This window comes from Myodes glareolus, chromosome 9 (assembly GCF_982192425.1).
Source record: "Myodes glareolus chromosome 9, mMyoGla1.1, whole genome shotgun sequence".
NCBI lineage: Eukaryota > Metazoa > Chordata > Mammalia > Rodentia > Cricetidae > Myodes > Myodes glareolus.
The window spans coordinates 14,774,876-14,879,166 of NC_142034.1; the positions used below are offsets into that span (position 1 = coordinate 14,774,876).

The 104,291-nt window shown below is 50.4% G+C and overlaps 2 protein-coding genes across 3 annotated transcripts; both read left to right on the forward strand.

Moving 5' to 3' along the window:
- Positions 1–3,015: 3,015 nt before the first annotated feature.
- On the forward strand, positions 3,016–67,851 carry Cacng4 (calcium voltage-gated channel auxiliary subunit gamma 4). Of its 2 annotated transcripts, XR_015738732.1 has the most exons (5): positions 3,016–3,262; positions 56,208–56,291; positions 61,929–62,069; positions 63,480–65,209; positions 67,146–67,851. XR_015738732.1 is itself a non-coding variant. In XM_048446062.3 (4 exons), exons 1-4 carry the CDS (start codon positions 3,043–3,045, stop codon positions 64,016–64,018), a joined length of 984 nt encoding a protein of 327 aa, XP_048302019.2. In that variant the 5' UTR covers positions 3,016–3,042; the 3' UTR covers positions 64,019–66,349. The 2 variants fall into 2 exon arrangements, 1 of the variants encoding a protein (XP_048302019.2); XM_048446062.3 differs by lacking the exon at positions 67,146–67,851 and having other exon boundaries at positions 63,480–66,349.
- Positions 67,852–83,731: 15,880 nt separating this feature from the next.
- Cacng1 (calcium voltage-gated channel auxiliary subunit gamma 1) lies at positions 83,732–96,641 on the forward strand. The gene is made up of 4 exons (XM_087909515.1): positions 83,732–84,107; positions 93,977–94,051; positions 95,442–95,579; positions 95,997–96,641. Exons 1-4 carry the CDS (start codon positions 83,873–83,875, stop codon positions 96,221–96,223), a joined length of 675 nt encoding a protein of 224 aa, XP_087765641.1. The 5' UTR covers positions 83,732–83,872; the 3' UTR covers positions 96,224–96,641.
- Positions 96,642–104,291: the final 7,650 nt, after the last annotated feature.

Below are 104,291 nucleotides of genomic sequence, written 5' to 3' on the forward strand. Positions count from 1 at the left end.
CCCCAGGCAGCCAAACTCTGCCATTTAGAAGTCTCAAATCTAGCTGAGCAGAAATTTCCAGATTTCAATTGTGCTCACCCAGGCATGATGAATGGCCTCAGACAGCCTTGAGTTTGCTCCTGCTTCTTTGCTGGCGGTCAAGTCCTTATTTGACTCCACGGTCTATACCCACAAAAGCTCAAGGCCAAGTGTGGCTGCAGGTTGGGTGTCCACCGACAGACCAACAAGACATCAAACCCCCATCAGGGTCCTCCCAACATAACAGGAAATAACAACGCAGTCAAGTAGTACTTGACAATGGCAGGCAAACTGGTGGATGATGCTTAAGAATTCTGGCCTTGAATTCCCGGACCGGAGTGAGCCAGGTCCCAACCCATTGCCTTCTAATGTGAGAGCTTAAGCAAACTCCTCCATTTCCCTTTGTCTTTGCTGTCCAGGTGTTCTAGGGAGTGTGTGTGTGTGTGGGGGGGGGTGATAGTAAGAACACAAAGAGTGGCCTCTATGTTCCCATAGCACGCCCCATCCCTGTCTCCAAGAACGGCAGAAGTGGCGTTGGGCGCTCATTCCACAAATGGCTGCCCGGTGTGCAAGGGTGTCCAAGGCTATTTCTGAGACCCCCAAAGCAACTCTGAAAGACAGACTGAAGAAGCAGCTGTCCCCCAAGTGGGCATGGCTTGTCCAGATCAGTGTGCTCAATACTCAAGATGGTAATGACCCTAGGCCCAGGTCCCATTCTCAAATTCTCCCACACTCCCCATGCTCCTCTGAGGGTGTAGTGCAAAAGCTGGTTCAAGATGCATCCTGGGACAAAAGACTTCTGTCCCATCTCCTGTGGGATTTCAGGGTTGCTTACTTGGAGGGGTCATCATTCTCATAGCTACCTAAGAAGAGATATGGGGAAATCTAATCCTCCCCATCCACCCCTAAGATCGATTAGGCCACTGCATGGGTTTCTTCCAAGGTCCTGGAGAAAGGACCTTGAGCAGAATGGGCCAGAGGATGCCTCCAGGGAACCCAGCAGCTAGCTAACACCTTGTTTCATGGAGCTCTAGCACCACAGACGTGTCTGCAGCTGCACGGAGTGGTGTGGGGGCATGGGAACTGTCCAGACTTCATTTGCTCAGGGAGTCGTAGTCTACCGTAAGGCCAGGAGGTCAGGTTGATTGACGCTGGGCTTCTGTTCAGGGTTTGCTCTGAAACAAAGATTTACTCCCAAAGAGAAGATCAAAAATCACCTCTCTCAGAGCCCAGAACCCTCTGAGTTCATCGTGGAGGACACTGGAGACAACCTTGCTCTGAGCCAAGAGACACCATCGCGTACCTTCTGGTCCATTCAGCCATATCAGTATATCAGGCTCCTGCTGTGAACAGAATACCAGACTAGGTGACAGTAAATTTTTTTTTTAAGGGAAGAAAAAGCAGTGGCCCTTGTCCTTTGAAACTTTGGAAGGCAGAATAGACACCCTTAAAGGCAGAAGAAAGGGCCAGCAATGCCGCTGAGGGGAGCCAGGCTGGTCCTTGGGTTTTATTATTTAGGGTTTTTTTTTCTATTTGTTTATTTGTATTTCCATCCCCCAACAAAAGATAACTTTCCTGGGGCAAACATTTGCACATTGCACACTATTTACCAGACATGTTAGACAAGGGGGGCGCTCACACTCTCAGAGGAGAAAGAACAGTGCTTCCAGCCTGGGGTCATTAATATTCTCTGAGGAGTTCTGGGAAGGTGCCACATGGAGGAAAACTGCAAGGACAGCAGCTTTCCAGATACCTCTTTCAATCTCCAGGGGTTCAGGAGAGCAACCCACAGGACATCCCTCAAGGATGCAACAGGAGCACCGGTGTGAAGCGAGGAAACACCTGGCCGCCCAATGTGGGTTTCAGGCCTCCTGTGGGGGAGGAGGGGAACCGGGTGTTGACGAAGGAGCCCGGAGGGGCTCGGTGGAAAGAGGAGAGTATCCTTGCCAGCTCCAAAAGCAATTAAGTGAAGTGGCCACGGGCCTGAGGCAGAGTCTGGCACGGTTAAGGGGAGGTGAGGCAATGCCGGTTAAGCTGAAGCGGAGCCAAGCAAAGAAAAAGTAAAGGTTCGGAGAAGGAGCTGGAGAGCAGAGGAAAACAGCTGGAAGCTGCAATATTAGGCTGCTCCGCTTTAATACAGTTGCGGTGTCCCTGCCTCTACCAGCAATGGACCATCAGAAGGGACAGTGGTGAGTCACATCCTCAGTGCCCCTCGGAAGTCCAGAGCTTCCCAGCGCCTGCCAGAACCCCTAGGCTGCCTGGGTGGGGATGGCGGTGGTTTGCGTCTGGCTTACCCGTAAAGAACACCTCCGATCTGTGACCCATATCTGGGGTTTTGGAACCCTGACATGAGTCTCACTCTACATCCGTGCCTAGTCCTCCACAGACAGGTACAGACACATGGCTGTGGGGAAGGAGGAAAGGGAACACACTCCCCAATTCCACAGATTGCAGAATCCCCGAGGTTGGGAAGAGGGGTGACCGGAGACGCGGCTTCCCCAGGGTCCTTCCAGGGAACCAACCTTTCCCTCTGCTTCCTTCGCTCTAATAATGTGAATGAAGCTTGAGAGAGAAAGTGAGCGCGCGTGAGCGCGGGGAGGGGGTGAGGGAGGAGGAGAAATCCCGGCCGGGGTAGTGCGAGCGCGGGGCCCGAGGCGGAGGGGCGGCGCCGAGAGAGCGCGGCGGGCGGGCGGCGGGTGGAGGCGCGGAGGGCGCGGGCCGAGCGCGGAGGGGAGGGCGGGCCGAGAGGGAGGAGCCCCCGGCCGCCTCCGCCGCCGCCGCCAGCCCGCCCGGCGGCCCGCGTAGCCCGCGCAGCCCTCACTCGCCGCCGCGCCTCGGAGTTTGAGCCCCGCGCAACCCGAGCGCAGGCACGCCCGGGGCGCGGGGTCGGAGCGCGCAGCGCGGCGCCGCCCCCCGGCCCTCGGCCCCCCAGCCCCTGGCGCCCCCGGAGCTGCGCGCCGAGGGAGGAGGGCGGGCGGGCGCGGCGGGCCGGGCCGGCGGGCGGCGGACTATGAGGCGCCCACCATGGTGCGATGCGACCGCGGGCTGCAGATGCTGCTGACCACGGCCGGAGCCTTCGCTGCCTTCTCGCTCATGGCCATCGCCATCGGCACCGACTACTGGCTGTACTCCAGCGCGCACATCTGCAACGGCACCAACCTTACTATGGACGACGGACCCCCGCCCCGCCGCGCCCGCGGCGACCTCACCCACTCGGGACTGTGGCGGGTGTGTTGCATCGAAGGTACGACCCCTGCCCCCAGCGCACGCACATACACGCACACATGCACACGCACACACTGCTCCAGGGAGCGGGCCGGGGGAGGGGTGGGCGCGGCGCTGGCTCCACGCGAGACACAAAGAACCTGAAGCCGGGAGGGTGGGTCCCCGAGCGGACATGGGTGCAGCGGCCTCGGGTCCCTCCAGGCTGGGGACCTTCCCCAACACACTGATCGGACAAACTCTCCGATCGCACGCGCACACCCCCTCGCGCACAGACACAATGAAACACACAGAAACTCACGCACACGCGCGCAACCCGAGAGCGGAGCGATCCCCAGGGGCCTCGCCGGCGCCCCTGGGGGAGGTGGAGGCTGGCGTGGGGGCGGGAGGAGTCTAGGGTTGTGGGGGAGCGGACGCGGGAGGAGGGGGAGGGGTTGCTTGGCAACCGGTGTCTGTGCGATTGCTATGGGAACTGGCCATCCTGGGGCGGGGCCGGTCGGGGGCGGGGAGCACTGGGGCATCTAGGTGCTCACTCCAAGCCCCCAACTGAGGGAGTGAGGGTGGGGTACAGGTTGGGCCCCCGAGTGGGTCTTGAGGAGCCAGGTAGCTCCAGCCGGACGCCCTTCTCATATTCCAAGAGGCCACAGACTCACTCCTCCATGCGCGATGGGGGACAAGGGGGGAACCACACCGTGCCTCCTATAACTGAAGCAGCGAGCCCTGGATCACAGCCCCTCAGCAGGAAGGCTGCAAGAGACCTATAGGAACCACACTGGGGAGTGGGGCTGTCCGCGGACCGGTAGTGGGCTGGGAGGGGCGTGGTCGCGCTGTCAGGGCAGGGCAGGGCTCTGCGACCCCCTAGCATTAAGAGGTCTGAGAGGTGTGCTGAGGTTGAAATGCATCTAGAGGTCGCGATCAGGTTCCCTGGACTGTGAGAACAGCTTCCAGGAGCGCGGACCAGATGCCTCCGACGCCCGAAATGCACTCGACTTCTTAGCCCTCCTGGCGCCCTCATACCCAACTGTGAAACTCGAACTAACAGGTGTCTACAGAGGGGCGGTCTGGTTCTGTCAGGTTGTTGTCTGAGCCACTGCTTGGTCTTGGCTCTGAGACTGGGTACGGAACGGGAGTTGGCAATCATTGCTTTAATTTTTTTTAAAAAAAAATCCTTGGATAGTGTTTCCTCTTTCTTTCCCGTCACCTTTTGTCTTGTGTTCACTCCGCCCCTGGGTGGTTGAGGAAATTCTTCCATCCTCTGACTGCAGCTACGACCCCTTCCGCTAAGTGTGGTGGGATGTGAGGAGAGGTTGGGGACCCGCTCTTAGAAAAAGGGCCCTTCCTGGCTGCAGTTGGAGCCATCTGAAAGGAGGCTTTGTGAGGTCGTGTCTGCTCCGTGACGCCCCCACTGTCCCCGCCAGACCCGGGACTCCTATCCACCTTTGTCCCCCAACACTGACTCCAGATCAGGGCTGCTTCTGCACTTTGGAGCTTCATGCCAGGGCTCTGAGCAGTCTGTCAATGATAGAAGTGTGAGATTAATAGTTAAGGGGCAAAACATGCCTGCCTCACAGAGGAGCCAGTGGGCTCGCGATGACACCCCCCTCTTTTCTTCTGAAAACCATCATTTTGGGTATGCAGATGCTCAGATCATGAACACCTACTCCTCTTCTGGAGAATGTACTCACGTCACTACCTGCCACAGCACCGGAGTTAGAAAGAGAGCAAGGGCTGCGGGCTGTGTTCTGCCTCCCAGGCTCCCTCCCCTGCATGCCAAGTTGGCATAGGGAGTCAGGCCACTGTCGCCCCCACCCCGGAGAAACCTATGGAGCTGGGACCTTTCCCTTTCCCAAGGGAAACTTGAACGTTGTCAAGCCTGGCCTGCACGGTGCCTCCAGTGCCTTCTGTATTAATTCCTCATCCTAATTAGGATTGATGCTGCACTTAGCGTCTTGCCAGCTGCCTCGAGCCGTTTGAACTCACTGTTCATCAAGAGAGCCCGGAGCTGATCAGGGCAGCTGGCTCGCCTGGCAGAGAGAGCCATCTGGGGGACTTCATGGAAAGAACTGGGCTGCCTCTGTTATTCCCCAAAGCTCAGGGGTTTCTGAGGGACAGGCAGGCTGTGTCTACCCCCCAGGGCCAGAACAGCCTCCCGAGACCCAGTGCCGTCAAGAGTTAGTTCAGGATTCCTTGTCCAATGCTCAAATCCATAACTGGGCGGGAACTGCCAGCTTATCTCATAAGAACACAGCATGGAAGCTGACAGCTCCCAGAGCTATTGATGCCTCTTATGATGGCAGCCAGCACGTGGCCAGGGCCTGAGACCAAGACAGTGCGGCTCACCTCGGGCCACTCCCTAGGGACACCGAGAGGTATTTCGGGGGTTGCTACTTCTGTGTTAGTTCGTGTGGGTAAAATACACTATTTCTTCCTGTTTTCTAGCAACAATCCCCCCCTACAAGCATGACATCTGCAACACACACACACACACACACACACACACACGACATCTAAATTAAGAGTTGGAGGAGATGAAGAGATGAAACCTTTGGACAGAAATGGACTACTGCAGCCGGCAGTGAATACCCATAGCTGAGTGCAGCTCCGGGAAGGTGGTGGGTTTGCTGGCGACTAACTCACTAACAGCCATTCCATTTCCTGTGTGTTTCCTATGCATGTTAGACCTGGAGAGCTCCACCCTCTATGCTGAGGCCACAGAGGCCTCTGAGAGGGACAACCGCCATGTCCAGCTTCAACAGAGCTGACCTTGCCCCATCCTCCCCCCCACACCCACCAAATAGCATCTCCTCCACCCACCTGACTTCCCACGGACAAATGTCAGAAGACACGGGGCACAGTACTCCCCAGCAGGCTCACACAGCTTTGGGAAGTACTGCCTTCACCCACACGTGCCAGCAAGAAAGAACCGTTCTGGGACTTGCCCAGAGGCACCTAGGCAGGAGGCAGTGAAGCCAGATTTGAGCCTCTATCACTATGAAGCTCTTCCCGCCCTGTTACCTTGCCCTTTCTCCCAGCAGCTTTTGGTTGCCATTAAAAATAGAACCAAGTATTTGGCTACTCAGTGGAGCCCAGCTCTAAGGTTGGGTGGCTGGCAGGAAGGCCTTTGGAAGCGCGAATGTACAACCAGTGCATAAATTGCATAACACACTCCTCTCTCTCTCTCTCTCTCTCTCTCTCTCTCTCTCTCTCTCTCTCTCTCTCCTTCCATTGTGTTCTGGGCTAGCTTATCCCACCAGACACTCTTCTACCCCCCACCCTGCTCTCACCCCACTATGCATCTCTCTGTCTATCTCTGGCTGAGGCCAGGGACAGAGGGAAGGGGAAACAAAGTCAGTTCTGTCCCAGGCATCAGCAACAAATCCTTGTTGAATCCCTTGTCGTGTTGGGATGTGGAAGGTGGAGATTACTTCCTGCTCAGAGTACTCTTTGGATGTGGAGGGAGAAGACGCTGGGTCCAGAAGCATGAGCCTAGAGCCATCTACCAAGGCTCCACACCTATCATGCACCCCAAAGCACACTCAGGCTGCTGAGGCCCAGACCCCTGAGAGACTCAGTGTCAGCATCAGAGCCAAGTGGAACCTGAACAGCACACTTCCCTCCGTGATCCCCCCTCCACCACATCACCCGTAGATGAAGCCGCCTCCAGCACACTCACGACTCTGTCAGAAGCTTAACAAGACAATTTTGACACTGGGGGTGTGGCTCTTATGCCTCCTTTGTGCAAGCTCAGTGCCGGGCACTAGAAGGAGAGAGTGTCGAGAAGGTTCTAGAACCTTAGGACAGGCAATTCCTTTTCCCTGGTCACATCCACCTCCAGCAACTGGCCAGAATCTTTCATACTAGTGTCCCCAGGCTTTATTCCCATAATGGCACACAGATTTTAAAAATGTAATTCTTAGCACTGTTCCTTGTGTGTGAGAAGGGAGGGGCTAGCTAGGGCACCTGCTTCAGGGGCTCCTAAGCCCTGTCCACCTGTCCACAGGTGGGAGGGGTGCATACTCTTCATGCATCTTGAGTTTTTTCATGGTAGGTGAGCTGGGAAGTGGGTCTTCATACCACACTCTGAGATGAACCAGGCCACTTAGAGCCTGCGCCCAAACGGTAGCTTTGCCACGGCAGCTGCGAGGCCCCGCACTGCGCTGGGACACATCGCCTTTTGTGTTTGTTTTTCTTTAACTTGCGCTAACCACAGAGAGCGCATCCAGTCTGGCTGTGGTGGGTGGTAGTGGCCGCAGCAGGCTCTCCGTTGCTACCACTTTGAGGTGCCACCTTCTGGTCCGCTGGCCCCTTGGTGTTAATAGCAGTCATTACTTACTGGCGACTTTCATAGGTGCGTGTAATTGCCAACAACACTTTCAGGTAAATATTAATTCTCCTGACTTTTCGAGGCGGAGAAGTTGAGGTTCAGGGTGGGTGGAGTCGCTGTGTCAGGGCTGCCTTTCCCAGCCCACACCGGCTTCCATGTAGGCCATCCATTTTCCAGCAGTTATAGGCTCTTGTATGTCAACCACTCAGGCTTGGGAAGGGGCAGTTGAGGGGCTGTTTTACCATATCTGCTGACCTAAGAGAATGGCTGAAAATATCAGAGGCCGGGCCATTTAAACCATAGGCATTTCCTTCCCGTGGTTCTGGAGCCCAGGAAGACCTAGGTAGAGAAGCTGGCTCCTGGGCTTCCGGTGGAATGCTCTCCCGGGCCTGTTGATGGCTGCTTGCCCTAGCGTGTTCACATAACAGAAGGAGGAAGCTGTCTGTGCAATCCCTTCTAAGAGCATCCCCCGCTATGGTCTCATCTAAATATGCCCCCAGCCCCATCTGCATGTCCTGCTGTTCACATTGAAGATTAGGGGACCACTATAGGAATTTGGGGGCATTCAGCAGCAAGTCCATGTCAACAGTGCTTTTCTTTCCTGCCCCCACTCAGCAGCTGGCACTCACTCCCCAGTCATTCGGGGGTCCCCTCTCTCATATCTACTTGCTTGTAATGCCAGATGGTCTCAGTCTTTTGTGTTTCTCTCTGTCCTCGTCTCACCTCTCTGTCTCACACTAGGGTCTCACGTAGCTCAGGCTGGCCTTGAACTCAGCACACTGAGATGACTTTGAACTTCTTGCCTCTGCTTCCTGATGCCAGGACTGCAGATGAGCGTGCATCACCACGCCCAGTTTATACTGGTGCTGGGGATCAAACCCAGGACTTTCTGCATGCTGGGCAAACACTCGTGCAACTGAGCTGCAGCCCAAGCCCCCTCCTGTCTCTCTTCTTGAAAGAAATACCATCTCCTTTTCATTGGAGTCAGCTGACTTAGTAAGAAAAAGACAGACAGTTTGGTGGACCCCGGTCTGAGGGCTGCTCTCAGGGTCCCACTACAGAGCTGGCTCTGGAGAAGCTGTGTGTCCTTTTCAGGTAGGCTCAGCAGTTCATCCCACAGGTTTACAATCCATCTCTTATGTCAGTCTCCTGGGTAGCTCAGATTCTGAGGAACCCCAGGAAGCAAGCGGTCACAGAAAGACAGAGTGGGAAAGGGACCTCTGATCCTAGGACCCAGGGTCTCAGAAATGTGGAAGGCAGAGAACAACACAGCCAAGCTGGAGTCACTTGGTGTGGACAGGACAGACTGCTTGGCCTCTGTCTCCTCATCTGACACATGCAATTTAGCTGGTCTGGAACCTTCTCACCTCCCAGAATCAGACTTAGCTTGCAGGTTGGGTGAAGCTCTGAGCACTTCTGCTGGAGACAGGCACTTTATGCTCCTTCTGAATACCTCAGCTGTGCTGTACTAAGTCACCTGTCTGTGATATAAGCTGCCTGCCTGTCAACATTTCACTAATTCATTTGTTCATTCATTCATTCTTTCTTTTGGCACAAGCTCATTAAACACCCGGCGTCCTCAGACCTAGGAGGCCCTGGATCCTTGATACAAGCAGGATACACATTCTGACGGAACATCTGACAGCTCTGTGCTAATCTGTTCTCTGACAGAGTCAGGAAAGGAGTGTCCTCGGGGAGACTGCAACCCAGTCCTAGTCACAGCTGAACCAAACCTGATGTGAATGAAGGCGGATCAGCAAGGTGGGCCGAGGGCAGTCCAGAGAGGGTGGCCCAGGGAGGCTCAAGACCAGGATTAGGGAGTCCCTCCTCCTTTTGCCCGGGATTTCTGCTGCTAGTCAGACTGGGTTTAAGTATCTGATGGTTTTTTTAAGTTATTTTTTTCTGAGACAAGATTCCATGTAGCTCAGGCCAGGCCCAGAATTCTGTAAGTCGTCAAGGTTGACCTCGAACCCTGAGCCTCCTGCTCCCGCCTCTCAGGTGCTGGGATTACAGGTATGCACCACCACAAACATACTTGGCTGAGACAATTTATGTTTTTAGATCCTCTAGCTTTATGTGGAGGAGGGGGGATTCCAGCTGGACCCTGTGGTGGGTGGCCACACCAGAGTCCTAGAGTCCTGGGGCCAAATGGCGGCTGCAGAGATAGGAGGTACGAAGGAGAGGATGGATGGGTGGGGAGGAGAGAATGAGAGAAGCCGAGGCTGCTGGCCGGAACTGACGCTGCACAGCCGGCTGGGTGATGGTACCATTGCTCAAAAGGAGGACGACTGGAGAAGGAAGAAGATGAAGGAAATCAGATCCAGGGCTCACTCGGGTTTTGGACGTCACGAACCTCCATGTTCATAATAGGCAGTAGTGCTGAAAGGTTCCATGGAGCCTCACGGGAGCCTGTGATAACTAACCAGGCCCAAGGTTTGTTGCCACCGGCGTCTCACTAGTAGGTAGGGTTTCTGAACCTTGGCATTCTGTCACTGCCCTGCGCTGTAGGGTCTTTGACTGTGTCCCAGCCTTGAGCCGCTAGAAGCCAGGAGCACAGCTCCTCCTGTTGCGACCACTCATGTGCCTTCAGATGCCACCATGTCCCACTGGCCCATTGGTGTAGCGGAAGCATCCTGTAGTCTGGGGTGAAGGCAGGCAGGCCTGATTCCAGACAGAAGCTCTGCTCCGTTCTCTAACCTTCAGAGACACACAGGGAACTCAAGCAAGGGGTGGGGCAGGTCTATTAATGGGGTGACCTGGCATCTGCTTTAAGTGCCCAAACTCCTTCCTTTATTAATAGCAAGGCTCACCTGCCTGTGCCACCCTAGCACGAGGCCTCAGCCGGCCTGCGAACTGCTGATGAAGCTCGGTCCTCGCACACCGCAGGCGAAGGAAACTCAGGACCAGCAAAGCAGAGTGGCTCGGCCAAGGTCACAAGGCAGCGATGAGGGTCACTAACAGCCGAGCTCCAGTGAGTGCAGAGGTCACCCCGTTAGGGTCTGTCCCCAGCACAGCTTACCCTGGGGCAATAAGCAGCCACCGTAGAATAAGCATCAGGGTAACAGCCATAAATGCAGACCCACTGAGACGTGCACCGCTGCAGGGCTCCATGTCGCAGTGTGTCGTTTCTGTCATGGTGGCCCCTGCCCTCCACCACAGCCTCATCCTTGGTAGGTGTGCAGGATTCACTCTTGGGAGACCTTCCAAAAGGAACACATTGGTTCCATTCTCCCAGGAGGAGAGCCCCCAAACCCCCACCCTTAATTGGTTTTTTCTTAGGGTACCCCCCACTTGCTAGCAATTATTTACCACAGAGTTATGTCTTTATCATAGCCATATTTTTGTTTGTTTATTTGTTTATGTTTTGAAACCAGGTCTCGCTGAAATGGTATAGTAGGGTATTGAATGGGAGAGCAACTAGCATACACTTTCAGAGTAGTGATTTCCAGATAGATGGTTTGTAAGAGGCTGCTTGGTAGATCTGTCCCAGGCCCTTCCCTGCATGAGGCCCCAGGGATAAGCCCTGTGAGTCTAACTAGGCAGGTGAGGGACTTAGGTGACAGCCACCAGCATACACAGCAGACCCTCCCAGTGCAGCGCAAGTGTCTATGTGATTCATAGACAGCGCTGTCCCTCCCAGACCCCAGATATTCTCTCTCTCTCTCTCTCTCTCTCTCTCTCTCTCTCTCTCTCTCTCTCTCTCTCTCTCTCTCTCTCTCCCTTCTGGCTTCCAGACAGCAGAGTGGACTCTCAGCCATAGCCAGTGTTGCTAAGTACCTGGAACCAAGATGGGCGCAGGGACTCCACCAGTCAGCCCCTCCTTGGGATTTTCAGACATTCACCTGGGTTGCCCCCAGACACTGGTGGCCTCTTAGGTGTATGGGTTGGCACCTGAACTGCAGCCACAACACCTCCAACCCCCAAAATCCTCTCAGCAAGGCACACAGATGGAAAGGTACCTGCAGACTAAAGCCCTGTGGTAACCCAAGATTTCATTTGTTTATTGTTTGGGGGTTTTATTTTGGGATATTTGAAACAAGATCTCATGTAGCTCAGGCTGAACTCACTTTGTAGCCAAGGCTGACTTTGCACTCCTAATCCTCCTGCCTCTGCCTCCCAAGTGCCAGGATGACAGATGTGCACCATCAGATGCATCTTGGTTTTGTTTTCCTTTTGGCAATGCAGAGGTTTGAACTCAGGACCCCACACATACTAGGCAAGCACTCTAACTCTGAGCTACAATCCCCAGCCTGTTTTGGTTCCATCAGATGGTCTCACTGCATAGCCCAGCCTCCCAGGTGCTGGGATTATGCCACCACCATCTGCTGCCCGTCATTTATCCCTGCTACCCTTTCCATTGCCTCCTCATCTCTGCGAAATAACCAAAGGGCCTTGATTCGGGAAATAACCAGGCTAGCTAAAAGATAAAACAATTTTATCTGTATTTATTATAAGAGGAAAACTCATGAAACAGGAACAGAAAGTCCAAGTCTCAGCTGTGCTGAGAGGGAACCACACAGAGAGAGCGCATCTGGGCTGTGTGCTGCCATTTTAATCCAGGTCCCAGAAAGCCACACCCTATCTTGATCCCACATCTTAAAGATAATTGGTTGGCAAAGATTCCCCATCACCTCCCCCTTTTGTCTAAATAAGAACGATCCAAACCCAATACAAAACTATGTACAATAGGAACAGATAACAAGTATAAAATTACAACCAATATAAACAATATTAAGCAATATATAAACAATATTAATTTATTATGTATAATAAATGCTTTAATAGACATTCCATTCCAAAGAGTCTAAGTCTTGCATCAGAAATAGGCTTGGCTAAATCATAAGAGGAAGTTAACTACAACTGTCTAATTTTCAACCCCATCAACGGCCTGAGAAGGGAGATGATATTTCTTGAGCAGGCAGGAAGTACAACCAAGCAGTTTCCAAAGTGAGCAGTATAAGATGGAGACAATTGGCTATCTGAACAATCACTCAAAGTCTCAATTGCAATGTTGAAGAAGCCAACTTTGGCTAAGGCCTAGCATAACTGACAGACCATTTTCAGAGGCAGGAAATTTTTTAGAACCGTCTTACCCTGTCTTGGCAAGGTTTGGCAGTCCTTTTCCTTGTGTCCTGCTTGTCCAGTGTGGATACCATGTACTTTATCAGTGGTTGAGGCATGGGCAGTTCCTTGCCCAAGGCCAATTGTGCCAAAAAGAAAATAAACTCTGAGTGGAGTGTCTTTGGTGTTCAACATTTTCTCAGGAATAGATTGGTATTGTCAGGAGCAATTATGTCTCATGTCAACAGAACCCTAAGTTATTTAAATGCCATGTTCTACAGATCCTTGAAGTGGTTGAAGATTACCTATCTAGACAGAATACAATCTCTATGTATCTAAATAGCCTAATTAATCTGACTATATGTATAACAAACGTGAACAACTATTGACCTATAATATTTAATACCTATATAACTTAAGGACTAAGACTTCATGTCAGAATATTAAATAATTTGTAAACAAATGTGCAGCAAATGAGGACAATGACCTCAAAATGTAAACAATGTATAAGTATCTTGATCAGAGGTAAGAATAATATATAATACAATGCTAAAATATATCCTAAAAGTTGTATCAATATACAAAATGTCCTAAACAGAGGTAGAAACATGCATGTATACAATCTGACAGAATAACTGTGCCCAGGTGTACAAATATTGTGAACAGAAATAACAAATATAATTTTAACTTGTATCAATATACAAAAAACTATACCAATGTAAATTATCCAGAAATAATAGCTAACAAGTATTCACTCTATTACTCACTATTATTATTAGTGTGAATATGTAAGTTAGCTCAATTTGGGAAATCAGTAGGCTAGCTAAAAGATAAAACAATTATATTTTTATATATTATAAGGGGAAAACTCATGAAACAAGAATGAGAAGCCCAAGCTCAGCTGTGCTCTGAGGGAACCACACACAGAGAGAGCACCTGGGCTGGGCTCTTTTTTCTCTGGGTCCCCGAAAGCCACACCCTATCTTGTTCCTGCCTCTTAAAAATAATTGGTTGGCAAAGATTTCCCATCAGGGTCTAAGAAGTTTCTTAACCCAGCAGAGTTCCAAATCAAGCCTAGGAGAGAAATGAATGAGTAAAAACGGCTAGTCTGCCTGCCTTTCCTGCCCCCAGCCTTTTACTTCCTGGCTGCCAGGGACAGAAGGAAGATCTGAATGCTCATCACAGTTAACTCTTTCTCCCCGCATCTGTCCATAGAGAAGCAGCAATAGCACGGAAGTCACAGAGATCTGGGTTCAAATCTAAGCTTTACCACTTCTCAGCTGTGTGTCTCCAGACAAATGACCTAGTCTCTCTGAACACCAGCTCTTCCTGCATAAAACAAGGTATTCTGAGATCAGCTCCTAGGGTTGTTTTAATGTCATTCTACAAAACATGCAAAGAGCCCTTCCCTGCGCCTGGCACCTTGTCGACATTTGGAGCATGTCATCACCTTTTTTCCCATTTCCGTCATTCCTGTGGTTTGGAAGTTGTCGTAATAGAAAGAGCTCTCCCAGATGTTGCCGCTGACCTGAGCAGATAACTTGGGCAGCTTCCAGGCCTCCAGGGTCTGGGGATGGAGGAGGCTCATCGATGCTAGCGATGTTTGCTCATCACTCTGGGAGACAGAGCTCCACCTGGCTGTCCAGAGCCCCAAAATTGATAGATGAGGTAGAAGCTGAGTGGTCACTGATATCCAGCAACAAAAAGGGCAACATCTGGGGTAAAGCTTAGCATGGTCCAATGCATTCATCCTCTTTCTGGGATAAAGCTAAGGATGGTCCAGTGCTTCCTTCCTTCTGCTGGGGTAAATAAAGCTAAGGATGGTTCAATGCATCCTTCCTCCTGCTGGGATAAAGCTAAGGATGGTCCAATGCATCCTTCCTCCTCCTGGGATAAAGCTAAGGATGGTCCAATGCATCCTTCCTCCTGCTGGGATAAAACTAAGATGGTCCAGTGCTTCCTTCCTTCTGCTGGGGTAAATAAAGCTAAGGATGGACCAATGCTTTCTTCCTCCTGCTGGGATAAAGCTAAAGATGGTCCAGTGCTTCCTTCCTCCTCCTGGGATAAAGCTAAGGATGGTCCAGTGCTTCCTTCCTCCTCCTGGGATAAAGCTAAGGATGGCCTAGTGCATCCTTCCTCCCTCTGGGATAAAGCTAAGGATGGTCCAGTGCTTCCTTCCTCATGTTGGGATAAAGCTAAGGATGGTCCAGTGCATCCTTCCTCCCTCTGGGATAAAGCTAAGGATGGTCCAGTGCATCCTTCCTCCTGCTGGGATAAATAAAGCTAAGTATGGTCCAGTGCATCCTTCCTCCTGCTGGGGTAAATAAAGCTAAGGATGGTTCAATGCATCCTTCCTCCCTCTGGGATAAAGCTAAGGATGGTCCAGTGCATCCTTCCTCCTGCTGGGGTAGAGTTAAGGATGGTCCAGTGCATCCTTCCTTCCTCCTGCCTGGACCCAAACTCTGCTCAGACCTCAAAGCTATAGCTGTGATTCCCAGTGTCAGGAATGGGGACAGATAAGGAATGGTTGGGTCCCTGGATGTGGAGACCATTGCAGAGGGTCAGCAGAGGTGTGTACTGGACATTCTCCAGTTGGTCCACTGACCTCTTGAGACTCCCTGACTTGCTCAGTCATCAGATTGGACAGATACCCATTCTAGTCTCCATGCTCCCTCCCTCCTCTCTCCTCCCTCCGCCTTCCTCTTCCTCTTCCTCCTCCTCCTCCTCATTTCCTTCCCTCCTCCAGCTTCCCTTCTTTCTAGCTTCCCTTCCTTCTCCTCTCTCTAACCCTGCCCCTCCCCAGTGGTGTGCAAACATGCAGCGTGAAGAGACTTGGGAAGGCCTGCGATGGTGGCTAGGATCCCACAGAAGCAGGAACCAGGACTTCAGAATTCTTTTCTTGGAAATGCTCCGAGCTTGCCCCCTACCCCCAACACACCTTGGCAGGGGAAGGCTTGCGAGCACCTCACACATGAGGTGTGGGGAAAGCTGTCTGCCAGCGGGAGGAGTCTCCCTTCCCCCTCCCACGGATTGTCGTCATCTTGCCATCCTCCATTAAAAATTCGGGGGCTCTGCCTTGTGCCCAGGATGGCACTGGCCACTGCAGAGACAGGGTAGAGCCTTGTGTGTGCGTGTGCGTGTGTGCGTGTGCGTGTGTGTGATACTTGCTAGTCTTCTGGGCTCCCTCTAGAGCACAGCTTCTACCTCTTTTCCCAGCCTCTTCTCCTCTACTCAGGCTGCCCCTGCACCTTCACCTAGATGCCTGGTGGCGTCCTTAGCCCTCTGCTCTCTCTCTCTGCGTGCAGCCACAAAGGTCTTGCCAAGCTAAGTCAGATCACACCGCTCTCCACCTCCCTCCAGTGAGAATGCACCCACTTGTGAAAAAGCCAGGCTCAGCCCCGATGCCTCCAGCTCTAACCCTGTCCAGCTCTGGTATTTCACAGGGTCTTAAGTGAACCCATGGATGCTTAACAGGAGGAGAGGTTGGAGTCGGTTGGAAAGGCCTGTGTTGGAGTCTTGCTCCAGTCTGCTTGGGCACGTTCCTTTGCTTCTCTGAGCCTCTGTTTTTTCATCTGAGAAATGGGGGCATGGATGGTAGGCTGTCCCCATGTCATAGCCACAAAGGTCAAATGGGATTGAACCCGAGGAACCCCGCTCTGCCCATATGTGGTGCCACTGTCTCATTGGTGAGCATACTGTGCTGAAGGTGCACCCCGGAAGGCTGGGGACACCACAAGGTGATGTCTGGGAAAGGAGCTGGACCAGTGCATTAAGAGTCACGGGTGCATGGGCCAGTGAGATGACTCGGTGGGTGAAGACACCTGCTGCCAAGCCTGAGTTAAATATCCGATCCTCACATGGTGAGAAGACAAAAGAATCGACTCCTGCAAGTTGTCCTCTGTTGTCCTCTGATATATGGGATGCACAGCAACACACACACACATGCACACACACACGCACACACACGCGCTCGCGCGCACACACACACACACGATAGATAGATAGATAGATAGATAGATAGATAGATAGATAGATTTATTTTTAAAAAGTTTTAGACCCTGTGTCACCTGCCAAGTTTGAGTATGTAGTGTAGTGGGTTTTGTGGGTGCCCTCCTCCTGTGGAGCAGAGATGGAATGAAGCTGGGCGGCCACCTAGGCTGCCCCTGATATGAAATGACAAGAGTTGAAGCCAAGTCTGAGGGAGATCAGCAGCTGTTGGATATCCAGAAAGAAGAGTGTGTTCCAAAGACTGAAGGACGCCCTCCTGACCCGCTGGGCGTGGTGGGTGGCAGTTCGGGGACAGATCCAGAAGTAGGAGACCAGGAGGAACCCTGAGCCTGGGAAGTTCACAGAAGAGCCATCTTTCAGGGCTGAGTGGGGAGAGGAGAGCTCAACTTCACTATATATCTGGCTGAAGACCTCCTACCTCCTGGGTTTGAGACAGCCATGGCCTGGGGCTATAGATGAGGAAGCTCTGCTGGAGGAATGAAAACAGCTTTCCGTGGTGATGTGAAGTAAGTCCCAGTGCTTTGGGCTCACGGTGGCGGTCACACCTCTAAACTGAAACTGGCTGGGAGACCTGGTGGTAGGCTTTTGCTGTACGCATTAAGCTGTAATTCCAAAGGTGCTGTTGGGATCCTGCAAGGTTGGCACTCCTAGTTTGGGCAGGAAAGGGAGAGACGACTAGAAAACTTGACATCAAGATTGCTAGGAAAACCCAGATTCCAGGCTCAGAGATGTAGCTCATTTGGTAAAGTGCACAAAGCCCTAGATTTGATCCCTAGCACCCTGCAAACCAAGGGTAGTGTCACAGATCTGTAATTCCAGCACTTGGGAGAGCTGGGGGGCGGGATCAGGATCAGCTCAAGGTCATCCTCAGCTACCTAGGGAGTTCACAGACTGCCTGGGGCCAGTGAGGGAGTGGAGAGTACAAGCAGGCGGTACATGCAGGCCCAGAGTTTGATCCTGGCGGTCAACCTCGCTGCTCTTCTGCCGTACTCATCGAGGCATGGTCTCTTCATCAGACCAGCTTACTCTGGGGATCCTTGGTCCCCTTCTTCCTAGGCTGGGATTACAGCCATACCCAGCCAGCCTGACACTTAGGTGGGATCTGGGCATCCAAACTCAATCCTTATCCCCGTATAACAAGCTCTACTGAGCCAACTCCCCAGCTCCTCAACCACCTCTGAACGAGAGGACCCTGCAGATGCCAACAGTGATCCCAAGCTGGTGCTGAGGGGAGGAGGGTCATAGAGATGGCTGCTGCTTACAGAAAGCTAGAAGTCACATCGCTAACATCTTCTAGGAGCGACCGCCAGGATGCCCTCCCATCAGGATCTGGGACTGCCTCGAAGGGAAACACAACTCCCAAGCATTTGCAGAACCTGCTGAGTCCCTGGCTCTGCACTAAGCACTGTGGGTCCAGAAAGCCTCCAAACACTTCCCCTCTGATCCTGGAGAGCCACCTACAACAAGAGAGACATTTCACAGGGTGGGGTGTGAAAAGAGCATGTCCTATAACGGGCTTGAACTAAACAGTACTCCTGTAATTGGCATCAGAAGAGAGCAAGCAGGGCAGTGAGGCAAAGCCAGACCTGGTCTAAGTCAGGTTTTCAATCCAGACTGCCTTCCCCTAGCAAGGGAACCCTAAGCCAATCGCTCTACCTTCTCTGAGACTCAGTTGCTTTCTCTGTAAAATGGGTAGGCGGCAGCCCCCCCCCCCCCCGCGCCTTGCTCATTTTCTGACAGGAGGGAAGGGTGGACTTGGCGTGGGGCTGGAATTGTGGCTGTGAACCATTTGCATCTCATTCGCTGTTATACAGGATGCCCAGCACCTGGAGATATTATGTGATAGCCCAGAATGAGCATGGGTCTTAGAAACAGAATTCTAGCCAGGCAATGGTGGTGCATACCTTTAAACCCAGTAATCAGGAGGCAGAGGCAGGAGGATCTCTGTGAGTATAAAGCCAGCCTGGTCTACAAGAGCTAGTTCCAGGACAGGCATCAAAGCTACAGAGAAATCCTGTCTCGAAAAAAGAAAGAAAGAAAGAAAGAAAGAAAGAAAGAAAGAAAGAAAGAAAGAAAAAATGAAGGAAGGAAGGAAGGAAGAAAGGAAGGAAGGAAGGAAGGAAGGAAGGAAGAAAGAAAGAAAGAAAGAAAGAAAGAAAGAAAGAAATAAGGAAAGAAAGAAAGAAAAGGAAAAGAAAAAAAGAAAGAGAATTCTTTGGTGTTTATACCCCAGTACTTCTGCACTCACTCCTAATCCAAAACCCCAAACCATGGGCAAGGAAAAAAAGAGGAACCCCCACCTCAAGACTCCCTCAGGACATCTCAGGACACCCAGGCTCCCATCCAGGGACTGCACAGCCCAGCCGAGGCCATACCACCAGCTCATCATTAAGATGCAGTGGGTGTGGGGTGAGGCTACTCAGCGCTGCTTCCGGACCTCGCTCTGAAAAGCCCTGATAACAAGTGCACATTGACAGCAAGGGTTCCCCAGGCGAGCATGCTGTCCCCGGCTCGCATCTGAGCCCTCACCCGAGACGTTTTCTCGCTTCAGCAGTTTGGCTTGTCATACAAAGGGGGCTCTGATTCCTCCTGATGGCTGACTCCTCTTGCATGAAAAAAAATGGCTTCTGTTGTCTTCGAGTCCAAGGAGCCCAAAGATTCCCGAACGTGAGTCCAGGTCAGATGCCCGGTGACTGAGAGGTCCCACTGGCCTAACCGTTCAGAGGGGCTCATTTCTTCCTCCTTGGTGATCCCTTACAGCCTGTAGCCTGAGGCCCTGAGGCTGTGTCTCTCTGGCCTTGGAGTTTGTGTCTCCTTCTCTCATGCTAGTCAGTTCCTTTGTCCATGAGCGGCGGCATTTGACGTGTCCCAAAGGTTCCTTTCTGCTTGGGTAACCACCGTGCCAACATGGCCACCATCACTTACATACCTGACCACCCCTGGGATGCTCTTTTCTTTTTTATGTGCCCCCTCCCGTGTATGTTTATGTGTGGAGAGAGAGAGAGACTAGAGTTCAATACCAGGTGTCTCTCTTGGTCTCGCTCCACCCTGTCTTTTGAGACCGAGTCCCTCACTGAATCTAGAGTTTACCAATTCAGAAAGACTAGCTGGTCAGAGAACCGCGAGCATCTGCCTGTCTTGACTCCCCAGTACCAAGATGACAGACACACACCACATCTCCAGACATCAAGCTCGGGTCCTGGGACTTGCATTACAAATACTTCACCCACTGAGCCCTCTCCCCATCCCAGGTCCTCCTTCCATAAACGTCAGTTTCTCGCCCCCTCTTTCCTGTCTTCCCTCTTTTCTCTTAATTATTTATTATGTATAGTGTCTGCTCGCACATGAGAAGAGGACACCAGAGCTCATTGTGAATGGTTGTGAGCCTTCATATGGTTGGTTGCTGGGACTTGAACTCAGGAACTCTGGAAGAGCAGCCAATGCTCTTAACCTCTGAGCCATCTCTCCAGCCCCCCATCTTCCCTCTTTTTCTTTTTATTTCTAATAATATCTCTTCTTCCTTTCCTGGCCAGCCATATTTAATTCACTTCCTGTACGAGACAGCCTTTTTAAAGTCCTTGAAGCATTAAAAAAAAAAAAGTATTACTTTAACTCTGCCATGATTAGGAGTGTTCTTAAACACGGGGAGAATTCTATTAAATAACTGAGCAAGCGAAAACCCCACGATTGTGGGCCCTTTAAAGATCATCTGGGTGCAAAGTAGATGGGCCTGTGGCGATGACTGCTGTGTTAGGCTGGGAAAAATATTGAAAGGAAATTCACCAAAATGTTAATGCGGTAGTCACGGCAACCAGTGATTTATCTTCTCTCCTATGGTTTCCAAATTTTCTATTTTGTTGGAGGGAGTGGTATAAACCACTGGGCCCGGCTCCAGACAGATGAATGGATGCGTATGTTTCTTTCCCACTGACGGTGTTTCACCTCTTTATTCTTAAATGCTTCTCGGCGCCACGCCCATGGCTTGTGGCCAGGGTTTCACGACTGGTCACCCCTGACTTATAACCAAATTGATTCCTGGATCAAAGCTTTCAAGGGCCACCCATAGTTGAATCTTTCATTTCCTGTACGTTGCAGTTTACACACTGGGTTTTTCGTCCTAGAGACGCTCAAGTAATGGAGGAAATGAAATGCAGATGTGGGCTCTCGGGGACTTCTACCACATCTGTAAAGCCGAGTACCTCATGGCGAGCCCCGAAGGTCCTGAGACCTTCTGAGGGACGGCCAGACTGACTCTAGTGATGTTCAGACAGAAGCAGCCTCGATCTGTTGCTTCCCCCAGCCCCTGGGGTTCTTCCCCTGTGACAAGTTAAACAATGCTTCGTTGCACCAGAAATCCTTACACTCTTTCTATAAAGGGCTCTCTCTCTCTCTCTCTCTCTCTCTCTCTCTCTCTCTCTCTCTCTCTCTCTCTCTCTCTCTCTCAAGAGAAAAAAGAAAGAAAGAAAATTTCCATTTGTGTGAAGTTTGGACAAATCTGTGCATAGAGAGTCCATGGGAGGAAAAGCAGCTTCCACGGGGCCTCTTCATGCTAGTGACATGACCCCTTTCTCTTGGTGTCACAGTCACTTGGCCCTTTAAACGCCACTTGATGCACAAGTGTCAGTTTCCTGTCCGTCCTGATGGCCGGGTCACCATGCTGTGTCCAGCTAGCCGGGGTCTCGGTTAAGACAAAGGTGTAAATGAGCCCAGCATGAGAGGCCGTGGATGCCAGCACAGATTCTCCAGCTCTCCGGTGCCGCTCTTGACCTGGGAAGGTTATTCTTGATTCGGATCAAAATTACCATCCTTCTGGCAGTGACGTCACTCCTTTCTTCTTCAGTCTTTCCTGGAACCTGAAAACAAAGCACTCGTCTCTGGCCCTGCAAGGCCCTTCAGATTCTTGGAAGTGGTTATTTCTCCTGAGTCTGCCCATCTCTGGAGAAGAGGAAAGGAAATTTACCTGGATTTTATGTGTGTGTGTGTTTATTTATATGTGTGTATATATATACACACACATACATATATGTAAAATATATGGTAGTTACATTATAGATTATATGTAGTTGTGATATAGGTTATGTATGGTTACATTGTATATATTATATGTATGGTTGCATTGTGTGTGTGTGTGTGGTTGTTTGCCCATTTCCGGTTTAAAATCAACATGCCATTGTAAAATGTGGGCTGCTGCCAAGCATGATGAGCTGATGTGTTCAGGCCCCTTCAGGAAACCCTCTCCCCTTTTAGAAGTCAACCCAAGGAAGAAGAAGCCCAGGTTAGCCCATTCCTGTCCTGAGGGTGTGTGCCTTCTCCGCCAGGACAGCAACTTATCCACCCACCCTCTCCTGATCACCTTTCTCTTTAGCATAATTACAAATCTTTTAACAACTACCAAGCGCTCTCTGCGGACCCAGCACAATGTCTATTATCTCCCCTTCCGTGCGTTTCCCTTTATGTTATTTCGCTTTTCTCCTTCTAACAGCTAGGATTTAACGGTGTTTAATTAATTATTGAATTAACTACCAAGTAATCAGGTAGCTTGTGGGCAGACGGAGAGCTAGTAGCTGCAATGGCCTTTACTGTGTGCCAGCAGCTGCCCCGAGTGGTTTATACACATTAGTACACGTTCACCTGGTTAATCCTCAGGTTCCATCCCTAGGTAGGCACTGCCACTGCATCCCATAGATGGGGAAACTGAGGAACATAGGAGTCGCTTGCCTGAGGCCCCAGAGCCAGCAGGTAGTAAACTCAGGGTCTGTACACGTCAGCTATACCAGCTGCTGCTCGGTGACAGTGCTGGCTGCCCCACAGCACAGGCATTCCATGGTAAGCCTCAGCGTGGCACACAGCACGCCTGGCTTATCCCTGTGGCTGCTTAGGACACTGTGGGTGTTGTCACTCAGGTCTCTGGCTCCACAGCCTGGTCTGAACTCTTGTTCCGTCCTCTGCTGAAAACTGCCACGTGTCTATTGCACGATAAGGAAGAGGGGGGATTGTATTGTCTCTGAAATATCCCAAAGAACCTACAATGACCCTAGGAGATTGGGGGTCCCAGTACAAGCAGTCAAGGCCCCGGGGAGAGGCTGAGTGTAGATAGAGAGCAGGACCCACCCAGCAGGGGCATCCCAGTGGCTGGTACACTGGCTGTGAGCCAGGCTGGCGTGGCAGGCTCCACGGAGGAGGAAGGTAGGGCGGTGGAGCCACAGCCCTGCATGATGCTGGGTCCGGATCTGACTCACGCAGCCCACATGGATGGAGGCTACTGTGAGACTGGGGGCGGCTCTGAGCATGGGGTGCTCTCAACGATACAGGGAACGCTCTGCTGAGACACCTCTTGGAGATGACATTCACCACACACCCCCGGAGGAGGTCCCATAGGGGCTGCCACCGCATTCACACTTTCACACCTGAATCCCAACCGTGCCATTCGCCTGCTGACTGGCACAAATCAGGCGGAAACCAGTGTGCCCATGCTGCAGGCAGGCTTCCATTCAGATCAAATCCAAAGCAGGCAAGACTGTCGAGGGTGATGGTAGCAAAATGGCTTCTTTTGGGGGCCGTTGGTGGGGAGAGGTAGAGAGAGCCTGCCAGGCTGTGAACATGTTCTGTCTCTACCAGTGTGGGAGTTACACAGATGTAGATGGTTTGCTCATCTAACTCTTCTCTCGGGATTGTGCTCTCTGTATTAGCTTCGATAAACGTTACCCAGAGAAAATGCAATCTGGGATGACGAAGGCCCCCAGGTGGCCTGCTCCAGCCCTCAGGTGCTTGTCCCCGATGATTCGTATTCTGGGGTTTCTGGTTGTTGTAGTTTGAACCTGATAAACCCAGCGCATGCTTGCTGGAGGTGTCTGTAGCCAGCCCTGTGCTAAGTTCCAGGAACGTGAGGATTCATTCATTCATTCATTCGTTTGTTCATTCTTTCAACTGCCTTGTGTGGTCCTGGAAGCTGGGAGAAAGGGGTCTTTATTGGCAAGTTCTGGGATGGAAGGCTGTTTAGGATGACATGGCCTCCCACAGTGTCATGTGTCAGGATCTGTAGCTTCCTGGAATTCTCACAAACCCCATGGAAGGTGGAATCTACCAGCCTCCGAAGGTAACACCACAGGAAGAGAATTGGACTTGAACTCATCCAGGTGTGGCCTAACCTGACTTTCAGCAGGATCCCCTTCTAGTCACTTCGCAGGAGGCCTCCCCTTGGGTGGCTCCCGCGTGGGAGAGAAGCTGCTGGAACCCTTGGTTAGGAGACATTCCTTATGATATCTCACATCTAGGACCCTTGGCTTCTGTCAGCCTGGGGGAAATCAGGAAAGGCTCCACAGAGGAGGTGGTACTGCCTCTTTGCTTTAGAGAGCATACAAGAGTCCCTCAGGTAGGAGAAATGACCACACAGAGACACCTGTCTCCATACATTCACACGGTTTGTACTCTATTCATTCAGCTGACACTTAATGACTCTTCATGAAGTTTCCAGTGACACAGAGAATGCTAGCCTGTCCCTCAAAGAGTGTGAGCATCCAGTGTGGAGAGAGGGACAGCCACTCCATCAGGGTTACACACATACACACACACACACACACGCACACACGCACACACACACATGACCATGCACACACAAGGAACTTCGGTAGCGAGACAGGGAGAAGGAGGCTCTCTGAAGGATGAGGGTGTTGTGGAAGATTCTGTAGATGGCACCATGTGAGCCAGGTTGAGAAGTTAACCATGAATCTGTCAGGGCAGGTGGTGAGTGAGGAAGCGGGGAGGATGCTCTAGGCGCCCATGGCCATTCAGCAACAACTGCAACCCTGGGCAAGAGGGAGTCTCTGGGAAGGTGTGAGCACAAGCCCTGGATTGCCTAAGAAATGTAGCAGTGCCCGAGCAGACAGCACAAGCAGTCGGGCTGGGAAGAGGCAGAGGCCCGAGCTAACGGGCCCTGTCCTCCTGCCCTGCAAGAAGCCTGCGTCGGCCCTCCTGGCTGGGGGGTGCTAGGTGAAACTGTTCACTGCCTCTGTGGGATGCAGACTGGGAGGGGAGGGGCAAGGCCCAGGGCAGGATGTCTTCAGGAACTTCTGAGGAGAATCCAGGGTGGGTACAGTGGGATCTGAGTCAGGACAGGGGAATGAAGGAGAAAATATGGTACTTCATCTGTTTCTCTTCCGGGAAATGGACCAGATGCAGGAATGTAGGGGACCCATTGTGAACGATGGAGCGGATGGTGTGTCATAGTGTGGGCACGTGCAGGATAAGCCGGCTTGACTGCCCCGGTCTAGTTGGACAGACTGTACAAGGCTCTCGTGCCTTAACTACTGTCTTAACTGTTTAACTAGTCTCATTTCACAGGTAGAGAAACTGAAACACCATGAAAGTCGGGAACATTCTCAAATGGCATGGCTAAGGTTGGGATTTGAACCCAGGCAGTCAGGTCTCAGAGTCATGTCCCTAACCACTGTCCAGGGAGGCCACTCCAGGGCGGTGATAGGTGATGTGCGGTTCTTCAGGAAGACACGGGGCAGATGGTACTGCCTGCGGGAACCCACAGCTGGGATGTGGGAAGATTTGGACCTTCTCGGGAGGCTTGCCTGCTCTGCTTCCAGGAAGAGCTTGAAAAGCTGGTGCTCCTCCCACCCTGCTCCGTTCTCCTCCCACCCTGCTCCATGCTCCTCCCACCCTGCTCCGTGTTCCTCCCCACCCTGCTCCCCACACCCTGCTCCATGCTCCTCCCACCTACTCTGTGTTCCTCCTCACCCTGCTCCATGCTTTTCCCACCCTGCTCCATGCTCCTCCCACCCTGTTCCGTGCTCCTCTCACTCTGCTCCGTGCTCCTCCCACCCTGCTCCGTGCTCCTTCCACCCTGCTCCGTGTTCCTCCTACCCTATTCCGTGCTCCTCCCACTCTTCTCCGTGCTCCTCCCACTCTGCTCCGTGTTCCTCCCAACCCTGCTCCGTGCTCCTCCCACCCTGCTCAGTGCTCCTCGTACCCTGCTCCATGTTCCTCCTACCCTGCTCCGTGTTCCTCCCTACCCTGCTCTGTGCTTCTCCCACCATGCTCCATGCTCCTCCCACCCTGCTCAGTGCTCCTTCCCACCCTGTTCATGCCTCTTTCCCACAATGTTGCTTGGGAGGCAGCATGGCCCCCACGAACTGTCTAGAGACCTTTACCTGTCAGCACCCTGGTTCTGGTCCCTGGAGAAGTCAAAGCACAATAACGAGTCAAGCCACTCCTTAGGTGACTTCAAGACCATGAGGCCAGGTGGAGAGGATAGAATAGAGCCTACTGAACGCCCCAACCCGTGCTGAGTGGCCTCCTGTTACAGACGCCACACATCGCCTCCCTTTGGCCACGCACCATAGGCAGGGGAAGCTGGGAAGCACAGATCCCTGGAGGACAGGGACTTTCAGGGGGCAGGTGATTGGTGAGCAGTGTCTCCTATTGGTCTCGGTGCCAGTTCATGCATGCTGACATGCCTCAGATCACACGTGTGTGCAAGAGGAGGTCCGTCAAGTAAGAAAAGCAATTACAGTGTGCACGTGTGTGTAGACATCTCACAACTGCATATCCTTTTTTCATACATATGACATGTGAACATGCATAGCCACAAAGCCACTATCCTGACAGTTCCCAAGCTGGTTACACAACTCCCTGTTTGTGCCCACCAGGAAGCACACGTGTCCCTCACATGACCCTCACATGACACCTGAAGCTGTGTCTGCCTGGAACCTGTCACCCACACTCAGGTGGGGTAGTGGGACAGCCCAAGCCGGAGCGTGGGCATCGAGAGTCCTCTGTCTTCTCCCTGTGACTTGTGTTGACCTGGTCATTGTGGTTGTCTGGGCCACCTTGCAGAGTCATCTTCCTCCTCCACACTGCTGCTCATGAGAGAGACGCAGCCAGAGGACCCAGGGAAGAGGAGGCCCTGGGAGTCCGCGGTGCCTGTGCTTCTTTGACAGAAAAGGGCAGCTTTTCTGTTCTCCTTAGAAAACTGACCTGGGATCTCATGATGCACCCTGCCATAGCCCTAACCCCGCCCCTCCACACGCACACACTCTCCTGCTGTGTCTCGCCCACCCTTTGCCTTGATCAGTCATTTGTCCCTTATGCCCCATGCCATCCACTGTCCTCCAGAAGCCAGTAAGAAAGATAGCCATCAGGGGCCAGAACGTCCCAGAAATTTGTTGGCAGAGGCATCACACCCATATCATCTGAAAGGGGCAAGAGTGGCAGGTGAGAAGCAGGGGTTGCCAAGGGCTTTTAAGCCACATCATATGTAGCATGGGGGGCAGCTGTAGACTGTACTGTGCCCGCCCCCAAAGACATATTAGAGTCCTAACTTCCAGGACCTGAGGGGGACTTTAGAGTCAAATGTAATCAAGTGAAGCTGAGGTCATTCTCTGCTAACGTGGCCTGAATCAATAACCTGGGCACTTATGAGAGACACAGGAAGAAGAGAGAAGACGAGGCAGTTCTGCCCTTTGAGCCAGAGAGCCTGGCCCCTGTCCACACCTCAAGCTTCCCAGGTTCAAGAGAGAATGAAATCAGGTGTTTGAAGCCAGCCACCCAATGTGTGGTACTTAGTAACAGCAACCCCCGGAAGTGAATTCGGGATGAATTCAGCCTCACTTACGATTGCCAAAATAAGTCGACTCCTGAAAATCTTTTGTGCATCACTCCGCAAGAGACTAAAATTCACAGTTTTGTTAGCCACTGTGTGTTGATAGCTCACTGTGGAAGGGCCCCAGGGATAGTTCAATCAGTGAAAGTACTTGCCTTCTATGCACAAGGACCTGAGTTCAATCCCCAAAACACATCTTCAAAAAAGAAGAAAAGAATAGAACGGCTAGGCATAGTGGCTCAAGCTCATTAATTGCAGGAGTGGCAACATGGAGTCCGTGGCTCCCTGCAGTACATCAGCTAGCCTACTTGGGAGGTTCTAAGACAGTAAGAGACCCTGTCTCAAAAAAGAAATAAGTGGACAGCAGCTGAAAAACCATTCCCAAGGTCGTGCTCTGGCCTGTATGTATGAGTGCACCCGTACACACATGAGCATGGACATGTACACACACACACAGTTCACTGTGTAATCTAAGCATGAATTCACATGAGTGTGGGCATGTGTACACACACAGTTCACTCACTGTGGAGTCTAAGAATGCATACACATGAGCATGGACACGTGCACACAGTTCACTGTGGAGTCTCAGAATGCATTCACATGAGCATGGGCACGTGCACACACACAGTGCACTGTGGAATCTAAGCATGCATACACATGAGCGTGGACATATGCACACACACAGTGCACCATGGAGTCTAAGAATGCATACACATGAGCATGGACATGTGCACACACGGTTCACTGTGGAGTCTCAGAATGCATTCACATGAGCATGGGCATGTGCGCACACACACAGTGCACTGTGGAGTCTAAGAATGCATACACATGATCTATTCATTGGCCCATCCAACCAGCCTGGTGATATAAGGCTTACCCGTAGGTCCATTTCAATTGTAGGAACTTGAGTTTTAGATGAAACAGTTTCCCAATGGTGGCATAAATTTCTTTGGGGGCCATAACTCTTTTCAAGTCTGGATTGAGCTCCCAAAGGCAAAATAGACTTTTTCTGTGAAACATATACTCATTAAATAAATAAATAAATAAATAAAGCCGGGCAGTGGTGGCGCACACCTTTAATCCCAGCACTTGGGAGGCAGAGGCAGGCAGGTCTCTGTGAGTTTGAGGCCAGCCTGGTCTACAAAGTGAGTTCCAAGACAGGCTCCAAAACTACAGAGAAATCCTTTCTCGAAAGACCAAAAAAAGAAAAAGAAAAAGAAAAAAAGACTCCCTACCACATCACCAAATCTCAATGGCTTCAAAAAGCAAAGACAGTTTCTGTGGCTTGGGAATGGGGACATATCCCTACGCCCTCTGCTCAAGTGTCCCAAAGATACAGATGAGATACACTCCTTCCTGGAGTGTGGTTTCTTCTATCCACAAGCTTGCTGGTCGCTGACAGAAAACACAGCATTTGTGGTTGTCCATTGGAGGCCTACTGACCTGCTAAGCATCAGCCAGTGGCCTTGAAGCCACCCATGGTGGCTTGCCCCATGACCCCATTGACAGTTCACAAGCGAGGCCCTTTGCTTGCTTCCAGAGTGGGAGCAGAGGGCACACACCTCCCTAGTTCCTTCCTCTCCAGCCTGCACAAGCAATCTATATTACATAATCGCTTTAGCATATTCCTGGGTTCCACCCACCCTCCAGGAGATATCTTGGGGCCACCTTAGAATTTGCTTGCCGCTGATGGAGGGGCTTCATTATAAAGGGTGACTCCCAGGCAGGTTGAACTTGACTGTGAATTCTGCCTTTGTTCCTGATTTAGGAGCGTGATCTCGGAGAATTTGTTTTTGCTCTCTTTAAATCTGAGTATCCCTATTTATAAAAGGAAGAAGATAATGCCAGACTTAAAGGGCTATTGTGAGGATTAGATCAGCTCAACCACAAACCCAGGCAGTTGCTAGATGCTCAGCAAATGGCAGCTCCCTCCCTCCTCCCCTGTGCACACAGATCTCACAGAACGTGGGCTTGGTGGTTTAGAGGGAAAACGCCGCATCCTGGAGCCTGAAGGCCTATGGGACTCTAGCTTGGTCTTGGGTGGAATTCACCTAAAAGAAAGTCGTAATTTTCCACACCCTTCTGTTTCTTCCAATGGTGGGAACCCCAGTAGCTCTGCTTGGAGAAAGGAGAAGATGAACTGAGATCTTCAATCTGGAAACACTTGTTCTGCTTCAATGGGCTGCCATTCCTCTTCTCAACATCCAGAGCCCAGAAGAGGTGACCCTCTGTTCTGGTCACCTCCTGGGCCGGGGATTGTGGGATGCCTGCTTGTGACAGGCATCTTTGCTCCTGTGTGATCAGTGTGTTGGTCCTTTATATTGGTTCAGACCCTTAGAAGAAGTTTCTGTTAGACTATCATTGCCTCTTGATCACATGGGTAAGGACACCAGTCCACGAGGGTACCCCCACCCTGATAAAAAAAATCCAGAAAGGAAATAATTTCCCCCAGTTGTCCCCCAAATAGGAGCCCATGATACGACCTGATAAATGCCAACCACACACTTGTAAATCAAAGTCATCTCTAGGAGATGGCCAGAAACTGTCCATCTCAGAGCGTGATGTCCAAGTGCACAGGAAGTAAAGGGTCTGAAGGCTGAGCTTGCTTTCCCGTTTCAAAGGAGAATTACGGTTTGAAATTCCTCTGTCTGCTCTACTTTTTCCAGCCTTACTGTCATCTTGCCTGCTGGAATGGACTCGTTCAGGGAGCGACTGTCCACCGCTCCATGCATCCGCCAGAATGTAACCTCATCACCAAGCCTCAGCCATCCCTAGTGATGGTGACGCTTCCTTACTTGGCTGTCAGAATTCCAGGTCTGGGCCTAAACTTGGGTACAATGTATCTGCCATGTTCCTGGAAGGAGGGCAGGACTAGTGGCCTCCACTTAGGATTTTGGAGCATGCACGTCACTGGTCTAAGTGAATATATTTGCTGCGTGAACGAATGGGCTGAGTGGATCTGGGAAGGAGGAGAGAGCAGGGAACCTAACTGTTCTCCATTGTTCAATAGATCCCTATTATCCATAGGGATGGTTCCAGACCCCTTCGGATACCCAAGGATAGTCAAACCCTTTATATGGAACGGAGGTATTTGCGTATCACCTTTGACCATCCTCGGGCGTACTTCAGACGGTCTCTAGGTGACTTACAGTGCCTAAAACAATATAGATGCCAATGTAAGTCATTGTCATGCTGTAATGTTTAGGGAGTAATAAAACCATCTGTATATATACACACACACAACACACACACACACACACACAACACACACACACACACACACACACACACAGAGACAGGAGAAGAATCTTCATATACAAAGGGGCATCTGTACTTATCTCCTGAAACCTCACAATTGGTTCAGTCCAAGAGTCCCTATATGAAGTTGTAAAATCTGAGACAAGCAGAGTCTTGCTGACAAGCTCCCATCTACCATCTGTCCACCTGTCTGTCATTTTTTCATTCTAATCATGGATACTCCCAGGTAATCAGCATGTAGCAATAAGAAACTTTTCCAGAGCACTGAAGAGGTGGCTCGGGGCTTCAGACCAGTCAACGGCTCTTACAGTGGTTCTGAGTTCAATCCCCAGCACACATGTGAGGTGACTCATAACCGCCTGTAACTCCAGCTCCAGGGGAATCTGATGCCTCAGACCTCTGAGGACGTCTGTACCCACAGTCACACACATGCACACACAATCAAAGTCAAAAATAAGTCTTCTTTTTAAAATTTGGATGACATGGAGAATTTATCATTTAATTAAATATACACCTCCGTTGGAGGGCTCTGTACACAAGGGACTATACAAAATATTCAAATATTTTTAAAGTTAAAAATAAGTCTTAAAAAACATTTTCCCAATAGCATCAAGAGTACTCCTCTCTGCCCACAACCACACCGTTTCTCAGACAGAGAATGAAGCAGTCCTGCTGGGGTTAGATTTAATGGTGGGAGAGGGAGCCATGGTGTCAGGCAGGAACCTGTTAAGTCCGCAAGTTCCCCAGACCCTGATTCAGAGCCCACCCGTCTGGTGAGGGGCTCCCCGAGTCATAGGGAGGGCTGTTGTGTTCTAAATGCTTCTGCATACAATGTCAGTCCTGTGGCTGGGGAGCCCTCAGCCGCTGCCGAGGCAGCCCCACCCCACCAAGGCCTAGTCTAACTCAGCCTTTACTGGGTGTTCTTTTTTTCATAAGAGGATCTGCCCAGTTACACAAACGTAGGGACCCGTGAAATCTACACCTGCCCTTGGCTAGACTGTAGATAAACGCAGACTTTCCATGAGAGTGGGGTTGCTCTGCGGGGCCCCTTAGGAAAGGAGGTGTGGAGGTCCACGGTGGAAATCCCCACCTCTGGGTGAAGCTACCTTTGAGTTCCCAATAGGCTTGGCGACTCCTCCTGGATAGAACCGGCTTTAACTCCGAAGGCTAAGTCTGTTCCACCAATAGTGGCCGTCATGTCTGTGTTCCCTCGCCGTGGTCTGGTCTCTGTCTCCCCAGCCTATCAGAAAACATGTCCCTCGCTCCGCCCTTTCGAGCGCCAGCTGTCACAAGTCCTGTCAGCAAAAGGAAACCTTCAAACCTTGCTGTTCTGAGATCCTGGGGGGGAAAATCCTGAGAGCGTGCCGCATGCCTGTCCCCAGCAGTCAAATGTCAGTAATCAGCCCTGCTCACTGGCCCAGGGAGACACTGGCTGTAATGGCCCTCAGAGTTCACACTGGGTAGACTCGCCAACCCCAGAGTGCCTGGGACTCGGGTTGCTTGGCTCTCAGGTCCCCAGCAGGGGCCTTGGTGCCCGATGTAGAGCTGTTCAGCATTTGCTGAGAGCTTTTTCATCATTTATGAATGAGTGCTGGTAGCAGCCATGCGAATTAGGGCCCAGCTGGAGGCCTGGCCTCCGAGAGGCTGGGCGGGCCAGGCCCAGCTTCCTGGCTCTTGCTCTGCATTGCCAGCGTGGTTCCTGCTGCTGCTGCAGCTGCCACTGTGGGCCGCACCTCCTAAGCCATCATCACACATCCCTACCTGTAGCCATTCATCTGCCTAAGCCCCCATCGCTATGCAGGCCAGAGCGCACTGTGTACCGGCTAACCCTGTGCATGAGATGTCAACCCACTCCTGCCCCTCAAGGACAATGGCAGGGGAGTGAAGAGGTGATAGGTGACCAAGTGCTTGCTCCTCCTTAGTCTGGAAACACAGGAGGTACATCAGGACCATGCGTCAGGGCCTCCTATGTTTTCCCTGACTAACCCCAACCCTCAAGGAGATCCTGCTGTTAACCTGGCTCCTCGAAACAGGAAAGTAAAGTATGAGGTGGGGGCAGGAGGTTAGCACTGTGGCCACGAACAGCCTCAGCCAGACTGTGAATTGGTCTCCAAGTGGCCCTGTTCTGTCTGACCAGTAGAGACCACAAACTCGGCAACTCGTGGGAAAGCAGCATGAACTTGGGAGCCAAGCAGAAGCAGTGTGAAAACCAGGTCTCCATACCTGCTTGTTCTTTCTGGAGCCTCAGTTGCCCCCTCTGTGAAATGGAACAGTAGTGTCCATCTCCTGGACTTCTGGGGAGATGACTCAGAGGCTAACGTACTTGCTGCATAAGCAAATGCCAGGTGGGCCTGGCAGCCCATCTGTAACGTCAGCCCCAATGGCTGAGGCAGGATCCCTGGAGCTATCTAGCTAGTCTTATTGGTGAGCTCTGGGTTCGATTGAGAGTCCCTGCCTCAATGAATAAGATGAAAGAACAATTGAGAAAGAGTCTTGACGTCGACCTCGGGCCTCCGCACGCGTGTGCACACATGTACCCATACCCGTGTGAACATGCGCGCACACCACACGCAGACACATCAGAAGGGGGCAGGGAGTTGTCAGCGTCTCCATGGTGCTTCTGCAGAGGCTGCTGGTGGGGAGAGGAGATGGGGGACAGAGAGGGGTCAGATTTCCAGGTCAAGAGGAAGGTGCTGAAGGTGGGAGCTGGCACCTGGAGATTTCCAGAAGCACACAGCCTCAGACTGTCAGTAGACAGAGCTGCCTTGCAGAGGACATTAGGCTCCATCTGGCATCTTTATATTTCTTTAACAAATGTCCTCCAGGGCCAGTTTCAAATCAAGTTTAATCTGCCGGCTGAAGCTCTAAAGCCTCTAACTCGGAGTCACTAGGTGTAAAATATTCAGACCTCGGTGGACACGGTGCTGGCTCCCGGCCACGGCGCTCAGGCCGCTGACCTGCTTTACGGCACCTGGGCAAGCTGCATATTTGCAGCTGCTGTCTGAATCACTGCCTTCTGTCTGTGACCCGAAGAGGACGGAGAACTGAAGATGCGTGGCCCGTGTGCCTGAACCCGGATTTCCAGCAAGAGGAAAATGGCTTTAATGAATAATGAAAGCTTGCGGTCACAAGGTGGCTTCTCGCCATGCCTGAGAAATCTGTCTTTTGAGCTCCAGCCAAGAGAAAGGAGGCATGAAAAGGGCAGGGTAGAATCTGGCAGGGGTTGAGCCTTGGGATCTACCTGCCGCTTGCCGCTATCTTGGGGTTACCTGCGTGACCCCAGAATCAACCAGACTTGAGAACAAGACTGTGTTGAGAGCAGGATTCAGACAGATCTCTGGGTTTTCTGGGTTTTGTTCTTGGAACTGTTCATCCACCCTGCTTACCGGTGGTTATTTCATGTTGACATAAAATCAGTAAAAAGGGTGGTGACGTAACCCAATCAACAAAAAGCTTAGCATACAAACATACGGACCCGAGTTCAATGCCCAAACCCACATGAAAAGCCAGGCATGGCGGCATGTGCTTGTAATCCCAGAACTGGGAGAGAGACAGGCATCTGTGTCCCCAGAGCTCAGTGGCCCATTAGCTCAACCATATCGCAAGCCTAAAGGCTCGGTGAGAGTCGCTGCCTCACAGAAGCCAAGGAGCAAAACCTGAGGTTGACCTCTGACCTCCAATGCATGTGCGCACATGTGGACTCATGCCCACGCACACATACTGCAAGTCAGTTAATATTGTGCTCGTTTGACATCTGGTCACATTGCACCCTGCACTGTGGTTCTTGGGGGTACAGCTCATGGATTCACCTCCAGAACATTGGTATTTCTTGTTTTACATCAACCTGGCCTTCCAGCACTGGTTAGTGGGCTCCGGAAGGCCAGTGACAGGCACCTCAGTCCATGGCATCTTTGGGTCAGAGACACTGATGTCCTCACTGCAGCTCTCCCTGTCCAGGTTGGGAATTCTAGGTCCTGGGATATTTCTCTCACTACAGGGCCAAAGGGAGAAGAGCATGGAGTGACCATTGCTTTCTGCCTTTTGTATCCAAGCATGGAACCGGGGCTCAGAGGAGACGGGTGCTCGCTACATCCCCCAGCCTCACGGTTTATTCAGTTTTTACCAACATAAAGCAAGCAACGGACCAAGGTCTCTGGCTTAGGGATTGAAACACAGTTTATTATAGGTAATGCAACAGGCTATGGTGAAAAGGGGGTGCATGGAGGATGACTTCTCCTCCCCACCCCAGCCATGGATAGCAAACTCCAGGAGGCTCAAGTCTCTTGTGCGAAATGGCTGCGGATTTGCAGGTCTCTTGTACAAAGCTGTCTGCGGGCTGAGTCACCTCCAGCTTCTGAGTCCTGATACAGGATACGTACATTGCATTGTTTAGGCAATAAAGAGGAACGTCCATAAGTGTTCGGAGTGCACCCTCTCCCTGAATATTTTTGACCTACAGTTGATTGACTCTGTTGATGCCGAACTTATAGGTACACAGGGCTGGTGATAGAGAAAATGGAGGAGCAGAAGCCTGGAGGCTTCTTAGAAGGTGTGGCATCTGCCCTGATGACCTTTGAAGGTTTGCAAGATGTGACAGGGGTCAAAACAAAGGAGGCATGATCGGGAACAGTTTCGTGTAATAAGGGTTGCACTTAGTACAGTGTGGTTGGAGGGTGGTGCCCACAAGAGAACTGGAGAGCAAGAGAAAGCCTGGCATACCCAGATCTGCTCCTGCAGGGTGGGAAGTCAAGCGTGGCGTGAAAGCCCTGGGTCATCAGATCACCCTAGCAGGTGATTTTGAGTGAGGACACCAGTTAAAAGTCATGCAGAGCCAAATAGGGGTGGAGAAGGAAGGAGGCAGCGTTGGGATATATAGCCGAAAGACTCCAAGGCTGAGTGAAGGAGAGGGGAGTCCTCCGGGAAATACAGCTCCAGAAGACATACATCTCCAGTTAAGAGAGAGGCGTATACCCATTATCCCAGCCCTTGAGAGATGGAGACAGGATGGCCAAGAGGCTCGTGGTTATTTTTTGACTATATAGCAAATTTGGGGGCTGCCTGGATTATGCGAAATTCTGACTCAAAAAAAGAACAAGCCTGGCCAGATGGCTGAGCAGGTTTACCCCTGGCTACCTGAATCCCTTCCCTGGAATCCTTGTAAAAGTAGGAGGAGGGAGCCTGGCATGGTGGCACACGCCTTTAGTCCCAGCACCTGGGAGGCAGAGGCAGGCAGATCTCTGTGAGTTCAAGGCCAACCTGGTCTACAGAGTGAGTTCCAGGACAGCCAGGGTGGTTACACAGAGAAACCCTGTCTTAAAGAACAACAACAAGAGAGAGAGAGAGAGAGAGAGAGAGAGAGAGAGAGAGAGCTGACTGACCCTACATAATTATTCTCTGACCTCCACATGCATTCTCCAACATGTATACCCTCCCCATGTCACACAAACAGCAGCAACACTGATGATAATAATAATTTTTTTAAAAAATAGGCACATTTCCAAAGGGCTCCTCCTTGGTTCTCGGGTAACTTGTATGGTTGAGAATCTGGCCAAAGGGTGGGGAGGTGATATGAAATATTTCATCTCCCATGCTGGGCATTGTCAGCCCTCTCCGTTTGCACACTGGTCCCAGAGAGAGGGTAGAGCAGTGTGGTCTAAACACTTGGGTTCTAAACACAGCCCTACATACGGAACCTCTGGGGACCTCAGCTTCTCCTTTTGTGACATGAGGGTCACAGCAAGGCTCAACAGAATTCAAAGGGTGCACTGAGAACTGGTGTCCCCGTGAGGTATCTGCCGCTGGTACTGTCATTACTAATGTCACCGGAGTAACACTTGGCGCCCACACCTCTCCAGGCTTTGGTCCTATACCTCTTTCTCGGCTCTGAGGCCGTGAGGAAAAGCCTGAACTAGTGCAGACTGTCACGATAGCCAAAGCTTCGAGTTTGCGCTCTCCGCCTGGATGGCTTTTAGAGACCAAGCAAAGCTTTATTTATCCAGGTGAATTAGCAAAGAGCCCTCGCCTCCTTCCCTGACTAGCTTCCACTGTCCCTAGTAAGGGGACAGTGCGTAAGAGATTAAGAAGCCACCTGGAAAATTTAGATGAAATTGACGATGTCCAAACCTTGACCGTCTTCCTACTAAGGTGATGATGGATGTGGCTCCCACCCCTCCTCCAGCAAGCTGCCGTTGCACCTCCCTCTGCAGAGCAGGCTGCCGCTTCGAATCCACCTCTTTGTGCGGTTTATTTGCCAGCATTGCTCTTGCTTAATGGTGGGGGCTGGAGTACAGCTTCTCATTAACTTTTATCCTCCCCATAAATGGCCTGCTTAACTCTCAATGGCCATTGTTCTGCTCTGTTCCCGGGGGTTTCTCTGCAGCCTGGCTCCGGGCCAACCTGTCTTCTCTGCCTCCAGCCCCACCAAAGCCTGTAGCTCCTAGGCCTGCTGTGCCTGTGTGGAGGGAAGGAAGCTGGCTCTTACATTCTTGCTACTTTTTTCTCTTCCAGCAAGCAAAAATCCCCAAGACTTAGCTCCAAACCTAGAAGAAGCTGAAGCAGAGGGATCTGGGGGATTGGAGGTTGGGGGGAAAGGACTGCAAACAGCAACAATTTATCTAGAGCCACCAACAGGGAGCCCGCCATGTATGGACCTCAAGGGCAAACTACAGGATCATTGGTGGCCTTGTGTGTGGGTAGAATCTGGAAGAAGTGACCCAGGAAAGCTACTGTGGTCTTAAGCCTTAATGCCTGGAAGTGGGGATGGGAGATTAGGTGATAGACAGAGCTGAGGAGATAGATTGTTCTGAGGAGATCCTCTCTCTCTGTCCCAAATCAGCAGGTGAGCATCCATGAGAAACTGTCCCAAAGTCTGGATTCTGATTGGTCCTTCTGTTTCTCTGTCCCTGAGCCCGGAGGACCAGAAGCAGATCTGATCTCATTGCATTGCTAGTTCAATGCCTTTCCCGGCTCCCAGGTTCACAAAAGCCCTCTAGGCCATGCCGCTTTCTTCTCCCACCCCCTTCTATGTCCATAGCGACTTTACCCACTCATGCAAATGGGTCTCTGGCCCTGACTCTACCTTGTGTTCCCTGCATCTGGAACATCTTCCTAGTCTTTGGCTTACTGATTCTTTGTGAGTCTTGGTTCAGATGTCATTTCCTCCCAGTGGCTTCCTTGGCCTGATCAAAGGCTGTCCAAGTCACCAAGTCACCGCTAAACTAAAGGCAGGGATGGGCCAGCTGTGAACCACAAACCTGGCCAGGCCCCTGGTACATGGCAGGCTGTGGGCATGTAGGTATTGACTTGAATTCAAGACTGAGCTCATGACTGAGTAGGCACCTGCTTCTCAGTGCTGGGGGACCCATCCTGGGCAAGATAAGGGGACATTTGTCACTGCTGCCATGGAGAATGGACCATGTAAGGGCCAAAAATAGTGGCTCTCTTCCTGGAAAGCAGCCAACGGACTGGCATAGACAGGACTTGAGGTTCCCGGGAGACTGGGGCAGAGGACGTGGGCATCAGGTGTGGCTGATGAGCCCAGAGCCCTGAGGCCTCATCCAAGCCTGTGCGCTGGTGGCTCTTCCCCAAAGGGCATGTCAGCACCAGGCTGCCGCTGATAACAGTGTGTTTATTTGCCAGTCTGGACCACAGGTGTGGGAGAGAGGGGGCGGGCATTGGAAATTGGGTTTGAATCGGGTTTCTGTGTGGCTGGCGCTGCTGGCCCCACCTCAGGTGTACTCAGTGAGCCCTGCCTGACTACCAGAAGGTGCCAGTGACTTGGCAGGTGTGTGCTGTACCAGATGCTGCCCCCCCACCAATACACACACTTCTTTCTCATCTCTCCTGGAGAATTCTGTGGCTCCTTGGGATTCTGCTAACAAATTACTTGCCCTCTCTGGGTTTGGGTCTTTGTTGTGTGGCACAGGCTTACAGGAGTGTCTACTGTTTGTGGGTTGTTTTTTTCTTTGTTTTCGGGGGTCATTAGGAATTGAACCCAGGGCTCTGTGCATGCCAGGCAAGGCCTTTACTGCTCAACTACCTCCCCAACTGTGAGAGCTCTTGCTTCTTAAGGCATTTTCGAGGCTTAAGTGAGAAATTGGAGGCACTTAGCTAAGGGCTTTGCAGGGTTTAGTGCTCAGCTGCGGGCTGCTCCTGTTAGTCCATTAACAGTGGAGCTGAAGGGGAAAGAGTCATTCTGCAGGGCCTCCTCACGGTCAGGCAAACTGTTCATTCTGAAAGTCACAGTGTCGTGGCTATGTGAGGGCAGGGAGGACTCTCTGGCAGCCCTGGAGAGGTGGCAGGCAACCGGGGCTCTCTCTATTAGAACAGCTGACTTCTGGTGACCTGGTTATAACAGCAGGTAACGCATTAGATGCACTTGCTGTATGCCTGGCTCAGTGACCTTCCCAAACCCTGCTGTCACCTTCAGAAATCCCTGAGGTCACCCCTGTTTAGGATCCCCTTTACATAGGTGGGGAAATTGAAACACAGGGAGGTTAATTAGGACCTACGTCGCACAGCTGGTAGATGACGGCAGAGCCAAGACAGCGACCCCTAGAGAGTGCTGAAGCCACCACCTCTGCGTTGTTCAGCCACAGCGGAGCAGCTAGCATCTTCATTGGTGGTCCCTGGATGGAGTGCTGTGTTGAGCCCGATTCAGACTGAGTGACTAGCCCTTGTGATCGGTTAGCAGCGTCTGCCACGGGGGTGGTCCCTTAACTCACTGCAGGCCACTGACTCATCACCAATAAAGACACTTTTGACATTTAGGATTAAGGTGGAGCTTGTTGGCGTGGGAAGGCAACATCTTAGAAAATGTTTGGCCGTGTCGCTGTCCTTGCCCGCTAGATATCAGGAACACTGGGGAGGTAGAATCATGTGTTAAGAGCCCTTACCCAGGGCAGGCAGCAGAGGGTGAGGCAAAAGAAGGCTGAACTTGGGAGGCCAGAGATTAGCCATCAGGCATGGCTGGTCCACCAGCCAGCCCGTCACCATGGAAATGGCCTTTCACCTCTCCGGGCCTCAGGTTCCTAATGAGTAAAGTGATCGAGATGAAGTAGCCAGTCCCTAGGGTGCCTTCTAGAAGTTTGTATGTCTCCACTGTGACTGTCCCTCCCCCACACAGGCCTTCCAATTAAAACTCTCGGGTTATTTGGGGCATAACTTTCCAGAGGTCCGCAGAAGCTGTGGAAAAGTCTGGAATCTGCCGAGATCTGTTTTGCCTCCTCCGAGCACTGTATTTGTTCCTCATTTAAAAAGAAAAAAGAAAGCAAAGAGGAAAGAAAAAAAAACAACGAAGCCCTCAACATGAAGCTTTCATCTAAGCAATCGTTATGGAACAGATAGAAGTAAAGAAATCACAGAGAACACCATTCCTCGGTGCTGGGGGAGAAAGACGGCTATTGGTTGGGGAATCGCTGGCTCTGTTCAATTATGAATCTCGGCAGGAAGCCTGGAAAATCCCGACAGTTCTTCAGCCCGGCACTGGTGGAGGTGAGCCTGGGGCTGTGCTGCCCTCCAAGGACTCGCTGAGCCCAGAAGGGGTGGAGGAAGCCCGAGGCCCAGGGTCAGGAGCTGGGCCATGAGCCGCAGGCCCACGGTCACCTCTGAGACCCCTATAATGGCTAGTTTTAATGGTCACCTTGACACAATCTAGAATCAGCTGGGAAGTCTCAGTGAAGAAATATCTAAGTTAGACTGGCTTGCGGCTAGGCCTGGGAAGGATTTTGTTAATTGGGTTAATTGAAGTGGGAAAACCCATCCTATCCACAATGGGGGGGAAGTGCCGTTTTGTGGCCTGGACCCTGGACTGAATGAAGAGGAGAGAGCCAGCTGTGCCCCAGCCAGCAGGCATGTATTCCTTGTTCTCTGCTCCTGACTGTGGATGTCACATGACCAGCTCTCCCACACTCCTGCTGCTGTGACTTCCTAGCAATGACTGGCTGTAACCGGAACTGTGAGCTACGCTGAGCTATACTTTCCCCCCAAGTTGCTTTTGTTGGGGTGTTTCATCCCCATGGCAGGAAACAAAACTAAGACGGTCCCTATGTTGGTCCATGTTTCCTGAAAAACTAAGATGGTCCCTATGCAGGTCTGTGTTTCCAGAGAAGAGAGCCTCGCGGAAGGAGACTGCTGAGGCATTCACTGTAGGCTGTGAGCAAGCAGAGAGGTACCACTGTTTCAGAGATGGTACCTCAGGTGCTTGTGGGAAGATGACTGGCTGGGAGGGTTAACTTCAAGGTGACTGAGACCTACAGAGGCTGGGAGGCACATGTTATGTGCTCCTTCTCTCTAATGGCAAGCATCATTGACATCTTCTGATACAGTGTCCTTTCTGTCCCCTGAGATCTGTGATCTCTTGGGAACCTGTGCGTATTTTCGCATCTCGGAACGATGTTCCCCAACTCCCTGTCCAGTAGCGTTCAGGCTTCCAAGTCAGCCAGAACCTGATATCTTTTCCCCAAGCAAAGGTTCACCTCTCTGTGAGCTGGGATCCTCTTGGTTACAAGCATACATAATGACTTTAGTGCAAGACTGTGGAAGTCCTTAAGGGTGTAGGGAATGTAGCTACGGAAGAGTTCAGCCATGACCGAAGAAGAGAAAAGCCAGGCCTCCATCATGAACCACTCAAATATACTCCACTTGTGAATTCCCCAGCATCTCCTGCGAATCCTGACTGAACTCAAATCTATATTCATGGAGGAGTATCTGATTAGCCAACCTGGGTCCCTATGGGTGGTTCTGTGTGAGGACCTTATTCCCAGAGGAAGAAGTCACACCACAGAGGGACAGCATGGCTTCAGGATGGCAGATGGCTCTCCGCCTCCTACTTGACCCTATGCCAACTGTCCATAGCATAAGACCTTAAAAAGATGCCTTGGTTTGGAGGTAAAAATTGATTCAAAGAGACGGACAGTGGTGGCACACACCTTTAATCCTAGCACTGGGGAGACAGAGGCAGGAGGATCTCTGTGAATTCAAGGTGAGCCTGGTCTACAGGGTGAGTTCCAGAACAGTCTCCAAGGCTACACAGAGAAACCCAGTCAAGGGAAAACAAACAAACAACAAAAAATTCAAAGAATCCCACTTCCGAAGGACAGGGCTGGTGAGTATCTGTGCTCGGGACGCTTCTTGTCACCGGGAAAACGCCTGACAAGCACAGCTTTAGGGAGGGAAGGTCTAGTTTGGCTCAGACTTTGAGGGTAGAGTCCATCGCAACCAAGAGGTGGCAGGAGGACCGGGAGGCAGCTGGCCGTGTTGCACCTGCAGTCCAGAAGGAAGGGCGATGATGCAATGCCCATCTTTCTTTATTCAGTCCAGAACCCCAGCCCATGGATTCACACCTTCCAAGCTCAGGCTGGTTCTGCCCACCACCTCCCTTAAGGTCTGTTTCACGACCTCACAAATATGACCAGAAGTTTATCTCTCAGATGACTCTAAATATCATCAAGGTGACAATTAAGATTAATGGTTACACGGGCAACCCTGGCCAACCTGACACCCAAGCATATCCTTGTAAGCTCACCATATTCTACCTCTGGCCCCAGTAGGTTTCCGGGCATCTCATAATGCGGAATGCATTCGCTCCAACTTCAACACCCTCCATAGCTGTTAACAGTTCCCATACTGTTCAGAAACATAAACGCTCTTTTGAGACCCAAAGCAATCTCTTCACTCCAAGTCGCTGTAAGGATTAATAAGGCAGTTACATTCTTCCAACATGTGATCGCATAGAGTAAATATTCCCATTTTAAAGGAAGGGATGGGGAGAAGAGCAAGGAAAGATTGGGCCAGAGCAAAGCCCATCCCCAGCCAAGAGAACACTAAATACTGCAGCTCCGTGTCCAGCACCTGGACCTTGTGGTGCCATTGTCTAGATGCAAAGGATGAGTAGCCCCACCCCTCAGTTCTGTTTCGGGCAGCACACGTAGCCTATCTCTCGGGCTGGCTCTGCCCCACACTTCCATCTTTCCTCCACAGATGTCCTCTGGTCCTGGTGTCTCCAGCACCTACTAGAGTTGCTCCATGCTCACTGCAGGAAATCGTCCTTTGGGGACTTCCTTGCAGGAAACCCGACCTCAGCAGCTTTCTGAAACATTGATACAAGCCTCTGGGACGTGGTAACTCTTGGCTTTTGCACGCTTGCCAGACCAGCCCCATGTGGGCAACACAACCAGGTTCTGGGGTCAGCTGAATCTCTAGCATGATCCCCTACCTGTGGTAATCTCTGTGCGCCTTGACTGTGGAGCCCAAGAAACCCACCTCTCCAGGCTGTTTTGAAGCTGGAAACCTCTTTGGTGGCTGTCTGAATTCAGGGTCTCTTCTTCTGAATGAGTTTAATTTCTTTCAAGTTTGTTGTGACCTTCCTTCCTCACTGTCCTGAGTGTTGAGATTATATGTGCATTCCACCATGCCCGGCTAACCCGTCACCTTTTAACATCTCCATATAGGACCCAAAGTTCCCAACACATGACCATGGGAGCGAAACCACAGAAAGATGCCTTCCTCCCAGGTCCTAGTCCCTGCAGCCCCTCTTCTGTGGCTTTTGCAGGCAGTGTGATTTGTGGTCCATTGCTTCTCATGGTGGTGCCTTCCTCCAGCCAACAGCCTGTAAGGGGACAGATGAGCTGATTCTGAAGCACCCACTCTTACCCATCCACATGCCTCCCTAGTCTCCTCCTGCCCCCTGCTCTGACAGCAGCCAGCAAGAGGCTGCCCAAGGTCCTCAGGTTGCTGCTGGAAGCTGCTGGGTTAAATGTGTCCTTACACGGGGTTCCGATGTGAGACGGCATGGCGAAGGGGGAGCTTGTGAGTCCTGGACAAGCACAGCCTGCCATCTCCCAGCTCCCGGGCAGCTGAGCTCCTCTGGGACTAGAAGCAGATACCCAAGAGCCCTGGGGTAGGGCAAACCTAACAGGCCAAATGATGCCCAGTCAGACTGGGAATAGCATCAGAGCCTCCAGAGAGAAGCACTCCCCATATGAGTCATGAGGGGGTTTTCTAGCTGCCAGTCACTCTCTAGTCTCACAGTATGAGCTCGCTGTCCTGGCGGCACCTCGAGCAGGTAGCATGAGCTGCGGCCCTGTTCCAGGGAACTCTGGCTGCCGTTGTAACTGCGTCTGACTACATTTTTCAGTCCTCAGTCCTTCACTTGTTCTCTTTCAAAAGCCCAAGTCTCTGGGTCTTCTGGGCCTCCTTTCTGGGCTGCCGTTTGCCCAGCACTATTTAGGGGATCAGCCCCTTGCAGCTCCCCCTTATACCTTGTCTGGCACTGAACTTCTTTGAACCCTCTTAAACCAGTTCCTCCCTCATTGTTTTGGCTAGGGTGTCCATTCACTTCCCCATCCAAGGTGTTTGTTCTCCCAAACAGGACCTGTGTATTCTCACTCCCGTGGGGCCTAGCATCAATATAGGAATACTGAATTAAAGAAAAAAGTGGGTAAAGGGTCAAATGTGGTTACATTGTGGTAGTTTAAATGTAATTGGCCCCTCTAAGCTCATAGGGAGTGACACTATTAGGAGGTGTGGCTTTGTTGAAGTAGGTAAGACCTTGTTGGAGGAAGTGTGTCGCTGTGAGGACAGATTGAGGTTTCCTGTGCTCAAGATACTGCCCAGTTCTGTGTCTACTTACTGTAGCCTTCTGGTCAAATGTAGCCAGCACCATGGCAGCCTGCATGCTGCCATGCTCCCTGCCATGGTGATAATGGACTGAACCTCTGAACTGTAAGCTGTCACCTCAATTATAAATGTATTCCATTATAAGAGTTGCTGTGGAGGCAGAGGCAGGCAGATCTCTGTGAGTTCGAGGCCAGCCTCGTCTACAGAGCGAGTTCTGGGACAGGTTCCAAAGCTACAGAGAAAGCCTGTTTCGAAGAAAAGAAAAACTAAACAATAGAAGGGAGAGCAGTGTGAGACTTTCTTCAGGCACTAGTGTTAGGTTTGCTGTTAAGAGCTGTCCAGGCCGAAGGCAACCCTGAGATGTAAGGAGTTGAAAGCTGTCCTCCTCCTCACGACATTGAGATGAGAAACGGCTTCTCTGACCTCGGCACCAGAGCCTTGGCCAGACTCCTTAGCCGTGTGTTCTCTGAGGCCCCAGACTCTCCTGGAGAGCCCTTTCCTTTATCACCATTGAGGAACTGTCAATAAAAAACTCCAAAAGGCATAGGCTTCGAACGCCATAATCTCTCTTATTATTGATTTTTGCCACAGCAGAAATACTCTGGGATGTGCAGAGCAGCCAGCACAATAGCTGGTCACCTGCTGGAGTTAATAGTCGAAAGTGACTGCTCCAATCAGAGGACCGACATCCTCCACAGTGTGACTCTTGTTGTTCCTCCGTTGCTTGGGGATGGAGGTAAATGGGTCTGCTTCCTGCTCCAGAACCTGTCTCAGGCATGGCATGTATCACATCTGCTCATAGTCCAAAGGACAGTACGGTCACCTACCCCATGGCTGGTGACCATGGGAAAAGTTGGAAATTTGTAGTAGCCACGTGCCCAGTGAAAGGGATCGGGTATAATGAGAAAATATACTGCTGCATCTCCAGACTCCATCATCTAGAAAATAGCAGCTTCTCAGGAAATATAAATTACACGAAGCAAGTTGAAATCTATATTATTTACCAGGGTCTTGAAGTGTCACTGTAGGTCAAGAATCCAGTGCTTCCTTGGAGTACAGCCCAGCCCACCCTGCTTCTCAGAGGCTGGCATTTCTCTGTAGGAACTCAGGGAAAGGTTTCCCAGCAGCCTGCCTCACTGGAGGGCAGCCAGCCTGCAGGAGACCAGAACATGCCAATTGGGAAATCACAGTCATTAGGAAGTTTCTCTGGAGATGGGCGTGGAAGTGGATTATGAAGAAGACCTCTAAGTGGGGTGCAAGGCAGAATAAAGAGCCTAGACAGAGATCCGTTGATCCAGTTTATTGGCCTGCACGCCTGGCCGGTGCACCCACTCCCAACTCTGTCTTCCAGGTTCAACGAATCCCCTGCCCCCAAACCTTGCATTGATGTCATCATTCCAATATCTCAGAATGTGGCCCTATTTGGAGACAGGAGTCTTTGGAAAGGTCACCCGAGGTCTGAGGGGTTGGTGAGATGGCTCAGCAGGTAAGGGTGCTTGCTGCCAACCCTGAAGACCTGAGTTTGATCCCCAGGACCAAGCACACGTGGTGGACAGAGAGAAGCGGCTCCCAAAAGTTGTCCTTCTTTCTTCTACCCATATGTTGGAGCTTGTGCTTGTGTGCACACAGTGAATAGAAGCAGTGTTGAGTATGCATTACCTCCGTACGAGAGGTATAAAAGCCTGGTCTCTGAGGCCTAGTGGTCCGGGATCAAATCCCAGGTAGGTCCTTAACAGCAAAGGATGGTGGTCGTCATGTCTACCCCCTGGGGTTAGAATGAAGGCTGCGCTGATAAAGCCTGGGTGCTAATAAGTCCCAGATTGCCCCGGTGATTTAAGGCATGGGAATACCTGCCCAGGGCCGCCACACTGTTTCTTCCCTTCCCTCTGGGAATGGGATGGAAGCTAGTCGGTGGGTAAACAGCTCTAAAGATAGAGCACCATGGGGGCAAGAGACCCAGAATCCTCTGCTCTGAGATAGACTTGGGCCGTTTGGTCCTTGTGCCAGAGCGTGTAAGACACACGCTGCCGTCCATCCCAGTGCTCCAACAGTGAACTCTCTCTAATTGGAACTAATTTGAAGATTGCCTAATTAGGAAATGTTTGCAAAATTCATAAGATAGAAAGTTTAGTTGATAACGTGACTCAGACACAGGGGGCAGGATCTTGAACCGGGTGTGGTCTTTGCCCCGCCTTGGCTGGTCTGGTCAGTCTCTACCTATACCCTTTCTTAGCGCTGGGCTAAGCCTGAGTATTGTTTTCTTTCTTTCTTTTCAATTCTCCTTTTTCGCTCCTTTTTTCTCTTCCTCAATCTCTCTGTGCCTTTCTCTTTCTTTCTCTCTCTCCCCCCTCTCTTCTCTCTCTTCTCTCTCTAACAGAGGCTAACCTTGCATCATTCATTAGGTGTTATCCATCTCCCCCCTCCCATTTTCACACCCTTGTGTGTGGTATGGGGTGGGCTGTGTCTACACAGGTGTAAATGAACATGTATGTATGCAGATGAATGTACATGTTGCTGCCTGAGGGTGACGGGACTCATCCTTGACCACTCGTCCGCCCTATTCCCTAAGGCAGGGGCTCTCAGTCAGACCCCGAGCTCGCAAATGGGGTTGATCTCATTAGCCAGCCTACTCCGAGATCCGCTGCCTTCTAGACCCGCCAGCATCTGTGTATGTTCTGAGCATCCAGAATCAGGTCCTCGTGCTTACACAGAAAACACTTTAACCACTGAGCCTCTCCCTAACCTGCATCCACCTTTTCAAGACAGGACTCAGTGGTTCAGGTAGACCAGCTGCCCAGCAAGCTTTAGAGATCTGCCTCTCACTCAGCCTGCCCCCAGTGCTGGGGTTGCAAGCGTGCGCCACTGTGCCCATCTTTTTATGTAGGTGCTGGGGACCAAACTCAGGTCCTCTGGCTTACAAAGCATTTCTCCATGGTTGCTAGTTTTGAGATGGTGTCTCCCTGTGTAGCTCTAGCTGCCCTTGAACTTACAACCTTCATGCCCCAGCCTCTAGAATGCTGGGCTTATGGGCTATGCCACTGCACCTGGCTAAATTTTCTCCTGTATGTAATGGTGCGTCTGTACAGAATTATGGGTCACAGCGTGATATTCAGATGCTTACACACAACGATTACTTCTGCATGATTGGCATCCATCATCACACTTACCCTTCCTTTGGGATGGCATCTGGGGCTCTTTTCCCTCTCCCTGGGTTGACCCTGGCAGGTGAGGAGCCTCTACAGGAGCCATTCCCTGCATTTCGCCTCTGCACCATCACCAGCAGCAGCCCTGAAGTCAGCCTCAATTCCTAGACAACAGTCCACAGCTAAAATCTTCCGCTCCTCCCTTGTCTGCTGCTCCCTACCAGTCTCCTGTTCACACCACATAGGAAATGATACAGATAACCGTTTGCTTTGTCTTCTTGGGTCTCAGTTCACCTCCACAATCGGAGTTATGAGAGCTCCTCCCCTCCAGCACCCAGCAGTGTGCTTGGTAATCCTGACCCACTCCACAGAAATACAACAGAGGAGGCTGGGAATGTGGCTCAGTGGGTAAGAACATTTGACACATAGGCATGGGGACCTGAGTTTGGTACCAGTACCCTCGTAAAAATCCAAAGGTGTCCACATGGACAAAAGGTGTCCACATGGACACATATAACCCCAGAGATAATGGGGGACAAGTGGATAATGGGTCTGGGGTGCTTGCTGGCTCCAGGCCTAGCTCCAAGTTAGAAAGAGACCCTGTCTCAAGGGGACAAGGCCAAGAGTGCTAGAGCAAAACACCAGACGTCATCCTCTGGCCTGTGTGCATGTGTAAGGGTAGGAGCGCGCGCATGCGCACACACACACACACACACACACAAAACAGCTGAGGAGTGAATGAGTGGGTGGTGACCAAGCAATGGAAATCCCATGAAGAAATGAATGCATATTGAGGAGGAATGAACGAATGGTTTGTGCGTGAACAGATGCGTCCTACAGAATAACCCCCTCTACCTGCCTCTTCTGCATCTACACCGAACCCTTAAATGCTCCTTGACCCTGCCCGTCCTCCCTGGAAGACGTCTCCCCAAGCTGTCATCCCAAGACTTAGACACGGCCATTACCTCCAGCTTCACAATCTCCTAAGCTAGCTTGGCAACCATGGCTCAACCATGGAGGCAGCCGCAGGCTAAGGAAAGAGCCAAGTCCAGGAGCCAAGAGTCAGCAGAGAGATGCACATAGACCCATGCAGCTGCTCTGCCAAGCATACAGCAGGCCTCACTTTGCTCTTCCCTTTCCAGAGTTGGGCAAATGCGTAAGGGCTCCACCCTTGGGCCTCTGTAGTGGGTTTGTGCAAGTGGGTCTTTGGACCTCTCCGAGGCTCCTACCTCCATCTCCAAAGGAGACACAGTTATAGAGATGCCAACAGGCTGATGCACAGTGTGCACACAGCACAACGACTTTGACCTTTGACCTGAGCCCAAGCCCAGAGTTTTCTACAGGTAATATTGGTCCTAAAGGTGGCCATCCTAGGGGACCAGAAGAAAAGAGAAGGAAGTTCTGGCCCCACTTCAAAGAAGTAATTTAGAATGGATCACAGAACCTATGCCCAAGGAACAGAGACAGAAGTGTTTCCCCCACTTGATCCCATCCCCATGCTCCCCTGCACAAAGTCTGCAGGGTGGGTAGCCAGGGATGCCTGCAGAACTGCTCCCCCAGGCAACCTACTCATTGCCATGAGCAAAAAGCAAGAAATAATTGGTGCAGCTGAGTTGAGGAATGGACAGGGGACATATGCATGCACGAGGCTGATGGCTGCCGCGGATGTGAGGTGGGCAGGGGGCTGTCTGGTAGGGTGGGGCTCGAGTGTGGTGACACTCTGGGAAGGCAACATAGGAGATAAAGAATTATGCGAATGATCGCTGCTATTAAGTCAGCAGCTGGCATCCTTTTCCCTAGGAGTCCCTTAATTAGAATGGGCTGCTAAGGTGCCTCTTCCCAAGACTGGTGTCAGATGCCAGCATCCTTGAAATGACTCAAAGAGTGACTAACTACCCCAGCTTTCATACTGACAGTCTTGTCTCCAGAATTCCGTGGGTCCCTGGGATTGGTCACCTAGGCTCTCTGGAGGCATAACCCTGAGGTACAAGTTTCAAAAGGATCATGGAAGGAAAAGCTACTCCATCCCGCTACACACACATGCATGCGCGTGCACACACACACACACACACACACACACACACCTGCCACCACAGTCCTTACCTGACTCAGCAGCTTCCACAGCTGAAGGCATCTGTAGTCATTTCAACTATGCCTCCATCACCATGTTTTCTCTTAAAATTAAAGACTCTAGTCTCTTCTTATTCTTTTTCCTGTTTTTTTTTGCTTTGTTTTGTTTTGCTTTTGGGGTTTTTTTTGTTTTGTTTTGTTTTCAAAACGGGGTTTCTCTTTGTTGCCTGTCCTGACACTCACTCTGTAGACCAGACTGGCCTCGAACTCACAGAGATCCCCTGCCTCTGCCTCCCAAGTACTGGAATTAAAGGCATGCACCACCATGACCCAGTGGCTCTGTCTTCTTCTAATAAGCTTTAGTAGTTCACTTAAGACATGGCAGAAAATTCAGAAAACACAAAGGAATTCGCACACTTAGCTCAGTCATTATCCTACCACCCAGAAATAAAACAGTGGACATATCTTGGGAAATTTCTTTCCAGATGTTTCCTATGCCGGTAGATACTTTTTTGAGGACACTGGCTCGTGGTGGAAGGAGATGAATGAATGTACTGACTGACACAGGTGCACATCTTCTCCGCAGGAAGCCATGGGATCACAAGCAGGAGCATCCCCTCTGGCTTCCTCCTTACAGATGAGAGCAACTCCTCTGCCACCACACAGCTTGCTTCCTGCTCTTCCCAAGGGCCGCCGCACCCCTGTGAACACAAGCCAGTAACCACGCTGCCCTTAGTGCCTCCATATTGTAGTGGGGTCAGTCCAGGGTCTCAAAATAAACCACCCTAAATATCACTTAGTAGATAACACAGCCAGTGTCCCGACCTGCTGAAAAAGAACTGGAGTGATTTGGAAATGGCATTCTGGCCGACTTCGCTCATCAGCCATTAATTTTCTCCCTGTTAAATGCCTCGAGCCAATGCTAACAAAATTAAAACTTGACAGAGATCAATGTGAAGTGCTCAGGACTGAAACTGTTGCGCTCCACATAAACAGGTTGAGGGAGGTGAGATAACTCTTGTGGAAAAACTCCCAGGAAACGGAGGCAGCGGGAATACTAGGTCCCATTAAGAGAAGCGAGGGGTCCAGAGAAAGAGGAGGGTGCAGCCTGAATGCTGGATTTGCTACTAGGTGCGCTGTGCTTCAGGACGCAGAGTTTCTGTCTGTCCCTGAGGGCAGAATGGGAATGGAGAAGAAGGCCGTTGAAGCCACCAGGAAAAAGAAAAAGCTAAAGATGTATGACCAAGCAGGACATTTCAAGGAAATACCTCAAATTCCTACCTTCAGGGACAGGGAGCAATCTCTTTCTTTTTCTAGTCAGTGGGAGCAAAAACAATGGGTGACCACCTGCTCCATTGCCCACTGCCTTCTTAGATGATGATGGGGTACAGTTATTTTAGTGAGTCTACCTCCCCACATGTGAAACAGAGGAGGCCCACCAAAACCCTGAATGACCTCATCATAACTTTTTCTTTTCATCTACAAGACCTTCTTTTCAAAATAAGGATCTGCTACCTTGGCTCTATTGGGAAGCAGTAGAGTCTTTAAGAGATGGGGCTAGCTGGAGTAAGGTTGGTTATCGGGGGTGTGCCCATGAAGGAGATGGGGACCCTAGCTCCTTTCTTTTTCTTTGCTCCCAGATGAAGTGAATGGGCTTCTCAGCCTTACGCTTTTATCACGGTGTGCAGCTACACACTATACCACAGGCTCAAAGAACCACAAGCTGGAGATGCTGTCGGGGGGGTGGGGGGGATGCTTTGTCACTGGTGTTGGTTTAATAAAGCGCTGATTGGCCAGTGGCCAGGCAGGAAGTAGAGGTGGAGCAGCCAGACTAGGAGAATTCTGGGAAGAGGAGAGGCGGAGACACAGTCGCAAGCCAGACGCAGAGGAAGCAGGCTGAGAATGCCTTACTGAGAAAAGGTACCAAGCCACGTGACTAAACATAGATAAGAATTATGGGTTAATTTAAGTTGTAAATGCTAGTTAGTATTAAGCCCAAGCAATAGACCAAACAGTTTATAGTTAATATAAACCTCTGTGTTTATTTGGGACTGAACGGCTGCAGGACCAGGTGGGACAGAGACATCCGTCTACATGGAACCTCCGAAACTGTGAGCCAAAAAGAGCCTTTTGTCTCTCTCTTGCCATGTCACGTCACAGTGATGGACAGCTGGCTGGCATAGGTACCTTCACAGCTTCTGCCAGTTAGAGTGCAAGATGCCGTCAAGGGCAGCAAAGCTAAGCTGCAGTGATGCCGATCTCTAGTCTATGCTAGTTTTCCTCTAGGTTTGTGAGAAAGCAGGGAGGAAAGGGGAATGGAGGACCAGAAAAGCTACTGCAGGGTACATATGCATCCAGATTCCCTTCAGTCGCTACCCCCAAAGGGTGGGACCCACCATGTATGGGCAGAGCCCAGATGAAACAGAAGTGATGTATCCAGAACAGGCGACATTCATTAGCTCCTGAAAATAACATGCTTAAGAATGAGATGCTGGGGAGATAATTCAGCCAGCCAAATGCTATTCAAGTTTGATCCCCAACACCCATGTCAGAAACTAAGCGTGTTGACATGCCCTTGCAGTTCCCACCCCAGAGAAGCAGAGGTCTCTGGATCCCTCTGGACCTAGACCGTTTGGCAAGTTCCAGGTTGGTGAGAGAGCTTGTCTCAAAGAACGGAATCATGGTCCTTGAGGAAGGAGACCCAAAGTTGACTTCTAGCCTCCACACATGTACCATTTATACAGTGTGTACCAATGCATGCGTGCATGCGCACACACACACATGCACACACACCGAATGAGTTAACAGGCTGTGGATGTTACCTAGTGTCAGGGTGTTTGCCTGACATAAATTCACAAGACTTTATATTCCATTCCCAACACTTAAAACCAACACCACAGTTCAGGTCTACTGGAACTAATCTCAGCACTTGAGAGACAGGTGGATCTCATCCATTCAAGGCCAGCCTGGTCTACACAGCAAGTTCCAGCCAGCCAGGCCTACACAGTGAGACCGTGTCTCAAAACAAACAAGCTATGAAAGCTGATAAATGGACTACATGATCTTGTTCATAATTCCTCAGATAAATACATAAAGGGTCTGGAATACAGTTCAGGGATAGAGCACCTGCTGAGCATGCTCAAAGCCCCAGGCTCAATCCTCAGTGTCACAAAAATCAACTCATTAATTCAGTTCAATAACGCTCCAACTGTAGAGCAGAGAACAGTAAAATATCAGGAGGATGCTCAGAGCAGGTGTTTCTGGGAGTGGGCAAACTGGCCTTCCTGAAGCCCAGCTTTGTCGTCAGGTTGGACATACAGATAACTGCATGGCACCCTGATGGGAGCTAAAGCCCTTTTCTGTTGGCAACCTTGATGCTGGGGAGAGGGGCTCCCCACCTTTCTCATTTCTATGGGGGTTTTTTAGGGCTTTTCCTGCATCATTTGGATTGATTATCGACTTACTCTTTTTCTAATTAGAAAACAACAATTTTCTCAAGACTGAAATGCTTAATTGGAGAGCTGTTCGTGGTTGTGGGTCAGTGGCAAAAGTGGCTATAGATGATATATATGATATTCCATATTTAAAATAGGGAGTTACAACCATACCAGAGTCCAGCTTGACAGTCTTAAAACACTTGTTGCTGTCATATGACCCAACAGCTGCACCCCTGGGCATTTGTCCCCGAGTGGTAATAAACGTATTTCCCCCTAAGATCTGAACATGAACACCCCCAGTGACACTTTTGGGAGCAGCTAGAGAGGCAGCAGACATCGTTTGGTGGGTCATGATTCAGCAGAGGATGAGGTTTCCATGCCGTGGAACACTGCCCAACCATGGAAGACACAAGCCACCAACACCCAAACTGGAGATAAATCTCAGGAGAGTTGTGCTGAGTGCAAGAAGCCAGCCCCAAAGGTTAGCATGCCATGCCTTAGCTTCCTTAAGTAGATCAGTTTTTAAAAGGGCAAAACTACCACAACTGAGAACGCCATGGAGGCTGCTGTGGGTTCCCGACAGACTAGGGTAGACGTGAAGGTATGTGTGGCTAAGCGGGGGGGGGGGGGGGCACACAACTGGAGAGACCCTTGTGTTGGAAGAACACATGAGGTCAGTGTCACTGTCCTAGCTGTGACATCTTGCTAGGTTTGTCAGGAAACTGAGTAAAGAGCATTCCATGTCTTCTTATTAATTCTTTCTTTTTATGTATATGTGGGTGTGATTGCACATGTGTGTGCTCCTCAGTATGGTTGTGCATGGAGGCCAGAAATAGACTTTGGGATGCCTCTCAGCTGTCTTACAATCATACTTATTCGTGTGTGTGTGTGTGTGTGTGTGTGTGTGTGTGTGTGTGTTCATGTGTGGGGGTGCGCATGTGTAGACCTGAGTTACTTTTGAGTGTCCCTTCTTTGATCTTTACCGTATGTATTGAGGCAGTCTCTGACTGAAATCAGATCTCTCTCACCATTTGTGCTAGTCTGACTAGCTTGCTCTGAACTCCCTGCGTCTGCCCCCCCCCCACACACACACACCATACATCTCCCAGGCACATCCCACCTGGGATTACAGACAGGCCTCCTTGCCTATCAGACATTTCATCCTTGCTGGGGATCTGAACCCCAGTCCTCACACTTGCCTGCTGAGTCATCGCCCCAGCCTCCTCCACTTTATTTTTCCAGATAGGGTTTCTCACTGAACCTGGAGCCTGCTGGTCTGGGCTAGACTCCGCTGGTTGGCTGGTGTGCCTGGGATCCTCCTATCTGCCCACCTCCCTACCCCACACCTTGAGGTTGTAGAGCACCACCACACCTGGCTTTTTACAGGTCTGGGGACTCCGATTCAGGTGGTCCTACTTGAGTGACAGACACTTTACTCATGGAGTCATCTCTCCAGCCCCTGCCCTTATTATTTCTTACAAGGGCATACAAAACTACAATAATTCAAAATTAAGATTTTTTTTAAAGAAAAATAGAGACTGGGGTTGAGGAGTAGAATATATGCTTTGTATGAGCAAGGTCTTGGGACCAACTCCCAGCATCCCTTCAAACTGAAGGAGAACCCTACCTGGATGCGTGTGCGTGGGAGGATGCAGACCTGAGAAGTCAGCCGCGGGATTGTAGCTCTGAAAAGCTTGTTTTCTTCTCTTCCAGCCTCTTATAATTTGACTTGCTCCTACAAGCAGGTGTGACTTGGTGATTTCTTTAGACCCAGGAAGTGGCAAAAAAAAAAAAAAAAAAAGGAAAGAGGAAGTGTTGGGGGTGGACGGTGGCAGTGCTGCTCCCTCCAGAAAGGGCCAGTTCTTGGTCTATGGGAACATTTTTTTAATCTGGTAGCAGGTCCTAGGAATGACGGTGGAGGCTGTTACTGGCCCACTGAGTCCCTGCCAGTCTCCCAGCCCCCAGACGTCCTGAGACCAACCCCTTCTGGTGGTCTGCCCCTTCCTTCTCCAGTCCCTGCATTTGTTCACTAACTCAGTCGCGCAGGGACACATGAAGCAAAAGACAGGGGACTCTGGGGCCAGCAGCAGCAAGCCGTCCTTAATCATCGCCATCGACCGAGAACCACCTCGGTCCTTTGCTGGTATCATCTCACATAGTTCCCAGGGCCTTGGAGGTGAGAGCTGAGGTGATTGCCACTGTGTGGGTGGGGAAACGCGAGGTTAACTGTGCTCCCACAGAAAACACTGTGAAAGTACATCCCTCCTAAGACCGCCTCTCAGATCCTCAGTCTGTCCCCTGCACCTCTAACCTGGGGTCCCAGGCAGAGGGTCACAGCAGTACACACAGGTCTTTGGAGCGGCAGCTGAAGGGAAACGGAGGGACAGCTTGGTGTTGGCCAGCTGGCCAACAGCTCATTTCATAGCCAGGTAGGAAAATGGCATGCTCCCCGCTCAGCAGGGAGACCTTAGTTGGACGCAAGGGAAGACAGATGTGCCTCTGGCACACACCCAGCCAGCCTCCAGAACCACTCCCACCCACTGTGAGGTCGGGCTGGGCAGCTAGAGGCCAGCAGGATGCTTGGCAGGAGCTGCGAGAAAGGCACAGGCTACAGCTGGAAATAGACCAGCTCTGACCAGTTACAGCGGGGGTGGGGGGCACGGGGCACGAAGGGGGGAGGTAGCTCAGCTAGAGTCAGTCAGTCGGCTGACAAGGCAGAGGAGTTGGCAGGCAGGCACGAAGTGACATGATTCCTCCCCCCCACCACCACCATGTGACTCCCTCTCTGCTGATGTGTTTAGTGATGGGCATTCCCAGGCTACAGGGCAGCAGAGGATTAGGAGAAAATGGATGGAAGATTCTGGAAGTGAGAACTGTCCTGTCCTCCCACAGTTACTGAACAAACCAGGAATCCTGCTCTTCTAGCCTTTTAGCCCTTCTGGAAGTTTCTTGGCTCTCTGCCATCAATCAGATGGATGGGATAGAATCTTGAGACCATCCTAGCATTGGTATTAGGAATTCGCACCATACTGAATAAGCACCACCTGACCTTTGCTTTTATGAGTCTTGCTGTGCCTGAAAGGTCCTCTGCCCATTCGTCAGGAACAAATTCCTGGACATTTTTCAAGCTGCAGGTTCTAGAATCCCCTTAGGTCTGGGGGATCTTCCATGCCGATTGGAGCCTTTTTGTCCGGACACTGACTAGTGGCATGTCGTTTCGTTCTTGATGACGTCTAGTCTTAAGCATAAGTGATGCAGTTGTGATTGCGGTTCATCTCGGCGTGTATCTGCGTCCCCACAGGGCACCAAGCAGTGGGGACTCCAGATCCAACTTCTCTTCCCTCGGCCCCTGTGACCCACCCAAAGCTTCCATGTCTGGAATGAACAGTGTGTGAACCCACAGGACGCTCACGGCCTGTGTTTGCCCTTGTTTCTTCCAGGCATCTATAAGGGACACTGCTTCAGGATCAACCACTTCCCAGAGGACAACGATTACGACCATGACAGCTCAGAGTACCTCCTCCGTGAGTGCCAAGTACCCCCAGCTGCTTTGTATCAGGAGGGGAGAGGAAGGGAGGGGCTAGAGAGGTGAGCCCTGTGGACTCGGCCCCCCAGTTCTTTACCCTGGGGAAGTCCTGAGCTCAGAGGGTGGGGTTGAGCCTAGCGGTGCCCTGACGTGTGGATGTCCTGAGTGTGGGTGGGTACAGCTGGTCAAGGCCCGAGACCCAGTGTAGCCCAAGCAGTGGTGTGCAGCTTCAAGGGACCGGTGGTGGAGCGACTGAAGTTAAAGACAAGAACTTCCTGGGGATGTAGCTCAGTTGGCAGAGTGCTTGCCTAACCCATACCGAGCTCTAGGCTCCATCCCTGGCACCGTTAAAACCCAGCTTGGTGGCACGGGCTGTAATCTCAGTACTTGGGAGGTGTGGCCGATCAGGAATTTGAGGTCATTCTCTGCTATGTAGTAAGTTTCAGGCCAGGCTGGGTTACATGAACCCCTGTCTCCAGTTTTTTGTTTTTTTGTTTTTTAAATAGGGTTAGAGAGATGGCTCAGTGGTTAAGAGCGCTGACTGCTCTTCCAGAGAGCTTCGATTCCATTCCCAGCACCCCCAGGCAGCTCACACCTGTCTGTAACTCCAGTTTCAGGGCATCTGACACCATCACACCAATGAACATAAAATAAAGTTAAAATTGAGAGAGACAGAGAGAGAGGGAGGGAGGGAAAGGAAAGATACAAGCTCTCTGAGCCAAGTGTGATTGTTCACACCAATAATACCAGCACTCAAGAGGCAGAGGCAGGAGGCTCAGGAGACCAAGGTCCTCCTCTGCTGTGTAGTGAATCTGAGGCCACCCTGAGCTTTATGAGTCCCAGTCTTGAAAAAGTTCTGCCCAGACCACATCTTCCTGAGGGATGGAACATCAGAAGCATACTATGTAGGGATTAACTCACCAGCCAAGACAGCTTCCTGGGGTGCCAGGAATCCCAGAGTTGGTGATGGAGGTGGCAGAGTATCCAGAGTTGGTGATGGAGACTGCAGGGTGTTCCAGAGTTGGTGATGGAGGTGGCAGGGTAGCCCCTGACAGGTGGCCCTGAGTCCCTTCGACCCTGACTAATACAGCCAACGACTCTGCCTCTGGGCTGCCCTTAAGCCCTTGCTCCCATCTGGTCCTGTGGCTGAGTGCTGCCTCCCAGGTGCTATCCACAGCACATGCTGGACTCCAGGGGATAAACTGCCCTGGGCTCCTACAGTTTACCCAGAGCTCATCCATAGGCCTCTGAACACCCCCTCTCCAGAAGGCAGGAAGCCGCAGCCAGAGGGGCTAGGAGTGGATGCTAGAATTTCTGTGTCCCTCCTCCTTCCCCATCAGCCAAAAGACACAAAGAGCTGCTTCTCGCGGCTCCCCTGGGGCTCAGGCCCAGCCTCACACATGGAGAATCGATACCAGTGTGTCCTCAGAGGGAGCGCAATTCACTGTGCCCCTGATTATGGGTCTTTTTTTTTCCCCTACAAGAAAGGATTTGGATTATGAGTCATCTGATGAAATAGAACAGTATGCAGTTCCCATGGAGCCGAGGCCATGCCAGGCTGCTCCAGCCAGGCCCAGAACCTGAAATAATATCCACCTCCCTTATCTTCTCCTCTGTCACCCTCCTGCCCTCTGATCCTGCATAATAGGGGCCCCCACTCGACCAGGTAGGTGGGATCCCCTTAGAGTGGCCACAGATCATTGTGGAGGTTGCACAGTGTGCAACACAAGGATTGCTAGTTGCATAAATTATGGGGTGAGTGACATCCTTCCAGTTCTGCGAGGCAGAGCACGTGAAAGGGAGCTGGAAGGACGGGGTTGAGTGGCAAGAGCTGTGACCTTTAGGGAAGAATGTGGCAGCTTCTTCGTTTTGCAGCTTGGCAGAGAGAAGCCTTGGGAATAACTCCAAACAGTGGCACTGTCCTCCAAAAGCCAGAGTTGGGAGCCTCGTGGTTTGGTCCACACAGTCAGCCTCCTGGGGTCCAGGATGGGACAGAGAAGGACAGAGTTAGGGTCTGGAGTCCCACAAGCCATGTGACCAGAAGCTTTGACCCTGATGCTACAGGTCTTCCCGCCAGCAGTGTCCCCTGGGTACCCAGAGGACTAGGCGTGCCTCAGAGGGATAGTATCAGTGTGACAGTTGTCTTTCCCACAAAGGACATGTTCTCAAATGTATCAGATCCCCAAGGAAACCTGCTGGTTTGTAACAAGCCCAGAGGTACCCAGTGCAAGATGACAGATGGCCCCCGGGCCTGCAGGCTTTGGCTATTGGTGAGTTTGGAGGCAGAGGTGAGTTCTTAATAAGCTAGTGTATGCCGGTTCGGTGGCTGTGGAGATAGGGACACTTGGCCCTGAAAACTGATTTCCACATTCCCCGTGAACACAGGGCAGCCTGGAGTCAGCTGCATACACAACTCTGAGACTTGTGAAGGTCGTAGTCTCTGTAGCCACGGGGCCTGTGGCTCCCAGGCTGCCCTGATTCTCAGTGTTCAACCTTCTGGTTTCTGTCCAGACTGTTATGCTCAAACTGTAGAGACGCCCAAGAGAGTGATCTCTGGGGGCTCATATGGTGATCTCACTTACTTCTTCATTCATTTGACAGAAGTGTGACTCTATCATGTGCCTGTCACCATCCCGAGCAAGTGGGTACAGTGGCGTGGAAATAGTTCTGCCCTCCAGGTGCTGGTCTGGTGGCAGAGCACGGTAGTTAGGAGAGCCCAGAAGGTTCTGTGGCAAGGGAAGGCCCCTGAGACAGCAGCAGCCCAGTAGGCCCGGAGGCTAGGCGGCTCTCACTCTACCTTAGAAAATTCAAGAATCAAGCCAACCCTGACCCTCAAGTTCCTAAGCCTCCCAGAGAAGCTTGCATTTTAAGTTGCATTATTGTCGCTGGATTTCTGGGTGCACACTCATAGCTTGGGATTTGGGGGTGTCACCACCTCACACCCTGCATAGTCTCTCGCTTAGGTGTGTCTTGTCCCCACGGTTCAGTCCCTGCCTGTCTTGCCCCAGGCATGGCACCTCCCTCCTAGGTTCAGGATTTCCAGCTAGATGAGGGGATGTCTGTGCCAAGCCACAGCACAGGTGTCGAGACAGCTCTGAGTCCACAGTGAAGCCTTAGAGTAAGTTACAAGATAGTGTCCATCCTCCAGACAGACAAACATTCTCCCCGTCCTTCCTTCAGACAGACATATATCATCCACATATCTTGAAGTGATCACGTAGTGTGGCTGGCTCTAGCCTCTCATCCCTTAGACACGTGTTCAACAAGGCACTCAAGCATTCGAGTCGAGTGACAGGGGACAGGTGGTTGCAGGACTCACCTGGATGGAGGGCTCTGAGCCACAGGCCTCCAGTGTCTTTAAAGGAGTTGGAGCCACCCTTCTCTCTGGACCACCTGACTGGCCTTCAGAAGGCAGGACGGGGTCTTGACCTGAGTCTGGCAGTCTCAGCTCAGAGGCATGTTTCTGACGCACACCGGAAGCCTCCTCCCAGGGCCTGCGAGTACAGGAAAGCTATGAGGAGTGGGGGAGGAAGCGCTGGGGAGAGGAGTCTCATTTAATGCCCCCACACAATCCCTTCTCTGTGGAACAAGGACTCACACTGTGGTTGTACAGAAAGGAGACAAACACCGCCTTCAGAGGCTGCAAGGCCCCAAGCCAGTCAGCTGGCTCAGGAGGGGCACCTACCCGCACTTCCTGACTCACGGTCCTCCGCTGGCGCCACCAAGGCCCACACAACTGAATTTCTCTAGAGCTGGGAGGACACAGAGAAGGAGCTCTGAACATCCCCCATGTCTTTGTCCTCTTCCTCTGACCCTCTTGCCGTCCACCCAGATGCTCAGGGTGGAGACCGGAAGCCTGCCATGTGGTCCGGTGGGCGTTCACTTCCGAAAGGGCTGTAACAAACCGTCAGGAACCATGCGGCTGAAGGCAGCAGAAAGGGACTCCTGGGTGACAACTGGAAGTCAAAAAGGGGACACACTGTCAGGCCCCTGACCCTCTACGTGCTCAGGGAGTGAGACTCTTTCCTTGCCGCTTCTGCAGTTAGGGAGCATTAGAATTTCTTGACCATGTCACCGTCCTCTGACTTCATCCTCAAAGCCTTCTCCACTGTCTTAGAAAGATGCTTATCCTTGGACTCAGGCACAACTTGGTCCATTCAGGATGGTCTCATCTTAAGGGCCCTGAGGTCTCTAAACACATATGTAATACCTTTTCCCACAGGAAGCCACATCCACAAGGAGAGGGCACAGTCAGCCCTTCCAGCGTGGGATCACCACTGTGGCCAAGTTATGAAAAAGTGAACTCAGGTGGTCATGGAAGTTCCCTGACCCTGCCCCCACCCCTGACCTTGCTGGTCAGGGGTAGAACAAGGATTCGGACATGGTTCTGTTGACCAGCGTGGTAGACCCCATTTCACTGCATCCTGCTGCCTCTTCTGTGACTCACGCGTGTTGTGAACTTGTACATCTTCATCTATAGGCACAGCGGTGATTTACTGAACAGAACCAGTCACTTAGGAAGTGCGTACTGCAGCCAGCCCTGTGCTGATCACCTCACAGAGACAAAACCAACCACAGCACAGTGGCCCCCCGCTAATTCACAGTCTAAATTTATGAGATTTCAGTTCTTATTCATGGTTTTGCTTTGTGGAATTTTAGTCAGCAGCAATTCAAACTAATGAAATGGAAAATGCCAGAAATAAAGAGCCCATAGGTTCTTCAAGTAACTTTTATTACAGTGTAGTGTTGCAGTGGCTCTCTTTTATCATTAGCCGCCACCAGTCACTTTCTATATTTGATTTGTCAGTGAAATTAATTTTTATCATGGTTGGGCTTGCAAGATGGCTCCAGGTAGAGGTGTTTGCTATGTGTGCAAACCTGGTGACCTGAGTTCAAACGTAGAAGCCACATAAAGACAGAAGGAGAGAACTGAGTCCCCAGAGTTGCCTTCTGACCTCCACACCTGGGCTGTGGCACGTGCATGCACACACAATAATAACAAATGAAAATGTAAACATGTTGGTTTTATCATGGGTATGTATGTATAGGAAACACAGGGCCCTTCTCCGATTTGGTATTTGGAATGTGCCTCCTTACAGATGAGGAGACACCGAGTTACTAAAACCATGTTTCACAAGTGGGGAAAGGGAGTTTTTGAAGAGTGGAGGGATTTGTCTAGGAACACACAGCATGTCACAGAGCAGGACAGACACCCAGTCCCATTCAATGTGCTAAAACCTGTTCTGCTGACCGATGATCCAAGCTGGCTCTTGGGCACGTTACTTCCCAGCCTTCTAATGCACCTATGGTACATTCAGGAGAGAACTCGGTGGGCTGTGAGTTGTCGCATGAATGTCCACGCCATCTGGAACATTAGTGACTGTTACTGTGGCCTCCCTAGTGCCAGTGAGGGACTCCAGTCCCTCTCATCTGAAAGCAATGTGAGAAAGAGGCCCAGTGACCTGCAGGCAGGTGTGACTACTGGTCATTTGGCTTCTGGAAGAGTCAATGGCCAACCTAGAGCCATTGTTTGCCTAGGTCCAGCAGCAGGACCCCAGGGAGAAACACCTGTGGCCATGGCAGAAAGGATGGCTGGACTCACTGCCCTCTCTGTTTTGTTCCTACCCTGGCCTAGGCATCGTGCGGGCCTCCAGTGTCTTTCCCATCCTCAGCACCATCCTGCTCCTGCTTGGAGGGCTCTGCATCGGCGCTGGGAGGATCTACAGCCGCAAGAACAATATTGTCCTCAGTGCAGGCATCCTCTTTGTGGCTGCAGGTAAGTCGGGGTGCCCCTATGGGACCGGAGCTGCGGCCGTAGTGGTGTACCTGAGCGTCTGGTCTTCACTGCCAGGAGTGTGCGTCCTGGTGGGAGGGCAGACTGAAATCAGGGCATGGCTAACTTTAAGAGGCCAGATGTGTAAGACTGAGGCAAGGGATGGGGAGCGACTGCTTAATGGGGTGCGACTGCTTAATGGGGTTTCCTTTGAGGGAGATAACTGTCTTACAAATGGGGGTTCACCCATTGTGAAGGGTTGCACACATTGTAAGCACACTAAATGCCCCTGAATCGTGTCCTTCAGAAAGGTTAATTGGATAGTATGTGAATTTCACCTCATCTCGGAAAGGTGGGTATGCAAAGTACAACCAAGGTACTGGGTTTGGCTGCTTTCCAAACCTGTAAGAGGGTTGGGAACTGGCTGAGTTGGATCGTCAGGAAAGAACATGGATACTCGTGGGGTGCCAAGTCCTAAGGAAGTTTGTCATGTGAAGCCAGGGTGAGGGACTGGAGTAGGAAGGACAGAATAACATCCATTTACTTAGCATAGGATTGTGTTGGCTGTTACAGGCTAGTTAGAGATGAATTGGAAGATGGTAGGGAGTTGGTGGGCTATAGGTAAATGTTACGTTACCCTGAGGAACGTGGTCATCCCAGATTTCAGGTGCTGCTGAGAAGTGTAGAACTTAACTCTCAAAAACACTCACGGTTGAGTGGACTTAGCTGACTCTGGTGGTGCATAGCTCTCATCCCAGCTGGGAAGTGGAGGCAGAAGAACAGGAGTTCTGACTGAGAAAGACGGCTCTGTGGTTAAGAGCACTGTCTGTACTTGGAGAGGACTGGAGTACAGTTCCCAGCACACACGTGGTGACTCACAGGCATCTGTAACTCCTCTTCCGGAGGATCTGATGCCCTCTTCTGGCCTTTGCAGGCAGACACGTGGTGCGTGCAAAACACCAATGCACATATACAGAAAATAATTTTTTTTAATGGGGATGAGGAATTCAAAGCCAGCCTCGGCTACTAAGGGAGGTCTGAGCTAGCCTGGATTACACGAGACCCAATCAAAAGGAAAGAGAGGAAGGAAAAAAGAAAGGAGGAAGGAAAGAAAAGAGTGTAAAAAGAAGAAAAATTAGTTACCAAGCCAGGTGCCGTGGTGCAGGCCTGTAATCCCAGCACTTGGGAGGGGAAGAGTTCATTAGAAGTTCAAGGTCTTCCTCCGTTACTTAAGTTCAGGACAAGCCTGGGCTACGTTAGTCTCTTTATCAAAAAAATACAAAATAAATTGCCATAATAAATAAATATCATGGAGAAGACTGGCCACCATCCCACCTCCAGGGGCCTGTTCTCTGTCCTGTCATTAGTGCTGTGAGTCTGACCTCTAGCCTCTCCTGCCCGCTTCCCTTTCAGGCCTCAGTAATATCATTGGCATCATCGTCTACATCTCCAGCAACACAGGAGACCCCAGTGACAAGCGTGACGAAGACAAGAAGAACCATTACAACTACGGCTGGTCTTTTTACTTTGGAGCCCTGTCGTTCATTGTGGCGGAGACCGTGGGTGTCCTGGCTGTAAACATTTACATTGAGAAAAACAAAGAGTTGAGGTTTAAAACCAAGCGGGAATTCCTTAAGGCCTCCTCCTCCTCACCATACGCCAGGATGCCGAGCTACAGGTACCGGCGACGGCGGTCCAGGTCCAGCTCACGGTCCACCGAGGCCTCACCTTCCAGGGATGCGTCTCCCGTGGGCCTGAAGATCACCGGGGCCATTCCCATGGGTGAGCTGTCCATGTACACGCTGTCCAGAGAGCCCCTCAAGGTAACCACAGCTGCCAGTTACACGCCGGACCAGGATGCTGGCTTCCTCCAGATGCACGACTTCTTCCAACAGGACCTAAAGGAGGGTTTCCACGTCAGCATGCTGAACCGGCGGACAACTCCCGTGTGACCTGCCCACCCGTCTCAGCGCCGGCCTCCCCCAGAGCGGCTGTTTGTGTGACACGCAACAGGGTGACCCTTAAGATTATAGACAGTGAACTGGAGCCGAGGGCAACCCTCCCTGGCTTCCAGAAGATGCCCATGAGTTGGCTTAGAGTGAAAGAAGCCTAGATACCAGAATCAGGGCTTGGGTAGAAACTGAAGGCTAACTTTCTCCCACAGCAGGGTGTATTGCTGCCCTCTGGGTCTCTGAAATTTCCCAGGAGGCCCAAGAATTTTCCAGAAGCTACATCGGCCTGCCTGTTGGAAACCAGGAAACCTGTCATGCCGAAGAAGATGTCAAACCCTCTCTCCTTCCCTGGGCGCTGGGCCACAGGAAGGCTTCTTCCAGAACTGGGACCACCGAGCCCCCATCAGCTACTTCCCACTCAGACATTCCTGTGTCCTGGAACCTGAAGTGAGCCGAGGCTTGCTCCATTTCCCTCTGTGTCTCCCTCTCTTGCTTCTGTCCAGCGGTCTGGTGGAGCCTGTGGTTGGAAATACCATCTGTCCTAAAGAGAAAGCTCTGTGGCTAACTGGTGCTTCAGCCTTGAGCTGTCCTGTGGCCGGCTTCTCTCCACCTCAGGAGACAGGGAATCTGGGGTAAAGGCAGAGGCTCTGCCGGCTTTCCTGCCTGCTTCTGGAAGTTTCTCCCGAGCTCAGAATAGGCAAGACCTACTCACTAAACTTGGAGATCTGGAGGATTTCACGGGTCCAAGGAAAGATAGGCATGCAGCCTCTTGCAGTGTCCCTCCCCACTTGCCTGAGGAGCTACTCTGACCCCTGAGGGGAGGTGGGGCCATTCTCACCTCCAGACTGGTGTTCCACGACAGATGTATAAACTTCGGTACAAGAAAGGGGAACCTGAGGGTGAGCAGAGACAAAGATGAACAAAGAAAGAGCATCCGTTTCCAGATGATTCTGAATCGTGACACACTGAAAAACAACGGCGGGAGAACAAGCGGCAGCAACGCCTCGTCCTAAGAAGTAGCAATGGCATCGTCCCCAGCTGCTGTCATCATAATTTATTCCGCCGACACCCGGAGGACTCTGTGGACATTCGACTCCAGGGGCCGTCCTGGGCTTTCTAACTTTGCCTGAATCTAAGGATGAGTTCTGTGTTTTACAGTTCGTCCAGCCGTTCCCCCCTCTCCCTCTTGAGGTGAGCAAAAACCGTGTGAGTTGTGTCCAGATTAGAGAGACCTCTCCAGGAAGTGGAAACCCACCCCTCCCCCCTTTTCTATAACACACGTGCTTTCTAAGGATCAATTGTTTCTTACTTTTTGAGACTTCTTAATCCAATCTTGAACAGTCATCTGTGACCCCGGTAACTGTCTCACTTAGAAGTGACAAGCCAATTCTTACCTCAGTCACCTGCTCATGGAGCCCCCTAGGCTGACACCGAGTTCAGACCCGGGTCCCTTTGCCCTTCCCTGCCTGCCCTCCATTGCCCCCACCACCCCGAAGGGAGACATCCCATGTCATAGCTCCAGCCGGCTGCCCAGGAGCTGGGGAGCTGAGATGTGAGCGTGCTACGTATTTGCTCACAACCATCCCCTCCTGGCCAGGTGGGCTCCTCAGCATGTGTCAAAGCCTGTACAGCAAGGTGTGTGGTCTGCCCCTCTGCAGGCCCTGTCCCCACCCCGCTCCCCAGTCACTTCCCTCCCCTCTACCACCGCTGTAGCATCTTTTGAGGCTGAAGGAAGCCCCGAACCCCCAGGGAGACCCAAGATCTGTCTCATGTCTCTTCTGGACATAGAGCAGCCTATGGTAACTTCCACACAAGCTACCTTCCCACCTGTGGTCCCAGGAGTTTCCAGGAGTCCACGTGAGAAAGCTCTGTTCCGATGAATCCTACCTCTTGTCCAGTCCCAGGCAGAGTACACAGGCCCACTCCGGGGACCAAGAAAGAGCTAGAAGGAAAAGGAAGAAGGGACAGGGGTGGCATGGGGGAAGCAGGGCTAGAACACAGGGAGAAAAACCTCAACTGCTCCAGCCCCCCAGCCTTTCTCCCACTGACTGTTGGCCTCACTCTGGGGACCCTGGTCACCAGCTTGCTCTCCCTGTGGGACAAGGGGAGTGGAGCTGGGCCCCACTGCTGACAGGCTCAGATCTGGCTCCCTCTCTGAAGGGACATGAGGCCTGAGCCCATCTTCCCACCCTTCCTCATTCCTACCCCTTCCCTGTGTGTCTCACCAGTTAAGCCCCTGTGATCCTGTACCCACCAATGGTTTGCGGTTGTTAGTTCTGTCTCTCTCTCTCTCTCTCTTTTTTAATTAAATAAAAACATTTTTAAAATGTTCTACTTTTGATATGGTTGGTGGGTGGGGTACTCCCCTGGGATCCTTATGGGTGTCTAGTATCCCAGGTGTAGGAATTGTGTGGGACATCCACGAGAAGGAGGGTGGCAGAGTGGGGGCAGACACCATGTGGACAAGACCAGCTTCTCTGGCTTGGCTCTGGGGACCAGGCTAGGCTGTGACCTCTGGAGAAGGTACCACTAAGATGCCTTTCCATGGATAAGCTGGGAGCAGCTGAGCAAGTCACTGGTGAGACTTGACAGAAGCCTAAACTCCCCGAGCCATGGGAACTAGTGGCTCAGCCAGAGACAGTTTCCGAGGTGCCCTTTTTCCAAGGTGCCCTTCTAAGGCGGGAAGAAAGAGGACTAAGTAACCAGGACAGTGAGTTTAGACAAGCTGAGGCAGAGGTATGGGGACAACAGGCCCCAGCCTCCTAGCTTGGTGCCTTTGGTGCCTTTCCCTGGGATCCAGGATGTGATGGGTCTTCTTGAAGGAGACATTGCCTGAGACAAGAGGCTAGTAGGCTTCCCTTTGCTCTTTGATGCCTGGACCCCTGAAACCCAGTCAATTGGGCAGACAACTGTCACTGCCCCTGGCACAGGGGAGGGACGAGATAAGAGAGAGGGAGAAAGGGCCAGAGTGACCCATTCACCCAAGCTGTACTTGGCAGATTGCACAGGTCCAGCGACAGTTGCTTCCCCCTTGTGTGGCCTTTGCTGGATATCAGAGGCGTGACTCCCTTATTCTACCCACCCTATGGGGACCTTCCCATCTCATGCCACCATCCCTGTCTTGCAGGACTGCGATCTGGGATTTTCTTTCCAAGGGTGATGTGCTCGCCTGGTCTCTGGTCTCTCAGAAACAAAACTCTTCTGCCTCCTTCGAAGGCCTCTTCCATCCTGGTCCCAGGGAAGTGCACCAAGCTAGGAAGCCGAGAACTGTTGGCCCAATACTTCTGCCTTCTCCCAGCCTGTCTGAACTCTGTGTTATATTTCTTAACATGTCCCCGGGTATGCTGAGCCACCAGGACAGCCTGGAGAGTTCAGGTTTTTGCCAGGTCCCACCAGTGACCATGCTGTGCACCCGCTGTGGCCCGAGCCTGGAGCCAGTTCTGCCTGGAGTTAGCACCTTGTGCCAAAATGCCCATGTCTACTGTTTATTCTTAGCCTGGAGGAAACCCTGGCTCAGCAGAAGCTGTCCAGCCATCCTGGGCAGACTCTCGTGCCAGGCTGCATTTAGGGACTTGCCACCACTTCGTGCAGTCACATGGTCACGTGTTTAGTTCAGCTAAAATTGCTCCCTTCATAACTTGCAGAGCTAGCTCTGTTAGAACCAACACAGAAATCAGTGTGTTCCCTAATGCAATAAGCTCCAGGACTGGACGTAGGGGATGGCTCAGTTAGTAAAGCACTTGCTTTGCAAGCATGAGGACCTGAGTTCAATTCCCAGAATCCACAAAAAAAAGTAAAAAAATAAAAAATAAATAAATTGAAAACAAGGCTGAGTTCAATTTCCAGAACCTACTAAAAAAAAAAAAGGCAAAACAGCTCAAGGCTAAGGTAATAGGCACTGACACTCCCAGTATTGGGAAGGCGGAGACAGGAGGATCTCTGGAGCTCTCTCTGGCCGATCAGATGACCTCCAAGGTCAATGAGAGACCGTGCCTCAAAGGAGAAAGAAAGGCAGGGTTCCTGTGGATGAACTCCATACATGTGTGGACACACATGAACTACCTCACCCAGACATTTATGTAAACATTTATAGTCTAGCCACAGGCCAGCTCAGTAGCCACCTTCTAGCATTCACTGATTACTTAAGAGTAGGCCAAGTATGCTCAACAGCCCCAAGTGTAAATGCTGAAGACGAAAGACCTTCATTTCTCATGTTAAGTTCACCCAGTGGAGTATGAGGCAGCCCTGGTCTATGCTCTCAATGCAGACACTCAGAGGCCCAGGCTGTGGAGGTTCTGCCTTGGCAAGTGGAACATGAGTGTGGATGATTTTTGGTTTTATTGGACCAGGAAGTTGTGACTTTCTGTCCACATACTATAGGCTGGAACTCAATCATATCTGTGCATCCAAGAGAGAGAAAGTAGGTGTTATACTGAGGGCTATTGCTGTGAATAGACACCATGACCATGGCAACTCTTTTCTATATTTTTCTTTTTCTTTTAGTTTTTGGTTTTTGGAGACAGGATTTTTCTGTGTAGTCCTGGCTGTGCTGGGATTCACTCTAAACCAGGCTGGCCTCAGACCCAGAGATCTGCCTGCCTCTGTGTCCTGAGTGCTGGGATTAAAGGTGTGCGCCACCACTACCTAGCACTCTTACAAGGAAAACATTTAGTTGGGGGCTTGCTTACAGTTTCAGAGATGCAGTCTATTGTCAGGGTGGGAAGCATGGCAGCATGCAGACAGACAGGATGCTAGAGAGGTGACCGAGAGTCCTGTATCTGGATCAGCAGGCGGCAAGAAGAGAAAGTGACACTGGGCTTGGCTTGAGCTTCTAAAACCTCAGAGCCCAGTCCCAGTGACACACTTCCTCCAACAAGGCCACACCTATAATAATGCCAGTCTCTGTGAGTTTGCATTTTCATTCAAACCACTACAGTAGAAATGTAATCTATAGAGGAAAAAAGAATTTGGGGGACAGCTGACGAGTCTCCAGGACCTGCTGGACAATTTTAGTACCTCTCTCTTCTGCCCTCCTACTCCCAAACTTTCTGAGGCGTGTTCACCTAAAAGTAAAGTCTTTGTGACAGTCCCAACCCCCATGTGTCCTGAACCCCTCCTTGGGATCCTACATGGCATCTGGACTCATTGCTCCAGATGTCCTTTGTATAAAATGGGCCTGTGTCACTCTCTCTTCCCAAGTGAGGAATAGGTTTGAGCTCATGCCGTTATCACCCAAGAGCACAACACCATTCAACACATGACCAGCAGGCCTGGCCTCATCCCACCTGCTCATCATAGAAGAAACAAGTTCAAAGGTGGAGAATGTGCATGAAATAAAAGAAGGCACCCTTTTCAATTTCATAACCATTAAAAAGAGACACATCACCTGCCCAATGGGAGAAGAGATTTTGTACTGTAGGGGACACTTGCCAATATCTGGAGACATTTCTGCTTGAAGCAGCTGCAGTTGGGTCTTCTGGGAGCCGCCAAGGAAGATTCTAAATCTTGTACAGTGCCCAGAATTAGCCTCTCAGCCCTCAGCATGGTCTGTTTCAAACGTCAGTAAACTCAAGGCCAAGCCTGACTTCAGGGCAGAAATCCAAGACACAGAAGGGGGTGGTCACTTGTGCAAGATCACACAGCATCTTTGGGGTACATGTGTCTAGACCATGGACATAAAACACTTTTTTATCTGGGCAGTGGTGGTGCATGCCTTTAATTCCAGCACTCAGAAGGCAGATGCAGGTGGAGCTCTGTGAGTTCAAGGGCAGCCTGGTTACAAAGTGAGATCCAGAACAGCCAGGACTGTTCCACAGAAAAACCCTGTCAAAAAAAACAAAAACAAAAAAACCAACAACCAGAAAAAAAAAATATTCTCCACGTCCCTTTTTCCTGCCATGTTAGGATTTCTGCATCATTATTGACACACACATTTCCAAAATAGAAATTGGAGGTTGAGGAAGGATATGGGAAAATGGCCCACTGGGGGTAAAAGATGGGGTGCCTTCTTGAAGTCTTTGTCTCTGGATTTGGGGAACAGAATGCTAGGAGAACTGAACAAGCCCCGAAGCGTGGCCCAGTGTGACATATGGGCACACAGCATGGTGATATCTTCTTCCTCAGCCCACATCCAGCAGCTGCAGTGATGTGGCCAAGGGCCAGGAAAGATCCCGATAAAACTTCAGTTCCCCCTGCCTTCATCCTAGGGCAGCTGCAGTGAGCAGTCTATCACGGCTCTGTCCCCACCATCCAAGGAAGAGGTTGCCACCAGATCTTTGAGAGAATTAATTAGATTTTAAATAAGGAAATGCTTTAAAATACCCAGTTTAAACATTTCATCTCAATAGTTAAGAGCATTTGCAACTGTTGTTGAGGACTTGAGTTCAGTTTGCAGCAACCTCATCAGAGAGTTCACAACCTGTAATTCCAGCTCCAGGGGATTGGACACCTCTGGTCTCTGTAAGCTCTTGCACTTCATGAACACATACCCACACACAGACACAAACATCTACACATAATTAAAATAATAAACCAAATCAAATTTTTAAAGACTGCATTTGAATGCTCAAGAGTGTTCACTGAGGGGGCTGAAGAGATGGCTCAGTTGTTAAGAGCACTGGCTGGTCTTCAGAGGAACTGGGTTCAAATCCTGGCAAGCACACTGCAGTTCACAGCTGCCTGTGGCTCCGGTTCCAGGGATTGACACCCTCACACAGACACATTCAGGCAAAACACCAATGCACATAAAATAAAAATAAATAAATGAACAAACAAATAAATAAATATAAATGAATAGATAGAGTGTTCGCTGACAACTCTCAAAGAGTTTCCAATGTTGGAATGTTCTAGAATAGCTCTCGAGGGGGACAGTCTGAAGACCAGACCTGCCCATGCACACTGCTCGTAGTATGCCTGCATCCTGTTGAGTCCTCCTGTGGCCAATTCCACTAACAACCACTTCCTGTACCTTTCATGTCTCCCAGACTTTTGGATAGTTGTGCTTAGGGTGTTTGTAGGCCCCATCCTGCAACCTCTATTACCCATGAGGAAATGTCTGGCTTCATAAAGCTCACACACAGGACTGAAAAAGCCCAGCAGTGCCAGAAGCCTAGCTGTACCAATAGAGTACCTTTGCCAAGGGCTCACCGAAGTGGAGCTGCTGGAGCGGGTTTCACAGGAGGGAGGGGAGCCCAGAATAAGCCCCTTGACCTCGGGTCCCTGCTGCAGGTACCAGATACCACACCTGGCTGCCCAACTCCCAAAATGAGAGGTGTGAAGTAGGGGAGGGGGACCTTAGAGTCCAGAGGGCAGATGGAGAAGATACTCTCGGTAGAGATATTTTTAAACTTGCAGCTTTCAACAAAGCTGCAGAAGCAACCTCAGAAACTGAAGCCTGCATTCCAGGAGAGTTGCCACCGTGTGCTTATGCATGCAAGGGAGAGGCTTGTCCTTCTGGCCTTTGTCCCCAATAAGCATTCTAGGGGACAGGCTCCTGTGGGATACCCAGAACCTACAAATAAAATTGCAACAGGCAAATCCCTCTAAAAAACAATAAAAACACTTACGTTTTCAAAATTCTAGGGTCAATACCTTTATGTTTAAAATATACAAAGTTATAAGGGATTGTCCATCAACAGACCGGAGTTTTTGGAACCCCAAAACCATGTGAAAAACTAAGGCATGGCAGCAGCAGATATCTGTGACCCCAGGGCTGAGATGGGCTGAGGCAGGTAGATCTGCGGCTTGACAGCCAGCCAACCAGTCTGGCTAAATCAGTGAGCGCCAAGTAGTGAGAGACCTTGTCTCAAACAGAGATAGAGAACAATAGAGGAAGACACTCAGGGTTGACCTCTGGTTTCTGCATACATGCACATGTGCACATATGTGTGCGCACACTCATGCACACACACATGTGGAGAGAAAAAGAGAGAATGGGAAAGAGAGAGACAGATTTGGGTTTTTTGAGACAGGGTTTCTCTGTGTAGCTTTGGCTGTCTTGGAACTCTCTCTGTAGATCAAGCTGACCTTGAACTCACAGAGGTCTGCCTGCTTCTGGCTCCTGAGTGCTGGGGTTAAAGGTGTGACCACCCCAGCCCAGTTGAGAGAGAGAAAATTTTAAAGAAGAAAAAGCGTCAGTCAAAAGTCCTTCTACCCAAGAATAAAAAGCAGTTAACTTCTCAGCACCCATAAAAGGAGGCAAGAAAACTATGACTTCAGGTGTTGTCTCTGTTTCTACTTGCTGGTTTTGACCATGACATTCTTGCTACGGCATTTAAAAAGAAAAAAAAAGTTCCCATGTTCCCCAGACTGACCAGGAACCTTACAGTGTAGCTGTAGCTGAGGATAACTTCAAACTTCTGATCCCCCTGCCTCCATCTCTCAGGTGTTGGCCTTACAGGTATATACCATCATGTCCAGTTTATATAATGCAGTGGGGATGGAATTCAAGGCTTCATGTATGCTACATAAGTGCTCTACCAACTGAGCCGCATCCCCAGTCCCCTACCCACACCTTTAAGCAAACTTTAAAAATGTATTTTTGTGTTGTTGTGCTGGGAATAAAACCCAGAGCTTCAAGCGTGCTAAACACAAGTTTTACCACTGAGCTGTGGGCTCAACTCAAAACCACGATTTGGTGGCTACCAACAGTGGAGCATTTGAGTGGTGTCCCATTGCTGAACATTGCTATTTGCTTCCCCACTGATGATGCCTGAATGGCGCCCAGAATCAGAATTCTTGTAATACATTTGGTGGAGATCTGGTGAGCTCTCACTCGGGACTGCAGCCCAGTTTTAACTGAGGGGCTGATGAAACCTCACACTACCACACTTGGGGTGTTCATAGTTTTTCCCCACTGTTGTGAGCAATTACCTGGCAAAAGCAGTAGAAGGAAGGAAGGGTGAGGATGCAGCCCATCAGAGTGTGGTGGGAAGAGCGTGAAGCAACTAGTCACATGACATCCACAATCAGGAAGCAGCGAGATGAACTCTGGCCCTCAGCTCACTTGCTCATTTTCATTCAGTCTAGGATCCTAACCCATTGGATGGTTCCATCCACATTCAGGGTGGGTCTTCTCTTCTCAGTTAAAATAATCTTTTTATCATTGTTATTTTATGTGCATCGATGCTTTTGCCTGCATGTATGTCTGTGTGAGGGTGTTAGATCCGCTGGTTCTGGAGTTACAGACAGTTGTGAGCTGCCATGTGGATGCTGGGAACTGAACCCAGGTCATCTGGGAGAGCAGTCAGTGCTCTGAACAGCTGAGCCATCTCTCCAGCCCCAATTAAAATAATCTTAGACGATTCCTCACAGACATACTCAGAGGCCAGCCTAATCTAGATGATTCCTCACAGACATGCCTAGAGGCTGACCTATTCTAGATGATCCTTCACAGGCATTCCTAGAGGCTAACCTAATCTAGATGATCGTCAGAGACATGCTAGAGGCTTGACTCCCAGGGAATTCTAGATCCTAACATGCTTCTTCCCACCAGACTACACTCTTGCCCACCCTCAGCCATACCAAAATGCATTTCCTGCTAGTCCATCAACTAATAGAACTGTGGAGGAAATCACTCCAAACCTGGGAGCATTAAACAGCCATTAAATATGGGCTGGAGGCCTGGAAAGACAGCTTAGTGGGTAAAGGCATTTGCCACCAACCCTGAGTGACGGCCTGACTTCAGTTCCTGGGATTTTTGCATCAAGCAGGGAACCAACTCCCAGAAGCTGTACTCTGACTTCCACACATGTACACACTGAGGTACACACACACACACACACACACACACACACACACACACACATGTGCATGCTGTATGTACCCATTAAATACAGTCAAGGGTTCTCAGTTCAGTTCAACAGGGCCAGGGCCTCATGGTCCCTCTGCTGCACTGCCAAAGCCTCTACTTGAAGGCTCCATGGCTGAATCTAGAATCACTTGGAGACTCTCTTTCTCAAAGGTCTGATGTAGGAAGCAGCATATTGAATGCCTTTCTTCATACCTAGAAAACCCCGCAGCACAGCATCTGGACCCAAGGACAAGTGTCCTGAGGCAAGAAAGAAAAGTGGAAGTCTCAGAAGATGAAAACCCTTTTCTGGGCTTACTAGAAAAGAAGAACATCCCAGGACCCTGCCCTAGCTCTAGCGATGCCCCTCCCATCCTCCATTTCCACTGCACTCTCCGGAACTACCCGTATCTTCAAACCTCTCCACCAAGTCTCTTTCCCCCTGCCTGGAGAGGTGATTCCACAGCCTTCTGTAAAGACCCTGCTCCCCAGGCCTCGCTGAAGAAAACCACGCACCCTGGAAAAGCCCCTGCCCAGTTTCTCAGGATAGCACCCTTGACTGCCCAATCCCGGGGGTATGTGGTGGGAAAAAGGGGTAACTAGGGATGTGTAGGTTTCGTGGAACATTAGTTTAAGATATGTTGCATTTATTTGTGCTGTGGAATATTTATTGAATGATGCAAAAATGTGTTGCATCCTTTTATGCTGCATTTATTTAACTCTAAAGCTGCGCTACTTTGCCTGCCTAAAACACCTGATTGGTCTAATAAAGAGCTGAACGGCCAATAGCAAGGCAGGAGAGAAAAAATAGGTGGGGCTGCCAGGCAGAGAGAATAAATAGGAGGAAAAATATAGGCCCAGAAGAAGGGAAGAGTGAGAAAAGAAGGAGAGAGGATGCCAGGGGCCACCCAGCCACAGAGTCAGCCATGGAGTAAGAAGGAAAGAAAGCTACACAGAATAAAGAGAGGTAAGAAGCTCAGAGACAAAACATAGTTAAAGAGAAATGGAATAATTTATGTTAGAAAAGCTGGCTAGAAACAAGTCAAATTACGGCCAGGCACTCATAAGTAAGAATAAATTTCTGTGTATTTATTTGGGAGCTGTGTGGCAGGCACACAAAAGTTAAAAACAAACAAACAAACAAACAAAAAACCCAACTACATGTAGGTTCCAAAAGGATGCTGGAACAGATATGTCTGAGACATGCAGCTTCCAACAAAAGTGGCCAGATGCTCTTAGGAGCAGAAGTCTGGAAAGAGGGTCATGAACTCCCAGACTCAGAGATACAAGAGGAGGCAGAGGCAGACAGCCATGAATAAACCACCAGAAATTCTTTCCTGTCAATGCTATCCCCTAACTACCTACCTAACTAACTCACTCTGTGAACCACACAAGCCTTGAACCTACAATCATCCTGTCATAACTTTCCGAGGAGCTGCAGTCACAGCCTGAACCACAAGACTTGCAAGGCAGCCATTTATCTTATGCCCTTAATTGCTCTTCTATTGCTGTGAAAAGATGTCATGATCAAGGCAGCTTATAAAAGAAAGAATTTATTGGGGCTTACAGTTCCAGAAGGTTAGCATTCCTGTGTGACCATCACGGCAGGGAGCAGGGCAGCGGGCAGGCATGGCACTGGAGCAATGTCTGAGAGCTCACATCTCGAAACAACTACAAGGCCGAGAGAAGGGGTATTAACTCCTAATGGCATAAGGGTTTAAACCTCCAGGACCACCCTCGATGACATATTTCCTCCAGCAAGGCCACGCCTCCTAATCCTTTCCAAACCGTTCAACCAACTGGGAACCAAGTATTGCAGCCTATGAACTACTTATGGGGGCCATTTGCATTCAGACCACCACCCTTACATCTGCCAAGGCTGTCCGTCCACAAATGATGGGAGAGAGTGAGGCTGAAATGGTAGGCGTGGCAGTCACCAAGCTCGTGACCCAAGGCAGGTACTAACAAGAGGGTCTCTTTGGAAAACCTACATGTGTAGACAAAAGCCTTCTGTGAGAAAGTGACTACGGAAAGGGGTAAAGACCGGGGTCATGAAGGCCTCAGTGGGCAGTAGTGTTGTTGACTGGAAGATGCTACTCTAAGGAGAAACCAGGCTTTAGGTTCAGAGTCTATGTTCCTTGGACTAGTCTGTCCATGTTGCTATCATCAAGAGCCTCAAAGGCACTGACTTCGTTTAGTAGTGCACCTCCTCTGCCAGTTCCAGTCTAGGCAATCTGGCTAGTAGGGTGACCATTTTCTTTTCTTTTTTTAATAATTTATTTAACTTTATTTTATGTGGATTGGTGTGAAGGTATCAGAGGTATCAGATCTCCAGAAACTGGAGTTACAGACAGTTTTTAAGCTGTCATGTGGGTGCTGAGAATTGAACCCGGGTCCTCTGGAAGAACAGCCAGTGTTCTTAACTGCTGAGCTATCTCTCCAGCCCCTAGGGTGGCCATTTTCATCCAGGAAGCCATGCACCCAGGAGTCTCCCCGCTTGCTGCTCTGCCTTGCGCATTATTCTCGTCTATGAGGCTAGACCCGGCTCACTGTTATCACGAGGCTCAGGAAGGAGAAAAGGGTGCAAGTTCACATCAAACGTTCCAAATGCATAGGGAAGACTCAAGCTGCAGGAAGTGCTTGAATTGGCAAGAACTCAAACTCACTGTTGTCAACGGGCTGGCGGGGCTTCTGCTCCAATCAGAGGAAATCCTGACTAGGCAAACTACAATTCCCTGAGTGTCACCAATTTTGAGCTTAAGGTGTAGAAGCCTAGGCTTTCTAGAAGGCAGCAGCCAATAAGGTGAGGTGTGACAAAGGCCCAGGTCAAAAAGTGCCCATTGATTTTAACACCTGACAGGCAATAAAGCAATGCCACAAACAATAATTTATGATTATAGCTGAGAAATAGATGCCAGGTAAGGAAAAATAGACAGCTTGCATAAACCATTCCTGTGACATGTTAGCTTAGAAAGGGAGGTCACGGGCCGGTGAGATGGCACAGTAGGTAAAGGTGCATGCCTCCAAACCCGAGAACCTGAGTTCAAGTCCCAGAGCCCACATAAAAATGGAAGACAAGATCTGACACCACAAAGCTGTCCTCTGACCTCCACGTAGGTGCCATGGTACATGACTCCCATCATATACACACAGTGATACTAATAATTAATAAAAAGGTTTAAAAAAGAAATCTAGAAAAAAAAGATTCAAGAGGAGGGGCAAGAACAATTGGATCAGACAGGAGGGCTGGCATTAGACAGGGAGGGAAAGGCTGACTCCCACCTCTGCCTAGGCAGGGGAGAGGAGGATCATGGGATGGAGCAGTATGCAGGTGGCAGAGAGACTGAAGCTGTTACCTTCTGAAGCCTCCTGTTTCCTTGGTGACGCACGAGATCAGGCCAAGCCTAGGAGTATAGGGAGGGGTCCAACACAGCTGTTGTGAGGATGGGGGTGACAGCTTGGATGGGGCTTCAAGAACGATTGCCGGGAGGCAGAGGTACTGAGGCATGTCCAGGAACCCTGTATTAATTTTCTGCTGCTCTGGGAGCAAACTGTCACACGCCCAGTGGTTCAATACTCCACATTTCATATTTCACAGTTCAGGCTGCTTTGCCGGGCTGAAAGGAAGATGTCCACCGGGCTGTGTTACTCCCGAGGCCCTGGGGGAAGAAAACAAACAGTATATGCATCTCTACCCTCTGAGGGCCACCTCTGTCTCACGGACCCTTCCATCTTCAAAGCCAGCAATCCTGTCACTGTGTCCTCCACTTCCGGGCCTTCTGCTCCTCTTTTTCCTTTACAGGGACTTCCGTGAAACATTGGGGTCACATGGGTAATCCAGGGCAACCTCCTTGCCTCAAGATCTTTAACATTTGAAAAGTAATTTACTTGATTATTTATTTATATGTACATATATGTATCCACATAGGCAAGAGGGCCAGAGAGCCGTGAGGCCAGGGAGTCAATGAGAGTGACTTTCCTCTTCGACACTGATCCTCGTTCATGTGGTGAGGGTAGGGGATGGGGCATAGAGGAGCCTGCTGGCAGAGGCTCCATCGTTGGCACACATGCAGGCGTAGTAGGTTCCCTGAATGGAACCCTGTCTCAGGTTAACAAGAGGTGTCTGGAAAGATGGTTCAGCAGGAGAAGGTGCTCCCCAAGAAAGCTTGGTCACCTGAGTTCCCCCAGGAGCCATGAAGAGCAGAAGGAAAGAACAAACCCCACCTTGTTACCCTCTGACCTCCACATGCATGCCATGGCATGAGACTTCCCCAGTCCCCATCACACACACAGTACAATTAAAAAAAAAATTAGTTAGGCACTGATGGCACAGGCCTTTAATTCAAGGGTAGCCCTGGCTGTCCTGAAACTCACTTTGTAGAGCAGAGTGGCCTTGAACTCCCAGAAACTTCCCTGCCTCTGCTTCCAGAGTGCTGGGATTAAAGGTGTGTGCCACTATGCCCAGCCCAATTAATTTTTTTTTTTACTACCAAAGTAAATGATAAGAGAGGAAACACTTTGACCCGTCTCGGCGTTCTCCTGACTAGGGCTCTGGCAGTTTGTCTTTATAGTTGGTCTTTGAGACCCTGCAAGATCTGACCCCTGATCACCTCTCTCCCTTCATTTTATTTTTACAAACCACAGGCAATGTTTTCAAGTCTTGGTCCTTTTCTTTTCAGTGGCCTCCGTATTTGCTTCTTCCTCTCTCAGCTGCATCCCCCCAGCCCTCACCTCCACCCACCCTCCTGCATCCTCCTCAACTCCCTCCCGATCCTCTGACCAGCCTCGTTGTCCCCGCCTTAGCATGTTCAGAGTGAGCTGTCCCTCAGACTACCTCATGGCTCCCTAAAGGGACTCCCAGAATCAAAAAGCTGTTGTCCTGATCACAACCATTTGCTCTACTTAATCTTTTAGTGTAATTTACCATTTCATTTTTAAGGGTAAAGATTAAAATCAACGAGAGAGAGAGAGAGAATCCACATGGTGGAGCACAGAGGAGGCCAGGTGTGGGCTTCCAGCTGAACTTGTCTAGCAAAATAATAAGGTCAAGTATAATGTCACATGTCACTGCGTATGCCAGCACCCACCAGTCAGGACAGCGCCTATGCCTTCCTGTTCAGAATTTCCTCTTGAGGTCAAATAAGACTGTGGTGCTTGTGCAAATGACCTTAGCATTTTAGTATCTAGCTTGAGTTAAAAACCGCTGAGGTTAAACTCTCTGGCATGGGCAGGGGCAAGGCATAGATCCCTTTAATCATATGCATACTCAATTATGCATAGGCATGAGATGGTATATAGAGGTGTTTCCCTAAAAGTTCACTCAGAAAACACAGCCTGTCTTACTGTGCCCACCAGGAGGGGCGCCCTATCTCCCATCCCCTGATTTGTCCTGGAAAATGTTGGACAGAAACGAATCACAGAAGGGGAGGCCAGCAAGAAGTTGTTAAGGGAGGAGAAATTTACTCTATTGTTTGAAGAGGCCTGTGCTGTGCATATGGCCTGATGCAGGTGAAGGTCATGGGTCGCGAGGTGCATTATTAGAAGATCAATCTGCACACAGCCCAAAGCCAGTGGCACCCCAAGTTACAATGCTATTTCCATTCTTGCCAGCCTCTATTGTGTCCCCTCAGGACATCTCTTAGAAAGTAAAGGTAAGTTATCCGAGTGTTACTAAATCTACCCCTACTGCCATTTCTTAGGTCCTGTGTCTGACCTTAAACACATGGAAATTTCCTTAGGGTCATCTAGTGGACTAGAGTATATGACGTATTGTCCCTTTCTCTCAGCCCATTCAACCATCCATCCATTCATCCAATCATCCACCAGTCACTCGATAAACACTATGTAGATTCCGCCATGCGCTCAGGTCTGGGCTAAGCCATTGAAGGCGATCTAGAAGGAGTACCTGGTGTAGCCTCAGTGCCGGCCTTCTGGAAGTTTCTCGCCCATCTAGGAAAATAGACCTATGTGTAGTCTACAGATAACACGACCCTGAAGCAACCATTTGTTATTAGTCTGCCGGACTACTGTTAATAGAGCAAAACGCCACAGGCCGGGTGTCTTAAACAAGCAGAAACGTATTCCCTCACAGCTCTGGTGCCAGCGTGGTCAGGTTCTTCAGAGAGCTCAGACTCCTTGGCTTGCCGACAGCTGTCATCTCGCTGTGTCCTCACACGACCAACAGAGGGACTGAGACAGCCCTGACCTCATCTTATAATCCCATCAGAACGGCTCTACTGGCGTGTCCTCCCCTAAACCTAATTCTCTCCTCAGACCTCCGCCATTCAAATAGCATCGCCGCCACACTTAGGGTTTCCAGATGTGAATTACAGGAGCCGTAATTCAGCGCATAGCATCTGTCTTGGGCTAAACTGATAAAACCATCAACTTAATCCTCCCACCAGCTCCCTCCAGGCCAATTGCCCTGCCTTCACAGAGGAAAGGGCGGCTTAGAGAGGCTCAGGACCTGCTGGAAGCCACACAGCTGGAGACCGGCCCAGTGGGGTGTGATCCTGAGGCCACTGTGTCCCCAGTAAATTTCTGCCCACTCTCTGGCTGCCCTTGTGAAAACCTCCCCTGCCAGCAGCTCCAGGAAGCACCACACTGGGTGATGGTGATTCTCGGCAAAGTCCTGGCTTCTGAGCCCCTTCCTGGCCCAGCAAGGCCCTATGTGAGTTGACCAAGAAAGCCTTTAAGCAGAAAAAGGTGCATCAGGAGAGATGTAGCAGAGAAGAGAACCTACTCATCTACAGTCGCGCTTCGCACAAAAACGGCTTCAAAAAGAAAAGGCCATCAATGTTTAATGCTTCCACTCGTCAGGGTGGAGGATTCAACGCGCGCCTGCCCTCTCCTCCTCCTGCAGAGGAAAATGCAAGAAGTTGCTTAGTGGCTGCCCTAGCCACTCTTAGCTGTACAGTGGCATGCTGGCTGACATTGAATGTACCCTGGGCTAGACCACATTCTAAGAAATCCCTTCATGGGCAGTACAGGAGAACAAAGGGTGTCCCCCATGCCAGGAAATTCCAAATGTGTTCTTACATCTTCATACAAGTCTAATTACTAAGATTAAGTTGCTCTCTGTTTTCTGATCCTCTGTCTTCAAACACCACACTTGTCCAGTTCCCCAACTGCTGCTTTGCCAGGCATCTGGCTCCCATTGGCTGTATCTGAGGCCACCCAGCATCCCCTAAGCACGGGCTGCCTAAAGGGGCTCAAAGGCCGCATGAAGTCTTAGGTCCTCAAAGTTCTGACTCCGTGGAGACAGATGTCGCTGAGTGAGGACAACAGCGGGTGTCAGCGAAACAGTCAGCCATGGGTCTTCTGCCTTTATGAGCTCTGGGAAGAATGCTGAGCTGAGGACAGGGAGGGGCAGCAGAGTTAGGGAGGTTTACCCTGGAGCTCTTGGGAGACTATACCCTGGGGGCAGGGTAGTTATTGTAAAAGGACAGGTCTGCTGGAATTGCAGGAACACTGGTCCCTGAATGCAGGCAGCAGGTTCCAGTTTGCCCCAGTGGCCCTGTTTGTCAGATCATCCCAGCTCAGTGCATGGTTCTGGACTGCAATGTGGATTCCTCTTCCAGGAGACTTTAAAAGTTTCTCCCAGTGGACACATTACTCTTTTTTTCAAGACAGAGAGACAAGGTTTCACTGTGTAGCCCTGGCTGTCCTGGAACTCATTCTGTAGACCAGACTGGCCTTGAAATCATAGAGATCTGGCTGCCTCTGCCTCCCGAGTGCTAGGATTACAGGCGTGTGCCACCACCGCCGGCTGACAATGACTGTGTGTCTGAGTCTGTATGTCCCTATCGATAAAGTGGGAGTGACAGTTGTACCCACCCCGTGGATTAGTGCGAAGATGAACATGACAGCCTGCTTTTATTGTCTATGAAGGAATCGCTGACAGGAGTGACTGAGGGTAGAAGAATTTCTTTGGCTCACAGTTGAAAGATTACAGTCCAACATGGTGAGGATGCCTGGGCAGCCAGAGCTCAGTGCAGGCAATGGGAGCTTTGAGGCATGCATGACTTGTTACATCTCAATATATCAGAAAGCAGAGAACTCACCAGAAGCTCTCAAGAACCCTCTTCCAGTGACCCCCAGTCCCCAGTCATGCCTCCCACACTTGAATTCATAACACACCATGTTGTGGAATAATCCTGTACACTGTGAAGATGTGTTGCTCTCATTGTTAACAAAAAACTGATTGACTGATGGCTACGCAGGGTTTTCGTGGCAGAGAGAATGCTGGGAGGAAGAAGGATGGAGTTCGAGGAATCACCAGGAAACAAAGAGGGAACAAGACGTGTTGGAGGACAGGTAAAGCCATGAACCACTTAGCAATATATAGATTAATAGAAATTGGTTAATTTAAGCTATAAGAGCTAGCTAGTAATAAGCCTGAACTATCAGTCATGGATTTATAGTTAATATTGAGACTCCATGTCAGTTATTTGGGAATTGGAGGGCAGAAAAGTTCACCTGCAATACCAACCTGGGGCATGTCTCCAGGAGAGGGCCACGAAGTAACCACAATCACTTTTATCGGTAGGGTCAGCACTCTGTGGTTTCTACGTCTGAATGTTTCTCCATACCTGGTGAAAGCCTTCCTAAAACCATCATAAACCTGAGCCTGGGATTTTGAGGTGCAACACCCTGCCCAACTCAGGAGTTCTAGTTCCGGTCATGTGTCAGCCTCATGGTTTCACCCAAAAGGGCCGCCCCCTGCTGAGCTAGGACAGAGGAAGATGGCAGAACCTCAGGAGCTGAATTAGGAAATGCATGGCCCTTAGACAGAGGTCCCAAACTTTCCCAAGCTCCCCCACATACACTCTGTCTGTATCCAGCTTGTTTCCTGTGGTTCACCTATGAATCAACCTCCTACTGTTCGAAAGTGAAACGGCCTGGAGACATAAACCAGCTGGTGGAGTGTTTGCCTGGCATGCACAAAGCCTGGCTTGAGCGCCAACCACGGAAACTGGCATGGTGACACATGCCAGTAACCCCAGCCCTTGGGAGGCAGAGACAAAGAGAAGGAGAATTTCGAGGCCTCCTTGGCTACACAGTAAGTTTGAGGCTAGCCTAGGCTACATGAGACAGTGTCAAGAAAGAAAAGTGGTGTGGGGAGCATAATAGAAACTCTTTCCCTCCTGCCTCTGCTAAGGAACAAAACTGAAAACAGTGCAAAGACATGGCTTCGGTCTAGTTCATGGCCTCTTCACCCTCCAGGCTGTTCTGCATGCTGCGGACAGCTGGGTGCCAATGGCCAAGGACTGGTCAGCCCCAGCGGCTCCTCTGGTCCCAGCTTCAGGGGCCAATGATAGTAGAAAAAGAAGCAAACTTCTCAAGCTGGGCTCAGTTGAAAGTGGCTGCGGGAGGACGGGGTAGGACTTGCCACTAAAGTGCTTGCTTGGAGGGTGAACTCTGTGGGAGTTTCTTCTGGTGCCCTCCAGACAGTTTCCTGTGTTCCTCACGACTACTGGTGTTGGTGGCTGCCTTGGCAGTGTGAGACAGTAAAGTTGTGAGGCCAGTGACCCATGGGGGCCCCTGCCCTTATATGGCAATGCCGTATGGTCCTAAGCACCCACACACACATCTAGTGAACCTGTTTCCCACTGCCTCACGCACACGCGCGCGCGCGCGTGCGCACACACACACACACACACACACACACACACACACACACACACCACACACCAAGTCTGCTCTGTAGACCTCTCAAGCCACTATCTAGTGCTTTCTCTCTCCCTCACCGGGGAGGGGGGGTATTTCTAGCCCCCAGATGAGAGAAAAGCCCTGAAACCTGAGCAGAAGGTATCCTCAGTGACACGCCTAGAGGCAAGCATTAATAGAAGCCTCCCTCAGGCCGATGACACGCCTGGGCAGCTGCTCCAAATGCCCAGTGTCTCTCAGTCCCAAAGCCAGCCCACTCTGGCTCAGCCAGGCACACTAAACTTAGCTTCCACTCCCCAACTCCATAGCCGCTGCCACCGGCTAGCCGGCTGTCTGTCACCTACCCCTGGGAGACACTGCTGCCCCCTGCCCAGAGCCCCCACACCTCAGCCAGCGTCATGTCACAGACCAGAACCCTGAAGGTACGTGTGACCCTCTTCTTCATCCTGGTGGGAGGAGTGCTGGCCATGGTGGCTGTGGTGACTGACCACTGGGCCTTGCTGAGCCCACACCTGGAGCACCATAACGAAACTTGCGAGGCGGCCCACTTCGGCCTCTGGAGGATCTGCACCACGCGCGTCGCTGTGCGTGACAAAGAAGACAAAAATTGTGACCGCATCACGCTGTCGGGAGGTAAGTTCCCCCGTTCTCTCTCCCTCTGTCCATTTCTTGTCCTTCCAAGACCCCAAGTTGCCTCTGGGAACAGAATTGTTGCCAGTCCTTCCTGCAGGGGAACAGATGGGCGCGATCGGGGGTAGTTTTTACTGCTAGAACCAAGGTGGAAGATGACGGTGTTTGTCTCCAGGTCCATCTTGAGAGGCCTGGGCTCTTGATCCAGTGCAGGTTGCTAGAGTTAAGAGAGTCCTGAAACTGCTGGTCTACCAGACCCGGGACTTCTGGCTCCAGCAGCAGATGTTCAGGGTTGATACTCAGAGGCATCTCAGCTCCATACTCTCCCTGTACAGACAAGCTGGTGACCCTAACACCTCAGGCTGGAAGGAACGTGTGGGGCAGGCTGGCTCCTTCCTCAGCCTCTAAGCAAAAATATAGATACGACTACCACCTAGTCTGTCAGGTCCTGCAAAAAGGATGCACCAGGGTCCTTCTTCTTAAGTACTGAGAACTTCACGTGGCTAAGGGCAGAGCATGAAATTAAGCAGGGGGTGCATGGGGGTCAGGGTACTGGGGGAGGCGGCTGCGTGGCTGTGAAGCAGATGTGGTGTGGATGCCTTCTTAGGGCCTGTGGTCCTACTCCGGGTTCTCCCTTGGTTCCCATCACTCAGATCTTCAGGGTTCCCTTCCATGGTGATTGAACGCGATTCTTCCATTCCCTACCCACACCTTGCAAGTTCCTGGCCTGGGAGCTCGGGCATTGGTGTGATGTGTCTCTATCTTGTCAGCGTAGAGTCCCTGGGATTTGAAGCAAGCAGACAATACATGAAAGAACATGCCAGATAGAAAAGAGACCCAGGCTGTAGCCATCATTGCCCTTTGCCTATTAGCCATTACACCGTTACCCATTAAAAGACTTTTTCTTGTTGACATAGCATCTTGAGCTAGCTGTCTAGTCGGTTTATGGAATGCTGGGGATGGAACCCAGGGCTCTACCATCTGAGCTACGCCCTTAGCCCTGTGAAGGGCTCGTCAGACAGGACAAGGCCTATCTCAGCCCCTGCTTCGCCTGTCCGAAACAGTAGGATCACTTCTATAGAGTGACTAGACACTCACAGTGTCTCCAAGGCCTCCATGGGCCACAGCAGGTGTGGCTCTCATCCTGATGCTCAGAATGACTCCTTTCATGCCCTGCCTCACGCTTGCCCCTCGAGTGGTCAGTCCTAGGTCTCAAAGCCTTAGCAGTCTACATGTGGAGTGAAGAGTTTACCCTCCTTCTCTTCTCCTCCCTCTTCCTTAGCTCTTGCTTCGGGGAAAACCCCAGGCAGGTGTCACTCATCACTGCTGGGGAATCAGAGATTTGTAACCACTCAGCTGTCTTAGAAACACAGAGTCTTGGGGTGGGGGGCCTGATGGACACGAACATGTGCTTGGAGGCTCTCTATCCCATAGCCTGATGCCCACACGCCTTGGCTACTCTACACACTCGTAAACAGGTGTATCCTCCGCCAACTCCCTGGGCAGGGCAGGGCAGGGCAGGGCACAGCAGGGCAGGGCGGGGTGGGGCAGGGCGAGGCAGCTTCTCCAGGGATCGTGCGTGTGGAGGGACACTGTGGCTCTGTTCACCTGTCCTTAGAGTCTGTGCCTTTTAAAGTCAGAGCAGATGAGCCACGTCTGTGCAGAGACAAGCTGATGAGAACACCAGCCTCAGGGGACCAACAGGCAAGGCCTGGCCCGGGGCCTAAGCGGAGTCTGTTTGTCTGCCTTCTCGCCCATCAGCTGTGAATCATACTACCCACACTTGTGACACAGAACCTGACCTCCCCCAGCTGTCTTCTCAATCCTGCTCTTGCATTCAATCGGACATCATTTTCCTTCCCCTCCACCTTTTCTGGGCTCCCCAGGAACTGTCTTTTCTGAAAGAGGGTTCACACAGAGCCCTCTCATCTATCAGCAACTATAAACAAGGCATAGCCATGTAGGGAGCTGTGTGAGTATTAACTCTGGGCGATATGAGAAAGAAAATGGCTGAGGGAGAAATAACTCCTCCCCAGCTGCGTCTTCGCCCTCGGTGATAGCAATGGCGATGCTGGGAATGGGAGGAAGATTCTTTATTTTTCAGAACTCTGGAAATTAACCTAAATCTCACAACAACCTGGCAAACGCTTATTCAAGAAAAGCAGGAGACTTGAGAGAAATAGCTAATGTTTTGTTTGTTTGGTTAGTTAGTTGGTTTCTTTCAAGACAGGGTTTCTCTGTGTAGTGATGGCTGTCCTGAAACTTGTTCTGTAGACCAGGCTGGCCTCCAACTCACAGAGATCCGCCTGCCTCTGCTTCCTGAGTGCACCACCCCTGCCATGGAAACAAGTGAGTTTTAGGGTGCTTTCATTTCCTCCCTTCTATTGTGTGCCTGGAAGCTATTCCCTCAGTAAAACAAAGAGCCTAGAACCTGTCTGGCTGACAGTAGAGGAGACAGAATAGGGTTGGACCCTTGCAGAGTCCCTCTCCTGTCGTTTTCTGCCTTTTTTGTCATTTTGCAAAAGACCTCCATTGCAAAGCTGGGACTAGGGGATGAATGGGCTCCTTGCATGTTAGGACATCTCTGTTGACTGACGGTCAACCCAATAGAGCAGAGGTTTCATGCTCAAGAATATAGACATCACAAACTACCTCAAACACAGCAACGGGAACAAGCCTCGGGAAGGAGCGCCAGGCTTCCCAAGTTGTCACGTTGTGTATATATTTTAAAACTACCAGCCATTAAGAAGGGTGTGGTGCACACCCCTTTGACCCCCACACTGGAGAGGCAGAGGCAGGTGGATATCTGTGTCTTTCAGGCCAGCCTGATCTTCATAGGGAGTTTAAGACCAGTCAAGGCTGTGTAGTGAGACCCTGTCTCAAAAGCAAACAAGCAAAAACAAAACAGAAAACAAACTCTGCGGAGTACCAAGGTGACGTGGATAAGATATGAAGATAATAAGCGAAGAGGAAATCCACAAACTAGAATGAGCCTTTTGGATGTCTAGATGTGGACAAAGACTGTCTTACATTTATTTGCTTGCTGGTTTGTTTCTGGAGGCAGGTCAGAGGACGACTCAGGGAAGTCCCTTCTCTCCTTCCACCACGTGGGCTCTGGAGACCGCACACAAATCATCAGGATGCTGGCCAGTGCCTGCTAAGACAGCTCACCAGCCCCAGACAGACAAAGACTAAGTCAGCAGTTTCATATATGTTCTGAGAACTGAAAGAAACCATATCTAAAGAATGACAAAGAAGGATGCCCTCATGAAATAGATACCAATCAAGAGGCAGAAATTAGTTTTCAAACATCAAATAGAAACCCTTTTGAGAAGGACAATAATTAAAGTAGAAAGTTCACTAGAGGGACTCAAAGCCCGGCCTGAGCAAGCAAATGAAAAATTCTATGAACTTTAAAAAAGGTTCATTAAGATTCTCCAGGCAGAGTAACAGGAAGGGGGAAAGGGGCAATGGCTCAGACACATATGAGGCACCATCATATACGTCATAGGAGTCTCCGGAAGAACAGAGTGGAAAAGGAGGAACAACTGTTTGGGAAAGATAATGGCTAAAAGCTTCCCACGCTGGATGGGAAACATGAACCTACAAATCCATGAAGTTAATAAATTCCAGGTAGTATAAACTTGAAGAAATCCAGACCTACATACATCATATCCAATCTGGTGAAAGATACAGAGAATGCTAAAAACAGAAAGACATGGTTGTGATGGTTTATTTGTCAACTTGACACAATTTAGAATTACCTGAGAGAGAGTCTCAAGGAGAAATCATCTATACTAGGATGGTGTGTGACTTGCCTATGAAATGTACATTACTTTATTGCTCTCTGTTCTTGACTATGGATGTAAGGAGCTGTTTCAAATTCCTGCTTTTCCAACTTCCCTACTATGACCTGGAACTCTGAGCCGACTCAATTTTCCCAGCAACAGAAAAAGGAAACTAAGATGAGGAACTGTCTCAGGTTGGTTCTCTATTGCTATGACAAAACACTAACCAAGGACAACTCTGGGAGGAAAGGGTTTATTTCAGCGTCCAGTTACGGTCTCTCATGGAGAGAAGCCAGGACAGGCACCCTAGTCAGCAACACAGAAGCAGAAAGTGAGCAGAGGCCACAGAGAAGGATGCTGCCCTCTGGCTTGCTCTCCATGGCTTGCTCGGCTTGCTTTCCTTACACCCCAGGACCGCATGCCCAGGGCAGTACTACCCACGGTAGACTGTGCCCTGCCACATCCAACATTAACCAAATTCTCCTGGATTCAGAGAGTTGGTTCTGTGCTTAAGAGCTCTTACTGCTCTGGCAGTTAACCCAGATTTGGGTCCCAACATTCACATGGTGGCTCACGACTGTCTTTCACTCTAGTTCTAGAGACCCTGGTGCTCTCTCCTGGCCTCTTCTGGCAATATACGCACCTGGTGCACATATATACACTTGCGCACACATCCATACACATAAAATAAGTATTTTGGAAGAAGATACTTTACAGGCGTGCTCACAGGTCAATCTAATGGAGGCATTTTCTCAGTTGAGAGTTCCCCTTCCTAGGTGGCCCTAGCTTGTGTCAAGTTAGGAAAAACTGACCAGCACAACCAATTATTACACCCAAGAGATTCCTTTTATTATTATTATTTTATGTGCATTGGTGTTTTGCCTGCATGAATGTCTGTGTGAGGGTGTCAGGTCTTGAAGTTACCGGCAGTTGCGAACTGCCATACGGGTTCTGGGAATCGAATCTGGATCTTTTGGAAGAGCGGCCAGTGCTCTTAACCACTGAGTCATCTCTCCAACCCCTCATGAGTTTCTTAATAAGATAAACAGATTATTTTTCCCAGACACCACAGAAGCCTGGAAATCATAGGAGGCCATACATATGCAGCTGTATACCATATATCAATATTTTGGTCAACGATGGAGCATATGAAAAAGAATGGCCTTGTGGGATTATATCACACGGTGATGTCATAGTTAACCTAGTTGGTGTTTGTACACTTCATAACATTTATACAATGACAAGGTTGCCAAAGCAACACACAATTACATGAGCTCATCTAATCTCACAGAAACTTCCAGGAGACCTGTCCATTCATCTTCACTCCGTATCACAGATGAGAAAAATGAAGCTCAGAGGACACGGATAATTTGAGTGTGGCTATGTGATTAACGAGCAGGAATTTGTCCCTAGACTATTACCTGTTATGTCCACTTTCTTAGTTACTGTATCATAGAGGTTTTTGTTCTACAAATGGTTTCCATTTGACAAGGAGGAACTCTAAAGGTAGCATGGCCTTCCCCAGGCCTAACAAGGAGAGGTTCAACACCCAAATCTTAATCCCTAGCTCCCTTGCTCTCCAGAATCATCCCATAACATCCTATGTACATACACAGCCCCTAAAACCTTCTGATTCAAGAGGCCACAAGGAGTCCCACATAGGATAGGACATGATCAGAGACAGCCAGACCGAGAGCTGATACAAGGCAGTTTCACTAGAACCCTTTCTGCCATGATGTGTTGGAGGTTCCTCACAGGATGGGCAGGACAGGATGCCTTGTGTGTGTTTTCCACTATCCACAAAGAGCCGGAGAAATTCTGTTCTGTATGAGATCAGCACCAAAGCTTGGTTCCAATGCCTCCCGAGCAAGAGGAAGGGCTTCCCCAGTTTCCAGGGGAGACCATGGATCAGCTGGGAAGCCCCAGGAGAACCATTCCCTGCCCTTGTTTCTTTCAAGTTCTGCCTCTCTAGGGTAGCCCCGGCAGCCCATTTCTATACACGCACATCTCTCCTCAGTGCAAGGATTATGGTTGTAAGAAAAGCATGACATCACTGATGTTGGGGATCTTCAGGGCTCCCTCTCCTACCCACAGGCTGAGGCTGCCTCTCCTATCCACAGAACTCACACCGAGGCTCCCTCCCCTACCGACGTGAACTTGTGTTAGGGGTGCGTGAAGCTTTAACTAGGCTCTCCCATGGAAGAACAGCACTCTGGGTTCCTCTGTACTCATCTTGGGAATTCTCCCGTGCTGACCGGAAGAGCATACATCTTTATAAGCTTACTCAAAGCAACATGGGCACCATATATGAGACTGTCTCCCTGCTCCGAGCCACTAGTTTCTGGGGTTTTACACATAAATTATTTCTAATACAATAAATCTGCACTACCAAGTGCTCGCTACCTTAGTGATAGTCTTAGTGATAACTCAGAGCTCTCCCCTGCTAAAGGTCACCTTGGGGTTTCATGTGCCTGCCCCTTTGGTTCTTTGAAATTGCCACCCTAGATTCTGCACAGCTGGTGACTGGACCATACTATAGTAGCCTACCACCCTGCCCAAGTTCCCAGGCAAGCCTGAACTGAGCTCCTTATTTTTCTGTTTTGTTTTGTTTGTTGAGACAGGGTTTCATCATGTAGCCTTGGCTGGCATGAAACTCACAATGTAGACGAGGCTGGCCAGGATCTCACAGAGATCTGCCTGTCTCTGCCTGCCCAGGTGCCAAGACTAAAAGTGTGTGTCATCGCACCTGGCTATGCATATTTTTAAGAAATAGCCCAGTTCACATTTTTACACCACTGAGTTTTGTAGAAAAAGAAATCTCAGAATCATTATAAGCCAGTTTCAGAGACAAAAGAGATGACAGTGACCTCAGACCCTAATCACAGTCCTGGATCCTCTTGGAACTGGACCTCTGTTTACTTGGTCTAAATCAGTGTCTGTGTCTGCACAGTGAGGGGACAGGGCTCATCAAGGCAGAGTGTGAGCCCCCAAACCTATACTAGGCTGTTATACCTGGTATTGGAGACAAGAAATGACATCGGAGAGGCAGAAGCAGGAGGGTTCGGAATCTGTATTGTACACAGGACTGTCCCTATCACCCTACCTGTGACCAAATGGCCCACTTAGGGCCTGCTTCAGATGGTGTGTGTGTGTGTGTGTGTGTGTGTGTGTGTGTGTGTGTGTGTAATACACAGATGTATGTGCAAGTTCACGTGAAAGACAAAGGGCTACACACAGTGTCTCCATTATTCTCCACATTATTGTTTGAGCCAGGGTCTCTCACTGAGCCTGGGAGCTCACTGATTTAGCTAGGCTGGCTGTCTGACAGCCCTGGGAATCCACTTGTCTCTGACTCCCCAGTTTGGTGTCACAAGGGCAGGTCACCAACTGCACCACTACCCCAGCCCTGAAGGTGCTGAGGATGGGACTCAGGTCTTCATGCGCAAGCACTTTGTTCACTGAGCCATCTGGTTTAGACTCTTTTAATGCTGAGTTTCCCAAACACTACCATCCATCAATGGGGCAAAGGTGTGAAAACCTAAGTCACGTGAGGCATGCCCATCTGTGGGCCCCTGTGCTGTCCTCTAAAGGTGCTGGCTTGATTGGTTCTGAATGAGAACGATGTCTGGTGTGGCTGCTCCATCTTTGGAGCCCTCAGGGACTCTGAAGGGATTTGTGTTCTCTCTCAGACAGCCCTCTGGGTTTGGATACCTTTCTCTCAGGTTGAAAGCCAAGTATGCGGGTCTTCTTCGTGTGCCAAGTTCAAGACAGAAGACAGGTCAACCTGTCTGTCCTCTGGTGCGAAGTTGAGGATATTGGGGAAAAACTGAGGTTTTCAGTAGTCCTAATGTTCCCATCCCATCACCCCCATGTGAAGGTGTTGAATGGAGGCGGAGACATTAGGTATGCTACCCAAGGGAAAGAGTTGCCCCAGGGACACTTGCCTCGTCCCCAAGGCATGCAGCCTATTCCAGTGCACCTTGATTCAGACTTCCATCCTGATATCCAGAATGTCTGTCTGTACATCACTGTCCACCCTGAGTGGAGCCCGGCATTTATCTGACGGCAACTGACTTCCCAACATGCCATGCAAGAGCCGCCTCTGTAACCCAGAAGGGTCAACCATCCGTGGTCACCAGACTCTCCAGGCTGCCTGTACCTCCCAGTCCTCATACTGAAGGCTCTTAACTCACAGGCAGAGAGTAGCTGGGAAAGCAGCTGACCATGAAATGCACTTGAATTCAGTTGATTCTTCTTGGAGGGTTTTCAATGGCAACCGAAATTGGCCCTTAGAGAACGAAACAGAAAATGTCCCTTTGTCCGGAGGGAGACCCAGGGAGACGTGTCACATAGCGTGAGCTGTTTTGAGGCAGTGATTCAAGAGCATCCACAGCTACTGATCTCATGAATATAAGAGGGTTGCATTATGCTTTAAAATAGCCACGGACGCTGTGAGAAAAAAAGCGCAGTGTTGAGTCTGACATCACCGCTGGTCTTCAGACACCCCAGGTAGCTCGGCTCAAAAGAAAAGGGATTTAAATATAGAAGCTTGGGGGAAAGGCAGCTTGCTGCCAGGAACAGTCACTGCTGCTAGGCCAGACCCCATCTCCAGGCGTCCTGGTCCTGGACCTTGGGAGAGGCAGCAACTGAACTTCGGAGGCATAGAGAGGGACAGGGCTAAGTCGCAGTAAAATGATGTAGCCAGACAGAAGAAAGCCTTCATCCCGTTAAAGCCATGATGGTGGCAGCCTCCAGGTTCATATCTAAAAGAAGCTGGACCAGTCTTTAGGAATGAGCTTTTCCACTGTGGCCTAGAAGGGAAGCTGTGAATCCACACTCAATGCCATTGAAACTAAAAGCAGGGCTGTTTTTTACACTAAGGGAGACAGAAACACAAGAAAAAGACATCAAGGCGGGGCCTCACATAAATAAAAAATAAAAAAAAAACAACCTATATATAAGATCCCCGTGACTGTATTTACGCTACGCCCCTCCCCTGCTGCCCTTAGCAGCTAGGTCTCAAGTCTAACTGTCCACATGGCTTCATGACAGTGCTCAGTGGCCAGAAGCTTGCTAGGGGATGTTTTGTCTGGGGTCCGCATGACTCAGGTCATGAGGGTCTGAAGAAGGGACAGGCAGAAGAGCCCTCTTCAGGACAGAGCTGGGGTGGTCAACCAGGATGAGCATCCGAATCTTCTGGAAAGAACTCTCTCTTTCCCTCCCTCCCCACCTCTCTCTTTCCCCCCACCCCGTGTGTGTACATTGTGGGGTTCACACACACTTGTATGGATATGTGCTTGTGGAGGCCAGGTGTTGACCTCTAGTATCCTCCTCAATCGCTCTCCGCCTTGCTGTTGGAGATAAGGTCGCTCACTGGACTGGAACTCACCGATGGGCTGGACTGCTTGTCAGTGAGTTCTAGGGATCCGCTCCCCAGCACTGGGGCTACAGACACACATCCCCTTACCTAGCTTTTTACATGATTGCTGGGAATCCTCATGCTTGTGTGGCATGTCGAACCATCTCCCTAGCCCCTGGAAATCTTTTGAAAGACACTGCTCCCCAGGTCCCACTGCGAATGGAGGATAAAGGTCTGCTTCTGGCTTACTCCAAGGTCCCTCGGCATCACCACTATTAATTAACGTTTCACACTGGATAATTCCATGCTGTGGCAGGCTTTCTTGCGAAATGTGGGGTTTTAGTACAATCCCTGGCCTCTAGGCATTGCCCAGGGACCCTAGGAGAGGGAACCACATGCCAAGATTATCGACTGGTTATTTGCTAAGCGTGTATGGCCCCTACTTCAGGAACAATAGGAGCCTGGGTCTCAGTTACCCCAACTGCCTAATTGGCTCAGGGCTTACGGGCTGTTTGTCCCGAGAATCCATCATCCTTTACTTCCTAATGCTGTCCCAGAATCCTTTGCCATCCTTTATCTGCTGAAATGGCTTGCTAAAGGTCAGGGAAATGTTTGGCCCAGATTCAGAATGGGGGGGGGAAGATAGGCAGTCATAGGCCCCTGCATGGCCTGTGGGGAGACACCTACCCTTTCTACCAGCTCACAGACTGTCTCCTCCTTCACAGACAAGAACTGCTCCTACTTCAGGCATTTCAACCCAGGAGAGAGCTCAGAGATCTTTGAATTCACCACTCAGAAAGGTGAGGCCCTGGAAGGCAGGGGCGGCGGAAGCCACTTCCATCACCAGCTGCTGGGTTAGGAGTCACTTGGCAGAGACGTGCTGACTCCCGCTAGGGATAGAAAGCAGCTGGAGGCTGATGCCCTGTCGCCTCCTCGCACACACAAGCAGTTCTGGGTCCAGGTATCAGCACACACATGTTGGTGCAGACTTGCTGGCAGGCTGTGAGCTGCAGCAGGAACATGTTCCATCCCGTGGAGCCAGAGGAAGAAGGAAGTGGTACAGCTCACAGTGCTGGAGCAGGACCATGGGGTGGGTGGGTGAGAGTCTCTGTGGCGACAGTTGGTAGTCCTGCCCTCCTTTACTAACAGGCCCCCTGAGCTGAGGACACGTGTTGTTCTGCCCTTCACCAACAGAACTCAGAGACCACATCAGCAGGAAGAGCCTGGGCTGTGTGGGAGCAGGTGGCCACACAGAGTACAAGAGCTGACACAGACACATTCACACACATGCTAGTAGACCCTCACATGTAGTCACGTGCACACACCAACAGGTCCTCAGGCACAAGGCACACATACACACTGACAGCCTTAATGCAGGAACATGCATGCATGCACACATACATGCACATACCAACAGAGCCTCATGCATGGAGCATGCATACACACTGAGAGCCTTAATGCAGGGATCACTCATGCATGCATGTACCTACCAACAGAGCCTCATGCATGGAGCATGCATACACACTGAGAGCCTTAATGCAGGGAACAATCATGCATGCACGCACACCCAGACAGATCCTCATATGTGTGGTATTTATAAGTGCTGACAGCCTCAGGAGAAAAGCACACACATGTGCATCCACATATGCCAATAGATAGTCTCTCTCTCTCTCTCTCTCTCTCTCTCTCTCTCTCTCTCTCTCTCTCTCTCTCACACACACACACACACACACACTTCTTACACGGGCACATACTCTGATGAATTCTTAGGCAACCCACTCACATCCTCCTCACACACACTCCCATGCTAGGTAACACCCACACGCTGTCAATCTCCCAGAGTCCCACTGTCAATCTAAGACAGACCACCTACAGCTCAGTGCCTCTTTCCGCCTGTCACTCAGGAAGGCTTGGCTCTAGGAACATCTCCGACACAGGGTGTCCTGCCCCCTTTGGAGACCTTTGCCTCAGGGAACCTTGCAGTTTCGCACCCTGGAAAGACACAGGTGACTCCATCCTGTTGGCAGCTGGCCTCGCTCTTCCACAGCACCAGACTTGGAAGGAGTAAGAAAGCGGGGTGGGCCTCAGTCAGGTGTGAAATGAGAATGCTGGCTGTGGGAGCTCACTAAACCCCTGACAGGATGAAGTGCCCGGAAAGGCTCTGCTTCTGAGGCTCCCTTTGCTTTGCAGAGTACAGCATCTCAGCAGCGGCCATCGCCATCTTCAGCCTCGGCTTCATCATCGTGGGCTCCATCTGCGCATTCCTATCCTTTGGGAATAAGCGTGATTATCTGCTGAGGCCAGCATCCATGTTCTATGCCTTTGCAGGTAGAGTGGGGTCCTGTGGTGCCTGGGTGGGAGGGGGATTCCTTAGGGTTCCCCATCCCATGCTCAGGCTCAACACGGGAACAAACTCAGAACCCCGGTGACCCCAGGAAGGATGCGAGGGAGAAAGCTTGCTTTGTTCCTCCCCCCCCCCACCATGGCACTACGCTTAGGAGAAACACTGAGGAACCTCTCCAGAAAGCAACTAACCAAGAAGGAAGGAAATGTGGCCAGTCTCTGGCTAATCACCTGCAGGATGTAGGAAGTGCATTGTGGGAAGTGGCAGACATGGATCATTTTTGCAGATTCCCAGTTAGAACTATCTAGAAGCATTTTCCTCTCAGGGAACAGAGGTTGGGGGAGGACTGTGGTGGCAGCAGGAGCACCATCAGTCACTGAGACTCCTGGCTTTGTCCCCAGGGCTTTGCCTTATTGTCTCTGTGGAGGTCATGAGGCAATCGGTGAAGCGCATGATTGACAGTGAGGACACCGTCTGGATCGAGTACTACTACTCATGGTCCTTCGCCTGCGCCTGCGCTGCCTTCACCCTGCTCTTCCTGGGCGGGCTGTTCCTCCTGCTCTTCTCCCTGCCTCGGATGCCCCAGAACCCCTGGGAGTCCTGCATGGATGCTGAGCCAGAACACTAGCTTTGGGAAGATCAAGCCCAGATCGGAGTCTTCCGGAGGCGAGGAAGGAGTTTTACATCTGTCCTGATCTCTTGTCTGTCATGCTCTGTGCCTCTTCCTCTGAGTTCCTCTGCACAGGGACATGAACCGAGACCTGCCCAGCATCAGAGGAAGCAGGCAGGTGTTTGAAGGGGCTCTCTCTTACGCCTGCCCCAGTTCAGGCTTGCCTACCATGCCTGTTGTCTTTGAAGAACTGGTCTGGTCTTCTTTAGAAACCTTCCAAGGACAGCCTGTACTCATTCACCAGTTCTGAGCTTCGCCAGTGCCAGCTCCTCCCCCACTCTCTTCTACCATGATATAAAAACCTCTTCCGTGACCTGAACATCCCTCCTTGGCTTCCAAGATCCCCAACAGACATTTTTAACTGGATAGAATCTGTGGTTTGAAATAAAAGATCTCAGAAAAAAACTTCCCTTTTTCTCTTCTGCCTTGCATATCAATTGCTGAGACTCCTGACCATAGGCCTGGCACCCTAAACCCTGGAGAAGAAAAGGCAGGGCTATCCCTCTGTGGCAGCGGTTCTCACCCTGTGTGGTCACAACCCGTTTGGGTGTCGCATATCAGATAACCTGAATATCAGATATTTACATTATGATTCCTAACAGCAGCAAAATTACACTTATGGAGCAGCAACAAATACAATTTTATGGTTGTGGGGGTCACCGCAACATGAGGGACGGCATTAAAGGGTCGTTGCAGCATCAGGAAGGTAGAGGCCCTGGGGACTTTGAGAAGCGAGGTGGGGATAGCTTAGAGGTTCTGAATTCCAACTCGAATATCTGAGCTCTGGAATTGTTTGGAATGAAACTAGAAACCCTGTGACTTGGGCAAGGGTGTTAAAAATAGGAGGGGTTATTTCTAGAATCATCCAGCCCCTCTCAGCACTGAAGCCCCAAGGTCTCAATCTAGCTTCTGAAGCCAGATCCTTGTTGGAAAAACAGAAAACAAACAAACAAACCAACAAAAACAAAACCAAACCCAAGAAGCAGGACTACTTAGCACACACGCATATATGGCACCATTGTTTAAACACTTCTCAGACCCCTGCTACACTGAACCTGGCCTCCAGAAACAGAAGTCAGGCTTGACTGGCAGACAGAGAGGACTCTCTGCAGTCCCTGCAGTGAACATTGGAGTCCCACGTGGAGTTGGCACAGTTGGCAGGGGGTAAGTAGGAAAGACCTGGCCCATAACTTCTTGTGCAGCCTGCAACACAGGGGTAGTTTTTACAGCTCAACAGACATTGCAAGAACTTGTCGTGTATGTGAAGAGTATCTCATGACATGAACATTCTATGCCATTTGAATCTCAGTGTCCATAAATAAAGTCTTATCGGCACACAGCCACACCTGTTCCCGTGGGTGTTCAGTGCGGCTGCTTTCCTCACAGCAGCACGGAGAAGCCTCATGAGAAAGGTTTCGCCTTGCAATGAAAATAATATTTACTTTCGTACTAGACCTGGTGGCACATACCAGCAATCCCAGCACTCAGGAAGCTGAGGCAGAAGGATCTCTGTCCACCTTATTCCCCTGACACAGACACATTTGTCACTTCTTGCTGCTGTGACAAATACCATGGCTTACAGTGATTTACGGAAGAAAGAGTTTATTTTGACTTACAGTTCCAGAGAAGGAGCCCATCATGGCAGGGGAGGCAGGGGAGGGGGTAGGCGGGGGAGGTAGGGGAAGGGGTAGGCGGGGGGGGGGGGGGAGAAGGGGTAGACGGGGTAGGCGGGGGAGTCAGAGAGGCGGGGAAGACGGGGGAGGCAGGGCAGCAGTCAAGCACGGTAGCTGGAGCAGGAAGCTGAACAATAACCTTTTCAACCCCAAACACCAAGCAGAGAGGGCAAACTGGAAGTGTTGTGGGATAACCTTTTTTGTGCATTATGAAGATGTATCTCTACCAAGGCTCCTTCTGATTGGTTGGATAAAGAGCTGAACAGCCAATAGCTAGGCAGGAGAGGATAGGCGGGACTTCTGTGGAAAGAGAGGAACAAGGGGAAGAATCTGAGAAGAGGAGAATTTGTCAGCCTGACACAGAGTAAGTGGGGTGTATAGTACTGGGCAGAGGTAATGAGCCACATGGCAGAACACAGATGAACTTAAATGGATTAATTTAAGATTTCAGAGCTAGTTGGGAACAATTCTAAACTAAGGTCAAGCTTTCATAGTTAATAAGTCTTGGTGTCGTTATTTGGGAGCTGGCAATCCAAAGAAAGTTCAACTTCATGGAAGTAGGGCAAGGTTAAAAACCCTCAAAGCCTAGCTGAGCAAGGTAAAGCTCTCAAAGGTTCCACTGTAGCGATAGTTTATTTGTGCTTTAACAAATAAAACCTGCTAGAAGATCAGAGTGCAGAGATAGCCACACTAGTTAGCTGTAGAGGCCAAGCACTTGGGAGATGGTGGCAGACTGATCTCTGTGAGTTCAAGGCCACCCTGGGCTAAAAAGTCTGAAAAGAGAAACAGAGCTCCCAGCACTTGGACTCCCATGCCTTTAATCCCAGCACTAGGGAGGTGGCTGGCTGGAGAAAGGAATATGAGGCAGGAGGAGACAGGAGCTCAGTGCAGTCTGAGGATTCAGTCTGAGGATGTGGTCTGAGGTTTGGTGGGAACAGACACAGCCTGAGGTTTCATAAAGAGACATTCAGTCTGAGGATTCATAGAGACAGGATCGCCCCTTCAGCCTGAGCACTGGTAAAGGTAAGAACTCTAGTGGCTGCTGCTCGGCTTCTCTGACCCTTCAGTTTTCACCCCCTCTTATCTGACTCCAAGTTCTTCTCATTAAGACCCATTAGAATTCGTGCTACATTCTACAAACAGTGCCACCAAATGGGGACCGAGTGTTCCAATACACTCAGAGGCTTGCTGGCTATCAGCTTAGCTCTGGGGCCATTGAAAGACCCCTTGTGGTGGTTTGAACTGTCTCCCACAGGTTCGTCCACAAGGGAGACTGGGTAAGGCACAACTATGCAAGAATGCCATGAGAGAGAGTAACAGAACACAGTCCTTTGAAGCAAGGAAAGGTCTCCTTGCTGCTCCACGTCTCTGGTTCCAGCTGTCTCTATCTCCACAGTGGATTCTACACACACACACACACACACACACACACACACACACACACACACACTTAAGTCCAATTAAGAAGACTGAGAGATAGAAGAATTCTTTTCCAAGCTGAAGCACACCAGTTGAAGCCTTCAGTATAGATTTCCCAAGAGCATTGATGGAGGCACAAAGCCAACTTTAATTATAATATTATACTAGATCACAATTTTCCTCTTCCTCCCCCTCCTCCTCCTCTTCCCCCTCCTCCTCCTCTTCTTCTTCTTCCTCGAAACAATTGATCCTCCACCCTGTTAGTAAGCCAACCATGTAGGTTTACCTTGCATTGGTCAACTTTCCATTCCTGAAACAAATATCTTGGACAAATCAACTGATAAAGAGGAAAGTATTTTGGCGCACAGTTTTGGAGGCTTCACATGGCTGATTATCCACTTCATTTTAGACCTGTGGGGGAACAATACATCAGGTCAGATTCATTCACCTCCTTAGGAGTCCCATAATCCCCTTCGGTGTTGTATTCCCAGTGACCTAAAGACTCAAATTGCTCTCATTTCTTAAAGGGTCCACCACTTTCAATTGCACCACAGGCTTAGGACTGTGCCATTAGCCCGTGGGTCTATGGGACGTATTTGTCCAGACCTAACACCTTCGGAAACACGGGTGTTCCCACAAGCTAAGGCTAACTGATGACCACTTTCCAGTCATCTGTGACTTTGTCCCAGGTTATAGAGCCTTGCTTTAAACTTGGCTACAGAATTAAGGAGACTGAATCTACAAGATCATCTCTTGGAAAAGCCCTCGGGCTAGAGCAATCACTCCTGGTTAGCCTTATGAAACACCAGGAACAAAGATAATACCCCTATTCCTGTGACTTCATTTCTCTTTGAGTTCACCTGACTCCATGTATAGAAAACAAAGCTTGCTGGGCGTTATGGCACATGGGTTTATAAAAACCAACATCTGGGAGACTGAATCAAGGGCACATGAGTTTGAGGGCTAGTCTGGGCTATATAGCAAGACCATGAGAGGGAGAGGGAGAGAGAGGAGAAGGGGGAGAGAGAGAGAGGGAGAGAGTTTTCAGAACTAATTGGAACATTTCTAGAGTCCTGCACAAGGTCTCTGACCCATATTCTTAGGCACCCACCCACATCCAGACAGCTTGTCATCTGCCCGTCTTTTTAATTAGGGAGCAAACACCACCAAGCTGCCTTCTCCTCCGGTTCTGTGTGATCAGCCAGCCACATCCACCCTCAGAGTCCATCGCTGGCTCCTCTGCATCAGCTCCCCACATCTAGCCCATGCTACTTTGTACTGGGGGATTAGGAACTGTCTCCTGAAAATGTTTAAATCGATTGGTAGAGCATCAGGTTTAATGAGCTGCGTGTGGGCTTAGACCATAGGTTTTACAAGCTGCAGCTTCTAGCCAAGTTAATTTCCTCCCTCTGTGGATTCCACATCAGCCAGAGCTGCAGACAAAGGTGGTGGGGGGATTTCATCCCATTTTCAGAGCTCTGCATGATCATAATAGGTATGTACCATGGGCCCTTAGACCAGGCTATCCATCAAAATTGGCATAACTGCCGGGCGGTGGGGCACACGCCCTTAATCCCAGCACTCGGAAGGCAGAGGCAGGTGGATGTCTGTGAGTTTGAGGCCAGCCTGGTCTATAAGAGCTAGTTCCAGGACAGGCTCCAAAGCTATTGAGAAACCCTGTCTCAAAACCCCAAAATAATAATAATAATGATAATCATAATAATAATAATATAAACAAATAAATAATAAAAATATTCAAAATTGGCATAACCACAGTGAAACTGTAAAAGAAAATGTTTTGTGACACCCAGTGTGACAGAAAATGGCTTGGGGAGTTAACCACTGATTTCACCACCACTTGAAGCTACATGGAACAAATAGGAACATCACAGCTTTCTGTTTGTTCTTCAGCCCTGGTCACCCATCTTGTTGCGGGGGCTGTCATCCAGCCACACTGTGGCCAGTGGGGTGGGGGAGGGTATCTTTAAATTGCTCTTCCCACTAAACCTTGGTATGTTCCACTCAGCAAACACTCCTGAAGGACTGCGGTCTCTGCCATCCAGAACTCACCGCTTTTCACTTTAATACAAAGACGGGTACGATTTCATTGCAAGCCCCGAGGAAGGGGGCAATGTTTAAGCTGAGGAGCCTGGGGAGGTAGAATTTGCCTAGTTTCTATTAGTATGTAGAGCATCCCAGAGTAGCCTTGGGGGCTGAAAGGGCGTGGTCCAAGACCAAGTAGGGAACTAAGCAAGTCAGGAGCTTCCTGGGGTGTAAATGGTGAGGAAAAGGGAAAGTGTCCTCTCAGGACCCCAAGACCAAGTCCTCAGCACAAAGGAGATGTATTTTCCCCGGAGGGACAGAGGGCAGGGACAAGGGACAAAGACAGAAGATAGAAGAAGAGGGAGAAGGGAAAGGGGACAGGCATATTTGCTTAGGAAGAACAAAGGACTGCCTTTGGATAGAGAGGAGACAGACGTGGCACATAGGAAAATGGAAAAAGGTACAAGGGGGAACCCCGTGTTAGGATGAGGTGTTTAATTTTAATTGGACATGCTAATTAGGTGAGCCAAAGGGGGCCTTTGATTGCTGGACTTCAATACTTTGATAGCTTGTCCTTGATGGTCAGCCTCAGGAGGAAGTGGCCAAAGAAGGGAATAGATGTTGGGGCTAGCTTTAGGAATGTAATCTAATGGCTCTTAGCAATGCAGAGGTAACTGGAGAAATGCAAGGCCTGCCAGAGTCACATGCTGCTGTGGGGCAATGCTTTTGTACACTGTAAAGATTGTTACTCGCATTGGTTTAGCAATAAAATGCTGATTGACCAGTAGCCAGGCAGGAAGCAGTCTGCAGTTGCTAGGCAGATGCAGAGGAAGCAAGAAGAGAAAGTTGCACTGAGTAAGTACCAAACCATGTGGCTAACACAGACAAGAATTATGGGTTAATTTAAGTTATAAGAGCTAATTAACAATGAGCCTGAGATAATAGATCAAATAGTTTATAATTAATATAGGTCTCTGTGTGTTTCTTTGGGACTGAATGACTGCAGGACAGGGCAGGACAGAAACTTCCATGTTCCAGTGGACTAAGGTCCCTTCAGTGAGTGTCTGTGCAGCCCGAGGTGTTTCTTATTCCAGACCAAGATTTGGGAGTCGGTCATGGGAACTGAGTCAGTAGAGGCTGAGGAGGTAGACAGGTGGGTAAAATACTTGTCATGAAGAGTGAGGGCCTGGGTTCAGATCCTAGAACCCAGTTAAATAAAGCTGGATGCTCTAGCGAACATCGGTAACCTCAGTGCTTCTATGGTGGGATGTGAGGTGGCATATGAGAGTTAGCTTGGCATATGAAGTGGTAAACAAGAGACTGCCTCCAAGGGAGGAGAGGACAGACACCAAGGTTGTCCCTTGATCTCCACATGTATGTAGTAGCACGTGCACGCGCGCACGCACACACATACACACACACCCCGCACTCTCACACATATTTGCTGTCTCTCATACATGGAGAGACAGAGAGCTTTTAAAACAAAAGAACTTGGACTCTTCAGACATCACATTAAAAATGCAAGACATGTGTGGTGTCAAATGTGGTAGTACCCACCTTTAATGTCAACACTCAGGAGGCAGAGGACGGCAGATTTCTGAGGTGAAGGCCAGCCTGGTCAATGTACTGAGTCCCAAGACAGTCAGAACTGCATAGTGAAAATATAATTTAAAAATAAAATAAAATAAAGTATGCTGTATTGGAGAACCACTGTGAACGCTCAGAGAATAGCTTAGAGCAGAAAGGGGGACAGCTACGGTTGGTGGGACAAAAGTCATGCCAATTCTTCAAATCCTAAGGATTTCTATCTAACAGGGAGTCGACTGGTTGAGACAAAACCATGTCATTCCAAAACCATGTAATTAAAGCAGAAGGGTCAGTAACAGGTTAAGGACTGCTTACGTGTTCTAGATTTACCAAGAGCAGTGACAGAACACACACACACACACACACACACACACACACACACTCTCTCTCATACCAGCCCAGCCTTCCCTTCCGTCCGGTTTCTGTGGGATTTCTCACCTTGCTGTTCTGATAAAAGCTGGTGATTAATCAGTTGCAATGCCTGCTAAAAGTAACCACCTAAGAGTCACCCTTGCATTTATTCACTGATCATGGGCTTTGGGTTACTTCTGCAGAGCGGAGAGCACAACTCTAGAAGTCTCCGAATCCACCACACTTATGTGGAAGAATCCAGTTTTTCTTTTAAAATCCAGAGGTGGGTGTCCATCCTGTCTAAGCAATGGAGGAGCCATTGATTAGTGCTGGCTGCTCTTGCAGAGGACTGGGGTTCAGATCCCAGTACCCACATGGTGATTCACAACTATCTATAACACCAGTCCCAGGGGATCCCATAACCTCTTCTGACTTCCACAGACACCAGGCACACACATAGTACAAACATACATGCAGTCAAAACACTCATGCACAAAAGATAACCTAAAAAAAAAATTTAACAAGATAGATACAGTGCAATGGATTATACGCTGCTGTCCCTGGAAAAGACCAACCATGTCATTCACAATGGCAGCCCCGAAGCCCGGTGCACTCAAGCCAGAATAGGGGCACCACATTAATGGGGTGTTAAACAGAAAATATGACACGGGGAGCAGTGTGCAACCTTCTAGTGCGTCTCAAAACTGCATTGCCACAGACATAAACATCTCCCCCAACAGAAACAAGATGGATTCGGGGCAGCTCTCTATGTATCGTGAGGTGTAGTATCAGCCCTCTTTAATATATCAGCATATACTAGATTAATGAGCTCTCAAATTCCAAGCCACACAGGTCTGGTAATAATGACTACAAGACTTGTTAAGAATAATTCAGAACATTTGCTAAAAAATAAATAAATCCTGACTTAGAGACTGACACCTTGAAGATCATTT

Coding starts and splice junctions, on each gene's coding strand:
- Cacng1 (XM_087909515.1), top strand. CDS start 83,873: ATGTCACAGACCAGAACCCTGAAGGTACGTGTGACCCTCTTCTTCATC. Junction 84,108..93,976: donor CCGCATCACGCTGTCGGGAG/GTAAGTTCCCCC, acceptor CCTCCTTCACAG/ACAAGAACTGCTCCTACTTC. Junction 94,052..95,441: donor TGAATTCACCACTCAGAAAG/GTGAGGCCCTGG, acceptor TTTGCTTTGCAG/AGTACAGCATCTCAGCAGCG.
- Cacng4 (XM_048446062.3), top strand. CDS start 3,043: ATGGTGCGATGCGACCGCGGGCTGCAGATGCTGCTGACCACGGCCGGA. Junction 56,292..61,928: donor CAGCTCAGAGTACCTCCTCC/GTGAGTGCCAAG, acceptor ACCCTGGCCTAG/GCATCGTGCGGGCCTCCAGT. Junction 62,070..63,479: donor CATCCTCTTTGTGGCTGCAG/GTAAGTCGGGGT, acceptor CTTCCCTTTCAG/GCCTCAGTAATATCATTGGC.